This window comes from Opisthocomus hoazin, chromosome 30 (assembly GCF_030867145.1).
Source record: "Opisthocomus hoazin isolate bOpiHoa1 chromosome 30, bOpiHoa1.hap1, whole genome shotgun sequence".
NCBI classification, from domain to species: Eukaryota; Metazoa; Chordata; class Aves; order Opisthocomiformes; family Opisthocomidae; genus Opisthocomus; species Opisthocomus hoazin.
The window spans coordinates 2,556,281-2,683,678 of NC_134443.1; the positions used below are offsets into that span (position 1 = coordinate 2,556,281).

Below are 127,398 nucleotides of genomic sequence, written 5' to 3' on the forward strand. Positions count from 1 at the left end.
GGAAAGGCATTTAGTTTCAATTTTAAAAGTACTGAACCACTTGAGACATCACGTGTGACCTCCTGCAACCCAGGCAGCGCCAACAAGATGCTGGGGTCCCCAGTGACTCTCGCATTTCAGAAAGCCTATCGCGGTGCTGCTATGAGTTGAAGCCTTTAAAAAAGCCAGCACAAGCTCTGTTTCATGCTGAAAACCAGCAGAAAGGTCACGAACAACAGCTGGCAATGCTGCGGTACCGGGTACGCCCAAGCTCCCCTGCCCAGCCTTTCAGACAGGACTCCGTAAGTCCCTGAAGCTTCTGAGAAGGACTGTGTACGGGGACCGGGAGCAGAGAGGCAGATGAGAAGGGAGGTTACCAGAGGGCAGCCGGCAGCTCAGCTGGGACTTGGAATAGTTCCTCCCTAAGCCTTTGCCGTTAACTGCAGGCTGGTTTGGGCTGGAAGCAGGGAGTGAGTTCCTATCACTTCCAGGTTACTGTCCAAGCCTCCTCTGATGAGGAGTAAGGAGGGAGAGGTTGTAACTTGGGTAAATCTGGGGCTCGCTGCAGCTGAGGGAAGGCCAGCCCAGAAGTCGAGCTCTGCCGTGGCGAGGACCAGCCCGCAGCACACCCGCTGCCGGCCCTCCCGGCCCTCGCTGTCTCCTCAGCAGGAAGACGTGGCCACTGTCCTACCCAGCGCCTACCGCAGCAGCACGGCCCCTGGCCGCGCACGCAGTCACTCCCTGCAGCCGATTTATGCCACGGGCACTGCCGGAGAGTCATCAGATGCTACAGTACCACTGGCTTCATCTTTTACATCGCAAGCTCAAGCCCTGGACATTTTGCAGCTCTTAGAATTGCAGTTCCCTCCTACAAGTTTCCTTAAAATACGCAGTAACATACCGCACCCAGCAGCATTTTTGAGAATCAAGGCAATTTTTTGTTTCTTTTGACCTGCCTCAGTGTCTGCTCTCACCAGAGCAGTGTGACAGAGGTATCTAACGCTGTCAGAAAGACCCCTCTCCAGGCTCACAGAGGGTTTAAACGACACTCGGCCGTGCCCTGGCCAGGCTGGCAGGGAGCAGAAAGGGCAGCGACGGGGCAGGACGGGAGGCAGGAGGCACCACAAACTCATGGAGAGCACGGCTCAGACCTAGGTGCCTCACACTGCACGGCTCTGAGCCGAGCGCCCTGCCTGTATTTGCCAGACATTCCCACTCACCAGTTCCTGCATCAGGTTTAATAACCTGGGCTTGAATCTGAACTTTGTGCCTTAGCATAATCCCCTGGAAGGATATTTGTCTTTACTGCTGTCAGTAAAATCCCTCTATCTGTTGGTAACAAAGGGTAAGGTTTGCTCTCGGTGACCTCGGCAACAGTAACTGGAAGTTTGCAGAAAGCAAGCATACAGCCTGTTTTTACACAGTGATCCAAGCGGAGACAGGAAGAACAGGTTGGAAAAACAGATTTTAAATACACAAAAATTCATTAAACTCTTCCATGGTTTCCACAACTTCTAGGCCGGCTCTTACAGCCTGAGAAATGTCCTGTTGCTGGGTTTATATTTCAGTAACCTCACCTGCATGCGCCAAGTCTTATAGATGGTTTCAGAAAATCACTCTCTTAAAAATCAGATGGAGAATAAAAACATTCAACAGCTGTAGGAGTTGGCCTACAGGATTTCCACCCCCACTGATGGATTTCAAACCCTTCTCCCAATTTATAAATCTGAGTCTAGTTTTATTAACCCTGCTGCAGATTTACAGATCCTATTAGCGCTTTACAAATCACACCAATCTGCCCTAAAGAAAAAGTCCTGATTTATAAAGCCGCGTGCTCTGCTTAGGCAACAAGGCCCTGTCACAATCAATAAGCAGCTGCATAAACTTGTTCCCATATTTTATTTTATCTCGGACACTCTCAGTCTGAGCTGTCTGTTGTGATGATGCAGAGTCTGATGAAGAAGGAAGTCTCCACAGGGAATTTTTCTCCCCGGAGAAGTCCAGATATTGCAAAAATATTTGATAGACAGGCAGATCCATGCATACACGCGTAGGCAGCTCTGTTCACCTCTCACTGTCACACCACGGCCTCTGCCCGCTCCAGGACCTGATGTACCTCCCACAGCCGGTCAGCCTGAGCTGTGGGACACCCGCAGCCAGTTTGCCGTCTGGGGTGGCGGCAGGAGCCACGCTCCGCGACACAGACTGCCAGGCCCTTTTTCAACACACGTAATCTGCGGGCCAAAAGTAACCACAGAACAAACGTGTCTGCAACAAGTCCGTTGCCATTCAGTCGCCAGCTGCGCGAAAAAGCCGCCTGGTGCTTTGTGATAGGAAAACCTCAAAAAATGCTGCACTCAGGTCTTGTTTCAGTAAGCCCTCAAAAATTCAAATACTGTTCCAAGATATCTCAGAAGTTTAAAAAACAGGCTGGACAGATTTTCCTGTGCTTCCTGCATCGAGATAGGCTGGAAAGACCTGAAGAAACAGCTCTCTTGTTTTCCAAGCTCTGCGTTGAGTCTCTTGCAGAACTTAGAAAAGCAGCAGCAGGAACTTGAAAAACAATTGACAACTGTCTCTGCTGGACTAGTGGAGCAACGGAAATTGCGAGCACTCTGAGAAGAGCTTTAAAGAGTCAATATGGAATTCTTTGTGCCTGCTGCTATCTCTAGCTTTTTGGGTACCTCACCTCAGAGTGAGGTACCTCTTCTTGCTCTGTAAATCACTTAGCTTCCCGAAGTATCTGCTTCTGGACATTTATTCTGGTCTTTACTTCCAAGATAACCTCACCATTCCAGCACCAGCCTCAGCTCCCCTTCCTGTCCTTGTTCTTGCATCTGATCACCTCTCCTTACCCCTTGCTACATTTTTCCACCTCTGGTTCTCTGCTCTCTCCCTGCCAGCCCCTGAGACGGTCCCCTGCCTGCGACAGCATTTCCAAGGACACTGGCGTGTTACAATGAACCCTAATGGAGCTTCAAAGCCAAAGCAAGCACAGACGTGGCTTTGTGCATCGCACACCAGTTTCGTGGATCCATCCATGCAGGAATAACACTGCACAAAGAGGGCATGCTTGGCCAACAGAGGAGCAACAAGTCTGCATTCCCAGAAGGGGCTGGCTGTATTGTCCAGTGTGTCAATTATGTCGGCTCTGGAGACAAAAAATTGTATCATTATAAGAATAAAGGGCACCCTGGCAGAGCAGCACAGAACCGAACAATTTTGAAGCCTGCTAAAGGCCAAGAAATCTTGCTCATGCACAACTGTGCCTTGAAAACACATGCAAGCTGGGGAGAAGGGGTGTTGAGAGGAGGTATTTCTCATCACACTTCAGGGAGATCAGATTGGGCCCTGGATTCTTAGATAAGATGTAGGCAAAGTGTCTCCTACAAAAATAGCTGCAATTTGCCTGACAAATGCCGACGAGCGTGTGAGTGTTGTTTTGCTTTGCTTGTCAGCTGCCACTCCGCAGGCAGCAAGCTCGCTTCCCTTCACCCTCTCTGCCTGCTTCTCCTTCTCCGTCTCTGCTGCCTGCTCTCTCTCCGCAGCCAATCCCCGGCACGCTCCAGCTCCTGGCCAAATAAGGAGAAGCAGCTCGAGGAACCCCGGGTGTGTGCAGGCACCCCTGCACCCACCCAGCCAAGCAGCTGAGCCAAAGCTGCTTTTTTTGGTGAATTCCCCCTCCCCAGCTCAAAGACAGGCAAACCTCCTTCTCCCTCCCTCTTCTGCCTTCCTGAAGAAATAACGGAGAGACACCTGGGAAAAGCCTGGGATACTACCAGTACACAACAGCCTGGGAACAGAGGTTTGAAAAATCAACAAAACCCCCCAGCAACAACAGAGGGCCATGCGTCAACCTGCAGCTGAACTGATTTGGAAAACAGGCACCGAGAGAAGCTGTCACAGCGCGCAGCAAACCCGCCCACGGGAGCACACTGCGGGGTGCAGAGGGTGCCCCGCTCTGCAGAGCTGAGCTGCCGGGGCTGCTGCGTCCGCAGGCAAGGGTGGCTTGTATGGTGTCCTGAAGTTTTACCCACTGCATGTTTTAATCACAAAACCAGCGGCTCTTGCCCGTGAATCCTTACAGATATTTCACAACCCAGCCTGCTGCCACACAGAGAACCAGCCTGCCTGCTCTGCCAGTCTTGCCCTGCTCTCCCCAGCTCCGGCACGTTTAAAGCTGCAAAGCAGCTCAGTTTCAGCAGCAGCCTCCTCCCTGGTCCCACAGCCGGTCTGGGGCAAGGCCCGCTGTACAGGGATGTGCAGCTCAGCATCAGATGATGCCCTTCTAGCTTTTAAAAACTCATTTCAAAGCAGAGACCCTGGCAGAATGGGGGGTAGCAGCAAGGTACGAAGCTGGATTTTCAGCCTTGCGGTGCCTAGATCAGCAGTGAGTGGAAACTATCTTCAGTTCGTGACGTGTTCAGCTGTCAGCAATCCCAGGGGGGTAGGGTATCAATTGAAGATTTTCCACAGACACTTTTGATGAAAACAATGACAAAATGTGTATTTGCAGTTTATTTTTCCACAGAAAAAAGTTGGGCCTTTTGTCAAATGAAGCAAACCCCAAATATCTGTTTTTAAATTCTCAGGGGAGTTGTAGTGAATTTGCTCTGCGCTCCCCTCTGGGGCTGGGAGTCCCAGGCAGTCTCCACTTCTCACGCTGCGCTGTGGTGGGCCTTTTTTGGAGACGGGAAGACAGCCTCGCAGCTGCGGCCCATAGAGCATTTTCACACTGTCCTAATTTTTCTTGAGAAAAACAAAGAAAACAGAACAGCGTATCTGAAAGTCTGATAATCTGAAAGTTTTTCTATCAGGATTCTCCTGCAGCATACACATGACTTTGCAAGGCTGGAGGGACAGAAGAAATGTGGCCCCCCAAGGTAAAAAATCACGACAGTGAGATCTGTTGACAGCCCGTTGGTCTCAGAGCGTCGAGGGGACAGGGACAGGGACCCCTGCAGTCCTGTATCCCTGGTCTTTTAGCTGGGGATAAATGAACCATGAGGAAATCTGGTTACACACACTGTCAACTGTGTGGCACATGCAGCCTGGACTTCCAGCACCAGGAGCAGGAGCTGCCATGGTTGTCATAGCCTTGCCCAAAGAATTTTAAGTGGGAGGGAAAATTAGGAATGTGACGATCTTGCTTGTGCTATGGATGTTGAGAATGGCCGGCCATCGTTTTGGTGACACCTCTGCGGTGGCTGCCACCTTGTTAGACACTGGTGATCAAACACAGGATCTCCACACACAACAGTTACTGCCGAAGCCAGTGCTGCTTAGCCGGTGCTGTACCAGACTTGTACCCTCTGTGGAATTAATAGTCTGTCTCATGTCTTATTTTCATAGCCTGCTAACGCCCTTCAGAATCAATAACTCAAAGCAAGCATAACAGGCCAGATAAAGACAGCAGCTGCAAAATTTCTGAATTACTGCACGGCCTTTTAAAGCAAGGAAGACTATTAAGAGGCTTTTGGTGGTTATAAATAGAATTTACACACACTTGGAGGCAACTTTTACACTGCTGGAGTGAGGGAAAGGACTTTGGTATAAAGAAGAAACACGCCTGCAGTGTTTAAATAGCAGTGGTCCACATCCTGGAATTCTGTCTTACAAAAGCGGTTCACAGTAATAAATCATGGTGGATAAAGTCATATTCCTCCAGCAGTTTCCCGTCTCGGAGCCTTCCACTGCATTAAGGGGAAAAAAAAAGAAAAGCCCCCAAACCCGAGAAGGGAGCATAAACAATCGTGACTCATGCCCGAGGGTTCTCAGTCTGGTGAGGTGGGTGGATAAATACAGTTTTCTGATACAGCTGATAGTTCCTGCTGTGCAGAAGTATTTCTTGGAGTTACTGATGAAGGAAACTGCAGAAGGAAACTGCAGAAGTTGTTGTTGGTTTTTACTCTCTAATAAGCCAAATCCCTTAAAAAGATAAGGCCAGCTCTATTTCTGGCGGTCTGCAGAAGGTGGAAAGCTATAGGCCCTCTTATATCCTGACCGTGATGGTAAAATATGGTTGAATAATACGTTCAGCACACACTTAGAATAAAATCAATGGGATTCAAATGCACTCCATTATGTTATTGAAGCTGCGTGAATTTTTTTCTGGACACTCGTATCAGCAGCTGTAGATGAACACCCAGTCATTCAGGCTGGGGAGCAGAGGGTGGTCTGGAGCTCCAATGAAGCCTGCTTCCACGACTGTGTGCCTTATCAATTTTACTTACAATTTTACTTTTGACATACAATGTCCCCTGGAGATGCCCATCTTTCCATTGATTGCAGAGGGGCCGTTGACAAGTAGGTTACTCACGTCGAGATCCTGTAATTCCATGCTCAGAGAAGTGCCAGGGATTTACCGCTTGTTAAGTGCATGTAAATGGGCAGCTACCTGCCACGGAGAAGAGCTCTCAGCAGACGGGAATGCACTTACACTGAACTCACTTATCGTAACACTCCATTTTTCAGTAAATTTTGTGAAAATTTTGGGCTGTTTTCAAAACTGCAGTGTATTGAGAAGACAGTTTTATTTCTGCAAATTTCCTGTGTCGAGGGAAGCTGCGCTATAGAAAAACCTACTTAAGCATACAGGAGTACAGTTATCTTGAATCTCTCAAGTCTTTCTGCTTTGTTATTGAGAGGCATCACTAATGGCAAGCATGGTGCTTCTATCCTCGGAGTACTGGAGCACTGAAATCCTCTTCCACGTCCCAAGAGACAGGAAAAAAATAGAAAATAGTTTGACCTACATTCACAAGAATAATTATTGACTTAACAAGTTTTAACCAGTTTTTCAAATTGAAGCTCAGCAAGAACAGACCCACTCCCTAAAAAAGATAAGAAAAAAAGGAAAGAAGTCAGTCTTACTGTACGTCAAATGCACGTGTGTGCAGTGATCATATGTAAATGCCTCCCTGGGATACGCATATGTGGATATTTGTGTGTGCTGGTGTCTCTTTAGGAAGGGCTCTTTTTTGTGACATGTTGTGCGGTGCCTCGCAGTGTGGTCTCTGGTCTTCCACCGGCAATTTCTGCCCACTCTCCGTCCAGGAGGAGGTACGGCGGGGTAGGTACAGCCAAGCAGGCTATAGTCCTTCTTTGGAACCCGCGTGAGCAGTGCTGGGAACACGACTGTGAGCCATTAACAAAAACTGCCCGAGAAGGGCTCCTTTAGCGCTTCCCTCGTGTGACCACATGGACCAAGGGCAGCTGGAAATCCAGCAGCCATGGCTGCCAGAGTTTCAGGATTACAGCTACGCACACTTCGCATCGGACACACTGCTTGTCCCTGGGATTAACATCTGAGAAAGAAAGGCGAAAGGCCTTCAAATATCAGTACTTGAGACTGGAGTTAAAAAGAAAGTAGCATGGAAAAGCTGAAAAAGTACTGACTAGCATTTGTGCTTGGGGAACTCTTTCCTGTATCCTACCAGAAACTCGCAATGACATCAACCGCCCCATTACTGTCCCGAGTTCACAGAAATCCACCGTTTTCAAGGTACTTTCTCGTTAAGGCTCCTTTCGGACTCCCAAGAATCTATTTGATCCCAAATCAAGACATGGGACTATGATACAAAATATTCTGAATGATAGATCTGATCCTGCCTGAGGCCAGAAAGATAGATTGGACGATTTATTACGGCCAATTCCTAATTTTGATTCTGCAATGAATTAATTGTAACTGATTTTTAACAATAATCCCAGTTATTCAACACATAGAAGGCTTTTGTTCCTAAACACTAACCTTGGACAGGCGTTCGTATCCCTAGTCTTTCACCTCAAGGTATCATACTTACAGACACTGCTTCAGGGAAACTTCCCTGTTCAACACAATACTGAAACTGATGCTTAATTCATCACGGGCTTAAGTGCTCTCCTGAACTAGGGCTAGCGAGAAGGAAACCATATCATACACAAAGTAGAACTAATTAATCTCCTGATTATTTTGCCATTACTGGTAGCGAGTACTAGTAGTGAGCTTGGGTGTTTCATTACAGCACAGGCAATTGAAAGCGGCAGTGATTGAGTTAGGATCCACTTTTTACTAATATTTTCCTGTGCAAACACAGGCAGGTTCATTTCTCCATCTAAGAAAAATGCTGCACAGCCCTGTTTGTTTTTATACAGCATCTGCCATGCAAAAGAAAGAGAGCAGAGACAGCACTTAACGCAGCAGCTCACAGCCAAGACAGACAGCAGTTAAGTGATAATGTGTGTCCATACGCAACAACTATTGTAAAGAGCTATTACTGAGCATCCGGGAAAGGGATGACTCGAGAGCTAAGAGAACCACTATTCATTTTAAATCCAGTCTGTAGTCCAGCACGCAGAAAAGGCTGTAGGATGACAATGAGAATGTACGGTTCAACTATATCACTTCTGGGGTATGAAGTGAGGATGACTTACGTAATGTCACTAAAATTAATGGCACAGAAAGGGCTCAAACCTTAGTTTCAGGCAAGCGACCACACCATGGAATCTCTCTGAAGACATCAAAGAAAACCTCCCATATAAGCAGTGGCAACCAAACCTCATTCACAACCTCTTTTCCTCCATGATCTCGACACTGCCGTGGGAGCTAAAACCAGATCTGACTGAGTTGCTACCCTTCAGTTCTTCGGTGTACTGCACAGTCGGGGGGGTTGTGCTCTGGGCTGAGAGCAGAGAGCACTCTGAAAATTGTTACTGATGGACCTGCCTTTCCCGCAGTCTCTCCACATCTTCCGAACGAGCCACTGGTCAGCCAGACCATCCACAAGATGTTTAATCCCTTTGTAAGCTATAATGAGCCCAGGCTGCATTAATTCTGCAGGTAAAAGTCATTATATAGCCTCAGCTCCCCTCAGACAGAGCACCCCACATTTGAGATCAAGTTACAGAGCTGACTAACAGGAACGCACGAATTGCTAGAATGGATGAGACCCAAAGGCCCTTTCTTCAGTGTTTTATATCCAAACCAGAACAAGAGGAGATGCTTTAGAGGAAAGTGTGAGACTCTGCTTCCCAAATCCAGCCACCCTGTTGACACTTTACAAAGAGACTGGCTTAGATCCCAAAGCAGGAGGATTCCTATCACTTCTGGAATTGCTGTTACGAACCATCAAATCTTACAGCATCCTTGGTCTCCAGGTTTAGGAGTTTCCGCTGCCTCAATACACTGCCATTACTGGCACGGCAGGGTCCTGCCGGAGACGGGTGAGCCAGCCATGGCGGGTGACCCAAGAACCACACAGACCTCACACTTCTTTATAAGCTCTTCACACACGAGAGAGTCACTCGCTGTGCACACACCCGTTCTTCTCAAGACTGACTGCTTGCTAGCCTGGGTTATCCCACTTGATCTTTTTTGAACACTAGGGCAGAACAAGTATTTTGCATTCTAAAAATTTCCATAAATCCACATATTTAACAGGTAATATGAGCTGGCCAAAGGTGTCCTCAACTAACTCTCTGAGGACACTTTGTGGAAGCTTTCTAGACCGGATGTTTTAAACAATTTTTCCTACTTGCCATTATCTATTACTAATGAACTGGAAAATAGCGCATCATCATTGTATGATTCTGGCACATAATTCTTGATTTTTTCTGAACTCCAGTGAGAAGTATTTGTTAAAAATTTCTGGCTTTTTCTGCATAATTATCAACACTGTTAGTGTCTCCGTCTATTAAAAGTCCTGTACTGTTATTAGGACTTCTTTTCTCTAAATTACAATTTTAAATATTCCTTATTTTGTCCTTAAAACCGACAGCCAGAAATTTCTGTCTTTAACTGCCTTTTTTCCTTCTGTATTTCATGCACTTCATAAAACTAATTCATATAAATTGCTCTCAATCCCTCCGTCTCCTCATTTCGATTTGTTACATATTGCTTTTTTGTTCTAATTGCTGTCTTTGCACCAAGTCTGTGCCAGATGGACTCTCTTGAAGGAGGAATTACGGCTCTTTGGCAACTTAAAGCAGTCTTTTTACAGACTCGTCTACTTCAATTTGTGACTTTCCATGTGAAATCTTTTGCTGTCGGTTTGGACTCACAGTTTCCTTCACCCTTGGGCAATCAGTCCTGTAGCAGTACGTCACACAGTGCTGTGCTACGGGTTGGGACAGTTCTCTGTTTGCCTGTATTGAATGTCACCAGGTCACGACCGCTGAGCATCCCTGGCCGAAGTCCCCACTCGGGTTGGCTGCCCTACTGGCAGTGGCCTTGCCACCACCCTGTCACTTTGCTGACGGCTCCATGCCCTTGGGTACCGTCTCTTGGGTTGGCCGTGTTCACCAGTTCGCATAACCAGTGTGCAGCTCTCCTGCTAATCACGATGCACCATGTAAGTCCCTGTGTTCGGACTGGTTGGTGGCTGTTGTCTGCCAAACGAGGGGTAAGCAAGCATGCAAACCATATGTCTCCCCGAATCCTCCTGAGCAGATGCTAACCTTTCCTCTCTCCCTGGCGAGCAGAGAATTCCAGCCCATGTCCCCAATTCTGTCCCCTTTCGCATCCTCTCCATCTGCCTGGGTCCTGCCTAAGGTTTTGTTGGTTTTGAACTTCCCTCCTGCATCACAGGAGGTGCTGGGAGAGTGGAGAGGAACCCCCAGGCAAAGGCAAAAAGGCATCAAAACTGCAGGGGCAACACCACTGAGCACCGAGTCCCTCACTTTGCTGACGTCGCCTTTGGCCATCTCCGGGTGCCAAAGCTCCGGGAGACACCTCTCCTGTCCGAGTTTTGGTGGAAGATGAAGCCAGCTGTGGGCAGCTCCTGGGCTGTGATTTTGCCTTCTGGATGCTTGATATCCAGGTCACATGTCAGACAGACTCCCCTGCTTCCCCACTGTTCCCTCTCTCTGTTTCCTTCTCTTCCTATATTCCCTGGAGGGGATCTGGGAGAATCCTGGGTTTTCTGCACCTCCTTTCCAAATTTGTTTTGGAGCACAGGCCAAAGTGGTTCTCCTCTGACTGCCAGGAAAAGGCAGCTGGGATAAAAGATGATACTACAGAAAGCAAACTGATGAAAAAGCAGATATATATACACGTATATGTATACATATATTTTATATGCATAGTATTTTATATCTATATCCTCGAGTGACTGAGGAATAGCAGACACTAAAATGGCTAGCGGAAACTGTGATACGAGATGTATTGACGTGCCTGTAAGCCTGGCTCCTGCCATCAAGTGTTTGTTTTCAGGAACTGGAACGCGTGGTGTGAATTGTGTGGCGAGCATTCAGCACGGAGCAGGCAGCATTTCAAAACACTTCCGGTCCACTGGGGTGAAACCAAGCTCCAGCAAGACAGCTCGGAGCCCGCAGCTTCTCAGTTATTAATTCCTTGGCAACTTTGCCTGAGAAACTTGATCTCCGTGTCCCAGTTTCCTCTGTCTGTATGAAGATAATCATCCCTCATCCACCTATAAAAGGATGCGGTGGGATTGATTAAGCAGCAGTCAATGCACGACACATTCATTTCCAAGACACAGCCTGTTAACTAGCAGAGCTGTTCATGGTTGTTGCTAATAAGTCTCAGAGCACTCCTCCACGCTAGCGCTAGTCTTCTTTCCCTGCGGGTGAGATCAGAGGTGGTGTTTTGATGCTCCTGCTGTTTAACATGGCATCTGGTATAGAAAAGGTTGCAAACTGTAGCTGTGGGTTGTACTTTTTGGAAATGTTTCTATCAGCATGGCAAAAGAATGGCAAATCACCTGCTGTATTTTCAGACATACCTATTTCGTTTGACGTTATAAAATGTCCCCAAGGGACTGAAAACCATAGTGAGCCTTCCACTGCCTTAATTTTTAATTTTTTAAACAACTCTCTCGCTCTGTTTTGCTGTTTTGAAACAACTCTTTACTGCTCAGAGGGAACATGGGTTTTTTAAAAAAATCTTTATAACTTTTCTGAATGTTTGGGAGAGGTCAGACAAGCCAGAGTTCAAAGTGCTAGAGACCAGACCCTCATGACACCAGTGCTTTGGGAGTTACGCATATAACTGATTATTGCTTCTTCCAAAACCCTTCCCTTCAGGCTGACAGAAAGGAGACATTTCATAGCTCTGTGGTCAGAATAAAGAGTTCATACATGCTTGATAGGCAGACAAGAGGGCATTATTCAGAGCTGTAAGAATTAGGGGCTTACAGTCTGATGCAGAACAGTATGCAAAGGACTGGCCTTAATTGGAACTACTCGGCAGAGATGCGGACATAATTATTTAAAGGACTAACTCTCAACAGATGGACTTACTCATGGCAAACGCATGGCGTAACTATCTAAAGAGGAAAAATGCAAATGCCCTAGAAAGGAATTATTCTTTTGAAGGATGCAGGCAGCCTTTGGCTATCAGGTGACAGAATGGTTCCTTCCATCCACGGAGAGCCTAAATAGCAGTATCTTTAACAGTTTTCTTCAAAAACCTGCTCACCTTGTGCTGAGTGCCTGCCAACCTCACAAGCCTAAGAGAACCAGCAAGGGGTCTTGATGGATGGGAAGAAAATCAGCGTGATGGTGACAATGGGTGCTGTGAGTACAAGCCACAGGATGGTGACTTCCCTCGAGAGTCCTCTTGAGGTGGCTTCCGGAGTGCTGAGATACAGCGGCACGAGGGACGCAGTAAACACACGTCTGGCATAGGTGGCGAGGCAGACACAACCGAGAACTTGGGAGTCTGCATAATGGCTTTGTCCTCCTGTTCTTGACAGTCATGTGGTATCACCCTAAAGATGCCGCCCTTGGCCACCAGATCAGATGTCTGCGATCCAGTGGGATGGGGAAGCTGCCAGGGGGGAGAGAAACAGCAGAGACAGCTAGACAATCTCTCAGCTGAGAGGTGCTTCAGGGAAAGATGGTACTTCACCTTTTCCCAACCAGGAGTTCCAATTCATGAGCAGATGGCTCTGCTAGATCCCCTGTGTTCCTGGTATTCATAAATGGGCTGAGGAAATCACAATTTTAATTCAAAAGCTTTTCATCACCAGCTGAAGTCCTGTGGCTAATGATAAAAAGGAAGAACAGCTTTATAACCACAAATATCTTCTTTTCCTCATCAAGCTGCCTATCCTTACCACACGCATCGTTTTGGTTGCATCTAGTTCCTTAGCCTCACAACTTCTAGTGAGGATTGCTGGATCCCCTCTTTAAAATGGGATGCTCATGGACAGACATTACTCCACGCTAAGAGTGGCCCTGCAGCTGCCCCTGCCTTCCGGGCAGACTGTGTGCTTCCGGCTGGCCTCAGCCCTCTGAACACGGGGGATCCTGCGTGTCTTGGTGTGCCTGGCGAGTCAGCTGGCTCCCTGAGAGATGGATCTTTGCATGCAGTTGGGGAAGAAGAGCAGAGAGCAAGGAATAAAAGAGAGCACACTAAACCTCACCCTAGCAGGCCAGTGGCAGGGCTGTTCCTTCATTTCTGTCAAGCTCTCACCAGTACTTCTTTAGTGCCTGTTGTAATGCCCAAACAATACTCAGCAGGGAGGAAAATACCGACAATGCTGAGTGCTAAGAGAACCTGAATGGATGAGATGGAGAAGTGGCATTGCCTACAGGTTGGAGTCAGCAACGGGGAGGCAAGCCTGGTTTCGTTACTGTTTATGCTGTAACAAAAGTCACTTGATTTCTTCAGAACAGCCTCCCACTTCCTATGAGCCAAGTGTTCCTCCTTCCAACCCACTTGCTGCTATATATAATCTCAGCACTGTCTACCTTTTTTGCAGTCCAATCTTGGAGTCATGCTTCCCAGCAATCGTGAGATGACATTCAAAATCATGCAGATTTGTGGAGAAGCATGGTTTGAATGCTGACTCTTGGCTGCTTGCTTTCTGATCCTTTATAGGTCACAGGGTCACTTTCTAAGGTTTATGTCTGTTGGCAGGAAAGCAAAACGGTAAAGTTCTATAAACAAGAAGCCTGGTTCATAAAAACAACATTTGGCCTCTGTATGTCAAATATATCATTAGGAAAATCAGTGTATCTGTCTCCTTGTTCAAGTAAGCTAAGCAAATTTGCCTTCTGCCATCTGCTTCCTCCCTACTCTCAGTGAAGAGTTAACCTACCAGCTAGTCAACAAGAGGCAAAATCACAGATAAATCTGACTGTATGCTATCGGGAAAATAATGGCTTGTAGCAGCAGCCTCCTCAGCTATTATGTAACAGTAAAGTTAATTTCTCTAGAAATCTAGTCTTGAACAGAGATCTGTCATCAGGTATAAACTCTGCTTATTGATCACTGCAGGGATTGCAGCCCCTTCTGGACTGAAACCAGGCAGCTTTTCAATACCACACAGCACACCCCAGTGAAGGACAGATGCTGTCTCTCTTCAGCAAACTGATGTGGGACGGGGATTCAGGGAACCGGATCAGCTAGTTGATCTGTTATATTTCCTCGGCCAAACCAGGAATGCCAATCCTTTTCTGCCCAGGACAGGAACAAAAAAGAAAGATGTAATCAGCTGGAACGTGAAGAGGACTTCAGGCGAGCCAGACTCAGCGGCTTGCTCCATGGCACAACGCTTCTGGGTGCATCCTGGCATCACGCTGACTTTTGTGGGCACCCAGATTAATTACAAACAGCTTCTGGTTTGCTCTCAGCTATTACTGGTGTACCTTTCCCATGATTCCTGCTCTCTTATTTCTTCATGGCCATATCTCTAGAGTTACTCTTACCTGCCTCTATTGACCTGTCCATCTTTTTTGGTTGGCCTCTGTTGCACTGTATCTGACCCTTTGCACTTTTCATATGGAATTCTTATTTTCTTGTAATCCATCTTTTTAACCAAAGACAGTATTCTCATCTGGTGTGTATGGGTAATCCTACAATGTTTGCCAACTAGAATCTGCTTTGCAGAACCAAAGAATCCATCACAACAGATCCAGGTAGCTGTCACCTGAGCGTTACTACTACTACTACTACTACTACTACTACTAGCAGTAGTAGAGGGCGCTACTACTGAAAAAAATGGCAAAGAATGGGAAAATGTAGACAAACCGGTATAATTCCTAGTAGGATTTCAGCATACGATGTTGTATTTATCTAGGAGTTTCATATGAGTTATATGACTAAACAATGACTTTTTTATGAGTAAAAAAGTAGAACGATTGCCTTTCTTTTGGGGGGAACTGAGCTGTAGAGCTGGGGAACCTCTTACTTGGAATCATTAGCAAGGCTAGGGCAGAAAGAGCACCATGGGTGCCCATTCATAAATGTGGTCCCAAGCTCCTACAGGAAGGATTAGACGAACTCTTTCAAACAAGCAGATGAACTCTAGCACATGAGAGGTGGAACCGAACAGATTGGAGAGCAAGGGCCAGTCTCCCACACTTCAGCAAACTGGAGCATCTGCTGCATGGAACAGAGCTGCTAATGCCTTGTTATACAAAATGTGGGTGATAGCTCAAATGGATGCACTTAAAAATCTAAAAAAATATATGTATCATCTCTCAACAGTTTTCCTCTGACAATCCAGTCACCCTTCTAGTGACCCAAAATTTCTGCAGTTGTAGCTTTCTTCAGACTCTCAGACAGCTTGTGACCTTGTTTTTCCTTTAGTTTTAGAAACATCACTGTATTTTGAAATGCCTTAAAAACAACTTCCCCTTTTACAGTGCCTTCTATACAGTTTTCCATCCTTTTCTTACTGCTTAGCAGTTTAGAAATGTTTCCATTACAAAGAAAAACTGCCTACCTTAAATCACAACACGTTTGTTTTTAAGAACAACAGTCATGAATTCAGAGGCAAGAAAGAAGATACTTGGCCATATGAAACTCTCATCATACAGAAATTCTTGTTATTTCTGCTGAACCTTAACAGATATCTGTCTACTAAAGTGTCTGTTCAGTGGAGTGCGTGAAACAGCCCGTGATCGGGTCTGTGCTTAGGCGGTACCTGTGCAGCCTCAGGGCCAGCTCTACGAAATGCAGCACCTTGTGCAAGTGGTGCAGTACAGGGTGCGAGGCAGCAGGCCCCTGTGTCTCATGGCTACCAGTTCTGCTTCCTTGGAAGCCCACCCTGAACCTGTTGCCAGGGGTAAGCTTTGCTCTGGCCTCTGCTCTGGCTGCATAGCACCGGCCTCTCCTCTGCCTGGCGCCAGCCCCACACTGCTGGGTCAAACCCCCACTGGCTTGGTTGATCAAGCTGGCTGTTGTGGACTTTCTCCTGACCCGGCTTTCACAGGTTACCCAGAGGCCTGGGTCCCCTCCAAGGGCAGAGGCAGCATGCATTGACGTTGTCTCTGTGTAGTCTGAACTATCACACTGAAACGTCCTGCCGCACAATGGGATGACAACAGTAGAAAGTGATACCAGGACCAGCTGACCTGTCCAGGTGGTGAGTTTGGCTCCTTGTGACAACACAGCACTAACACAGGCCTCAGACATCTCCCGTCCCTCTGTAAGAGACCCCGATACCCACTGGCCATTTGTTGTAAAGCTACAGAATGGGAGAGAAGCACCAGCGCAGGGCTGTAATGTGTGATGATCCAGGCCAGGCTGTGCAGGAAGAATAAACAGGAATTCATCTTACAGGCTTAGTCCCGAAGACTTGGGCAGTCCTGAGCTAGGAAACAGACTCAGAGCTACCCTCCAACACACAAGTGCAGTTCAGCAACCAGAAGGAGCAAGGGCAGGGAAGAGAGGGACCGGTGCGTTTAAGCCAGAATTGTTCAAATGCTGACTCTGCCAGTTCCTCGGTGCATGACTTGGGATGAATCACCTCATTCTGTGTGCCACCTACCCCCACGCAAAGGGCAAGCATGAGATCTCTGCTCTCAAAATAGGAAGAAGCTGCTATGCCCTTGTGATTCGCTGCAGGTGATCTCTATCTTCATATGCTTAACGACAGTAATTCCCACATAAAGGAATTTGAGGCTCACATAGAGGAATGGCTTTGGGACAGGAAGGCACACATTGTTAATTAATTGATTGTGAAAGTGATTGTGAGGAAGTATTACCTGGCACAAAACGTTCCCAAAGAACTTCCTGTTTCATTTAAAGGGAAAACAAAAACTAGAGGTGCCTATTTAGATCAAGAAGGTAGAAGGGAGACTCTTCCAACTGCAACAGACCAGGTGCTTGCTACAGGGTAGAGCAATGAGGGTGCCAGATAGAAGGGAACTGGATAAGGAGGATTGTGAACATATTTACAGCCATCTGGCACCCTCTAATTATCCAAATGACGAGGCTGCCTGAGTGCTCACCAAAACGTGGAGAGTGAGGGAAGGAAGGAGTTTGTTTGGGCAGAGGATTTTGAGTGCTTCATGCTTTCAACGTATGTTTTTTGGAAATGTTTTATATTACTTACAAGATTATTTATATTACTGGAGATGTAGGAAAATGAAACCAGAAGGAAATGCAAGGGCTACTACTTCTGGAGTTTTCCTTCCAGGCTTCTAAAACTCAAGTCAAAGGAAAGAAAAGATACAGTTTCTTGGGAGGCAGCATTAGGGATCAGGAATGAATCGGGAAAGCTGGACTGCTCATCTATACCATAGATACGTTGGTAGTATTACCTGCAGTCTTGCAACTTTTAGTGGGCAAATCTGCAACAGCTGGAATCCTGTTATTTAGGAAAAAAATCCCAGGTACTAAAACTACAGAATAAACATTTTAACACAATGTCATGGTGCTTACTCAAAAAGTAAGACGGAAATGTAAAAGCTTATGTTTCTGAGCACCAGTATCCTGCTTTCATTTGCCTTATTAATGATTTTTTAATGTCTGGATTCACCCACATTACAGTTGTGTTATCTTTAAATTACTTTGCTTTGTCATGCTTTGTTTACATGAATCAGGAGTTTTGACTTGTTTTCTTGGTTTTACCACCATCCAGCTGTGAGGACATGGATAAGAGCTTTCAGCTCGACTCCTTCTTCTTTACAATGATACTAACCTTTCTTTCCTACATGTTCAGAGCTTTAGTTGCAGTGCTCTGCAGAAATGCAAGCAGCAGTATAATTCTTGCATTGCAATTACAGTATCTGTACATCCCTTCACCTGACAGGACTGAGTAACAAAACCCAGACGTTCAATGTGAAATCTCGGTATGTTTTTCTCTTCTTTCTCATTGGGGAGATATAGAGTCCAATACTATGGTGTGATATTTTGAAAGGTTGAATAATTTTATGACCACTAACAACATCTGCTGTTACACCTTTTAAGAGAAGGGTAGTCAAACTTCCTGCTTCAGGGTATTAACTGATCACAGCAAATGTCAAAATTGGCTCTATGTTTTATTCTTCTATCAGGAGCTAAACTGGGCTGTACTGGATCCTAGTCTCATTCAATTGGGAACTAGACTTTAGTGACAAATTATTTGTCCTAGCATGGTAAGAAGCAAGGTACTGGACTTAAAATTTGACATTTGCCGTTGCTCACGTACCACAGCAGATACCAAAGCAGAAGCTGTGCCCTCTAAACAATCTGGAGTTTTTTTTCTTGATGGGGAGAAGAACGCACCTTACCACAGCACAGTGTTAGCGACATTAAACCAGCAGAGTGGTTTCTCTGTCAGCAGCACATTATTGTCACAGGATCTAATCACAAAAGGCTTCTGCTCCTTGAAAGAAGACTCACTGCAATGAACAAGACTGTCATTTCAGCCATTTGTAAACAAGCATTGTAGAAACAAGAATTTAATCAGAATTCAATATCCAGCACAGAAATAAAAGATGATTATTAGCTAAACAGTGCTCAACAACCCTAATCAGGAAGAACAGGTCTGAGGATGGCATGCTGCAGTTAGGGAAGAAAGCCATTTACTTTGGCAGGAAAACAAGAGATCATCGTGGTGAAATGTTATGAATGAGACCTCAAAGCAAGGCTTCACTGTGCCCGCGATCATGAAACTTTCCATGGTACCTAGTGTAAAACCAGACATCATAAACACCATGTTCTGTCGGATTCAGACCACCAATTTCTTGCATTTTTTATCTTCAATTTCTTCCTATACTTCACAAAATTGCTTTTCACTTTCCTGCCTACTTGCTCTTAATATTCCTACTGCGCCAGAACTTCTATAAAGCATTTCACATCTCACAGCATACTCCTTGTCATTATATCCTTTTGTGCTGGATTTCTCATTTTTAAATCCATTTGCATCGTTGGAATAAGTTCTTGGGTGTTGCAATGTAGGTACGTTGTTTTGTTTCCTCCCACTTCTGTTACAGTTCCTTTCTTGCCTTCTGGCAAGTTTGCCTTCTCTTTTTTGGGTCATTTATGGGATACTGCCAGAAATGCTGAGCCAAAGCATTTCCATTTCCTCAGTTTTCACTTGATCTTTTAAACTGACTTTTAAAAAACAAAAATGATTTTCATTTTTTATTCACTTGATTTGATTAATTCTTCATTAATTCAATCTTTGTGTCCAGTCAGTAGGTTTTGGTATTAACTTTCAAACAAAAACACTCAGATACAATTACACTGCATTACAGTTATATTACCCTCTTTTGCTATGATGCCTACAAAGAAATTGGTTATCGTTAAGCTGACAATGTACCAATATTCTGGTTAACAAGCCAATCTCAGTATTTCTTTTCAGTTCCCAGCTGATGACACATCTGTGTCTACGTGTTGCCTCTTGTGGCACACTTGTATCAAGACTTTTTGTTCTGTGTCTCTACAATACTGTCCAAAGAGGATCTGGTTGGCAGGCATGGTTCCCAAGCACTGCAGTAACGTAGAGCAAATAAGAATTAGCCACATGCTCAGTCAAAACAGAAGGGTCAATCTCCCTCCACTGGTATTAGAGGGAGCCTTGGATTAAAGGTGTCTCACCTGGGGGGAATAATCTGGTGTGTCCTGCACTCAGTCCTGCATGCAGTCTGTTTCAGAGGAAGAGAATTCATGGAAACTGAATCTGTGTTTCAAATGTCCAAGGTTCCTACCTAAGTCACTAAACTCTTTTTCTCAGTCCATGAAGAAGCTGACGGTGCCTCAAGAACAAATGATCAAATATGAACAAAAGCTAGGAGATGTCTGAGAAAAGTAGGAAGCACCCTTCTAAAAGCAGCACACATACCTTCATTTGTGACAACACATGCAGGAACAAGACACTTGGAGAATGTCCTGCAAGATAAAGGAGAGCTGAAAACAAACCGATCTCACTGCCATTTCTATCACGGATTGTTACTAAGCACGGAGTGCTCCCAACCCAGCAGTCACTGGACTGCGTGCCATCGCCGCCTTGGCCGGCAGCCACTCTGGGGCAAGCCTGGCAGCCACAGCTCAGCTGGGTCCGGACTAGCGCATTAGAACCTTTCCCGTGTCAGATGCTACTCAGGGCAAGAGAGCCAGCCAGCTCTCTGCCTTCACTGCTCACCCTCCTGCCCCGACGGCAGCAGGCTGAGCGCACTCTGAGAGCCCAAGCTGCCCTGATGATACACTTCCTTCATGTGACGCTTTCAGGGCTTTGGGTGAAGTGACTGAGCACAGAGTAATGTCGCTGAGGTCCAACTGCTCGTTAGAGCACAGCAGGCAAAGTTATTTCAAGCTAAAAACCTGCTCTGTCTGAAGTCTGTCCTTTGCCTTCTGGGGGAGTTACATGCATGTATTTTAGCGCAGAAAACTCTGCCACCAGTCTGACTTCACTCTTTGCCCTTCCTGCATGAAGTTTATTGGAAGGTGAATGAAAAGTTGTCTTGCTCTGCCCTCTTATGATGGTATCATATTTCCAGTTGTTTTGTATTAGGTATGTCCTGTCCGCAGCTACGAGACAGGCTTTTAAGTTAAAATAGATGATAGCTATACAGCTTCTAAGGTCTAAGTGACCATCTTTAACAGTATTGATTTTAAGTACCGAGATATATATTTTTGTGTCGCTCAGTTTTTTCTTCTCCATTTTCAAAATTTCTTTTTAATGAAGTATTTGAATGTTTTGCAACAGTGTGTTTACACCATAAAAAATGAAGTATTGCAGATGACACCTGCATAAGGTAAGTCCACACAGTAGAGTGCAGCACAGCAGAGGTCACGTCCAGCTGGCCCCAAACACCTCACTCCGAGGGTTTCTGTCCTGTTCTGTGCTGTTCAGTGTCGACCTTAGCATGGGCCAAGCCAGCCCTGTCTACCTGCACGGCATGCACAAAGCTTGACTGCAAATATTTGCGAACTATCTGGGCTTAGATAAAATAAATTATATGTATTGTTCTTACAAACAAAATGCTCTACAATAATATTTGCCTCTGGAGAACAAAAGGAGGCTAAAAACATTAGAAAAATGTAAAACAATAAAGAGAAATTTTGCAATTGCTGACATTCCTTTATTCATCATTTTTAAACAGCATGTGCAGACTGGCATGTCATGTCCAGGACACACGTTCCTCAGTTCCAAAAGCTGGTGTAAGAAAGCGTGGTCCATGATGTTATTTAGAGTTCATCTACTTATCTCAGAGATTTCAGAGGGCAGTGACGATACTGCAGCACTGTGCTAACACCCCAAGGTGGTCCATTTTGAATTGTCCTTTCACACAAAACCAGCAATAGATGCAGTCAATCCGTTGTGTAAAAACATCGGGGGCCACAGGAAATGGTTGCAGAATGACTTCAGGCCTAGAATCTTCTTATGCAAATGCCTAACTACATCAACTGAAATGGAAAGCCTGTTCACATGAGACACCAAAGGGTGTGCAGAAACGCGTGTGGCAACACCTGTGTTGCAACTGTCACTTCCACTGGCTGTTTTTAACCTATAATTTTCCTGTTTGACCCCACTTAGCAGTCAGCAAATATTTGAACCACGCTGCAGCATTTCCACGTTTTCTAGGGCTCCCCGATCAGATCTGCAGAAATACTTCGGGGGTGCCAGGGGCCAGTGTCCACTGAAAATGCCTGCAGTATGCTTGTTGGTCTGCACTGAACCGTTTCTGTGTTATTCCCAAAACAGAATAACCCACATACCACCAAAAAACACATGCTTGGAGAGTTAGAATAGCTTTCCTCATCTGCTTTGCTTTCCTCTCTCCTTTCTGTTTTTCACTCTGTCTTTTGCATGTCCTAGGCCCAGCTCAGTGACAGGCAGCCTCTCCTGTTGGTATAGGGAACTCTGATTTTGTGAATTTCCGAATAAAGATATGCCAAAAATAACAGCCTCTGTACTTTGAACAGGTGATTTTTCTGCTTTTCACTAAGCATGCTTTGTTTAAAACCTTTGCTGTTCATGTAAGTTTGAAAGTCACCTGTTCTCAGATGTGAACACACTTCATGCCTTGTGTGAGGTCAAAACACAGCTGCTTCCTGAGGCTTGACCAAAGTGAGCAGCAGCCACCTCCAACTGCACTTCCTATCTGCTCAGAAGCAGGGAGAACAGGAAAGCACTTTTGCAAAAGCGATTGTACTCTTAGTATTGGGAGCTCCTCCAGACAGGAACAATCTTTCTTAACTGTCTGGAAAGCATTCAGTAAATTTCAAATTCTTAAACAATAACATGACAGCAGTGCCTCAAAATCCAGAACCAGTTCTACTGAGTGATAAACACTGCAACGTGCCAAGCTTTGCTTCTGCTGTTGAACCCACAGGAAACACACTCAGATACCACAAAGATATGCAGCAGAGTGAAATAACAGCGGCAGGGGGTAAGTGGAAAGCAGAGATGTTGTTGAGGGTATGGCAGTTCTCAGATCCATTTGTATCATCTTTGACACTGCCCAGGGGAATATACCCATTCACGTTTGTCCAGTGCTATCATGCACCTCAAAGACCTTGCGTAAATAAAAATACCTACTACATCTATGTAATAACTTTAACTATCAAAACTACTCCATAGAAAGTAAACCCAAACATACTAAGACTTCAGGATTCCAAGTTTCTAGTAGTACAGCCAGACCTAAAAGTTCAAAAATCACTGAGAGGAGAATAAGAAGCTGCCAAGAAACTCCCAGGTATGGCAGGAAATAGTGTTGACGCTCAAAACCCCAGCTACCTAGCAAGACAGACTGATAACTCAGCATGTGGCACTTCTCAACAGAGGCCAATAATTAACATTATCACTTTAGCTGTGTTAGTGGTCAGTATGTGCTATCCCTTTCGATAGAGAAAAATTCTCTTTATTGTTTTCAGTTAACATTCAGCATCAAGTCTAGCTAGGATCCTGCTTCATGCTCCAAAGTAACACACAGCTCACTAGATGCATTATTTTTTGTAGTGCTGTTCACCGACACCGGAGAGGAGAAATACCTTCCAGAAACCAGCAGTCCCTAAGCGTAAGATTTGATTATCTTCTTTTAGCATGCGCATTATGGCCCAGATTTTGAGCTGCAGCTGTGTTGTGCCGGGGGGACTGGCTCCTGTCTAATTTAGAGCAATGGCAGATTAGGAATTGCTACAATTACCATGATACAATGTTACTCCAGCCACAGCTCCATTTTCCCAGTAATTAGCCCCTGCACCAGAAAGCTTAGAAAGAAGATAGGAGAAGTGGCTATACATCTCCTTGGGAGACTCCATGGCAGCTAGAAATACACCAGTGACTGAATCTGCGGAGAGTATAGCCGCTTTATGCAATTAGAGAAACATAAAGCAGTTAGCTATAGGACCAGATCCTCCGCTGCAACCTACAGAAGTTACTCTGGCCCAAAGGACATAATTAATTACTATTACTACTTGTATATTTAGGAAATCATCCTCTATATTTAGTAAATATAATAGGATAAGAAGAGTGTTGGCCAGGAAACACAGTAAGGACAATTGTCCTTCATGGATGATGGTAAGATACATCATGGTAAACAAATTTTAAACAAACCGTGATCAGCCCAGAGTATTTTGCCTTGGAAAAGAAAAATGAAAACAAACCCCCAAACTCAAGAATCTCAGGTACTAGACCAATGCCCACGAGACCAGGTCTATTTTTCTATGGGTATGTAAGATCAGGAAACAAAGCGGGGCTGGGAGCAAAGGAAATGAAAACAAGTGAAGGCCTTGTTAAGAGAAGTACTGCTACAAAGCTTTCGGACTAGTAAAAGAAAATTCTGTTTGCAGAAGATTTACTAAAAGCTTGAAAGATATCTGTGGAAAAAGTATTAGATTTTACTGCATCTACTATCGCTTCAGCAAGCAGAGTGTGCGCTCAGCAAGCGGGTTACCTCAGCATTTACAGGCAGGACAACCCCACAGGGCCAGCCTTGTACTAATCCAAGAGGGAATTTTTATCATCAGGTGTACCGGGGAATTTTATGGGGTCCCCTTTAATACAGAAACACTGCGCTATAAATAAAGCATCCCCAAACCACCAGCACACGAGTAACGGCCTGCATGATGCCAAGAACTTTCATCCTTTCAAGGGCAAGTTAAATTCAAAAGCAGGGCAATAATTATGGTATTTTGTAGGGGTTTTTTTTCTTCTTAGGCTATGAGGTACAGAGGCTAAATGATACACAGTCTGGTCCCCTTAAATGTTTTACGAGAGAACAGAAAGAGCAATATTGTTTACAGCAGATTATTCCTCCTCCCTTTCAGGTAGGCTGAACTTTCATTACATAAGAGGCAATTTCTAATGTAGCATTATATTTTTACTAGGCCAAGAACATACTCCCCAAAATATTGTGCCAGTGGCCTCAGTGGTGCGTGAGTCCTAAAGATGACAGACCAGCAACTAAATCTTTTGGACAGTTCATTTAGAAGAGTGAATGTAGAAGAGAAGGCAAACTTACTTTTTTTTTTTTTGTAAGAAATTTGGAGTACTAATTTCACAAAGCTAATGCATACCAGACAATGTAGTACAAGCTCCTCCAGGCTGTCAGATGAATAAGGTCTTTCAGGCACTGCACACTGCCCCGCTTGTTCCCTAAAGTAGTGCTTTCTGGTAGCTAACCTCTCAGCTGGCAAGAACAGAGGACGCGGGACCAAGTGCCATTTGTCTGCCAGCTTAAAAAAAGTAGAACCACCCTTACAGCTGTTCTGTTCCGCACTTCCCATTATGCGCTTCTACGGCGTCTGACACTATAGACGAAGACACATGACATTCCTAAAAAATTAAACCCCCCCGAGTTGGAGGAGCTCAGCTGTCCGAATCCCACTGAAAGTCAACGCTAACCAGCCCAGAGTTTTCAGAATCTATCACACATAGCTTGCGCACTCTGAAAATCACACACTGAGAAGTCAGTCTGCAACTTCTCAACCCAAACAAATGCTCGTGAAGCGGGAAGCAACAAATCTTTTTAGTATGCAGCCTTCTGTCATAGTTCCCTAACGAAGGGGAAAATAATTACCTGTTATTTATAACTCCTGAATGTTGTAGAGACAGCGGTTATAGACGAAGCATTGTGCAAACTATCTATATTTTACTCTGTGAAACCAAGTAATTTTTTAGATCACCTCGAGTTCCTCAGGCATCGTTACAGCCAGAAGCACATGCTACTTATTTTGCTGCACTTTCATCCTGACAATACCAAGTCTAATGAAAAGAAGGCAGCTAACGAGCCCGGAACTACCCCAAAGGCGCCGTTCCTGCCCCGCAGCCCGCTCTCAGGGGCCGTGGCCGGGCAGGCAGCGCCGTGCAGATGGGGCCCTCTGGTGCCAGCTCTTCCCAAGCCGGGGGCAGAGCCCGCCGCGGCCGCCTGCACCCACCGACTGCACCAGCGGAACCGGTAAGACGCGGCTCAAGAACCACCACCACGACATTTGCAAGGAACTGCGCTCTTTTTAGCAGCTTTCCCTTCCTCTTTCCTCCGGCTCCCTCCCTGGCCACCGAGTGGCCCACGGGAGAACAGCACCGGTATTGCAGCAGCAGGTAGGTGCCTCCGCGAGCGGCCCCGGCCCCAGCCCCGAGCCCCGGGCAGGCACCCCCGGGCAGGCACCCCCGGGCAGGCACCCCCGGGCAGACCCGTAAGAACCGGGCCCGCAGGAGGGGCAGAGCCGACAGCCGCAGCGCCGACCGCCTCCCAGCCCGGCCGGGAGCCCCCCCCCCATTCCAGGCAGCCGCCAGACGAGGTCACCCCACTACCAGGGAAAGCAGCGTCTCCCCCCGAGCCTGCCCGGGCGTTCTCACAGGCACAGACACGCTTCCCGGCAGAGCTTCACGTGTCTCCGGACAAAGTCTCAGCCCTGCCCTGCCCGAGCTCCGCACGGCTGTGCGGTTTTTGACAGCCGTGATCTCCCCCAGAGCACGATGCAGTGTGCTCACAGCGACGCCGGCTTCTGAACTCCCCAGCCAGCAGTACGGGCCGTAACTGCACCCGACTTGGGAACTTACGATGTCCGGCTCTTAGAGTTGTCTTTAGCGATTCCAGCTTTGTCAGCTTTATTGCCGCTTTCTGTCTCCGGAACCACGCAAGACACCTGGACCTGGTCCCTGTCTCTACACGTCCCCGCAAGCGTTTCATTTACTCCCTCCAGCCCAAAGAACACTGCCTGGCTCCGGGCACTGCGGCCCTCACGCCGACCGGTTTCTCACCGGTCTCTGTGGAGCAGCTAACAGTCATCACAGAGAGCTGGGGAAATGAAGCAAAAATTCTGTAGCTGAGTGACTGTACCTTGTGTGTTAAGTTCCCTCTTTTTTAATTATGCCATATTGGAAACATCTGCGAGGCAGCAGGTTCTGCACACATTCTGAACTGTCTTCTAAATAATAAATCCCGATAAACAGAATTGCTTGTAAAAGCAAACTGAGTTTTCATAAATTTATTTGCCTTCACTTTCTTAATTATGTCACTTTCCTTACTTACGCTTAGCCATTTCTGAGTTACCGCGATTAATTCAGAATATCCATAAGTAATTCCACTGCCTCGACTTTACGTGTGTGGCCCACACTTCTGCAGATTAAAGATAAATAACAAAGAGTACTACTAGTCTCAATACTACCAACCGTTGAGTAATTTCCAACATTTAGGAGCGGATTCAGCAAATGACTTCAGCAGGTTCTTAGTACTCCAGAACAGAGTACTAAATCCACCCCGCTTAGATGAGTACTTACACATTCAAGCACATGCCTATGTCACGGGGACTTCCCAGTCCCACTCCCTCCCCGTCCCCGTCCCTCACCAAGAGGCCGGGGCAGCTTCTTCCCTGCAGCGGGTACAGAGAACTTGTGTTGCTTTCCCTTCGCCCTCATCTACTCTTCCCTCTTTCTAAAACACATCTTTCCCTTCTGCACAGCAACCAATACTTGCACTAACCCTGCACACAGAACTGATGTTTGCTTCCTAGCGAAAGTACATTTTCTATACCATTAGAAATTCAGGGGTACTAGAGAAAGGAAAGAGAGACCTATGTGGGGAATCTGCAAAAGCTGCAACTAAAGCACTTCAGAAGACTTGCAGTAAGAGACACGCAGCAAGAATTTTCAAATTTAAACGGTCGTTCTCAGTGGGTGTTTCACATTACTATCTTCTTCATGATTCCCCACTTTGTTCTAGGAAATATTTTTGCTTTTCAATAGTATGATGTTCCTGGAATCTTCTTTGTAGTGAAAATGCTCAACCTTAATGTAGAAATTATGCAGAAATTTAAGCCTGCAGCTATTCAGACATTCAGAGCAGAGATACATTAATATTCTTCCTCATTCTCACAAAGGCACAACTAGTCTGTTCAGACCTGTGATTTGAATGAGGAGTAACTCCCGATGCCTGTGTAAAAAAAGAGGCTCTCTCAGGGAAAGTCTCTCTTATTAATTTGTGTAACATGTTAATGTAAGAGATTTCACTGACAACCAGGCTCAGTACCCCTGGCGATATACATCAATTGAGATGGAAATACCCCTCACTATGTCGTAAGATAAAACATTTTAATCTCAAGAAGTCCGTCCTTCAAAGAAAGCAAGCCCCAAACACATGCATTTCTCTCTAACACCAAAAGCTTTCAGTTTTTCAAGAGGTACAGTCTGAGCTTGCAGAGCTATAGAAACTTTGGCAGGAGTATAGGATGGATGTACACAGGAGGTGTGATATTTAGCATTAAAAAGTCATAGCTTGTTTACACATGGAAAAGAACTAAAGACACGGCACACCCTGGGTGGGCCAGCCCACAGAACAGACCCCCGCCACACACTGGTGAGGCTCTGCTCCGGTGCAACAGACCTCTGCACTGCGCAGGGGGACCGAGGCCGGCCTGGTCGGTGCAGGAAGGAACAGGCCCTTCAACGCTTCGCCCACTTCCCAACAGCCCCTTACAGAATCGCTGCTGGATCCAGGCCTTTCCTGCCATTTTTTTCCTGTGCCCACTCACTGACCTTTACCTCCTGCGGCCTGATGTGGTTTGCAGAGAGCTCTCCATGGCTCAGGTCCAGAACTTCATATATGCCACAAGTTCTTTCAAGACTTTACCGCACAGGACCACAGCTGTGTAACGAGATGGAGACAACCAGGCTGCCACAGCTTGCTTGCATCTCTCCACCATTTTGAGCCTTCTGTTTAAAACATCTGGGGAGCCACCCCACCTGCTCCAGGAGCTCCCAGAACCACAGCCACCTCCCCTCTTCCACATCTCCCCAGACAATTCGTTGCTGGTTTCACCATGTCTCTATCTTCAGACTCTTTGAGGAAGTTTTCTGAATCTTTTGAAATTAGCTCTGGTTTTGGCTGTTCTATGATTGAACTCACCTTTGAGCCCTTCAATGCTGTGCCAAGTTTACAGAATGCATCAGAAGAGAATTAGGACTCTGTTCTCTGACGATGTAGAGAAAGCCAGGTGCCTGTTTGTTTCCAAGTGCTTATGAAAGCCTTTTATTTTATACATGCGCGTATTTTTTTTTAAATCTATATATCTCTGTGTGTATAATATACATATTTTTAAAGGAACTATGCTTATTCAACTCTAATGAGAATTAACCAGGACTTTCGTAAGCTATTGCTGACTTTAAATGGAAGGAGAAAGGTAGCAGACATTATGCAAAACGGTTTCTTGTAATTGGAGAAAATGACTTCACAATATGCAATTAAAAACAAAGTACTAAACTGTAAATCACCATCTTGAAACAAGAGCATTGATACTGATTTCATATCATTTGAACTCTTATTTAGAGGAATGGATACATCTTGTTGATGTGTGTTTAATAGTGCATACGGTGACAAAGCAAGCAATTTTGGGGTGAGGAAAGTTTCAGTTTAACTTTTCATAAGATTTTTCCTCAAGTGAAAAAGTCATGATTGGGCCTTTAATAATAGCAAGGTAGTTGATAACGCAGCGCAGTTTAACAACTTCCTGATTACCAATTCCTTCCTGACAATTATTTCTTCCGTGGTCTCATCCATTTAGGCAAGTCCACTTGATATTCCTTATCTAGAAAACATGCTTTAAAATATTTACTAACCTACACGCTATGCAGATTAAGAGCTCTAAACTGCAGGTATCAGAAACGCTTCTTACACAGATGCCCTGCTGCAGAGCAATTTACTTGTTTGCAGGACTCCTGCTGAGCTTAGAGGCGGGCTTTGTGGAAAACAAGAGCCACTGGCGGCTTCTTGGGTGCAAGGTCTCATCTAGGTCCCTGACGCTTGCCTTTATGACTGAAACATTGATAAGGTGACCGATGAAAATCAAATTCCAATTTGAAAATTTGATAGAACAGGCAGCACGTCATCTATTTTTTTTTTAAATTGGTCAGTCCACTGAGGAACAGTTCATTATTGATTTAAAGAATTATTATGTGTGTGTGATTTTACTTCCTGACTTAATTAAGCTTTAATTACTTTACTCCTGTTACTATTAACAACGTTGCATTTTTTTCCTTTTTAATTTTGGCCTTGAGGTAGCCCTGTGTTCTGGCTGGTACTAACCACTGCTCCTTTGTATTAAATACTCCTCCTTTATACAGTCCACTTTTACTAACAACATGAATACACCGCATAGAGACTATTACATCAGAGAACAAGGGCGGTACTTGCACACCTACACCATACTCTGGCTAACCGATCACCACAAACGCAGCTTCTGACATGGAAGGTCGGTACAGCAATTATTTCATAACTATAAAGGAAATTTCACCCTTTTGTTCTCATTACTGGTGTGTGTTTGTTTTCCAGTGACAAAATCTGAGTCAGAAAGCCATATGAGAGTGACACAGCTGTAAAGGAGATCAAAGGTATGTCTGCCAAAGAATGAAACTGAGCCTTAAGACACAGGACCCTTTTACCAACATGGTCTTAACAACATTTTAAAACGTTTTTTTGTTCAGTTTAGGCAAGTAACTTCAACTATTGTAAAATTTATTGTTAGTAAGATGAACGAAGAGGAGGATGAAAACATACATATGTGAAAATTAACTGTAAAAGTCAGTAAACAGAACTATTTCAGTAATACTTAAAGTACATTAAGCACTAAGAAAGTTCAAGTATTTGACTTTAGTGGCGTGTAACTTGATGTTGGATCAACAACACTAGCTGACTGAATACTGATTCTTAGTAAACAAACTAATGATTTAGTTTCCTAGAAATTGAACAGCAAGTTTCCTTCTCTGCTAGAGGCTGAAATGGAGATGGAGATCTCTTTGTAAAGCTTAACTTTTTTCCCTGCAAGTCTGAAGAATGATAATTTCTTTCCTACTTCATGGATTTAGATTATTGTAACTTAAGGTGTAATAAAAACATAAATTCTTACATTTTAAAATACATCCAGGGTACTTCTTAGCTTGCTCAGTCCTCGTGTTCTTACCTTCATAGATATTTTGTAAGGAGTTTATAGCTAGTAATTATGCCACCTGTGAGTTGATCTGTAATGAGTATGCTACCTATGAGTGTGTGTGTGTGTGTATACATCCATTTTTATTAAACAGCAAGTATTTTTTTTATTTTTAGAAGCAAAAAGTTTAGCTGGTTTTGTGGCATTTTTAAATACGACAATGTTCCTATAACTTCTTGCACAAAACAGGGCATGAATTCCTTGAATTTTCAAGTCTGATCCTACTACTTTTTGTGTAGATCCTCTAACAGTGATACTGATGGAAGAATATATTGAAGAAAATAGTCTTGCCAGTTTTCAGAAACACAAATTATCAGTCATTCATTTCAGTACTAATGATAGTTTTTGCTGGAATGCGAGAGCTCATTAGTAATAAATGGCAGCATAGAAGAAATACCACAGCATACTTCTAAGTAGAAAAACAATTATGAGTCATCACTGTGACGAAGCTGAGAAAAAACTATGGTTCTAAAATGTATTAGCAAAGGCACTTGCTGCAAAGACATGTTAATATCAATACGATTTTAGCCAGGAGCTCCCTTCCAATCTTAGGTTCCTAATTAAACACTATTTCTGCATGTCCCAAATATTCCCATGAAAGATGTACTCCCAAGGGAGAAGGATATGACACAATTGTCCCATTTTCTTTATAGCCCCCACGCCTTTAACTATTCTTTCCCTCAAGATTTGCTCTAAAGCCCTGACATGAATGTATCAGAGGAAATGTACCATCACACAAGTTTATCATCAAATTACCATGCAGCTTTAAACAAACCAACAAATGCAATTAAAATTGTCAACTGATACTGATGTAACTAAGAGATTCTTTCATCCCTGAAGAAAAAAAACCCACACAAACCCCAGAGATTTGCAGTTTATCCTAAATAAGTTCCCAAAACACGAGAGCTCAAACACCTTTCAGACACTCCCCTACCAGGAGAGAGACCAAGAGCTCTGACCCCCTGGGGTGGGAAGGCTTCCAGTCAGCAGCTACCTTCCTAAAGCCCACTGCACGCCACAGAGGTCTGTTTCACAGGTTTACGACCTCAATGTCTACCTGACCCCATCCTAGTTTTCCCAACTCACATTTGCACTGGAACGCAGATCAGAATTTCATCTCTTGAGCTTGTTCGACACTGCGGAACAACTGCCCTTCGCTTTGTGTTTGGTACACGCATCTATTTGTGCATTATCTTACCTTCAGAGGCAACTGTCTTCGACGTATTACAGTGCTGGTGTGAGCTCCCTAGGGATCTCAGACATCATCACGCTAACTTCTTTATTGCTCTGGAGCTTACATGATGGCAACAATTCCTCTGCCAAAATAAGTTGCTGTTAAAACAACTGTCATGAGGCTATACTTAAAATGTAAACCTCCTCCCCAAAGCAACCAAACAAAAACAAAAACAAAAAAACAACCCAAAAACCAAACCCCTCAAAAAATATTTTGAGATATACTTTTTTGATAATGATTTGATAAAACCATTTGCGTAAAAAGCATATGAATATTTTTTGTTTTCCTGTAGTGTGTTCCTTTTATCATGCTTTAACTAATAAAAAACACAATATCAAGCAAACATAGAAATAACAGCACCACGGAATTTTACTCTTATGATGAAAATCAACAATAATGATATCTTAATATACAAAGCAGCCACTTCGGAGGACTGCTCGGAGAGGATAGCTTCAGTCTGCAGAGGGTAGTCTCTCCAGACTCCCTTCATAGCTGAGGCAGAGAGGCTTGTCTAGGAAGCAGTTGGCAGCAGCCACACGAAGCACCGCTGTTTGTGGAGCTGCTCACACTCCCCTGACTACACAGAGGTGTCCCTTATGCTTAGACCAAGACCATTTCCTTTTTTGCTTTCATTTTCCCTTGTCTCACAAGGTCCGAGATGCCTGTTAAATGCCTGTTGGAGCGTCTGCGTTCCCTCCCCTTCTGTGGGTCTGTTGGGGACACCTGGGACATGGCGCTGCCGTTTCTAGGCATGAAAAGGGCACGTGGGATTGCCCAGCGAGGCAGAACTGGAACTGGCTAATTACACTGTGCTGAGCAGGTCAGGGTGAAGTCACCCCGTGTACCTCTGGCAGTTCCTGAAGAACCTGTCCAGGGACCTCCAGGAAGGCTGCGTGTACAACTCTGTTTTACCGGACAGAAACCTTTAATGCTTCGCCTCGGTGGAGCTGGGGAACTCTGATTTGCTACTCAGTCATCAATATGATTATTTTATTTGAATTCACTTTACTGCAGAAGGAAATGCACATCAAACATACCATTTTAACATATGATATTAATATAAGAAAAGTATCTTTTTTTTTCCCCAATACAAAACCAAATACGAAGTCTGTGGTCATATTTTTCCTAGAACAGAATCCTTTTCCTCAGCGCCAAGAGTTCCCAGCCTTTATGTATACTGTGGTTTTCTTCTGGTTTGTTCTTGTGGCCATACATTTATTTTTGGATTCTCATTCATTTTTGGCAGTTAAATTAGAAGCATGAGGAAGGGGTTTCCTCAATTATTTTGGGGGCTGGGTTTTGGGTTTTTTTGAGACACACTCAAAGCAGAAGCTAAAGCATACTATGAACTATAATTCTAAAGTTTAAAAACCAGAAGAGTGTTCCCCAGAAGATAAAGCTGTATCTCCAGTGAAAAATCTCCCAACAGGAGTAGCACGAGGAATTTGTTTGTGCTCTGCAAAACCACATTTTCTGCCATCCTGCTCAAAGCAGCTGCTCTCGCTGACTTTTTCTGTTCCCATCCTATGCATTTTGCTACCCTAGGACAGCTGCTTGCCTTGACTCTCCATTTGTGCCAGTCCTACTGATCGATGAACAGCAAATGGAGAGCACAAGTGTGTACTTACAGTACGCTATAATCTTACTCAGGCTGCAACCCCAAGCACAAGCAAGAGACTCAGGAAACAGAAAAGCAGTAAAAATAAGCCTAGAACTATTTTTATCTCCTGACTTCGAAACTGATCTCATTCTTTGGTTCAGACATTTGTAATGTTTATGATCAGTGAAACTGGTATTTTTTTAGTATACAGCAATAACTCTTGCTGCCAAAATCAACACACAGAACTCTGTTTACTGCTGAATGTTGCAGTTTTCATTTTGATAATTCTCATTACTTCATCATACAGCTCAGAGTATTTTACACTTTTCTCCAAGTCCAAATTCCTGAATTCATGTGATTACATGAGTATGTCAGCTTCTCCTTTATCACATAGACGAGGAAACTTGAAAGCATACTCCCCAAGGGCCACACCCTGAGAGACCCTCGCGGTTTTATACCCTTAGCAGTATGGGGTTTTTTAAAATTTCATTTGGGGGGAGGAGGACTAAAGGGAAAAAAAGGCTAAGTCATCATCTCAGAATGTGTGGGAATGCCAAGGGACCGTTCTGTAGTTCTTGGTTGCATTACAGATGAAAGAAAATCCTTTTGCGTTAAGTCTTACCTGCACTGGGGTTAAACCAGTTGCTAAGCGAAAAGGCTGCCTGTCCCAGGCAGGGCTGAGGCCAGCGCACAAGCGTGACGGGAAGGCCGTGCCGCCTGCTACGCGTGAAGCCGGGCAGGATCCTCACCAGCGCCTGACGGGACCTGCAGAGGCAACAGCGCGGGCGTTTCCTGAGAAACACGGCTCGCCAAACCGCACTGCCAGAATCTCGCATTCATGCCCACACCGCTCTAACGCAGAGCGAGTTTATTACCTCTTCCCTCTGTGGGAGCACCCACACCATCGCTCCCTGTGGCCCAGGCACCTGCTTTCGCAAAAAGATCCCCCAAATCCTTTTTGGGACTGGGACTGTATCGGTTTACCTGAAATTAGGCAATAGCTACTCTGGAGAGGAAGGTAAAAAAAACAGCAATTGTCTGGTAACCCTGCACGTGCCACGTTCCTTTGGGAGATTAGGCCAAATTTGGGGAACAGATATATGAACATCGCAGCACGCGCTGCCTGAAAACATATTCTGATAAAAAAAAAGAAAAATCCCTAGCTGCTGGGTTTTAACGGGGGAAGAATTTCTTCACATTTTCACGCTGAGCATTTGTACCAAAGCCCAGCTAAACCTATCCTTTCTCACACATAACGTTGGAAAAATACCTTTGGGATGAGAGTTTGTACTTTTTTTCACCCCCTTCTGTTTGGACTCGGAACCACGTTCTGTTTTTTACCACTCACCACCGGCATCAGGCTCACACACCCTGGCAGGAAAAGCCTCTCCTGAAGGGCAGGGGGAGGCAGAAAGCGTGGCGGAGGACGTTTTAGAAGGGAAATGAAGTACTTAGCGTGAGCCTTCCTCCCTTCATCTCTCGGCGCGCTCCTCCCTGGCGCCCGCCCGCCCTCAGGAGCGGAGACGCTGAGGATCGCCCGTTGTGAGGGGGGGGGAACGACCGCGCGCGAGGCTGGGCGGGAAGGCGGCACCGCGCGCGAGGGGCGGAACTGCGGCAAATCCCAGCCAATCGGCGGCGGGTTCGCGGCTCGGCCCCTGCCGCCCGCGGTCGGGGAGCCCCGTGGCTGTAACGGTTTCCCGCTCTCGGGGGGCCCCGCGCGCGCGCCCCCTCAGGTTGGTTCCCCCCGGAGGAGGCGGCGGCCCCTCCCACGCCCCCGCTCGCCACCTGAGGCGTTCCTGCCCCTAAGGAAGGAACGGGAGGGGAAACAGCACAACTGGAAGGGGGAGATAAGGGCCGAGAGGGGCGGGAAAGCGAAAAAAGGGGCCACAAAAGACAAAAGCTCCGAGAGCAGGAGGAGGAAGAGGAAGGAGGAGGAGGGAGGAAGCCACACGGCCGCCCGCCAGCAGGGCTTCCCCTCACTGCGACAAAATGGAGGACAGCAGAGCCCCTGGGATTCCGCTGGAGACAGCAGCCTGGTGCGCTTTTAGCCTTTGGAGAGCAGCTGGCTTCCCGCCGTCCCTGCCCGGCAGCTGCGCGTCTTCCAGCCGTGCGGAGCGTCTCCTCCGGGAGTGGACCCAGGACGGACTGCTGCAGCAGCAGAGCGGTGTTTTAAACCAGAGGGAGACTGCCAAGCTGTAGCAGGGAGAAAGGTGGTTTACGACAGGTCAGGACAAGCTGCTCGCCTCCCAACAGAATGAGCTCAGGAGCCCGTCAGCCCACACCTCAGGTTTTTCCTGATTTTGAAGACATGCCTACACAGCACCGAATTTCCTCTCGTCTCCTTTGCCATGCACGTACCAGAATGGAACAGCGTGATTTTAGTTAACAAAAACCCACCGGTATCCTCAAAAGGTAGACTAAACTTCTGTTAAAAACAATCCTAAAGCTCAGGTTCCCCATTTGGTCTCACTGCAGTGGGCAGATAGGTGCCTAGGGAGCGAGCAGGCAATATGTGGTTATCAATGGAAAGGCAATTCCTCCCCACACTTTAAGAAAAAAAAAAAAATCCCAGAAAACCACCACCCATTTCTTGGCTAATCACTCATAATAGAAGAAAAACCTGTTACTAGCTTTCTCAAGCGCATCCAGGAGATTTTTGCCAAGAATGCTGGACTAATCCCAAAATAAAAACAATGCTCTGTCTAGCTGTACAGGAGAAGCAGCTTTTTTTAAACATTGCTCTTGAACGAGGAGTAATTCATCCAGACCGAAGCAGCTACTTTCAAAGGACAGCATTAGACTTGCAGCTCGAGCTGCCGGGCACACCAAGTCAGCATTTATGAAAAGCAAAATAGAAAAAGGCTCTTGATTTTCATTTTTGACTCAGCCAGACTTGCATAGCTCAGCTACACTTGAAAGGTATTGATTTATACGGTATGCAAACGCCCCGGCAGCGCCAGCGCTCATTTCTACATTGAGCTCATCTGGAAATGCTCTAAGGGCACCCAGACATCACTTTGGGTTTTCCACAACATCCTTCCTCGACTGTGACCACGTTAGCAAGAACTGGTATCACAAAGCCCAAGTGCCAGCCCCAGAGAGATGCACAACTCTGCAGGTTTCCCCAACAACGAAAAGGTAACAGGAAAGAACAATTACCTCTTACTCCGTTCCTTAAGAATACCGCATTCTCCACAGCTGTAACATACTAAAAGAAGTAATCCAATACAATAGTCTCAATTTATTTGAAATAATTCGGTTTGAAAACTTTTTAATTTAAAATTTACAGCACACGTGGGGAGGAAACATGTTTTTGTTACAACTAAAAATTATCAGAAGAGTGCTGCAGGGTTGTTCTCTTTAATTTAACACTGTCATGGCTTTATTCAAAACACAGTTGCACAAAATCAGTTACTCCAAAGTTTAAGGAAAGAGTTTGATAAGGAACCGAAACACACTATATACATACTGCCATACAAAGAGCATTAAAATAGGACAAAACCTCTACAAAATATAAAACCCACCCTTACATATTTGCATGAAAAGACCACCCACCAAGCAAAAAAGTTTCAAAAGTTATCTGGAGGCTCTGTATTACTTATTTTAAAAAATGCTATGCTGTTTAATTGCATGCCAAGCTGACAAATATGAAACTATACTTAGATGGTGACACTGAGGAAAAGACAAAGTTACTTAGGAAGTTAAGTTTTGTGTGAGGCTCAGATTTTCAGATGTGGCGGCTGATGCACGACCCTGCAAGTTGTTTTTAGGAAGCGTGAAGTCTGCCTGTCTTAGGGAAGGTCTGCGAACCCCTTCTGAGTTTATTCTGGTTTGTCCAAATAGCTCATCCAACGTCAAAACTGGACTCGCTTACTGAAACAAGACCAGTACTCAAATAATTTTAATCCACCAAAATAGAATTTTTTTCCATTTAAAACTAATTTTAAATGCATCAAGAAAAGACAGTTAAGGAAAACCCTGACAATGAGGTACTTTAAAGTACACACTTATAAATAATAAATTTCAATCATTTGCTGAGACAAAAAAAATGAGCAAAAAGATGGGAAAACACACTTTTCTATCTGAAAGCTGAGCACAAAGCAACTGCCTTGAACACAGAGCCTCCATGACAAGATAGGATGTGCACTTACCTAAGGTTTCTATTCATTCAGTATTCATACACAAACACAGGAACTTAGATTGTGGTTGCAAATGTAGTTTTACCACTACTTCTCTAGTGTCTTTACAGATATTAATTAAAAAATGCAAACCCCATTTAGTCAGTTCATTTCCACGCGTATTGCCATCTGCCTGACTCGTTTCATTCCGATGCCTTTAATGTCTGGCTATGCTTTACAGCTACATGAGAAACTATGATTTAAGGCTCTATTTCGGGGAAAAAAACCACACACACAAGAAATTGGGCTTTGCAGAACTTCAACCCTGCAGTATCTAAACTTGATTTAAGAGTTGGAAGTCACATTTAAAGTCTGCTAGCGTGTGAAATGCCTATTAAATATTCACAGGTAACCGATCTATGGGCGACTGACTCTTACCTAGGTCCAGGAAATCTCCCTCTTCCCCACCCTTGGTGTCTCCCCCAGTTTAATGGCAGCTATTGTCAGCCAAGACAGATACAAAAATAAGTCTCTTGAATAAAGCTGTGTGTGATATTTGGTTCAGTACCTACATGAAACAATGTAAATTAGTTTTATACCAAGACTACTGTTTTAATTCCAAATCACGACTTAAAGAGTAATGCTGGATGTCTGAACTTGTTTCGCAGTGGCTCAAATAGAAAACATGAATCCATTGGGGCAGAATTATTACGACCTGTTGGTCACAACCAGGCTGCTAGAAGAAAAGCTCATCTGCATGTCTCCTGTACTTGCCACCAGCTGGATGCAATGGAACAAGTTTCTGCAGCCATTCAATATAAAAAACCCTAAACTATTAACTAGTATTATACATGAACTCAAATGTTTTGCCTACAACCAGATTTAAAAAGTTTAAAAGGTGACCTGCGAAGAAAGACTAACTTATATTCATCTTTCCCCCTTCAAGGATTCTATAAAAGTGGGGGGGGGGTGTTTGAAAAAAATGTGCTTGAAGGAGTTACCCGTTAACATCTGCATTAGAAATGCATATATTTTATAGCCAAACACCGTGATTGTTGCAGAATTCTCAAAATGATAATGCAAGAGCAAAGTGAGTGAAAGTTTAACAAAGACTTCTAGCAAAATGGTTTAAAACTACAGACTGTTTGCTTTTCTTAATACCTGCAATAACTACGTATTTTGGAGAAAATTTAAGGATTATAACCCTTTCGGTTTGCCAAGATACGTTCTTGAAGGTATCTAGTGAATACTCCAGCAAACACTGAACATCTGAACAAGGAGGAAAGAAAGGTCTTATGAAACCCATTTAGGCTTTACAATGTAACACACAAAATGGATAGAAAACTTAAAAAAATACTACAGGAGTCACCTTTTAAGAAGCTGAAATAAAGGTGTAACCTAGTTGTCGATTTCAAATAGAACCCCTGGTAAACTCAGACTATAGTCAACATCTCACTTAAAAGAGACTGGAATTTGCCATATAGCATTTTTGAGTTCAGTTTTTTCAGTATAAAAACTTTAAAATCTTGAAGGAAATTCCCAATATCAAACCCATGTGAAATGGGCGTTTTAACTCTGGGCTAATGATGACCAACACAGCAAGCTTGTATAAAATTAAAGAGCTCCAAATAAAAGTCTAGGGGGGGAAAACTTGACAATGGCTTCAGTGATTACAGGGCTGAAAATTGTTTTCTACGTATAGGTTCACTAACAGGCTATTATATCTTATTTGGAATGATAAAAAGGGCAAGAATAGTAAAACCACACGTCTCCTATAAAAAGTTAACATATTATCTTCTGTAGGGACATCTATGGTACATGGAGACATACAGATCTGCATAATCACTATTGCGTATTCTGTAACTTAAGAGTCTGGTCCTACTTGTGTCTATAACAAACTAATCATCCTCTTCCTCGCCTTCATCTTCAGGGTCTCGTTTCCTCTTCTCCCCTCGAACGCCCTCTGCTAAGGAAGAGAGACACGCATACAGCTCATTACGTTCTGCTCAGACATCGCAGACGTCATGTTATACTTCTAGAAAAGGTAACTGAAACAGATTGCCGTTTGTTTGCAGTAAATGCATTCACCACTGTAACATCTCTGTGTTGCTTATGGCTCTCAAAAGAAGATCAGTTTACCTCACCCTGAATAATTCATGCAGGCCATATTAAACTAAGTTCAAGCTAAGCATGTAATGTTCCACACAGGAATTGCTGATACGAAGTAGATTTATGAAAAAGTGTTTCTGTTAACATATGTTTAAGAACTAAAATGGAAATAACCTTTTAGATCTCCCTAACTTGAGTTTTCAGAAGTTGTATCCACCCTGTCCAAACCCCAGCAGCCTCTGCAGATACCAAGTGAACCATGCTCTGTTCCCTCTCCAGTCACAAACCGATATAAGCATCTTGCATAAACATCTTTGAGCTTGTTCTTAGAAATATGCTTAATTCAGTCAGTGGACTATGCGCTCTTGTGGTGAAATCATGAAATGCAATTTCGCCAAACCTAATAGATTTATTTTCCAGCAGTCATTTCCTGGCTAATTAGCCATCCTGACCGCCTGCTTTGTTGTCTTAATCGATTCGAAGGCTGCATTTGTAACAAGTGTAGAATTAGCACTAATACTTCACAATTTCAGTTTTTTCAAGTGCAAGATACATCTCCAAAAAGTGCTCCATTAAGCCAAGCGTACAGATGAGATGGGGATGGGTCTGGTGAGAAATTCTAGAATGTGTCTGCAGTTTTCACAGACTTCAGGGCTTCACAATTAATACAAAACTTTGTTGCTAGGGATAGTCTAAAGATTAGGACAGAGTTCCTAACCATTAGAAAAGCAAAGTTCTGGAAGAGCCTTGTAGCGAAGAAAGTACAGAGAAAAAAACGCTAATTTTAAGATTAAGCTTGATAATTTTTTAAAGGGACTTTAGTAGCCATTACTGATAGTAATGGGGGACTCCTATCTGGTGTCTTAATCTTACCAGCTGGAACACAGAGATGCACACGGCTAAGCCACCCATCCATCCACCCACAAGTCAAAGTACACCAGTATGTGCACAAGAACCAAGAACAAATCATCTGCCTATAGAGCAACTTCTGTCCCAGTGCTCCAGAGCAGAGTCAGAGCAGCAAACGTAAGGCTGCTCCCTACTCTGAAGGCTTGGAAACCTCAAACAAGGTGCAAAAGACAGCAATATGTTTGTCCGGTTTAACGTCTTGCGGGTCCTTTTGGAAATATCAAAAGATAAAGTTATTTTATGAAAATACTCAAGTAACCCACTTCTTGCAAACAGAACTTTATATTCTGCAAAATATCAAAGGAACAGTATCAGCCTGCAAGAATGCCGCTTTTTCCACATCGGTTGTACACACTCGATACACTCTACCTTCTTAAAGCAGGATGAACCACGCATGCTGGCATTTTTTCTTTTGCAAGCTTTTGACTGTTCTGCGTGTATGTGATATAAAAACGGTAATTTTATGAAATTAGGAAGTTACAACCATTGATACAAAGACTAGATAGAAAAATACAATTAGGCTCACTAGCAAAGCCGTTGGACAGGATGCTGGGTTGAGTTTGCCTCCTAGGAGCTGGCTCTGAAGTAGAAAAGTTTACTGGAAAAGCCACTTTCAGCTTGATAAAGGGAAAAGATACAGCTGCTACTGCTGCTTCCAGGGCTCTGCCAGTGGAGCCTATGGTGCATGCAACAGGATGTTTTAAATGTATGTAAATAACACCTGCAAGGTAGAAAGAAAAGTCCCTCTCCTCCCCATGCTGGAAAATTAAAATGTCTACCTTTGTAGGAGATACAGTGTCTTTCATTTTAGAAAACTGCTTCAACGAGAGACTTTGAAAACTGTCCTTTCTTCCTTGTTTTCATTTTACAAGTGAGTAGACAAAAAATACCAAATACTGCACAGCTACTTTACTACCTGCTCAAGCTCTTGCTTAAACCGATCCTAACATACTTCACATACCTTCAGAAAGACTGGCCCAACAGTGATTTATGCCATGAAAGTGCACATCCCAAACTTGCAAAGTTACAGAATTATAACACGTCAGTTGTTTTAGTCACAACTTTAGAACTTACCCTCTTCTTCCTCATCACCTCCTTCTTCAACATAGTCATCATCATCATCTTCATCCTTTACAAAAATTGTAAAATGCTTTTAAAAATGCCATTTATTTAAGTTTTGCTTACATGCTGATCCCGAGCAGACATTCAGAAAATACCACTCACTCTGTTCAGAGGTCACATTCCACTTTCACTTTTTTAGTACTGGACATCTGTACAAGGATAGGCAGCCCAACTGACAACAGCACATTTAATCACCCAAGCCAGCGTATTATCTGGCCCGGTATTCTCATTTCTTTGTTTTTCCCACTTATCACTACCTTACGCCAGCTCAAGAGTACGTTATTGCAAAATTAACTGAACAGGCCACGACAGCAAACAGAGCAGACAAACAGCTTTAGTTTTCCTTTTCACCCACTGTCATTAAAGGACAAGGAAGAGGAGAAAGCAGGACGGTTAATATCTTCACAAAATTATTGTTTCTATGTCAAATGAATTAAGTTGGGGGGGGGGGGATTTCTTGGGTTTGGATTTTTGTTGTTGTGTCCCCCCCCAGCTGATAGATGAAAAATGTAAACCAGTTAACAATCAGCAGCCCCAGAAAATTAAACAATGGTGCAAGATCTCTGCCCTACTGGCACCATGTCAAGCCTTGAAGACAAACTGAAGTCTTCTTTTTATATCCATCTGCTCTATCAAACTTTATACATAGGGTAATGGAACAAGTAAAAATGTGAAGACATTAGAAAGCCCATCTGACATTTGCCCTTAGAACATGGGAATTAAAAAACACTCTGGATTAATTCATTGCAATTAGAATGGTGCATGATTTAATTTTCCAAAATAATTTTCCAAAATTCAGGGAAAAGCTAGCAGACTAAAACTCTTCCAAAACTTTACACACTTCACCCTAACCACCACCTGTTCCTTCCCTAAATTAATGCAAAATGCAAACTCACTATCTGCTCTTGTTGCACCACCATGAGAAAGGCCACAGTTCTGAACTCCCCTAACATTTTCACAGCTTTGTGCATCAAATCCTAGCCACCTACCATGCAGAGCGAGCATATACATATGCTAACGAGCACATGTGATTAATTCCTGATATTCTTCCTAGTCACATATTGTTCGTTTTCCAAAGAACTACCTCTGCGGTCTGGGCTTCAGAACAGGTTTAGTTATTTAGTTTTAGCTTCAAGAATTGTGTTACAGCCATTACCTCTTCAGAGTGTGAAGGCAGGAACAAAGTTACAGTTGTAAGCAAATCGTAGGAGCGCTCGTTACAAGAACGAAATGAAGAACACCAAAGAGTTTAGTTCAAGATTTTCTGCACATCCATGTGAAATGCAGCTGATAGGAAGTAAACTCTTTTCAAAAGTAACAGTAATGGAAGTGATGTCAACAGGGTTTTTTTGATCTGAAACATGTGAGCTGCTTGCACAGACTTGCACACAAAATCCACGCCAGACCCATTCTCCCTCCGAAACCCGTGTAGCTGTTGAAGCAGAGCACTAAATCAGGACTCATAGGTTTTACTGCTCTCCAGCCTTCATATAGGCATGACCAGTTTATAGCCGCGAGAATCTATTCATGACCTTGTAAAACACGTATGTTTTCTTATCTTAATACTCCTCCGTTTGCTTCTTACCACACTACTTACTACATGCAAGATCCTGTAGGCTATTTTCCACAGCTCTTCAATACCACCAAGAACATTTTCAAGTAAGTGCATAGCAGAAAACCCAGCATTTACGACAGCAAAACCCAAGACTTTTCCTTTGTTTCATCTTATGCAAAGTACTGGCAACTTGTTGCTACTTCATTCTCTTCTTTTGCAAGACCAGGGTATTTTCTTTGGGTTTCCAAAAGAAATTAATTTCTTCTAGTTCATATGTATTTCTATTCTGACAATTTAACTGGCAGTAGCGCATAGTTTCAAAACACTGGGGAGAACGGCTTCTTGAGCGTACAGAGACTAACGAGGCTCTACCATCCTGCAACATTCAGGGATGGGATGACAGTCAACCAAGTCCTGGAAGTCAGCCAGGACCATCCTCACCGCTGACAGCCACCACTCTTGTTCCAGTCAACACTTTGTATTTCAGCGACAGCAGCGTTCTCTCTAAAACGCCTCACTGCACCTGCCCTGCATTTATATGCTCTGCATCTGTATGTTTAAATGGATGCAGAAGTCTGTAGGGAGTTTCTCTTCATTTCTTGGATTTGGCAGAATTTGCAAGCTTTACCTGAATCTCTTCTTTCATCAGGTATGAAAGACCAACTTCCTCCTCCTCTTCACCTTCCCCCAAATCTGAACCTCCATCATCTTCATCATCTTCCTCTTCATATTCTCCTGGAGGACCAGCTTCATCCTCATCTTCATCATCGTCATCTTCATCTCCTTCTGCAATGAAGGATACACTTACACATATGTGCTAAAAGTTAAGCCTCATTAACTCCTCTTTATGCAAATTTCTGTACAGTAAGTCAAGCTAGTTGTAACCTTTTTTTCCCCAGAAGGGTTTGGGGTTTTTTTTAAATTTTTTTTTTAAATGCAAGCAACATGTGGGAAAAGAGCATGATTTTTAATGAATTTAATCGTTGTAGGTTTTTTTCCCTGAAGAACGGCTACCAATGTTTTTACATCACAAGCTACAGGCAAAATTCTCAGTGCCCGAAGCAGCTACGTATGCAAACTCCTGCAGTGGAGCTGAAAATTTAGTCAGTGGAAGGGGAAGAGAGGCTTCTCTACAGAATGAAACCCTAAAATATTTAAAGGCAAAACCAGCTTAACGCAATACATTTATCTGTTATTTAATCACTTACTTGTAAATATGAAACACCTACAGTTCCAAAGAGATGATCCCTAATTTCATTTCTCTGACTGGAGCATATAATCACTTTCACAGTCTCAGTTAAGCAAATTACAAGAAACGACAAGGTGATTTAACACTTAAATTCACTTTCAAGTTAATAACCTATTAATATATTTTCAAATATCAGATTTATTTTTGCATTCCAAGTATCAACTATTTGGCTTTCATTGAGTTCGTTTAAAGGCAGGCTTCCAAACTTTGATGTGTCTGAGTACTCCTCAGCAGCCCCTTGACAGCCACGACGCCGCATACAGCAGTGGCAGCTCCCAGCCAGTGACTTACGGCACAAAGCAAACCCAGAGAACCCTCTGTCACAGAGACAGCCCAAACCTCCCCAGCTATTCGTGCGGATATTGAGAAGGCAGACATGCGTAAGACACCGCATCACAACCACAGCCCATCAGACTTGCTAACAGCGCTCTAATACATTGTGGACTTTTTTTACCTTCGCAGCTTTGCCCGTGTCAGTCCTCTGTTAAGCCAAGTACATTTAAAGCAGCGCACGCATACTCGTGCGATCACATCAACGTAGTTTGCAGCCACACACTGACAGACCTATACCTGCGGGTTGTGTTTTCCATCAGGCAACAATGGGAAAAGATGTAGCAATAGCCTTGCTGATGACCAGAACTGAGGTCAGATCAAAAGGAACCGTATACATTTTTTTGAACAAAAAATTGTACTGTACTTGAGCATGGGACTGAAGCCGTTACAAAAAAAAACAGTAAAATTGTAATTTTTCATACAAAACAATCTGTTTGTCCCCTCCCTTTTTCTCATTTGGTAGTGCCAAAATGCTTTACTACTGGCAACAACTTATTTTGAGAACATTTTTATCTTTGTAACAAAATCTTTAGTCACATCTCCTCAAACTCAGAAGGCTTCTGTAAAGCACTCAAAACCTTTTGACAGTTTTCCTTCTGTATCACAGTGAGTTAATACCAAACGAGCTCTCAAAGTCTGCGCTTGAAAAATAAGAGCACAGAATCACGCGAGTGCATTCAAGAAGTCGCTATACCTCACGCTACATTTACATCTTTATTACAGCATATTAGTTCTATCCACAGTTTATTTCAGGAAGTTACCCTCATCATCATCATCTTCTGAGTCGGGTGCCTCGTTATCTTCCTGATCAAATCCATCTAGGTATGTGATTTGCTGAAGCAGCTCAAAAATGCTGTCTCTGTAATCCTCGAGGTTCGTAATCTCACAGTTGAACAGGTCAAGGCTCTTCAAGTTTTTGAGATTTTGCTGAAAATAAATGAAAAGGTTTTTTTTCCCCCCCCGATTTCTTGACATGGTGCTTCAAGTTACAGTGCAGTCATGGCCCAAATACAGTTAACCACACAGCCAGCTACAGGATTGATTTTGTCCCCATCCCTGCTTTTCTATTAAGTACTTTGCTCCCCACTAAATACAAACTTCAGTCCAAAAGTTGTTTGCAGTAGTCAGAACGCCTGATGACACTGCGCTTGCAGACCAACTCCACCACGTGTTTGCAGCGTGCCCAGCACCTCCCTGCAGCACCCGACCGCTGTGCACAGACGGCAGAACACGTATTCGAGGTTGGGTTTTGTTCGCATAGCCTATTTTTGTTCAGGGCAAAAGCTTAACAACTCCAGCAGCCTTTCAGTAAACAGTTTGACTAATTTAATTACTGGCATCTTGTGACAAGCCAGCAAGAGGCACTTGGTAGCATTTATAATTGGCCTACAGAACTTGCTTTCTGAACAATAAAGACTAGACCACCGATGGTGCTTTTCCTCACCTTTCAGACTTTACACACACACAGAGCGAGCCACCTGCACGGCTTAGCAAGCAGCCGCCATCTACAGAAAAGCGTTTCTTCCGTAGAGCACTAACTGCTTTACTTGGTCTACTGACTGCAGGGTTAAAGCACCATTAAAGTAGATAAAGAATCTTTATGAGCAGTTTTGAAAACACGCAGTCTGTATCAAATGGGTGAACAGACCAGGCAGTGACAGACGCTGGCAGCTTCCTCCTGCGTTTAAACCACCTACTACTGGTGCTTTCCAGGCGTGCTCCTGACTGCCTCATCCACGCGTCCTAATCACTTCACAGTTTAACAAAAGCTTAAGGCGGTTGCTTATGAGACAAACTATACCTTAACAAACACAAGAGGATTAGCAAGATGTAACTCGGCTACTTTTCTTCCAAAGGCAAAAGAGAAGCTCAAAACCCTCTTTATTCCGCACACCCCGCTAATACAGGAGGACTTTTACAGCGGCACATTTACAAGTGCTGTCTCTAATAACCGTGACATTGAGTTAATCGAGTCAGCACCAACTGGAATACGGACAGACCTAAAATACCGCAGCACCCATTTCACCTGAGCTGGCAAGAAAAAAAAACCCCACATATAGAACATGCGACAAGTAAGAAAAGAAATTCCATTTTGCATGCCTTTCAGCTGAGCAGGAATACAAGCAGCTAGAACGTACCGCGCTGCATCTTTGTACTCGCTGGTATCTTACTCCGTACCAGTCTAAACCCCCAACTGCTGTTTCTATTCTGTGCTTGAGAAAACTGCTCAGACGCAGCCCTTATAGCCATGTTTGCACCATTCCGTTGCGAAAAAAGTTAATCATTCTTCATTAAAAAAATATTATCCATTGGAGGTTTCCATTAGCCCCTCCCACTCCGTACTTACAAGAGCTTCCACAGTGCCAAGATCTTTGATTTTGTTGCCACTTAGATTTAGATATGTGAGATTTGGACATCTTTCTGCAAGGACCTCCAGGCCTCCTGAAATGATGTTGTCGCTCAACTCCAACTATTGTACAGAACAAAAAATTGAGTCATTCAAGGGCCGGCTCCTTACCATTACATTCAGACCGCATAATTTTTAATCGTTCTCCCTTTAACTTTGAAGTTTAATCACAAAGCCAAACACTTTTGAAGAGCCCCACAAGTTAACAAGCACTAATTGTGTTAACGCTTTGGCTGTCAAAAAGTTCCTTGAAGCTTACTTTGAGAATTATAAACTACTCTTTAAAATCTCACGGGTTGGGATACCTAAATTGTGAGTTAGCAGAATACTGGAATTCGCTGCAAGCCTTTACTGTGCCAGCGATGGACCCGTTACCAACCCCCAGCCCAACACGGCCAGCCTTGGCGTTTTTAACAGACCAGCACTCGCTGTCCTCGGCGTCGCTGAGCACGCCCAGTTGGGCCACAATTAACTGGAGAGACCCAAACCAACTTCACACCTTAAAAAAAGCCCGTAGACTGGACGTGGGTTTCACACGCCTGCCATCCCATAAAGCACCGCCAGCGCCACGCAAGTCAACCGCGAGCGCCGAAGGCACAACCGTGGGTTGTCGCCCGTGACTTGTCCTTGTTACAGCACGGGCAGGCGAGAGACACGCACCTTTCGGAGCTTACTCAACGTGGGGAGTTTGGCCAGCGACGTCAGCTCTACATTGGCCATGCTGAGAAACTCGAGTTCTTTAAATGAATCATTCAGGCCTTCGATTTCACCGTTGCTGGATCGGCAGTTATCGAGCACCAACTCAGTCACCTTCCAACAGGACAGCAAGTCACTCGTCAGTTTAACGATCGCCAAAAACCCCACACGCGGCATCTCAACCACAGCTCAGAGACCGTTCAATATCTGTCGGTTTGGCGGTTGGTTTCAATTTAAACTAGGCTCATGGTCCAAAAATCACTGACACCCACCTGCTTCAAAAAAAAAGTATGCCACGGCCTCCCTTCCTCCGAGCATGCTGCAAACCCTCCAAAAACTGCCGTCTAACCCCAAACTTCATCGAGGGACGCGTTTATAGCTTCCCGCAGTGCCAGCGCAGCCTGGGCGAGACGCTGCCCTTGCACACGAGGGAGCGGCTATCGTGGTTCTTCATTCCACGGTGCACATCCCAGCCTCCCAAAGCATCCAACTTCTTCCCGAACCCGAAACCTCCTGGCTCCAGACTATTTTAGCAGCGAGTTCTACAGGTTAATTAAGCCAAATTAAATAATTCCCTCCCGCCAAAGCCACTAAAACGACTAGATAATCGATACAGGTCGCGTACTTTGAGAAGCGGTAACAAGGAGCAGCCAATTAATTTTAAATTATTTTACCTACAGCGGAGCACACCACTAGCAGGGACGTTAGCGAGGCGACTCTTCCCTTTCCTCGCGTGCTTTAAATAACCAGGCTGCAAGGCTGCTGCAGAAGCCTCCGAGGGGCACAATTTGCCGCTATTGTTTTACTTTTCCACCCAAAAAACCATTACCCCAGACGAGCCGAAAGTTTGGCAGCACGCTGCCAGGGGAGAGGGCCCACGGCGGCCGCAGGCCTCTCCCGGTACCGGCTGCCCAGCAGCCGGGCCACACGCAGCGCTCGGGCCACATCAGCCGTTCCGGGCACTTTTTCCCCCAAATCCCCCCGAGCCGGGGCAGCCCCGTAGCCGGGCTTCACCCGTGGGGCGAGCGCTGGGCGCTGCTCCCGCTCGCTGAGCTCGACGCCGGGCCCCCTGCCACGGCCACGGGTGGGCTGCGGGCTGCGCCCGGGGGGGCCAGGGCCGCCCCCCCCCCGGGGCTGGGCGGGTGGGCGGCGGGGGGCAGCGCACGTGAGCGCCCCGATCTCCAACTCTGACGTGGGGGGGGGGGGGTCGCATCTTTCCGAGGAAACGGGAAGTTGGCGGCGGGAGGTGCCCCGGGTTGGGGAGGGGCGACACAGGCGGGACCCCCGGCTCCCCCGCCACCGCTCCCCATCGCGGCGGCTGGAAGCAGCGGGACCGGGCCGGCCGCGCCACGCGGGGCGGAAAAAAATTTAAAACCGTAAAATTAAAAGAAAGGGCGAGAGAAGGGTCGAGGCTGGACCCGGCGCGGCCGTGACCTGTTTACCGCGGCCGCGCTCCCAAGTTGGAGGCGGCCGGCGGCGAGCCGGGAGGGGATTAACGGCGGCCGCGAGTTGGGGGCCCGCCGCGCCCCCCACCCCCCTTGCCCCCCAAACTTCGGGGGGCGAGCGGCGACCCCGCGGCGCGAAGTTGTCGGCGAGGGGCGGCGGGCGGGCGGCGGGCGCGGGTCCCCGCCGCCCCCCGCCCTGGGCCGCCCCCCGGAAGCGCCGCCCGCGCCCCGCGGGGCTCCTGCGCCACGGCTGACCCAGATTCGGCGGCGCCGCCGGGCCGGGCCCGCCAGGCCTGAGGCGGCGGCGACCCGCCCGCGGCTGGGGGGGGGAGCGCGGCCCGCCGCCCCGCCGCCCCTCACCTTCTCGGGGGCCCGGTTCCTCAACTCCAGGTTGATGCGCTTCTTCATCTCCATCGCCCCCCCCTCCCGCGGCTCCGCAGTGGCGAGGGAGGGTGGCCGGGCGCGGCGGGGGACCGCCCGCGGGGTCGCTGCTGCCGCCGCCGCCGGGAGGGAAGCGGAAATGGGAAAGGGAAAGCCGCGGGCAGCCGCCGCCGCCGCCCCGCTCCGCGCGCAGCTCCGATCCCGTCAATGGCCGCTCGCACACTGAGCCTCCATGACATGGCGCATGGCGCCCCCTCCCGCCGCCACGCCCCCGTCCCGGGGCGGGGCTTCCTCCGCGACACCGCCCCTCTCATTGGCCTGGCCGCGCCGCGGGAGGCGCCGCGCCATTGGCTGGCCGCGCTGTCCGTCAGACCGAGCGGCCTTTTAAAGGCGGGGAGGGGGTAGTGGGCTTCGTCTTTGTGTGTGCGTGCGGGGAGTGCGCGCGCGCGCCCTTCGCACGTGGTGGCGGGGCTTTGCACGCGTGGGGTTTTGCACGCGCGGTTGCGGGGCGGGGGAGGGCGTGCCGCTCGTGGCGTTTCGTGCGGGGTGGGGGCTGCGGGTCCGGTTGTGGGGAGGGCCGGACCGTGCGGCCCCGGGGGACTGCGGGTCCCGCGGTGCTGCCGGGGGCCCCGCTCGCGGGGAGCGGGTGCGTGCGGGGGGCCGCTCGCGGGGGCGGCGCGGGTTTGCACGCGCGGGGCCCGCACGCCTGGTCACGGAAGGGCTGCGGACGGGGTTGTGCGGCGGGAGCTTGCGCCGAGTTCTTGCGTGTCTGGTTGCGTGGGGAACTGCGGGGAAGTTTTTGCCAGTGGGGTGTTGCGGAGCGGGGGGTACGGCGCGTCTGCGGTGCTGCGCGGGGTTCCCCCGCCCTGGGGCTGTGTGCGGGATGCGGAGGCTGCGGGACGCAGAGGCAGGCGCCTTCAACTCCGCTCTCCCTGCGGCCCTGCCCGGGCGCTCGCTGCGGGGCAGCCGCCGGCTCCCTGGGCGCGCCGGTCACCCTGTGGGTACCCTCAGCTCTGGGCCTTCGGCTCGCAGCAGCCCGCTGGCATCTCCCCACTGATGGCTGCGTGGGCCTTGCAGTTCAAATGGCAAAAAAAAGCCACAAAAAAGGATGTAAACGCTCCCCAAATAGGGAAACACCCAGGGAACAGTGTGACACCAAAGCAAAACCGCGGGCAAAACCTGCTGAGTCCTGCCAGGTCTGGGCTTCCCGCAGCCCCCTGTGAGGAGAAGCTGCTGTCACTGTGCATTATTTTGTGTCCATAGGCGTGCAGGCAGCTCTGCAAACGTCTGGCAGATGTAGGGGAAGGTGGATGCACAAGCGAACAGCTATGTAAGCATAGCTCTTTAACTGGGAGGGCTCTCTGGGTGGATGTGTATGGTTTCTATACATCTGGAAGCATGGAAAACTTTTTTGCTACTTAGATAATATTTCTATATTTACAATATAGAAGAGATAGAATTTAGTGACTGCTGAGTCCTCCTGAGTACAGGCAGGAGTGCTTTGCCAGGCTGAAAGTGTTAGTCCCTCCTAGACAGGCAGTTCCAAATATTTATATGTTGGTTCTTTTAACTTTCAGACACAAATAGCCGGAGACTTTTTGGCAGCTCAGTGGCAGAACAAAAAAAAATGAACATGGGAATCTCTGCTGGTCTACTCTGCTTTGTGTAAACTGAGCGGAGAAAATATTTCCTGTTTCGGGATCAAATAGTGAGAGTTCCACCAGCCTATTTCTCTGGTTATTTGAGTAAGGGTTAAAAATGGGGTCAGAAAGACTGGATCTTGCCAATTTGGGACCATATTTGGTCTGGAAGGCATTTTGTTTTAGGGGGTCTCGAGTACAAAACCACCCGCTGGTGGAGGAGAAATCGGGTGGTGTTGCTGCAGGGGTGAACCCATCGCGATGCTGCTTGCGGTACGAAGGGCAGAGCGTCACTTCATCTGAAAGTGAAATTTGTTTGTGATAGCTGATACCGCAGTGCTTAAAAATACACATTTGGGAATAAAAATTCTGTAGGGGAGCTGAGGCGGGATTGAGTGCCGGCGTCCCTTTCCCTGGTGTGGCTGTCTGCAGAAGTTTCTGCAGCAAAACCCAGCCTGGCGAATGTCTCTGAAGCACGCTCGTCTGCGCTTCGTAGGGAAGGTGCGGTCGACAGGCACGGCGTGGAGTAAAGGGTGGAAAAACGGGAGAGTTAAGGAATAAAAGGGGAAGCATGCTTCTTTTTGTTTCGGATCCAGTTGCTCCATGTGATGCTGATGAAAATGGTTTGTGTTGTCGCCGCGGCCGCTCTTGGCGGGGCTTTAAGTGAGGTTGGTATTGATGGATGTACCAGGGTGCTGAGTGAAGACAACAACTTAGGAATAATACAGGAGAGCAGTCCCAGCCTGCATCAGTAATTGTGTAAATCTGCATAAATTCATCTTAACAGGCCTCTAAAAGGGGGGCTGCAAACCCCAGAGCTGGTTACCTCCTCGCTGGCCCCATGGAGGGCGGCTTGGAGCTGCTCTTTGTAGTTGTGTGGGTTTGGTGTGTGTCGCTGGTGGGTTTGGGGGTGCCACCAGGCCACCGTTAACCCCGCTGTGGTTGCTCCTGTGCAAAAAGCAGGATCGCCAACACCTGGAGTGAGAAACAAGCCTTAAAGCCAGCCCAGCCCTTTTTTCCCCCCTTTTTATTTTGCCTCCATGAGGTCACAGGGGCCGGATGCCCCTTCTGAGGTTGGACCATGTTAAATGCACCCAGTAACCACAGTTACCCTCCGCAGAGGGTGAGCAGAGCCGTATCCACGCCCGCCCCAGGACTTGCCTGAGCTCTCGCAAAGCCCCTGTGGGCTGCAGCTCCCCCGGGACGTTGTGCCCGGATCCTGGGAGCTGTGCTGAGAGCAAGTGCAGCACAATTTGTTTCTCCGAGAGTCTGATAAAGTCCTGCTAGAAAGCACCAGAGGCCTTGAGGGACCTTCTGCTTGCTTCTTGCCTGAAGATAACTAGGAAAGGTTTTCAAAACCAGAGGGAAATCCTCTTTGTGTTAAAGCAGCTTAGCCCGTGGAGGTCTGCTGGGTGGCTGTTTGCAGAGCCGAGGGGCCGGCGGGTGTTGCACGAGCGGTGAAAAAAGGGGTAAATCTGGGAAAGCAACTTGTGAAAGCGTCTGGACGAGGATGGCTTCACCCCGGGCTTTGGACGCGGACTAGGAGATGCTGACGGTTTTACTGCAGGAGAGGACCCCGGGTGAGATTTTGGTTTTCCTATTAGAAACACAGGCATGCGTTTCCAAAGAAAAATAATTAAAATTTAAACTCTTAATATTTCACTGATGCGAGTGCGTTTGCTCGCTCTTGGTGTCGTGTGCAAGACCACAGGTCCCGTAACGGAAAAGCTGGGGTTTTCCCGGCGCATTGGGGTGGCCAGGGATGGTCCAGCGGGAGCAGAGCCCCGCAGCAGGCGACGATGCCTTTCCTACCGCTTGTGGGAAGGTGCATTTGTAAACTAGAGACATTTTGGTGAATAATATCAGCTTTAGGTAATGTCGTTTCCGGCCATACATCGTTAGATGTAATTAGGTCAGGATACACCTCATCCTAAACACTGCTATAACCTGAATGTCGGTTTTGCCCCTTTCTTCTGGTCTCGAAGTGAGCTGTAAAACTGAGCTGGGCTTTTACAATAAGCTGGGTTTGTGCGTGCCGTCAGATGTTGAACTTCTCTGTGTGGCTGGGTTTGTCTCGTGCTGTTGGAGAGGGCTTGTGGTTTTCTGTTCCTCAGCGTCAGGAGCACCACCACTGAGCCACTAATTATTTAGTAATATTTGTTTTATTAACACACTTAGCATATTATAAGCTTCATGCACGTATTTTATTTTCCCTTTTTTTTTCTTCATTGCAGTGTTAAAAATTTCAATGCTGTGTATTCAGAAATTATTTTCCAGAGCTCTTCTAGGCAAAGCTCAGCATTTTTTAATCGACTTTTGTAGCAGCGAGGAGCCAGGAGGTGGCACTGGCTGGCAGCACATTCAGGTCTTGCTCCCTTCGGCAGCTCCTGGCCCTGTTTCGGAGCCTCCTGGCTTCCCTAGAAAATAAAATACTGCTGCTTTTCAAGGTCGGGAGCCTGGATAACCCCGCAGGCCGGGGTGAGGGATGGCAGGGCTGGCTGGTGGTGGCACCGCTGCTCTATGGGCGTAGAGGAGATGGGTGGGTTTGGGTCGTACCTGCTCCGGCAGGTTGAGGAGTTTCTGCCTGGAGTTTTGAGGGCGAGCTCAAGGGAGTTTGAAGCTCTGCAGACCTGGGGGCCACGCAGATGTGACCACCGTGAGCTCTTTCTTGAGTTGACTCAGTCTCCGTTGACTTGCCGGAGCTCCAAGACTACATGGGTGCACCTGGATCGGGTTTGCTGCCCCTGCTTCCCCATAACTCCTCCAAAGAAAAGCAGCGTAGACACACAAGACTGTGGGATTACTTTTTTGTTCTCCCCCAGCTGGGCCAAGAGGAGCCTTATAAACTCAGATTTCCTGACCAAAAAAAACCCTTTCTGGCACAGTTTGCTCTGCGTGGGGAGCTGGTGCAGGCTGTATTGCTCGGAGTGACTTATTTTTTGGTCCAGCTTCTCATTGCACCACAGATGTTGCTGCTGTTTCTAGAAAATAAAGAGCATTGAGAGCAATGCTGGAAAAACCTAAGTAGAAAACTTCTGCTTGTTTGCTCCAGCTAGCCAATAGCTTCTGGGTTTAGATGCTTAGAAGTTCTTTTGAAGGGACAAGCACTGTACAAGTTTCTTGCATTTGTTATTCCTGTTCTGCTGGTGTTTACCGATTATTTACCAAGTGACTGCAAATGAAACCGCATCTCTGGCCACCGCAAACCTTGTGGTGGATGGTTGCCGGCATGGAGAGTTTGTCCCAAAACACTCCCGTTTAACGTGGTGGCCTGGGAAGATGGGACAGGGCAAAATCTGCGTCTGGTCCCCGAGGTGCGGAGGTTTTCCTGGAGAAATGGGGTGGGCATTGGGGCGGGGGGAGCAGGTTAGCCCAGCTCGGGGGTGGATGGGGCTGGTGTCGCTTGTGTTTTCCCAGAGGGTGTTGGTGGCTTCATGCTAGAGACTGAACACCGGTTGTTAGCAGTTTTATTGGCAGGAGTTCATATTTACAACAGAATAATAGGAAATAGGAAAGAACCTAGTCATTACAAAGCTCTTCAGTGTTTGCACAACTTTTATGGCTCAGGACGGCATCATCCATCTATTGAAAACTTGGTACATAAAGTCACAACTGTACTAAAAATGGAGGTGACTGCTTCGTTTAGAGGATGTAATTTCCAGCGTGATGAGAATGTTCTTCATCAAAGCCGTCGTGTCTGAAACGAGGGGAAAAGGTGAGGAAGCTGTTGCCACGTCCTTCTATTGTGTCTCCAGCCATGCTTGTGGCGGGACCGGGGTTTCATGAGCACCTGGGATGTCAGAGAGCTTCAGCCGCTGGAAAAAAGGGGGTTTGGGTGGCTGAGCAGCGGGGGTGCCTGGGCTGAGACCCAGTTTGGGCCAGGGGTGTCGGCGGGGTGTTCGCGCCGTTGAAGCTCCTGCTGAAGGCTGTGTGCAAAGAGGTCGCTTGGGTGCTTTGGAAAAATACCCTACAACGCCTCGTCAGGTCATTAGTAGCAATTAAAGCATTTTTGGTTGTCCCTAGCATTGCGGCTGGATGCCCAAAAGGTTTCATTATTTTGTAATTAGTTTGAAAAGTTGCTGCAAAGCGCTGCTTGCGGCTGCTTCAGAAAGAATGGAGTTTTGCTGGCTTAAGGACATGCTTTGAGTGCTCAAATCCTACGGGCTTTAGTACCTTCTGAGGAGGAGCAGGGGGGTCATAGCAGCAAACCCAGGAGGCTGAGGAGGATGACGAGCGGGAGGTGGCACCGGAGGGGCGATCCCACCGACTCCCGGAACTCCTGGCAAGGCAATGGAAAGAAATCCATCAAAAATCGCTTGGTTTAATGCTGACAGGCATTAATTCATTAATTGTTTTAATCCCGACGGGCTCCTCTGCTTGCCTAACTGTCCCTGGTGATTGCTTCTTGGGGGAGAGGTCGCATCCTTGCCCTGGAGCATCCTCATCTGTCGCTGAGTGAGGGAGCTGTCGCTGAAACCTGGGGACTGGCATCCTCTTTTGCAAATCCCTTCCCCAAAGCCCCGATGGTGCTTGGATGGATGTGTAGGAGAAGGAATAACCCCTGATGTCACAGCACAGGGTTTACTGGTATCCAGAGGGATCCCTCGCTGGCAAAGGTTTGGTATTATTTCATTAGGAAAACTAGGAATTTCTGCCTCTCTGAGCCTCTCCTGTGCAAACTGGCAAAAGAAGTCCATGGCAGACTGATCACAGCTATTGCACGGACGTGCTCTGCCCAAACTCATTGGAGTTGTTCAGGGATTTAAAATCAATGTTTTAAATCCATTTATTTTTTTCTTGTGACCATGGTTTTGGCAAGGAAGGCCCCACTGTTTTCAGAAATAGGAAGAGAAAGTCCAACTCACCTCATATGAATAAATGGTGGGTATTAATGTGGTGTTGTCAGAGTAATACTCTACAGTTGCATATAAGTAATCACCTGGAATGAAAGCGTTGTCCTGATGAGTCGGGATTAATAGTTAGTATAACCAGGCAAGGGTCTTACCCGCTCAAGCCATTATAAAAATAACACCAAACATCACCGAGCATCAATTCCATAGGTTGGAAGCTGAATTTTAGAAGCTGCCTGGGTTGGGGACTGCGTTTGCTTGTGGGCGGCGGTGGCAGCATGCCGGGGGGTGCAGGAGTCTGTTACTGCTGCCGAAACCACAGCGAATCTCTGCCCAGGAGCGGCTGCCGGGGTTCTCTCCACTCTGCCTCCATCTCAACAACCTTTTCAGCTCGGCAAGCTGTGGTTTCAGATGGTGACGAGAACCACTGGGGGCAGAACAGCTCCAGAAAAATCTCTTTTAACTCTACTTTTGATCTTGTTTGGTTTTTTTTTTTACACCAAAGATTCGCTTTATTTATCATGGTCAGACCCATTCGGTGTTAGGGCGTGTATTTCCTACCGGTTGTTCACTTTTCAGAGGGTCCTGGTGTGGTTCAGTCGAAAATGTTTTCATCCGAGAGGGTCTGCGGAGGCTCCTTTTAAAGTCCGTGGAGATGCTGGGTACCACTTTCTCTCCACTGACACTAAAGGGGGTCGGGGGCACCTGTGCTCTGTGCACATCATCCAGCGTCAGGTGAGATGAGTCCCACCCTTATCTTGTGACATTAGTATTGCACATCTTTTCCCCTCTCAATTGTCAATGTAATTCAGATAAATCCAAGTAACTCGGGCAACTAAACTGCCGCTGCTTTGCTCGCGTGTCCTGCCTGAGCACCCGTGACGGCTGTAACCAGCCACGCGAATTCCCACGCAGCCACGATTCGGCAAACCCTCTTACCTCGTCTCGGCAGCATCTCCCCAGACCTCCGGCCCTATTTCCTAGGGGAGTTTCTGCAAAGCTCCACTGCCATGAGGACCTCGAGCCACCGCGGTGCCTTAGTTTCCTTCTGCCGTGCGTGGCAGCCCTGAGCTTTTAGCTTAAATTAAAGATGGAGGGAGCTGCGGTCTGTGCTGGTGGCGGCCGAGGGAGGTGGGGTGGGCTCAGTGTCCCTCAGGGGTTATGTGTAATTGCAGAGAACTCGATTCGGTGGCTGCTCGGTGCCTTTGCGTTGGTGCATGGGCAGCCTGATCTCCCTGCCTGGCAGAGGCTGGAGGGAGACCTCCCAGCATCATTGTCAACTTGCTCAGGCAGCTTGCATAAAATGATTAAAAATAAGCAAGAGTTTCTCACCGAAACGAGATGCGTAGTCGTATAAAAACTCTGTTAGCTCCTCGTCTTCTCCTACCTCAGCATTCCCTAAAAACAAACAAAAACCAAGTGGTTCATCATCTGGCACCGTAAGCAGAGACCCGTGTCGGCTGGATACAGTTTCCCATGAAGAGTTTCATTGATTTATTGGCGCTTTGTGCAAAACCTATTCCCACGTGGGAGTAATGGATTCGCAATCTGGCCCGTAATTAAATCAGAGACTTCACAGCAAGGGGTATCATGTTGCAGACCTGACCAGAGCTCGTCCCACGTGGGTTCTTTCCTTTATTTTGGGTGCAGATGTGCCGGGAGTGGGAGATGCAGTAGTGGGGTTGCAGCCCTCCGCTCACGTTCCTGCATCCCGTACCCCAAATTTATTCTGGGGTGGATCTCAAAGCTGTGCTGTGTGCGTTCGGAGCCGCTCCTCAGCCGCTGACCCGGCTGCTTTATTCCTCACGTGCCTTTTGCTGTGAGATTGCTGAAGGCTGAGTGAGGAGCCTTGCGTTTCCTTAGGGTTGGGTCACTATAAATAGATTTCTGAATCGTATGGCGTTGTCAAAGTCATATCAAGTCGTTCATTTCCCTTTTCCGAATACAAGGTTAAATGTGTTTTCTTTTTTTCAGGGTGTTATAAAGCAGACTAGGTGGGAATATTAATGTTGTAATACTCGCATACTCATAGAATAACATAAGATACTCATACAATAATCTAAGATAATATTATTATATAAGATAATATATTTTAGTGTTCATGTATGCTAATATATCCAGATAATAACTATATTAATATTATAACTTATATTATTAATAATGTTAATGATGTTGTTAGTCATGCCCGGGCCAAGCCGTAACTCCAAGTACCCCTCTCTAAGACTTTCCATCGTTTCCTAACGTAGCCCTGAGTTTCTTGGCACTGGCAGCAGGCTGAGCGAGCAGCCCGGATCCAAACCCTCTCATCATTAGGAAATTCTCCGAACACAATGACACAGCCTACAGATTTCTGCGCAGGCATCAAAGCCCTGGAGCAGGAGTTGGGTCTGCAGGTCATCGTCGCTCAGCCTCGACCCATCCTATTCCCATCCTGAGCTTTCGGGGAAACTGGGACCGAAATCAGGAGCTGCGTGGCGTAGCGTACACCCGTCCACCCCATGCACCTTCCCACGCTTCCCTGCGAAAAGGCTCCGTCCTTTTTGGCTCCGGCGCTGTAAACTGTGGCTCTCGGGGCACATTATCCCACGCACAAAGCTTTCTGAGAAAGTTATTCCAAGTTGGCTGTTGTATTTACACTGGAGCCATGCTAAGAATAATAGAGTTTTTTTGCAACAAAGAGCTTCCTTCTGGAAATCCCCCCTGTGTGGCCGCTTTTAACCGCTCGCATGATGTTTCGCGTTTGGCTTCGTTCCTTCGGTGCGGTAGAGAAGGAGGAAGGCTCTTTGCAGCTGGCAGGCACGGCAGAGCCGCAGGCAGCTGCCAGTTTCCAGTTATCTGCCCCTCAGCCGGTGCTGCCCGCTATCGCACGTTCCTAGAAACATGACTTCATTGCACGTATGTTCGTCCCTAATGAGGTGCAGGTTCCTGCTTCGAGCTGCTGCTCACCCCTCCCGGGCGCTGCCAGTGCTGTGGTTTTCCTTGTTTAATTGCCCCCGACTTTGGTCTCCCCACATCTCCTAAGTGCCCACCTAACACTTTAGGAAATCCTGTTTGGTTTTTTCTTTCCCTCGCCTGTGTCTGTCTCTCTTCAAAGCTCCCAGCTGTATATTGCCAATAATTTTGAATACAATATGGAAAACATTAATTACCAGACTCCGTTCTGCCAGCACACGCTGTGTTCTGCAAGCACATACTGTATTCTCCAAGCACAGACTATGTTCTCCAAGCAGACGCTTTGCTGTAACTTTTAGTATTTCCAGTTTGTTTTCCCTGGGATTTCTTTTGCTACAGACCCCCCGTCTCCAAGTGAGCACCCCAAGACCTTTCAGCCTCCAAGACCCCACCCCGAGTGCCATGCAGCATCTCAGCAGCGCAGAAATAATTCAAGCCCAGCACTTATCAGCATGATTAAATTACATTGCAAGCCAGAAAACCAGAGAAATGTATTTACCCGGTAAGAAATGAAGAACCAAGAGTGCTGCAATTAAAAAGTTCGTCATCCTATGTTTCGGTGTCATCCGCCGGTGCGGCTCGGCACTGCTGCTCGGGAATTTCTTGAGACGTCCCAGCGGAGGCAGGAAATGACTCTTGCGAGGGCTGGACCGAGCAGCCGCCGCGCTCGGAGATAAGGCAAGGTTTTCTGCGGTTTGCCAAGCGCTGCGGTGTCAGGCTGGGCTAGAGGCTGTCCTGTACGGGCCAGGAGATGGGCGATGGCCCTGACACCACTCCGGCGGTGGAAGGTTTTCCCTTTGCAAAGACTTTTCCGACAGCTGAGTTACAAATCTTGGGAAGTTAGTCCTCAGGGAGGGTTAGCACTGCTGGATGACCTCGCAAATAGAGGGAAGATGGTTTTGATTATGGTATAGCGGAGCATAGCAGGAGTTATTAATAGCAAATCCTTCTTGTAGGGAAGGTGACGGTTAAGAGGCAGAGGCAGAAATGACAACTGGGAGCCAGATTCAGTTCCTGACTTCCCTTAAAATCTTGGGGGATTTTTTTCTTGGCTTCATTTCATCTTCCCATGCCTCAGTTTCTCCACCAGTAAGAAAAAAAGTAAACAGTCAGAGGCTTATTTTATGTTATAGTGGGTAGAAATACCCTGGGCTGGAGAGCTCTAGGAGCCGCGTTTGGTGTGTACGGTCAGCTCCTGTTACTGCGTCCGCAGGGTGTGGTGCCCTGGTACCTGTTGGTATCGGCTCCTTATTTTCCTCTCATCTAAATTAAAAACAAAATAGGAAAACATCTCTTGGAACAGAAATGGGGAGAAAACCAAAATCTGGCTCTTTTGCTTTGTGGGGAAAAGTTGATACCGGTGCAGAAGGCCTTCTCCGAGGAGCAGATATGATGCTGGTGGAAACTGGTGTTAACTGGGTTGTGAAGCAAAAGGAGAATAGAAGGAGCAGGAGGTAAATCAGATGTGACCGAGCTGGTGTCAAATCAGTTCCTGAGCAGTGTGTGGTGGGGGCTGCTTGCTGCTGCGGGTTTGCTGCCGGAAAGGGCTGAGGTTGCTGTGACTTTATTGCTTACGCAGTGAGAAGAATCGGGGTTTGGAGGAAAAAAACACGCTTTCGCCCAAGACGGTTTCCTCTCCCACCTGGTCTCTGGAGTGTGGGGGGTGACGGTGCATTTTGGGGGCTCTTGGATGTGGTGCGGGAGACGGATGCTAGCAAACTGAGAAAGATAAGCCTTAGAAAGTAAGAGAGGAGCTGCATTTTGAGATATAACGAGAAGAAATTCATACCAAGAACCCTTCCCAGCCCAGAGAGTGGTGGACAGTCTTGGGAGGAGGTGCACACCCTGCTCTTGCTGTGTCTTTATCTACCAGCCCTCGAGGCACGTTCTCCCCATCTCAAAAACCTTTTCCCAGCCCTATATTTCAGTTTTCTCCGGCGAAACAACTGGAGGACGATGCTCCCCCGCCGCGGAGCCGGGGGCTGCGCCCGCCCCCACTCCCTCGGTGGGTGCCTGCCCTGCGGGATGTGGGCTCGGGAGCTTCCTCTCGCAGATGGGAAAACGGAAGCGAGTTTTTTGGCGGGGCGAGGGAATTTAATGGCAAACGGCTGTGCCGAGCCGAGACCAAGGAGGGGCCTGGGCTCTGGGTGGGGGTGGAAGACCACCAGCTGCGGTGGGATGGATGCAGGCATCCATGGGGCAACCGGCCGGGGAGAGCAGTGGCAGCCGGTCTTTTTCTCATCTTTGTGCTGTCAGTTTTAAACTGAGGATCCTTGTTGATTTTAAGCTGAGGATTTTCAAAGGCAGGCGGGTTTTTTTTGACTAAGAGGGGATCCAGCTGAAGAACTTTCAAGCACATCCCAAAACCAGTTTGCAGCCTCCCAGGGCTGTACGCGCTTTGCCGAAGGGGCTTTTCCCATCCACAGGGAGATGCTTAGCAAAGGGTTAAGCACAGAGGAATGCCGAGCAGGCAGGAAGCGAATATCTCCAAACCCTCCCCTCGACCCACAAAAATAACATCAAAACTCAAAATCTCAACCCAAGCAGAAATCTGTCCTCGTTGGGGTGAATCCCACTGGGGCTGGAGCTGCTGGCTCAGCCGGGAGGCGTCTGGGTAGCGTGGGGACATGTCGAGCCGTGAAAGAGTTAAAATGTTCTGGTTTTGAAGTGATGGGGAGGGAAGGGGCAAGGAAGGTTTATGAGGATGGTGGTGGCTTTTATTAGATGAGCCGATGGGGCTGGACAGACAAACTTCTTTTGGAGTCCAAATTCGAAGGGATTTGCTGGCTTGGGACTGAGAATGGCTCCTCCTGGTTGGATGTGATGAAGTAAAACTTGGGGGAAAACAAAGCGTGATACCTGCGGCGTGGAGATGCGGCGAAGGGAGCTGGATAGGACGCATGAGAAGGTGATACAAGGGGGCAGACAAAGCCTTTGCACCAAGCTGGGCTGTTCTTGTGAGCACAGCGGTGTCCAGCTTGAGCATCCCCAGCAGCGTCCCGCGTCTGCGTGGTCCCCGGATGCTGGGGGTACAGAGTTTGAGTTGTATCTCTGGCTGCAGAAAGCAAACGCTCTCTTCTGTTGGTTTGCTTTTCCCGTTAACGTTTGTTCTTACTCACTTTTCACGTCTCGCAACACAGAGCAAAAACATCGCCCAAAGAGCGGCCAAAAAAAGCAGCCAAACAGACATCTTTTCCAGCTCCCATTCCATGCTCCTTTCCCAAAACCCAATTCCTATTTTGCGCTATCTCTGTACTTTTATGTCTTTTTTTTTTTTTTAATTACTGAAGTTTACGTGCCGAAATCAAACCGTAAAAGGTCCCACAGCTACGGAGCGGCGTGGGAGCGATGCCTTTCACATGGGAAAACTCAATGCGCGAGCCAAAACCCAATGGCTTTTCCAGAAAGGGATGGCAAAGCCGGCTCTTGCGTCTCGCAGTGCCGCGGGTTCTGCATCCTGGGGGTGCTCCGAGCATCCTGGCGCGCTGAAGCCTGGCAGGCTGCGGTCGGGGGCTTGCACCACAGCTGTGGGTTTTACGCTGAGGATGAAGGTGCGAGTGAGATCACCGCCGTCCCCGGCTCTCGGATGCATCGCGTCATTTCCCAGCTTTAATAGGCGGAAGCAAAACTTGAAGGGAAATTAAAAAAATGCGGCTGGTAAATAAGACTTTTCCCTTAACAATGACTGGTGCCCGAGCAGATGACATTAGCAGGATTCCTGCGGAAGTCGCTGGAGGGAACATTGTTTGGTGTTTTTGCTGCGGGAGCCGAGAAGGTGGATGAAGGAAACCCAAAAAATCCGTTCCCCCATGGCACCGGCAGCCGTGGGGTTGCCACCGCTTCCCGAGGTGCCGCGTGCCGGCCGAGAGGTAGGTGGGACGAGCTGCCCGTCCCGCGGGAGTCCTCTGAGGAATGGAGGGGCTTTTCTACCGAACAGGCTGTTCTCGCTCTCCGGCGGGTTTTTCTACTCTAAATAAAGCTTTCCTGCCCTTCCCTGCCCTTTTGTAAACAGCGGCTGCCTGGGCTGGCTGCTGCCAGCCGGGGTGTGCGCTCTGCCACAGAGACTGGGAAATAGTAACATAATGCTTTGGACACTTTGAAATAAAGAAAAAGATGCACTTTTAAACAGTAGTTCTTCAAAAAATCAAATAAAATAAAGAAAAAATAAATAGAAGGACGTCCCTGGTTTTCGCAGTTGGTGCCTGCAGTGTGCCGGGGCGGCAGCTCGCTCTTCCTCTGGGCATCGTCCCCGCGTGCGGCTCCCGGGGGCTCTCGGCACGGGTGCAACACGAGGGATTGAAAAGCCGGTGCTGTCCCACTGACGGTTTTAGGCTGAGACGGGCGCTGCAAACCGTCGTTGTCCTCGCCCTCGGGGTGCTGTGGGAGGTGATGCTGGGTGGCCCAGCCCAGAGTCACGGCTCTGAGGTGCTGGTTTTCCAGGTGTTTTTGGTTTTTTCCTTCCTTAATGAGACCTGGATCAGCTGCGTGCACCCCTGGGTGCCTTCCAGGGTTCTGAGCCACAGTGGGTGCTTCCCGTCCCTTCCCCTCCCCTCCAAAATACCCCTCCGGCCGCAGCACCCACCAAAACGGGGGGTATTAGTTGTACCCAAGCACCCATAGGCACCACAGACTTGTTATCCAGGGCATCACCGAGCAGCTGGGAAAACTGGGAGCATCCTCGGAGCAAGGAGAGGAGCTGCTCATCACGCGTCCTGCGGCTGCTCCGCAGTGTGCTTTACTGCCCCGTGAGCAAAAGGAGGAGAGAAGGGGCTGCAATACGGCTCGGCTTAATTCTGAAACTTTAAAATACTGTTTGTCCCTGTTTCACGGTAATTTTTGATGAGTGCTATACAGGATGCCATAAATCGTAATCTGATGGAAATCCGAGACCTCAGTTGCTTACCCAGGAATCAGGAATTTTATTGGTTTTACGCCATCTCTGATTGCTATTGAGCATCCTCTCCCTCCCCCCAGCGCTTCCAGCCTTCCTCCTCCTCCTCCTCCTCCTCCTCCTCCTCCAAGCCAAGCGGAGAAACCCAGCAGGAAAAAAGCAAAGGTTATTTCCCCCCCAGCCCCGCTGCCTTGGAAGGGGCAAAACGGGATCGCGGAGCTGCTGGAGCTGCTCCGGCCACCCAGGCTGGCCACGCAGGGTCCGGCCGTGGGGCCGTGGCGTGGTGGCTGTAGATGGCGGTGACACTGTGCCGGCTGGCCCCGTCCCACCGCGCGCTTGGCGGCTGCCCAGGGCTTTGCACTTTTTCCGGAGCACTTGTGTGCTTATTAGCTGGTAAACCACTGAAACGAGCTTTCCGGGCAGTTTGTGTTTGATACCGTCTACGAGCAGCCGCGAGATTCGCTTTCGAGATCATAAATGAATCAAAAAAAATCCGCTAAAAACCCTCCCCAAGAGGCCAGAAAATATCTGAAGGGAATTTTCCTGGGGCTGGTGCTCAAATCCTATCAGAAAAGATTAGGCTGAAAAAATCCCTCTGGTTTGTGCAAAGCTCCTGCGAGTTTGCAAATTGTTCCTGGGCGAATTTGCAGTGGGTTTGCAAGGTGCAGCTGGCAAGGGGCCGTGCCCACCCGGCTGCCCTCCTGCAGACTCGCACCATTTTCCCTTTTCTCTTGGTTTTTAACTCCTCTGCAGATAGTGGCTTTGGCAGAGCGGGGCGGGGGCGGTTCAGTGCCTCGCCGGAGTGGATCTGTCTGTAGGAGAAAGCAAGAACTGGCGTTATTAAACCTCTGTTTGCGCTTGAGGAGGTGTGGGGCAAAAAAAAAGGGAACGTTGAGGTTTTTTAGCTCCCTTGGGTGAGACCGAGCATGCGAGGCTGGGGACCCGTGCCAGTGGCGGCAGAACGCGGTCCCTCTGACTCGGAAAATGAAAGGTTTTGGGTCTAACCCAGCCTTGTGCCTGATTTCGAGGTGTTTTGAAGCAGCCGGGCTGCTTCTGAGCTGCCCCTGCCGTGCAGAGGGCTGGGGTTCAGGCTGGGGAGCTGCGGTGCTCCCCCAGAGCGGGTGCTGGGGGGACACCCAGTGTTCCCTGCTCGTGGGGCCAGCAGCTGGACCCGAGTGCGAGCCGACACCTGGATGAGATTTACCCTCGACTTTTGGGCAACCTGAGCGGTCACCAGCGCTTTGGGGGATGCTCCAGGCAGGAGCCTGAGGGGTGCAGCAGCAGCGTTTGCACCCCAGCACCAGCCAAAAGTAAATTTTCTCCCCAGGCTGCTGGGTTTTTTCCCCCCTCGTGAAACTGCAGAGGAAATCAGGTGTTGTGTTTTGACCAGAACAGCGTTGCGACGCTATAAATAGATTTCTTTCACGCCAGGGGTTGAGGAAGTGGTTTTACCTGCCGGGTGTGCCTCACGGGTGGGCATTTGGGCAGCTGGGGGAGGCGAGGAGAGAGCCAGGGCGAGGGGGCTGCAAGGGGAGGCCGGAGCAGGGCTCAGCTCCAGCCAGGCGCCGTCGGCAGAGCAGGATGGTCAGCTGGAGCAGGAGAAGGAGGGAGACGCCGAGCAGCCCCAGCGCCAGCGGCCAGGAAGGGCATCCTTCTGCGGAGGGGGGAGAGGAGAGTGAACAGAGGGGGGAGAATGGGGCTTTGGTGGCTCTGAGAACCGAGCGTCCCTGAAATGGGGGGGTCAGGGCTGCGCAAGGGGGAGATGTGCTGGTTTGAAGCCTTTCAGCGCAGAGGGATCCCAGCGAGGAGACGGAGGTATCGAGGGATTTGCAGAATGTGTCTTAACGAGGAAGAACTGGGATGCAGGGGGTGGGTGGAGGGCAGGATCTGGGGGGGATGCACTAATTACCCTCCCCGGATCCTTTACTGATGGCGACGCTGAGGGTCCTGGCCGTGCCGCTCTCCAGGGCCGTGCACTCCGCAGCCCCGTCCCAGCGCTCAGCCGAGACCCAGGCAATGCTCCAGGCGCTGAGGACGCCGTGCTCGTCCACGGCTGCCGCCGTCACCGGTGTCACCTCCCCGCCGGGCTGCCACTGCACAGCGTCCCAGCCTGCGGGCAGGTCGTGGAGGTGGCAGAGCAAGGGGAGGCTGCTCGTGGGCTGCCCGGGTTCCTCTGTGTTGAGGGGCACCAGGATGGAGAGCTGGGGCTCGGTGGCATCTAAAGAGGGAAAACGGGTGCTGGGGGTGGCACAAACCTCCCCGGGGACGTCCCCGGCCGTGGGGCGAGCTGCCGGGCACTCACTGGTGACGATGAGCGTGGTCCCGTTCCCAAATGAGGGGTAGAGGTTGGCGGAGCTGCAGTAATAAACCCCAGAGTCCTCCCTCTGCGCGGGGCTGATGGTGAGGGAAAAATGCCCCGGGGGTTCCCTTGTGCCCCAGTATTTTCCCACCAGAGAGGTGTAATTTGGGCTCCTGCAAACCCAGTACAAACCGCCGTCCGGCTTCTCCTTGTACCAGTTCACATGCGAGCTGTGGTCCGGGGTGCGACAGCTCAGCTTTGCCGTCTCTCCCGGGAGCACCCAGAGCTGCCCCGGGCTTTGCTGCACCCGCATCCCCTCTGCCGAGGCACCTCCTGCACGGGGGGAGCAGCTCTGAGCTGGATTTTCTGCACTTCAGGCTTTGTGATATATTGCATTAAAAGTGTTTTGGGGCAAAAAAACCCAAAACAGATCAGCAAATCTGACCCCGGCCGGGGTATTTGTGGAGCGGGCACGTACCTGGCAGGAGGAGCAGGAGGGTCCCCAGGAGCCCGTAGGACATGCTGGCCTTAAACCTTCTGCCAGGGAGATTTTCTCGCCGTCCAGGGAGATCTTCTCTGCCAGGCTGGGGGGGCTCTGGCGGACAAGACCCCCGGGGGGGTTGGCAGCCGCACGCCCTGGGGATGCTCAGAGGAGGCACCCCAGGAGCTGGCCCTGCCCCAGCTGGGACGGGGGGGGCCCACGTGTCATCATCCCCCACCGTGGGGCTTTCCAGCCTCCGTGGGTGACGGAAATCGGGGGGAAATGGCGTGTTTGCCACCCGTCCCCCGATAACAGGACCCTTTGGGGCTGGGTTCAGTGCAGGGTGATGCCGGGGGGGTTGAGGGTCCCAGGGACCAGCGCATCCTCCAGCCCGGGGGTTTGTTTGGGCTTTGGGTGTCCAGGGGGGCACGAGAGGGGGAAATTGGGGAGGGAACAGTGGAGGGGGTTTGGGGAGGGAACCGTGCGCTCTGGTCTCACTTGCAAACTGGGATTTTAATTCCGGCTCTGCCGTGCAGTGGGGGTCTCATCCCCCTGCCCATCTCTCCGAGGAGCCCTGGGCTTCGTCGTTGTCCCCTGTCTCTTTTTCTGCTCTCCAAGGCAAAAGTTCTGCCTGCGCTTGGTCTTTGGGCTGGATTTCCCCAAGCTCCCGCATGGGAGCCGCAGGAATTGTCCCCGCGGCTCGGCATCCACCTACAGCAGCAGTATATATAATTAATTCCATATATATTCTATATTCTTCTGCCTCTGTGCAGCAGCTGGAGGCTGTGCTCGAGCTGGAGATAGCTGCGGTCAGCCTCGCTGCTGTATTTTGTCGCTTCGACGGGGTTTATTGACACCAACCCCTTCCCCCCCGCCCGGCGATGGGGGTTTCTGATGTTTTTCGGCGCCTGCCCTGTCCTGTCCCCCTCCAGCATCCAACAACCACCTCACCCCCCATCCCCTCCAGCCCCCTCCATCTGTCTCCGTCCCCTCCATACCCCTCCGTCCCCCATCCCCTCCTTCTCCTTCATCCCCCCCATCCCCTCCATTTCTCTCCTTCCCTTCCATCCACCTCCATCCCCTCCATCCCCTCCTTCTCCTCCATCCCCTCCATTCCTCTCTATCCTCTCCATCCTTTCCATCCCCTCCATTCCTCTCCTTCCCCTCCATCCCTCTCCATCCCCTTCATTCCTCTTCATTCCTCTCCATCCCCTCCATCCTCTCCATCCTCTCCATCTCCTCCATCCTCTGCAGCCCCCTCCATTCCTCTCCAACCCCTCCATCCCCTCCTTCTCCTCCATCCCCTCCATTCCTCTTCTTCCCCTCCATCCCTCTCCATCCCCTTCATTCCTCTTCATTCCTCTCCATCCCCGCCTTCTCCTCCATCCCCTCCATCTCCTCCATCCCCTGCAGCCCCCTCCATTCCTCTCCATCCCCTCCATTCCTCTCCTTCTCCTCCATCCTCTCCATCCCCTCCGCCGCGGTCCGTGCCCCCGCCAGACCCCGCTGCAGCCCCTCTCCCTGTTGCAGACAGCTGGAGGGCCGGCAGCTGGGTGTGGGTGCTGGCTCCCCGAGGGGCTGCCCAGACCCCTCCCCACCCGCTCTGTGCCGTGGGTGCCACCGACGGCCCTGTCCTCCTCTCCTGGCCAGGGGGGCCCGGGCAGGTGCTGGGGCTGGGGGGCGGCGTGGGGCCGCTCCTCCGCCCCGTGAGCGTGACCGGGGGGGTCTGCGAGGTTCGCTTCAACGGCTCGGGACCCCCCGTCCGCAGGAGCACAGAGCTGCCAGGGGCCGCAGGTGAGTCGGGGGGACCCCCCCGGGCTGGGTCACCCCTGGGGACACCGGGGCAGTGGGGATGGCTTGGCTGCGGGGCGGGGGGACGTGGGGGAGCCTTGGGGGTCATGGGGCGGGGGGGAGGATGGTGGGGGTCTGGAGGGGTCTGGGGGGGTGGTGAGGGGACAGGGGGATGGGGGTCCAGCCAGCTCCTCTCCCCCAGGCAGCTGCATCGCCCCCGGCACCTGGGCCCTGGCTGGGGCTGGGGGGCTGCTGCTGCTCAGCCTCTGCCTCCGCACCCGCTGCCTGCGCACCCGCTGCCGGCGCCGCCCCGTGCCGAGGGGTGAGGAGTGGGGTGGCACCAGCCGTGTCCCCCACTGTCCCCCCGCTGTCCCCCGTGTCTTGGGCCCCTCCCACTGACCTCTCCGTCCCCAGCCCCCTCCATCCCTCATCCCCCTCTGTCCCTCTCTATCCCCTCCATCCCCCTCACCCCTCATCCCCCGCCATCCCCCTCCATCCCCAATCCCCCTCGATCTCCTCCATCCCCCTTCATCATCCCTCACCCCCCTCCATCCAAAATCCCCCTCTGTCCCTCTCTATCCCCTCCATCCCCCTTCATCATCCCTCATCCCCCTCCATCCCTCTTCCCTTATCCCCCTTCATCCCCCTCCGCCCCCAATCCCCCTCCACCCCCTCCATCCCCTCCGTCCCTCATCCCCCCCATCCCCCTCCGTCCCCTCCATCCCCCCCATCATCCCTCACCCCCTCCGTCCCCTCCAGGCCAGCAGCCGGGGGCCCCGATGCCGCCTGCGTCGTGGGAGGAGGAGGTGAGGCCCTGGGGTCCCTGGGGCCTCGGGCTGGCAGGGCAGCAGCGTCCTGGGCTCGGGGACCGCAGGGGACGGGGGACCCTCGCAGACCCCCGCTGCTGCCGGAGGCGGGATTTGGGGTGCGGGGGCGGCTCTGACGGCACCCTCGCCCGCAGGGAGGGGTGACCTACGCCCAGCTGTGCTTCGCCGCCCCGGCAAGGCCCACGCTGTGACCCGCCGTGACGACCCCAACCCCGCAGCTTGGCCCCCCCGTGCCCGAGACCCCCCGGCATCACCCCGCGGCCCCCCAGACCCCCCCGGGGCCGGGGCTGCTCGGCCGCGGGTGGGGAAATAAAGCGCTTGGGGCTGTGACGGCGCGGTGGGCCCGGCGAGCGCCCCGGCCGCGGGCCGTCCGCAGGCCTGGGGGGGAGCCAGGGGTTTTGGGGTGCTCCGGGAGCGTCCCCGCCGCTGGCTCCTACCCCCACCCCACACACCACCGGGGCGCGGCTCGGCCTCCCGCCGCCAGGGGGCGTTGTCCCCGGCCTGCGAACTACACCTCCCGGCGTGCCCCGCGCGGCCCCGCCCCGCGGCCCCGCCCCGCGGCCCCGCCCCGCGGCCCCGCCCCGCCGCCATGGGGGCCGCCGTCTTCTTCGGCTGCGCCGGGATCGCCTTCGGGCCGGCGCTCGCCCTGGTGCTGCTGACGGTGGCGGCCGAGCCGCTGCGGGTCATCGTGCTGGTGGCGGGGTGAGCGCGGGGGGTGGCCGTGGGGGGGCTGGGGGGGACGTGCCTCTGGGGGGGGGGTGCTGTGGTGGGGGACTGAGAGCATGGGGCGGGCAGGGGGGGATGTCAGAGGGCATTGAGGGGGGACGAGGGGGCAGTGGGGGCTCAGGGCATTGAGGGGGGTCAAAGGGGCAGTTGGGGAGTCAGAGAGCATTGAGGGGGGCTGTGGGGGGCTCAGAGAGCATTGAGGTGGCTGTGGGAGCAGGGGGGGTCAGAGGACATTGAGGGTGGCTGTGGGGGGGTCAGAGCATTGAGGGGGGCTGAGGGAGCAGGGGGGGGTCAGAGCATTGAGGGGGGCTGTGGGGGGCTCAGAGAGCATTGAGGTGGCTGTGGGAGCGGGGGGGGTCAGAGGGCATTGAGGGTGACTGTGGGGGGGTCAGAGCATTGAGGGGGGCTGAGGGAGCAGGGGGGGGTCAGAGCATTGAGGGGGGCTGTGGGGGGCTCAGAGCATTGAGGTGGCTGTGGGAGCAGGGGGGGTCAGAGGACATTGAGGGTGGCTGTGGGGGGGTCAGAGCATTGAGGGGGGCTGTGGGAGCAGGGGGGGGTCAGAGCATTGAGGGGGGCAATTCTGGGGCAGTTCTGGGGCAGTTGGGCGGTCTGGGCAGGCCGCATAGGGCTGAAGGGGCAGCTGAGGGGGGTGGTGGGGCAGGCAGGATGGAGGTGGGCGAGGGGGCAGCTGGCGAAGCGAGGGGGGCAGTTCTGGGGCGGCTGAGGGGGCCGGGGGGGGTTGGCAGCTCCGAGAGGGGGGGCCTGAGGGAGTCTGGGGTTCAGGCGGCGCTGGGGGGGTTGGGGGGCAGCTGCGGGCGTCCGAGCGGGGCAGCCTGGGGGGCAGCTCCTGGGGCAGCCGCAGGGGCCGGGGGCGGGAGGCAGCGCCCGGGGGCCATTCTGGGGGGTCCGAGGGGGGGCTTGGGGCCATCGCCCACGCGGGTGGGAGCAGGCTGTGAGTTTGCGGGGGGTGGGCAGGGCTGTCCCCGCAGCGGGGTCCCCCGGCTTTGGGGTCTCCCAGCACCCGGCTCCGCTGGCGCGAACGCGGTGTCCTGGCCGAGGGGAAGCACCTGGGGGCTGTGGCCGAGCCCCCGCAGGAGCTTGGGGACCCCCCCAGCGATGCCAAACAACCGCGGCCGAGCCCCTGCCGGAGCTCGGAGACCCCCCCAGCGATGCCGGGCAGCTGGCTCGGGGCAGCGCCGGCACCGCGGGAGCCGTTCCTGGCTCCGACCCCGCAGCCCCCGCTGCACCGGGGGCCGTGCGGGGGGGCAGAAGGGCAGGCGGGGGCTGCGCAGCGCCCGGGCGGGCGGCAGCCGGGAGCCGCCACGCCGTCCGTCTGTCCGTCCATCGGGTCTCCGGCTCGCTGCGCCCAGCCGGTCCCCAGGGTGGGGGGACCAGTGCGGGGGTCTCAAAGAGCGAGGGGAGCGGCTCCGAGCCGGCCGTCGCCCACCGCGCGCGGACCCTCGCGGGGTGAAGCACCGGGCGTCCCTCGCCGCGGGGCAGGGCAGCAGCTTCCCGAGAAAAGAAAGAAGGATTTCGGCTTCCGAATCGGATCGGTTATCGGCCGCGCGCTTCCCTCGCGTGCCCAACTCGGCCCGCGCCGCCACCGAGAGCTTCCCCCGCTGCGCCGCGGCCCGGGCACGCCAAGCGAGCAGCTCGGAGCACGGGCGCGTGAGCTGGGCGTTCGTCTCTCCGCAGGGCGTTCTTCTGGCTGGTCTCGCTGCTCCTGGCCTCGCTGGTCTGGTTCGTCTCGGTGCACCTCAGCGACCGGGAGGACGCGCGGCTGCAGCGCGGGCTCCTCGTCTTCGGGGCCGCCGTCGCCGTCCTGCTGCAGGAGGCGTTCAGATTCGCCTACTTCAAGCTGCTGAAGTGAGAGCCCGGCCGAGCGCGGCACCCGGGGCCGGGTGATTCGTTCTGGTCGCTGCCCGACCTCGGCTTTTTCTCCGGGGAACCCCGCAAAGCATCTTCCTCGTTAGAGAGCTGTTCCTCCTCGCCCCGGGCTCGTTTATCGCCGTCCCTGCCCCTCTCCTGGTGCCGAGGCCCCTCTTCCGAGCCGGCCGCTGACGCTTTCTCCCCTCCCGAGCAGGAAAGCGGACGAAGGGCTGGCGACGATCAGCGACGACGGCCGCTCCCCCATCTCCCTCCGGCAGATGGCTTACGGTGAGCGCGGCCCCGGCGGGGCTGGGGCGCCCGCTGAGCGCCCCGTGCTCCTCCCGGCAGCCGGCATTGCCGGGCCAACGCGGCCGCCCCGGTTCTGCCTGCCTTCCCCGAGCCCGGGGCGCGTGGTGGAGGCAGCGCGGCCGCGGCGGCTCTTGGCTGACTCCCGTCTCCCCGCGCAGTCTCGGGCCTGTCCTTCGGCATCATCAGCGGCGTGTTTTCCGTCATCAACATCCTGGCGGACTCCATCGGGCCGGGCGTCGTCGGGATCCACGGGGACTCACCGTACTACTTCATCACGTCCGGTGGGGCCGCGGGCTCGTGCCCGGGGTGCTGCGGTGGCACCGGTTGGAGCCGGGCCCAGCCCTTCGCCCAGGCGAGGAGGAGGAGGAGGAGGAGGAGGGTGGTGACGCGGGTCCGTCTCGCGCTCTTCCCGCAGCCTTCCTCACCATGGCCCTCGTCTTGCTCCACACCTTCTGGGGCGTGATCTTCTTCGACGCCTGTGAAAACCGCCGGTACTGGTGCCTGGGGCTGGTGGTCGGCAGTCACCTCCTCACCTCGGGGCTGGTGAGTCCGGTGGTGGGATGCCCGCCGCCGCCTCCCCCCGAAATCCCTGCCGCCGAGCCGCGCGCGGGGGAAGGGGGTTTGTGGGGTCTGCGTCCGGACGGAGGATTCGCTGCCAAGCTCCCGGGGGCGACGGCTCGGCAGGAGGCGAAGCCGGGCGCAGCGGAGCTCTTGGGGCTCCCCTCCCCGCCGCGGGGGCCTGGGGGGGCCATGGGCGACGTTCCCGACGCGCCTCTCCCCGTCCCACAGACGTTCCTGAACCCCTGGTACGAGGCCAGCCTGGGCCCCATCCTCATCATCACCCTCTGCACCGGCCTCTGGGCCTTCTCCACCGCCGGCGGCTCCTTCCGCAGCGTCCTCCGGTGCCTCTCCTGTAAGGGCGACGCGCGGGGGGGGACCCTGCGGGGCAGGGGCTTCTCTGGGGGGTCCCTGCCCCCTGCTAGGGGCTGGGGGGGGCGCGGGGGGCCCAGAGCTGCTGGGGCGGGGGAGGTCGGCTCTCGCCTGCGCCCGTCGTCCTTCCGCTGGGTGGAGGCTGCATCTCCTGGCTGAGGGGGGGCTCGAAGAGGTGCCCCCCCCCCCAGCGCGGCTGCTCTCCCTCCCCTCTGCCCCCAGGTAAGCGGGAGGCCGACGGCCGGGTGATGACGTACTCTGCGCTGCGGGTGCCCAGCGAGGACTGAGCAGCCAGGGGGGCCCTGCCCGCGCCCCCCGCCCCGGCGCTGCCCGCGCCGCCGTGCTCTGAGCCCCGGCCCCCGGCCTCGACCCCTCCCGAGGGGAGCTGGGGGGCCGAGCGGTGCCCGTGGGCGCCCGGTCACCTTCGTTAGCGCCCTCCATTCGACAGCTCCGGGCAGGGGGAGCGCTGGGGCACGGGGCGGGACCCCCCACCCTCGCCTTGTCCCCCCCCCGGTGCTGCGGAAGCGGGGTGACGCTGTCGGGGCGGGGGGAGCCGGGGTGGGGGGGGCTCTGCCCCGCTCGCCCGCTTTCCGCTGCCCCTCGGCCGGTGGTCGGGGGCCGCTCGTCGCCCCGCTGCGTGGTGGGGGGGGGTAAATTATTTTTTTGATTGAGAGTAAAACCCTTTTAATAGAGCAACGCGTCCCCCGGCGCCGAGACCGCTTCTGTGGGGGGCTGGGGGGAGGCGGGGGGGGGCAGAGGGGCCGGTTCCTCCCCCCCTGCTCCGCTCCCAGTCCGAGCATTGGGGGGAACAGCCCCGACCCCCCCAACAGAGAGCCGCCGCTGCCGGGGGTGAAGGGGCTTTATTTCCAGTGGGGCTGGGGTCGGCGCTGCCGGGGGGCGGGCAGAGGGCCGGGGGGCGGCGCGGGGGCCCTCGCAGCCCAGCCGGGGGGCTCAGGGCTGGGGGCCATCGTTCGGGGGGGTGCGGCGGGAGGCCATGAACACGACGCCCTGCTCCTGCGCCCGCCTGGCTCTGCCTCACGGGGGGAGAGGGGCCGTGGTGAGAGCCCCCTCCCCAGCAGGGGGTCCAGGTGCTTGGGTGGGGGGGTCCCGGACCCCCCCTTCGCTGCGGGGGGGTCTCCTTAGGGCGGGGGTCTCTCACCGCATCCTCTTGGCCACGCAGCCGGCAGCGAGCGAGAGGCCGAGGCAGCCGCAGACGGCGCCGATGACGACGGCGATGACTTCGCCTGCGTCACCCCGCCGAGGGCTCAGGGGGGTCCCCCGGTGGGTGAACCCCCCCTGCCCCCCCCCCCCTGCCACCCCCTACCTGTTGCGTAGCCCTCGGGCCCTGCAAGAGGAGAGCCGGGGCTCAGCGCTGGGGCTCCGAGCGCCGTTTGGGGGGTGCTGGGGCCCCCTTTCCCCCGGGCACTGTTTGGGGGTGCTGGGGCCCCCCCTTTCCCCCCCCCCCGTCGCTCACCCCGGGGCAGGGAGGCCAGCACCCGCCGCTGGTGCAGCTCCTGCGGCGCCCGGAAATTCTCTGCCAGGCGCCGGGGCTGGGGCTCGGCCTCGGCCGTGGCGAACAGGGCTCCCTGGAGCTGCTGCAGCTGCGATGCGGGCGCCGTGGGGCCGTGCTCCCCCCAAACTGGGGGGGGGGGGTGTCACCCCCCAAGCCCTACCTGGGCCGGGCTGATGCGGACGGGCTGCTGGAAGAGGGTCCAGAGGACGCCCTGGGTGCAGGGGGGGGTGGTCAGGGACCCGTTGTAGCGGTAGTAGAGGTCGAGGCGCGGGGGCAGCAGGTCCTGGACGCTGAAGGAGGGGACGGCCGTCGCCTGCCCTGGGGGTTGGGGGAGCGGTTGGGGGGCGTCGGGGGGGGGAACTGGGGGTGTCCCCCCCTTCCCCGCCGCAGCGCGGCGTCCCCAGGCGCTCACCGGCGTAGCGGATGCTGCCGAGGTGGCTCAGGATGCGGTCGTAGGCGGGGTGGGGGTCGGCACCCAGCTGGGGGGAGTGCGGAGGATGGGGCGGGGGGTGGCAGGGGTGGGGGGCAGAGGGGGCTGGGGGGGTCCGCGTACCTCCAGCAGCACGCCCAGCACGGCCAGCGCGCCGTCGTGGGGCTGCGCCTGGCCGGCGTCGGCGAAGCGCTCGGCGTCGTAGTGCAGCACGTGCATCTGCGGGGCCGGCGGCTCCGCGCGGGGCGGGGGCACGGCCGGGACCCCCCGGGGCGCGACCCCTGCCCGCACCCGGCGCCCGCACCCGGACCGTTCCCTGCACTCATTGCCCACCGCCAGCCCCATTTCCCAGCCCCTTCCCATGCCATTTCCCGCTCCCAGTCCCCTTCCCGCCCCCATTTCCCACCCCCAGCCCCATTTCCTGAATCCATTTCCCTGTCCGCTTCCTGCCCCCAGCCCCATTTCCCACCCCCTTCCCATGCCATTTCCCACTCCCAGTCCCTTCCCGGCCCCATTTCCCAGTCCCAGCCCCCTTTCCCACCCCATTCCCATGCTGTTTCCTGCACCCAGACCCCTCCCTGCACCCATTTCCCACCCCCAGCCCCATTTCCCACACCATTTCCCGCCTGTTTCCTGTGCCCAGCCCTGATTCCCAGCCCCATTTCCCACCCCCAGCCCCATTTCCCGCCTGTTTCCTGTGTCCAGATCCATTTCCCAGCCCCTTCCCATGCCATGTCCCACACCCAGACCCCTTCCCTCCCCCATTGCCCACCCCAGCCCCATTTCCCAGCCCCTTCCCATGCCATTTCCCGCTCCCAGACCCCTTCCCGCCCCCATTGCCCCCCCCCAGCCCCATTTCCCGCCTGTTTCCTGTGCCCAGCCCCGACTCCCAGCCCCGTTTCCCACCCCGTTCCCGTGCCGTTTCCCGCCCCCAGCCCCGTTCCCAGGCCGGAGCCCCCTCTGGCCCCCCACCCCCGTGTCCCCCCACCTCGGCGGGCGCGCGGCGCCCATCCAGCAGATGCTCAGCGCCGCCGGCGCGGCCGGGCCGGCCCCAGTGGAAGTGGAGCTGCGCGGCGGCGAAGCTGCGGGGCAGCCCCTCGAGCCGCAGCGAGGGCGGCAGCGCCAGCACCGCTGCGGGGGGACGCGGGGCGACGCGGCGGGGGGCTCAGCGGGGCTGCGGGGCGCGGGGAGGCCCCCCCGACCCCCGGCACCCGCTCACCGGTGTGGCCGTTGTTGGTGAGGGTGAAGGCGGGGGTGTCGGGGCGGTGGTAGCCCACGGGGCGCACGGGCGGCAGCGAGGGGTCCGGCTGCGCCCGCTGCGTCCGGATGTCGATGGGTGACTGGGCCCGGCCCCCGCACGCCGGGTGCTCCTCGGCCCAGCGCTGCTGCCCGTGGGGGCCTGGGGGGACCCCGGCGTCCGGGTGGGCCCCCCACCCCGCCCAGCGCGGCCCCCCTGACCCCATCACCCTCGCTTCGCCCTGACGGAGGCCGCGGGGAGGTTCCCAGCGCGCCGGCGGGGACGATTTTTCCGGCCGGGGGAGCGGGGACAAAGCCGGGGGGAGCCAGGGGGGTCCCCGGGGCCGGGTCCTAATTGGGTTTGGCAGCCGCAGCGGGGCCGGCGTCGGGGAGCACAATGGGAGCATTGGCGCGAGGGGGCCGGGGGAGCACGGGGGGGCTGCACCCGTCCGTCTGTCTCCCATTCGGGGGTCCCGGGTGTCTGGGAGCAGGGCGGGGGCAATGGGGGGGCTGCACCCGTCCGTCTGCCTCTCATTCGGGGGGACCCGGGTGTCTTAGAGTGGGGTGAGGGGGCTGCACCCATCCATCTCCCTCCCTTTTGGGGGGACCCAGGTGTCTGGGAGCAGGGGGGGGGCCGCACCCATCCATCTGCCTCCCTTTTGGGGGTCCCGGGTGTCTGGGAGCAGGGTGGGGGCAATGGGGGGCTGCACCCATCCATCTCCCTCCCTTTTGGGGGGACCCAGGTGTCTGGGAGCAGGGTGGGGGCAATGGGGGGCTGCACCCATCCATCTGCCTCCCATTCTCGGGGACTCGGGTGTCTTAGAGTGGGGGGGCTGCACCCATCCATTTCCCACCCTTTTGGGGGGACCCAGGTGTCTTCAAGCAGGGTGGGGGGGCTGCACCCGTGCATTTCTCTCCTGTTTGGGGGGCCCTAGGTATCCAGGAGCGGGGTGGGGGCAATGGGGGGGCTGCACCCATTCATTTCTCTCCCTTTTGGGGGTCCCGGGTGTCTTAGAGCGGGGGTGGGGGGGGCTCACCCATCCATTTCTCTCCTATTTGGGGGGCCCCAGGTGTCTGTGGGTGGGGGGGGGTGCGCGGGGCTGTCACCCATCCAACCCCCTCCCGTCTGATGCCCCTCGGCTCTGGGGTGCGCGGGGCGGTGGATTCGGGGGGTGGGAGCGAGGGGGGGGCCCACTCACCCTCGTACGTCCAGTGGGGACCTGCGGGGGGGAGCAGAGGCGTTGGGGGGTCCCGGGGCTCAGGGTGGCCCCCGGGGTCCCGGTGGGTGCTGGCAGCTGCACCCCGAGGCCGGGGGGGCCGGGGGCGGCCGGGGGCACTGACCGGCGGGCAGGGCGGGGGCCAGGCCCCCCAGCAGCAGCAGCAGGGAGGGCAGCATGGCGGGGCGCGGGGGGGCCGGGGGCTGCCGGCCCGGCCTTAAATACCCGCGCGGGGGGGGCCCCCCCGGGGGGCGGGGAGGGACGGAGGGGCCATGCCCGGGGCGGGGGGCGGGGGGGACCGGGGGTGGTCTGTGAGTACTGGGGGGGTCTGTGGGTGCTGGATTGGGGGGATTGGGGGGGTAGTGGGTGCGGGGGGGGGGGTCTGTGGGAATGTGGATGCTGGATTGGGGGGGTTCGGGGGGCTGCGGGGGTCTGTGGGAATGTGGGTGCTGGATTGGGGGGGTCTGTGGGTGCTGGGGGGGGCTGTGGGTGCTGGATTGGGGGGATTGGGGGGGTGGTGGGTGCGGGGGGGGGTCTGTGGGAATGTGGGTGCTGGATTGGGGGGGTCTGTGGGTGCTGGGGGGGTCTGTGGGTACTGGGGGGGGCTGTGGGTGCTGGACTGAGGGGATTGGGGGGGTCTGTGGGAATGTGGGTGCTGGATCCGGGGTGCTGGGGGGGTCTCTGGGACCATGGGTGCCAGATCTGGGGGGGTTGGGGTGTGGTGGGTGCTGGAGCGGATCTGTGGGGCGGTGGGTGCTGGATCTGGGGGCCGGGGGAGGCTGCGGGGTGGGGGCCGGGGGCGGTGAGTGCTGGGCAATCTGTGAGTGCTGGATCTGGGGGGGCTGTGGGGGAGCGGTGGGTGCTGTGGGGCCGGGGCCGGCTGCCAGCTGGGCGGAGCCGCCGGGCTGGGGGCGGGGCCTGAACAGGCTCGCCCCACCCCCTTTCCCAGCCCCGCCCCCTTTGCACCCCTCTTCGCCGAGGCGGGGAGGGCGGGGCCGCGGCCGCGTGCCCGGGACGCCCCGCCCCGCCCCCCCCGCGAGCGCTCCCGTCCTCGCGCTGGCGCCACCCGGGCGCGTGCCCCGCCCCCGCGCGCCCCGCCCCCACGTGGGAGCCCACGCGCCTGCCCCTTCCCCATTATGTAACGGCGCCGAGGCGGGGCCGCCCCCCCCCCCGCCCCCCCGCCATTGGCCGAGCCGGCCGTGACGCGTGGAGGAGGCCACCGTTTATTGGCGGCTCGCGGCGGGGCGGGGCTCCTCGTGCCGCTGTCGCGCGGCGGGGGCGTGGCCCGGAACTCCCAGGCGCGCAGCCGCGTGACCCGCGGCGCCTCCCGCCGCCCGCCAGGGGGCGCTGCCCGGCACCGCCCCTCCCCGCGCCGCCACATGGAGGGGCGTGGCCGCGGCCCCACCCTCCCGGCCAATCAGCGCAGGGCGGCCTCCGCATTGGGCAGCGCGCGCCGCGGCGCGGACCAACGGGGGACGAGGGGGCGGAGAGAGGCGCGGAGACCCCTCCCGCTGCCGGGAAGCGGCGGCCAATAGACGAGCGGAGGGGGCGGGGCCCAGCGGGAGGCACGTGCGGCCGCGCACGTGTCCGCGTGGGGCCGCCGCAGCCGGGGCGGAACCGGCGCCGGGACGGGACGGGGAGAGCGGGGACGGCGCCGGCGGCTGCGGCCAGGAGCAGGTGGGACCGGGGCCGGGGGGGGGGGGGGGGGGTCCCAGGGCTGTGGGGGGTTCTCCTGGGGCCGGGCGGGGGGAGTGAGGGTGCCGGCTGGGGGGTCCCGGGGCCGTGGGAGGGGTCCCGGGGCCGTGGGAGGAGTCTCGGTGTCGGGTGGGGGGGTCCTGGTGCTGGATGGGGGTGTCCAGGGGCCTTGGGGGGGATCTCGGTGCTGGGAGGTGCGCCCGGGGGTGGGGGGAGGCAGAGCCCCCGTGGGGGGCCCGCAGCAGGTTCTCAGTTGCCCGTTTTTCCCCCATTTCCCCACTTTTTTCCTCTTTTCCCCTCTCCCCCTCCCCCCCCCCGCAGGCACCGCCGGAGCTGAACCCGGGAAGCGGCCCCGCCGGGGGGGACCCCCCTGCCATGGAGCCCCCCGCCATGGAGCCCCCTGCCATGGAGCCCCCTGCCCACGCCTGCTGCTGCGGCTCCCCCACCCCCAGCCCGAGGGGCCCCTCCGACAGCGAGGCCGAAGGGGGCGGGGCCGGCTCCCCCCCGGAAGCCCCCAACCCCCCTCGAGCTCTCCCCGAATCGCCCCCAGGAGGGAAGCGGCCCCGGAAGGGGGAGGGGGGCGACGCCTCAACCAGCGACGGTGATCGCCTCTTTGCCCAAAAAGTGAGTTTTTCGCAGCAAAACGGAGAAGCACCCCCACACCCGGGGGGTACCTGCCTCAGTTTCCCCACCTGAAGCAGGTGGGAGGGGGAGAAGCATGGGGGGGGGGGCCTGACCATCATCCCCCTCTCCTCTTCCTCACAGTGCTGGGAGCTGCGGGGCTTCATCCGGCCGCTGGCGGGGCTGCTGGAGGGGCTGAAGGGGGGGCGATACGACAGAGGTGGGTGCCCTCCACCCTCTCCCAACCCCCCCCCCCCAGTTCCCCCCTCCCCCAAAGGAGGACTCAGGGGTTTCGGGGTCCCCCAGGGCTGAGCAGCTTCCAGCAGAGCGTGGCCATGGACCGGATCCAGCGGATCATCGGGGTCCTGCAGAAACCCGAGATGGGGTGAGCATGTGTCCCCCCCCCCAAAAAAAACCCTCCCCTCCCCCCCGTGGGGTGCCCCCCCCGGCTGCGGGGTGACCGCTGGCTCCCTCCCCCCACAGCGGCCGGTACCTGGGGACGCTGCTGCAGGTCGAGGGGATGCTGAGGCTCTGGTTCCCCCACGTCGCCCCCAGACCCGCGCAGGACCCCGCCCCCCCCCGCCGCCGTCGCCCCCCCGCCGGCCCCCCCGGAGCCCCCCGCTGCCGCCGCCGCCGCCTCGCCGGGGACACCCCGGGGACGTCGCCTCGGGGGGGGAACCCCCGCTGCCCCCGCACCGCGACCCCCGCGCCGGATGCCTGACCCCCGCGCCCCCCCGCCGGGGGGGGTCCCTCCTGGGTGTCTTGGGTTTTGCCTTTTTTGGATGATTTTTTTTTTTAATTTGTGGACACTGAGACCTGCGGGCGGGGCCGTCCCGGGGGGGCGGGGAGCCGCGAGACCCCCCCTCGGGGGGGGGGGTGGTGCCTTCGCCGGAGCGGAGCCCCCTCTCGTGGGGGGTGGGGGGGGGCAGGCCCCCCCGCCTGGCTCGTGCCTTCCCCCGCGGGGGGCTTCGGGCGGGGGGAGGGGGGGTCGTGTTTTTGTGCCCCCCCCCCCCCCTCCCTCCACCCCAAAAAGCGGGGCTGCCCCACGGCCCGGCCCTGCTGGAAGCAATAAACGCCGCGGGAGCGGCCGGGGCCGCCCGGTGCCGGTGTCCTCTGTACGGGGGGTGGAGGGGGAAGTCAGAGCCGCCCCGCCCCGTGCATGGTGCCCCCCCCCGCGTGCCCTGCATGGCGCCTCCGGTCCCCTCTGCTGTGGGGCAGGGCCATCATCGGGGGGGGGGCAGGCCCGGTGTCCCCGATCGCTCCCACGGGGCCCCGAGGCCCCGCCCCGGCCGCAGGCCCCACCTCTCAGCTCCGCCCCTGTCCCCGCCCCACCTCCCAGCTCCGTCCCTGACTCTGACCCACGCCTCAGCCCCGCCCCGACTCCGCCCCACCTCCCAGCCCCGCCCCTTGCCCGCAGCCCAGACCCCGCCTCCTGCCCCTCACACCGCTGCCACGCCCCCGCCTCGATCGCGGCGCCCTCAGCCACCCCCCCTACCGCGGCCCCGGGCGCGACTTCCGCTTCCGGGGGCGCCGAGTGAGTGGGGGCGGCCGCGGCTCCTCGGGGAAGGTCCCGGCCCGATCGCGACGTGCGCGGCACCGGGGGGGGGGGGGATCCGGCGGGGGCGGGAGAGGACAGAGCCGGGACCTGGGGGGGGCTCCGTTGGGGGGGGGAGCACTACCGGGTCGCGCGGGGTGGAGGGGGGTGGGGGTTGGGGCCGGCCCCTCCCGGGGTGCCCACCCACCCACCGTCCCGCTCCTCGGCAGCGGAGCGGCGGCCGCCATGGCGAACCACCTCCGCTTCGTGGGCCGCACCGTCATGGTCCAGAACGGCAACGTGGAGGCGGCCTACGGCGCGCTCACCAGGTACGGGGGGGCCGCGGCGCTTCGGAACGTAACGGCCGCGCTAATTGGGCCGGGCGTGATCAGCGCCCGGCTGGGGTGCGGCTGCTGCAGCCCCCGGCGGCCCCGGGGGTGGGCTCGGAGGGGGCGTACGGGGGCTTTTCGGGCTGCTTCAGGCCCCCGAGGGCCGCGCGGGGCCCTTCCCCCCCGCTCTCCGCCCCGGTGCCTCTGCGGGTGCTGGCTTCGTTACATTAATTAATAAAACAAGTGCAAAAGGGTGCAGAGGAGGAGGCGGGGCTGTGGCGGGACGCTCCACCCCCTGCCACGCCCCGACACACCCCACCCTGCCCGCCCACCTTCGTTCCCCCCACCATAACGAATCCCTCAGGGCGCGCGCTCCCCTCCTCGTGCCCCGCGGAGCGCGCTGACCCCGTGACACCACCGCCCCGAGCGGTGCCCGGTGTCGGGGGGGGGGGGGGCGGGGGCCGCTCCCCCTCCTCACCTCTCCGCGCCCAGGCCCGGCCCCCGGCCGCGCTCCGGCTCCCCGGGCGGGGCGGCTGGCCGGGCGGGCGGGCGCCTGACGCGCGTCTCCCGCAGGATCCTGGCGCAGGACGGGCTGGCCGAGGCGGTGAAGCGGCGGCGCTACTACGAGAAGCCGTGCCGGCGGCGGCAGCGCCTGGCCTACGAGGCGTGCCGGCGGGTCTACAGCGCCGAGATGGCCCGCAAGATCGCCTTCCTGGCGCGGGGCAGCCGCCGCGACCCCTGGCTGGGCTGCTAGCGCCGAAATAAACGCCCATCCCCGCCTCATTTCGCTTTAATTACGGCTAATTGAGGGGGGGGGGGGGGGTGTTGAGCCGCGGCGTCGCCGTCCGCGCGCGGGAAAAGGGAGGGGGCGGGGTGTTTCGCCAATCACGTGATGCGGCAGAGCTACGCCGCCTTCCGGCCCGTTCCGCGCCCGCCTCTTTCCCGGCGCCCCCCGCGCGGAGCGGGCGCGCAGGCGCAGCGCGGCTGTTTCCGCTTCCGCCCCGACGCGCCGTCGCCGTCAGGGCCGCAAGACCGGGCCGGGGCCTACCGGGGCCGCGCCCCGCCCGCTCCGGTGAGGGGACGGGGGGGGCCGGGCGCGGGCCAGCGCGGAGCCGTTCGCTGCGCCGGGGGTCGCGGGGCGTTGAGGGGGGGGGTTGCCGGTAGCGGTGCGGAGCTGCGGCCGGGCCCCGCGGCGCGGGGTGCGGGGGCCGCCGGCAGTCCCCTGGGGGAGCCGCGGCTGCGGGCAGGCGGCGGGGCCGAGCCCTTCTCCCGCTCCCCGGGGGAGGCTCCGCGCCCGCTGGGCCCCTGCGCGTCTTCACCTTCACCTCCCGACGTGCGCGGTCGCTCCCGGCCGCGCCCGGGGCCGGGGGGCCGGGGCCGGCGGAGCCGATCCCCGCTCTCCCGGTGAGACGCCGCCAGACCCGCCACGCTGCCCCGGGCGCCTTCCTAGGCTGCGGGAGCTCGGGTTGAGCCCCGAGTGCGGGGCCGCTGCCTCCAGTGGCGCGGAGCCGCCGGTCTGTCCCCGCGCTCATTAACGATTTCCGCTTCTCTCCGGTCCCCGCGCTGTCCCGCAGCGTCGGAGCTCGCAGGTGAGCCCCGGTGGCAGCGTTCTGCCGGGCCGTGTCCGGCGCTGAACCCCCCCGAGAGAAACCCGCGGTGCGAGGCGGAAGGCGGCGGAGGTTCCGGGGCTTTCGGCGGCTGGGGGGCAGGAGCGCTCTCCAGAGCGGGCGCGGGCCCCCCCGTCGCTGCCTGCAGCCCGCGGGTTCGCTGCTGCTGTTCGCAGACCCCAAACTGAGCAGCGCTTCGTTAGAAACGATGCCCGGGCTCGGAATTCGCAGTTTCAGGGTCGATAACCGTGTTTGAGGGGGTTTCTGTCAGACCCGCGCCGGTGCCGGGGCTCTGCGGGCTGTTTGGCGTGGGGAGGAGATGCCGGGGCCAAGCACGTTTCCCTGAGCAGATTTGCTCCGGTTTCCCGAGCGAGGAGACTCGGTTTCCAAATCAGAGCCTGGGCGCGTAATTCGGCGTTGCTGCACCTGCAGCCTGGGATGGACAGTGTGAGCACCGCTAACGAGGAACGGGGAGAAATACTTGCTTGGAAAAATCGGTGGTTCCGGCTCCGCCAGCGGTTGGAGCAGCGAGCAGAGCGGCGGCCGGGCGCGTGCGGAGCCGTTACGCGTCGGTGAAGCGGAGCGTGCTCAGGGCAGTTTGTGACCCTCCCGGGGAAGAGGACAGTTAAGGGCGAGCGGGCGCCTGCGAGGTTTCTCTGCGTCCGCTCGAAGCGTCCCGTAGCTCGTGCTGCGTGAGGCAGGCTGGCAGCCGCTCTGCTGATATCGCCGCGTGCAGGCTCGTGGGCCTGGAGGCGCGGTAGGAGCTGGCCAAGCAGCCGTGGAAAGGACGGGGAGAAGCTCAGAGAGAAGCCGAGGTGTGAGGGGACGCCCCGAGACCAAACGTTCCCGTCCCGTTTGTGGGGATCGGGGCGTGGAAGCGGAGCCTGAGCTGGAAGGACCGGAACGGTGCTCGGTGCTCGCCGCGTGTCCTCCCGCGGGGCACGTGCGAGGTTCAGGGCTTTCCCCGCAGCGCGGTCTGCGAGCGCGGTTTGCCGTCGTTAAGGCCTGATGCCGCGTGGTGTCTGCTGGGGTCGCGGGCTCCTCGCTGCTGAGCCCCTTCCCCTGCGTGTGGCTCGTCGAATTTGAGCTGGCCTTGTAAAAGCAAGGGAGCGAAAGTCGTCTCCGAGGGCTTTCCCCGCTCCTGAGCTTCCTCACGAGGGACAAAGGCGCAGCGCCAGAGCGAGGACGGTCTGATGCTTCATTTTCCAGTCTGTGGTTTGCTCCTCTGTCTGCTTTACAGGTACGAGCGAGACCACTCGGTTCAGCTCCTGGCAAAGATGTCGCTCTCCAAGAGGGAACTGGATGAGCTGAAACCATGGATCGAGAAGACGGTGAAGCGAGTCCTGGGGTTTTCGGAGCCCACCGTGGTCACCGCAGCGCTCAACTGCGTCGGGAAGGGCATGGACAAGAAGAAAGCAGCCGGTACGTCCCACGGGCTCCAGCCCTGCCCCTGCAGCCGCTCGTCAAGGTGGTCAGACCCCTTGGTGGAGCAGATGGCTGCACGCCAAGCCTCAAATCACCTGGGAACGGCCTCGGATCGGGTCGAAGCTCGCTCCCGAGAGAGCGAGCTGCTGCGGGGCCGGTGCTGGTTTCGTCGCCGGTGGTGGCTGGCAGCGTCTGGGGGGCGAACGCCGTCCGTGCAGGCGTGGGATCTGCCGTGCGTGGAGCTGGTTTAGTAAAACAAACCCAACCCCTCGGGACTGGAAGGTCTGGAGCATGCGTGGGGGTGACTGGGACTCGGCCTCGGTGAGGCAGGGGTGAGCACGGGCAAGTTCACGCGGCCGGTGAGGCAGTGTCAGAAGCCCTGGAATGTATTACAAAAACTGAGGAAGTAAAATGAATTCAAGGCCTCTTTTTCTAAAAAATCCAGAATTATAATCAAACCCGTGGTGGTTTTTTTTGAGTGTTGGAGTCCTGTTTATTTGTGGTCGAGGCCTGGGCTCCCGTAATCCCTCGGAGTTTAAAGCTCCTGAGCACAGGACCCGCAGCTCCCCGAGGCCTCCGGAGCCCAGTCGCGGGCCCCACTGCCTGAGCAGGGCTGAATCCGCTTTTAAATCGGTGTCTGCAGCTTCGCAGCCATCCCTGCGACCTCCCCGCTCTCCCGAGCAGCGCGTTCTGAACGTACACAACCCCTGCTCTTTTCCAGACCACCTCAAGCCCTTTCTGGACGACTCCACGCTGCGATTCGTGGACAAGCTCTTTGAAGCGGTGGAGGAAGGCCGAAGCTCCAGGCACTCCAAATCCAACAGCGACCGGAACCGGAAGCGAGAATTGAAGGTGATTATTGATTATGGATTGCTTTTTTCTTTTATTTTTGCTCTGTGGTTCGGTGGCTGTGGAGGCAGCACTGGTACTCTGGCACACTTTCCTCTTCCAGAGGGGTACATCTCGTAACGCTTTAAAGTTCAAGAGAAAAGACTCTTCTCCATGATGAAGTGTGTGAGCCTTTACCTTTTGGTTCTCTCTGCCTTCTGGTGAGGTGGTGGCCAAGGTGGGACCTTGGGCTTTTGATTTCTTTAACAATCTGCGCCAGGCTTGCGCAGCGGAGTGACTTCCCGGGGCGCCATCTCTCCGTTTTCTTTCGTGCTCTTTGCTGTGGCGTTGGCAGTGCTGTGTTTTCACTGGGAGCCCGGGGCGGGTGCTCCCAGCCACTTCCCGTTGCTCTTCCCGGCCCAGAGGCGCCGTGTTTCGCTCTGCCAGCCGGCTCTCCCCGTCAGCGAGCGAGCGGGGCTCTGTGGTGGGCGATCTGATGGGTTTTCATTCTCTTCTTCCACCCGGAATCAACAGAGGGTGATTTTTGACAAACCCTGTCGTGGCACGAGGTTGATCACTGCAGGGGTTTAATAGCTCGCTGGCGTTTCTCCCACCTAACGCTTCTCTGGGCTGGTGGGCGTCTCGTGCATCCAAGCCTGTTTTCACCTCCTTTCTTCTCTTGAAGACCTCCCTCACTATCTTCTGGAACTGCGTTTTTTCCGTCACTCGCATACCGCGTTTCAAAGGGGCGTCTCGCCACGCTGCTCCCCGCTTACAGAGTAAGTTTCCTTTCACTTTTTCGGAGGTTCCTGGCTTGCATCGATCTGTGTTTCTCTCCGACAGTTTCAGTCAGCACTTAACCTCGGTGAGGCAGAATAATCCCGCTGGGGATTTGGAGCTCTTCGGGTGTGCTGGGAGACAGCTGCCTCCACTGCCTGGTTTCAGTTAGAAGCTTGCTTTTTTTCCCAGTATCTGGCTGAGGCTGTAACTGGTGCCAGAAGCGGTCTCCTCCGGGGCCGGGTACGTTCACCGGTTAACGAACGGTGCGTTCAAACAGCTTCCATCCCACGGAGCTGGTACGGCCTGAGGAGCAGCGCTGGGGAGGGTTGGGTTCGGGTGTCCCAGCCCCCTGCGAGCGGTGGCAGCTGAGAAGGGCCTCAGTCTTCTGCAGCTTTCGTGGTGCCAAGAAGGATCTTTCCAAGAAGTATCTCCGTGCTGCGGTTCCACTTCAGCGTGGGTGTCGGGCTGGCGCCGCCGCACGCTGTGCCGAGCTGCCACGGGGCCGTCGGACAGCGAGGTTTCGGCTGCGCTGGTGGATCCCAGCTGCTCCCCTCGTGCTTTTGGCTGCTTGGGGAGATGGCAGAGAGACAGGGACGTCGTCGCTCCGGTCGCTGCTTGGCTCTTCGTGGTGGCGGGACTGCAGGCCGCAGCCTGCCAGGGCGACTTCTGCAGCCCCGTGGCACGGCCAGCGCGCGTGGATCCCACCTTCCTGCACAAGCTGAGTTTGGATTGTGCCCACCTTCGGGCTGTCTTGTTCTCCCATCGTCCTCTGGCCGCTGCAGGACAGGGGGAGGGAAGGGAGCAGCGTTCTGCTGCAGAGGGGATCTCTTGCTGGCGGAGTGGAGCAGGGATGGGGCTGGGTGTGGAGCGGGTGATTCCTCTCTGGTGAAGCATCTGCTGGGTTGTCTCGCGTGACCGCAGACGGCCGGCGGTGTTCTCGGCTTCCCAGCTGCCCCGAGAGCGGGGCTGGGAGGCGGCGGAGCAGACCTGTCCTCTTCTCTTGGCTCCTGGCACAGGGGCGGGCGTTCCGCCTGCCGAATCGTCAGCCTCTCTCTCCGGAATTACACTTCTTGGAGGTCCTCCATCGAGGTCTAGATCTGTCCTGGCCCTGCTGTAACACGAGATGGTCTAGGGAGGTTGTCAGATCACGGCCACGCTTGGAGACTGCCTTCCCCCCAGCGCCAGCGCAGGTTTTAGAGTCGAATGTGTGCTTGCAGGCTTTGATCTTGTAGCAGCGAGCAGCGGATTGATCCAGAATGCTGCTCACTGGTCGCGTCTTCGGCGCGCTGCCTGGCCTGCCTTCTCTCTCCTTGGTTAATTCCTGTGGGGTAGGTCGTTGCTTGGGAAGTTTCAGGAACTGAAACGTAACGGTTTACACACTTTATACTATGGGCAAGTCCTTTCTCTTGAACTTGTAGGTTTTCCAAGAAGTACCTGTGTCTGGATGAGGAAGTGTCCTTGTAGAATATGAACCGTTATAGTGAAGAAGGGATTGCAACTAACGCTTACAACCGGTGTGTATATTTTCTTTTCAAATAACACCTTGTCACACACACTGCAGTAACACGGTCGCATGGACAAATCCAGTTTACAGTACACAAACCAGGCACTGACGAGACGAAATCCGCGGCGGCAGGCTCGCAAGCTGGGGCGTGCTCGAGTGGCGCGCCTTCCCGGCTCCCCGAGCGCAGAGCTCCGTGTGGAGCGCACCTCGCCTTTTATTTTGTGACGCTCACGCTGCGTGCAAGACCGTCAGCGTGGCCGGTGCTCCGCCTGCTCTCTGAGCTGCGCTTCTCCGGAGCGTCTCGGTTTGAGCGCAGCGTCTTTGGAGCCGAGCTGGAGGCGCCTGGGTCGGGGCGTGAGGGAACGCTGCAGGCGTCCTGACCCGCCCTGGCTCTGGGGCTGCACCCTGCTTTTGGGGAGGATGTGGTAGGGCAGCGCAGCTGCCTCCACCAAACCCTCTGAAGTTGGTGGAAGACGTGGAAACCATTTTAGCCCAGTCAGCTCAGCTTGTGGGTGGGCTTTTTCCATCTCTGGGTGGCTGAGTGAGAACTTAAACCTCCTCGGTGCCAAAAACCCTTTGAGTGCCTGAGAGAACGATGGCGGCTTTGGTGCAGGCGCATCCCTGAGGTGTCTCCTGTCCTTGAAGCTCTTGCGTGGATCGTCACTGATGCTTCTCTGGTGGGGGACCAGGGCACGGGCTTCACGCGGCGTTAGCAATAGATCAGCCTGCGAGTGCCGCCTGGAACCTCTGCACCGCAGCGCTGGCCGTGCAGTGCCGGATCTGATCCGTGTGCTGGTTTCTCATCTCAAAACACTGGCCGTGAGGAGAAGTCTTTGTTTTTAACCACAGTTTTCTCCTTCTCTTACGTTAGGATGTGTTTGGTGATGACTCTGAGGTATCCAAGGAATCTTCCAGCGTCAAGAAGCGGCGCATACCGCGATTCGAGGAGGTTGAGGATGAGCCAGAGGTCATTCCGGGCCCGCCGTCGGAGAGCCCTGGGATGCTGACCAAGCTGCAGGTCAGTCTGCCCAGGCCGTGTTACGTGAGCTCTGCCCCAGAACAGAGCTGCCCTGCCCGAGAGCTTGAATCCCACCACGGTTTAGCGTTTACTTCATCTTAATTCGTGTCACAAGCTGAGCAAGCAAACGGCAAGTTGCTTTGGACTGTCCTTTGCCTGTGTCGGCTTCACAAGGCTCGCTGCCGCTCGTGCGTTAGGATAACGATAACGTGGAGCCTTCGCGTGGGGGAAAATGTGGGCCTTCCCTTCGCGTAAGCTGGAGTAAGTGGTCTTGGTGGAGAGTGCCTGTGCTGTTGGATTCCTCCTCTGCGGCTGGAGGTGTTGAGTAGAGCGGTTTGACGCGATTCTGTTCCCACTAAGCTGGCTTGCGCACGTTTGCAGCGGTGGAAGGGTGCTGAGGACCCCTGCTCTCCTGCTGACCGAGGGACGGAAGACTCACTGTCTGATTCTCTTTCCGCAGATCAAACAGATGATGGAGGCAGCCACCCGGCAGATCGAAGAGAGGAAAAAGCAGCTGAGTTTCATCAGTCCTCCAACACCACAGGTACCTGCAGGAAGCACCGGGCAGATCCCGTGGTCCCCGTTTCAGCTGTTGACGGGGTGTGCTGGGACAGACACGTAACAGAAATTCCTTCTCTGCCGACAGCCCAAAATTTCTTCTTCGTCCCAATCGGAACGTCTCCCCATCGGCAACACGATCCAGCCCTCCCAGGCAGCGACCTTCATGAACGATGCCATTGAGAAGGCCAGGAAAGCCGCGGAGCTGCAGGCCCGAATCCAGGCTCAGCTGGCGTTGAAGCCAGGGCTCATCGGCAACGCCAACATGGTGGGGCTGGCCAACCTGCACGCGATGGGGATCGCGCCGCCGTGAGTACCTGCCGCTTGCTGTGTAGTCCTGACGAGCGTAACGCCAGAATGCCGGTGGAGGGTCTGACCAAAGGTTTCTCCAGCGCCGCTGGTTCCCTAGCAGCGGCCTTAACGGCTGCTGAAGGAACAAATTTTGTTTTAAAGAGGTGAAATGGAGGTTACGCTTTCCGTGGGTAAGACTCTCCCAACTTCTGCACGTGAGGTTGGAGTCTTTTCTGGTGCCGTAGATGAGACTTAGCGTTATGAGGAGGCCTGTCGTGAGTGGTGGGCTGGTTTGGTGCTTACCGTGGAAATGAAGCTCACGTTTTCTTTGAATTAATCCTCGTGTTTTAATGCAACGTATCTTGTCTTGCCGCCAGGAAAGTGGAGCTGAAGGATCAGACAAAGCCTACGCCGCTGATCTTGGATGAGCAAGGCCGAACTGTTGATGCGACTGGTAAAGAGATTGAGTTGACTCACCGCATGCCAACCCTAAAAGCAAACATCAGAGCTGTGAAGAGAGAGCAGTTCAAACAACAGCTTAAAGAAAAGCCCTCGGAAGATATGGAGTCGAACACTTACTTTGACCCCCGGGTCTCCATAACCCCAGCCCAGCGTCAGAAACGCACCTTTAAGTTCCATGAAAAAGGCAAATTTGAGAAAATTGCCCAGAGGTTGCGCACGAAGGTATTTGAGGTCTTGCCATGCTAACTGACAGCACAGAAGTGAGGGTTCGGTTCGGGATGGGAGTTGACTCTCCTCTCCCGGGATGTGAAGGGAGCTCTGTTGGCTTTGAGTAAGAAGCTTTTCAGTGAAGTCACCTGAAACTTTTCTGTCGGCATCGTTCGTGTTGGAGAGGGAGGCGTCCACATTAGAACCTGCGTGTGGAAAACGTTCTCTTACAGCTTGAGGAAAGACAAAATCTAATTAATTTTTTTATCTAAAAGCCTGAACATTCCCAAAGAGAACAGACCGTTTGCTAGCCAAGTGTTCTTTCCCCAGAAGTGATCACCCTAGAGGTGGAGATTTAAAGGAATCTTGGTAAAATGCCTGAGTTCCTGGGGAGATGGGGAGAGAGTAGGCAGAAAAGTCCAGGGAAGTGATGCCTAGGGAGACATTCCTTTGGGATCGCTCTGTGTTCCTAGAAGGCTCAGCAATAAGAGCAGATTTTTGGCCGGTTTGCGAGCTCCTGCAAAAGCACTCCACCGTCGTGTGCTGTGTGGTTTCTTCCACAGTCTGCTTCAGATTGTTTAAAAAAAATATAACTAACTTGGCAGGTGCAGACGTATTGTGCTTTTCCTGAAGGCTGTGCTAGTTTGGAGTGACCTTCATGTGCCGTATTCCTCTCCTTGTCCTCAGGCTCAACTAGAAAAACTGCAGGCAGAGATCTCGCAGGCTGCCAGGAAGACAGGGATACACACTTCCACCAAGCTGGCCCTTATTACCCCGAAAAAGGAGCTGAAAGAGGGGGAGATCCCGGAGATAGAGTGGTGGGACTCCTACATCATCCCTAACGGCCTGGACTTGTAAGTAGTGGACGTGCCAGGGTGTGATCGTTCTGCCGCAGGAGGCGACGCGGGGAGCTTCTCAGGGGTGGCATAGTGGTCCGTTGAGCTCGGGGGTAAATCAGGCCGGATGCGTCTGCTTGAGCTGTCAAATTCCACCTCCCTCGTCCCTGAGGTCCAGCTGGGCACTGGGTTTGCTCCCAAAGTCTCTCTTGGGGCCGGTGGCCGGCAGCCACCCTGCTCCCTTCTTGGAGGCAGCGTTCCCCCAGCGACTGAGGCGTTAAGAGGGATTTTTTTGGCCCAAAGTTGGTGGTGTGTTTTGGTTTTTCTGAAGCGTGAGCGTTCCGTACGAGTCTTGCTCACGGTGAAGCCTCCCTCCTAACCATGAGGTGTGGGGGGATATTAATGCTGCGTCACTGCGAGTCTCCTTCGGCACATCGAGCTCTGATCGGCGCTTCGGGCAGGGGTTTGGCTGTGTCACCTACCCGCCACGGCTGGCCCAAGGGGACCGTTTGGGCGGTGTTTCCATGGCTTGTGTTTAAGGGAACGTGGGAATTCAGGCTGCGAGGTTTGCAATGACGCCCGACTCTCTGCTTTCTAGAAAAGGTGGAACGTCTTCAAAGAGAGACGAGTACTTTGGGATCACAAACCTCGTGGAGCACCCAGCGCAGCTCAGCCCGCCAGGTACTGCTGCAGTCTGGGTCGACTTTGCTGTTAAACGAGACACGACGTACTCCGAGCAGCCGGGCACCTGCAAGCCCTCGCTTGTAGCACTGAGCCCGGCCTCTCCTGTCCCTGCGAGGAGACGAAATTGTGCAAAGACTAATCTGAAAGCTCTGCAGACAAAGCTGAAATTGGGAGGGGGTCTCTGCCCTGTTTGTTGAAACTTGATATAAAACCTGTAGCGGTTACCAGGAGCTTGCTTACGTGTTAATGGCCTGCTCTGTGCTCGCTGGGCAGCCGTGCGGACACGAGCTCCTCATCTCCAGCAGGCTGGTTTTGCCCTGAGGAAGGGACAGAAAATAACCACACAGCATTTTACTTTACAGTAAAGTCAAAAAATAGCCAAAACCTGTTTTCCTGGTTCTGTGTTTGGTGCCAACGGCCTGCAGCGCCGCAGAGGTCGGGTGTGTCAGGGCGGTGGATGTATTGTCCATGAGCGTGGATATAACGGCGCGTGGCTTGGCTGTAACGGTTGCGGGCAGTGTTCTCTCTTGCTTCAGAAGCTGATTTATGTTCATCTTGCCTCGTTTCTCTTCCCAGTGGACAGTGACACACCAGTGACCCTAGGTGTTTATTTAACTAAGAAAGAGCAGAAGAAATTGCGGCGACAGACTCGGAGAGAAGCCCAGAAGGAGCTGCAAGAGAAAGTCAGGCTGGGCCTGATGCCTCCGCCGGAGCCCAAAGGTAAATGATGGCTGCGAGCAGAGCTCCGGGCGAACGCGGGTCCTCAGCCGACAAGCCGGCGCCCAGGGCCAAGCGGGGACGTGGCTGGGAATGCTGCAGGCAGCACAGCCTCTATGGAATTGCACGGATCTGCGTGTTGGTGTGATCCGATACCTGCCTGTACGGTCGGTTTCTGAGCCTGCGAGCATGCCCGGTGTTTCTGTGCTTGACCGTTACGGCACGCCGGTGTCCAACAGGAGCCTCTCACAGCTCCCTCCCGTTTCCCTTGCAGTAAGAATTTCAAACTTGATGCGAGTACTGGGGACGGAAGCTGTTCAGGACCCAACAAAAGTGGAAGCTCACGTGAGAGCGCAGATGGCGAAGAGACAGAAGTAGGTGGCACGCTGTACCTTTTGTACCTTTTTTTTTTTTCTTGGTCATTTTTAGATGGATTTAGTGGTGGTGCAGCATTTGTAGAGAACAAAATCCTTGGAACTGAAGCAGAAGCAGCGTGGTGGTCTGCGTGTTGCTCCCATAGCCTGTTTCAGCTGCCTGGAATGGCCCCCGCGGCCCGCCGGGCCGTGGCAATCCGCTCTTCCCACTGGAGAGGGGCCTCGTGCCCTGTATTAAAGGAGTTTCTTACCGTGCTGACAATCGCTGTTGCAGTTGTTACTAATGAATATTTTCAGGGACAAGACCGAGGATGAATTGGACCGGTGACTGGATTAAAAAAGCCCGCGTGCTTTTAATTCAGGCAGGTGCAGGCAGAAATCCGGGCAGGAGCTGCAGCTGCTTTGGGATCTGCGGACTCTGTGCTTAGAAGAGAAGGATCCATTTCGCTGCCGTAACGGGTACACCGTAGGCTGCGTTTTGCTTACTGCTGCGTTTCTCTTTGCATCCAGAGCTCACGAAGAAGCAAACGCTGCGAGAAAGCTCACGGCAGAACAGCGAAAAGCGAAGAAGGTTAAAAAGCTGAAAGAAGACGTTTCGCAGGGAGTTCACATAGCTGTGTACAGGTGAGGGCTGGGCTGGGCGCGATTCATCGTGCATCTCTTTCTAAGTACACCTCAGAAATGCCCTGTAGGAATGTGCTGATAGAGAGGAGCAGCCTTCAGTAGCAGGACCGTGCACCCGCTCATCGGGTTTCCATCGAGCACTGAAGAATCCCGGCCTGTAGCAATGACACTGTCCCCAAAGACACGTCCGTTAACTCCGTCCCTAACTCATCCTGTTACAGCCGAGCGCAAAAACCACGTCGGGTTTGGAGCGTTTCGGCTGGGATTGCAGTTTCGGATGAGGAGAGCTGTTTCCCAGCTGCCAGAGCTAACCTGGTGCACTGATGTCCCGGAATCGGGAAACTTCCCAGGTTTAAATGAAATGGGGATGGGAAGGGGCGGACACAGCCTCTCTGAGCAGGCCGATAACAACTGCGCGTCACGTCGAGGTGTGGGTAGAGCCCCTGCGGAGCTGGAGAAGGAAATGCTGGACCCAGTCGAGGCAGGGTAGGGAGCTCTTACGGCTGGTGATAGCAGTCCTGTTCTTCCACAAACATTTGTGTTTTTTTCCCTATCCGTAGGGTCAGAAACTTGGGCAATCCAGCAAAAAAATTCAAAATCGAGGCGAACGCTGGCCAGCTGTACTTAACAGGCGTGGTGGTTTTACACAAAGATGTCAATGTGGTCGTGGTAGAAGGAGGTGAGGACTTCCGCGGAAGGTGCTTGGTCACAGCGTAGCGTTGAAAAGCTTGCCTCTAGCGAAAATTACCGTGAAAATTTGTTGACTGAGGGTTGCGGAAGGACAAGGAAGTGAGGAGGCCGCTTAAAACTCCCTTAATTACAGCTCTAATGGGGTTAGCGCTGACTGCGGAGCGTGCTGTAATCCAATGGGAAACCCAGCGCATGCGATGTTGAGGGGAAAAGCACGCGATTTGAATCCTTGACGCTCTCTGAGCGGATGCTTAGAGCAAGGAGAGCCTCAGCTCCCGGTCTGGCGCGGTTCCTCATGGTTCGCATGCTTCCAAGTCACCTTGGTGAGGTGTTGAAGATCCTGTTTGGCAGCAGGAAGTCCCAAGGTGGCTGAGAAAGCTGAGTGCCATGCCAAGGGATGCAGGGAAGGCTTGGCCTCGCCGACGGCGTTAGCCTGGCTGCTCTTTACCTGCCATGCCTGCGTGGCTGGGCACGCCGGGAAGTGTTTGTGGGCATCGTTTGGCTTTGGCTGCCGTTTAGAACTTCCTAAAAACTGATGTTTCAAGGACTTTAGTGAACGCTGAGTCTCCATTCTTCCCCAGGCCCGAAAGCACAGAAGAAATTCAAGCGTCTTATGCTTCATCGAATAAAATGGGACGAGCAAACATCGAACACAAAGGGAGAGGGTAAGTGTAAAACTGTGCAGAGGGGTGGTGAAGTGGCTCTTCCGCTGCCTTCGGGATTAAAATTAGCTTAATTGGTTGTTGTTTTTTTAGATGATGATGAGTCCGACGAGGAGTCCGTCAAGAAATCAAACAAATGCTCTCTAGTGTGGGAGGTGAGTCGTGGGCGTAGCTCAATCCGGGGGGCGTAGGCTGACAGTAGCTCAGGCAGAAACGTTTCAAGGCTTCGGATCGGACACAAACCTGCCACTCTGAATTTTTCCGTAGCGTTTCTTGAGCCATAGCAGAACTGGGAGCGTCTCCCCTGCACGGTGCTCGTGCAACGCTCCCCCTAGTCATGCCTCAGCCTGGAAAAACCTTTATTCCCGGGCTCGTGAGTCACTCGGAGCCACTTTTCCCCGGAGAGGGCTCGGAAAGCGTCCCCTTTCTCCTCCCCAGGGCACAGCAAAGGACCGCAGCTTCGGCGAGATGAAATTTAAGCAGTGCCCCACGGAGAACATGGCACGGGAGCACTTTAAGAAGCACGGCGCCGAGCACTACTGGGACCTGGCCCTCAGCGAGTCGGTGCTGGAGTCCACAGACTGAGGCGAGGCGGCCGCCCCCTCCCCACACCGCAGCCCCCCGCCGGCGCTCGGACAGCCCCCTCCTCCCCTTGCTCTCCTCAGCGCAGCGATTAAAGACATATTTTTTAAAACAAATGACCGTTAAGGATTGTTTTTGGGGTAAAGGGGGGTGGAGGGGGGGCGGCGGAGCCTGCCTGCCCCTGGGTTTTGCCTTCGCTCTCTGTGGAAAGACGGGGGGGGGGGGGGCATCCGCTGTCAGGGGCTTCCTGAGGGAGGCGAGGGGCGCGGGCCGCCCTAGGGGGTCTGGCGGTGCCAGCAGCCGCCTCCTCCTTCTTTATTTATACCATAAAATGGTTTTTTTTCAAAAGCCGAAGCTGTTTTCCAGCCCTGGTGTCGCGCCCGGGCCTGGCGCCCCCCTCCCGGCTGGGGGCGGCCGCCATCTTGCAGGGCGGGGGGCGGCACGGCGCATGCGCGCGCCGCCCGCGCAAAGGGGCGGGGCTCCCCGCGCAGGCGCGGTGTGGCCCGGCGGGGGGCGCATGCGCGGCGAGGCGGTGGCGCAGGCGCGGGGGGGGGGGGGTCGCCGCGGCGGCCCGTGTGAGGGAGCCCGGCACAAAATGGCGGCGGGGGGGCGGGCGCTGCGTGCGGGGGGGGCCGGCCGGTGACCGCGCCGCCGCTGCCAGCCGCCGCCCGGGGCTGCGGGACGGGCCCTGACGGGCCGCGGCCGAACGATCGCCCTCGGGGCGGCGCCTCCTCCCGCCGCCTCTCCTCGGCCCGGCGCGGAGGGCCTCCGCCTTCCCCGCCCCGCCGCCGCGGGCCCCGCCGCCTTCTCCTGAGGTGCCGCCGCCCGGGCCCCGCCGGGCCGAGAGCGGAGCGGGGAAGCGCCTCGCCGCCGCCGTCCGCGCGGCCCGCTTGGGCGAGCAGGGCGGGAAGATGGCGGCGGGCGGCGGAGGCGGCGGCCGGGCCTCCTCCTCCTCCTCCTCCTCCTCGGCCGCCGCCTCCTCGTCCTCGGCCGGCGCGCTGGAGGCCTCGCTCGACAGGAAGCTGCAGGCGGTGACCAACACGATGGAGTCCATCCAGGGCCTCTCCTCCTGGTGCCTGGAGAACAAGCGGCACCACAGCACCATCGTCTACCACTGGATGAAGTGGCTGCGGCGCTGTGAGTGCGGGCCGGGGGGCCCGGGCCGTGGGGAGGGGGCCTGGCTCTGGGGCGGGTGCTCGGCCGCCTCCTCGTAGCCGTGTCCCGCGTCGGGGGGGGGCGGGGGTGCGGGGTTGGCTGCGGGCGGGGGTCCCGCAGGCTGGGGGGGGGGTTGGGGGTCGGCAGGCTGGGGGGGGAGATGGGGGTCGGCAGGCTGAGGGGTCCGCGGGTCCGCAGGGACAGCGGGAACGGGGGTCTGCAGGCACAGGGAGATGGGGCGCAGCTTACGCGGCCGTGCCGGGAGGTTCGGACCCAGCGTCAGGCAGCAAACGGAGATCGGAGGTTCGGCGACAGCTCGGGAATCTGTCGGCGTCGCGTGGCCCCCGGGCAGGGTTTGTGCCTCAGCGTCGCCTTGTCACGCTTAGGAAAACACAAACTGCGCGGCTGCACCTGACCCGCGGCACCTTCGACCTCCCGAATTCTGCGTGCACTTGGCTGGGAGCGTCTGAAACCTTGTTTTGAGAGCTGGGGAGGGGGGAGATGCTTCAGCACTGTGGGGGTGAGGGGCTGGCGCTGTCCCTTGCCGCGGGCGTAGCAGCCTGGTCTGGGCACAAATCAGTATTGGGTGCCAACGGTCGGCTTGGGTGAGCGCCCGCGGGCGACGCGGCGGTGACCAGAGAGTGGGAAAGTTAATGTTTTCGCGAGTCTAAACGAGGCGGCGTTATCTCCGCTGTCTCGTTGCCGTGCGAAGGTTTTGCCTGTTGTCGCAGGAGTTGAAGTAAGCTTTGCCGTAAGGCTGAGATAACGTTCCCACCCCAAAGTGTCGCTCTGCTTTTTGCTAAACCTTTGGTAGGGTTTGGGATAGTTGGTTTTCTCTGTCGAGGCCCTGCAGAATGCAGAGGGCCCTTTTCCCCCAGAGTTTGATTTACATTTTTTCTTGTACGCCGTGTGATTAGAGAGAGGAAGGTGAGAGCCCGAGGGCTGTTCTCTGGTCCGTACCGACCTGCTGGTGAGGAGAAGCTGGCCCTGGTCCATCCTGCCTTGCTGTCCTTGCCCACCTCTCCTGGAAACCCTCTTCCCTCTGACAGCCCTTCTCACCGGGGGGTCCTGTGGGACTGTCTTCGGTCCCCTTCGCCCTCTTGCTCCAAGCACACCCCTTCCCAACGACTTCCAGCTCCCGTCTCTCCTCGGGATGTGCCGACTCCTCTGGGCTTGGCGGCTCTTGTGGCAGCTGCCCTTCTGGCTCCGCACTAGGACCTCGGTGAGCATCTCACTGTAGGTCAGGCACAGCACGACGCAGCTCCTCGTGCCCTGCCCGTACCTCAGGGCAGGTCCTCGCTATGCCCGGCCGGGAGCTGGGAGCCTTCGTGCCGGCGCAGCTCCCCCATGTTTATTGTCCTACAGCTGCTGTCCCGCTGGTTTGTGGAGCGGAGACTCTTCCCCGGGCTCCTGCTGCTCCTCTGTGGCTGACCTTTGTCTTTCAGCTCCCGGCCGAGGCAGCTGAGCTTCCAGAGACACTGCTTTGGCACTGCCCCTGCCTTCTCCTTTGCACTCCTCCACTACTCCTTCCCTCTTTCCCAGGCTCATCTAAAGGAATCTAATTGCTCCCACTTGCAGGGCCCTTGACACGCTGTTCCTGCCCCACCGGCTCCTGCCCCGAGCCCTTGGTACCAGCCTGGGCGTTTTGTTTTAGCTTGGTACGGGCGCTTTCAAGGCTTTCCTTGCGCAGCCCTCGTGAGGCTCTCCCCTCAGCACCCCTCGTGTTTGTCCCGGTTCCTCCATAAGCATCTCATCTGAGGTACCAGCTAAACCAGCCTTGGACAGTGGCCGTGATGCTGCTGTGCCCTGACCCCTGGTTGTTTGGTGATTTCCCACTTATGTGGGATTTTTTTCCTGCTTTTTCGTGGTACACTTCGTTTTCTGCCCCAAGGGCCTCGCAGCCTCTCCATGTTCTCACTCAGTGGGAAGCTGCGATCCCAGCCAGAAGACTCTGGTGGTACTAGTGGAGAGCACAGCTTGCCTTTGGGTTCCTTTCCCAGCTTTTAAATATGTGAACCCTAAAGCTGCTAAGAAAGCGTAAAAGCTGCTTTTTCAGGGGAGCTCCTTGTGCAGGACGGGTGCAGTGGGATTGGGGGCTGTATCTGGGTGCTCTGCCCAGGTGAAGGTGAAGGCGCCTGTGTGTGACCGGCGGGAGAATTGCCTTCGGATCTCCTAGATGCGCATCTCCGCTGCCTGTGAAACCCTGGAGTAGGGCAGTTCCTGCCCGGTGTCTCTCCAGCAATGCTGGCGTTGGGCTGAGGGTGGGTTCTTGCAGGAGGCTCGTAGAAAATGTCAAGTGTGGGGGGAAAAAAATTGGCCTTTTTATTCTTCTATAAATCGGGGTGAGTAGGCATTGGGCTGGCCGGCGGGGCGGTTGGTGCTCCGGCCTCGGGTGGTGAAGGGATTTTTCCTGAGCGTGGTGGTCTTGTGGGTGCTCCCGCTGCGAGGGGTGGTTGGTCCCTCTCCCCCCACACCCCTGAGAGGACGCGGCTGCGTTTTGCCGTGGGTATTTCCTAGCATCTGCGTTTTGCCGTGTCTCGCTGGATTTTTCTGCACTTTGCTGTTAGTGTTGCTTCAGCTGATGTGAAACGTCCATATTATCCAAAGAGGTGTGTGGCTGTTTGACAAAGAATTTGGGCCTTTGAGGAAAAAAAAAAAAAAAAAAGAGTGCTGGTATTTAAATAATTCTTTGATAATTTAAATTTAAATAAATGTCATCTCCCTTCCTGGGTCAAGGCTTGTCCTGAGCGCAGGCCGGGCGCGGCCGTGGTTGTTGGCCAAGAGCTGCACGACAGAAATGCCCCTGCGAGGTAACGCTGCGATAGCCGTACCCCTGGGACGTCCCTGTAGCGAGTCGAGAGCTGTCTTGCAGGAGGGTCGCTCGGCAGTGTGGTCACGCGAGCGGCTCTTAAATGTGAGTTAAACCGGCCACGTTGCGCGCCGAACGCCTGGAGAGGTCGGCTGGCGGAGAGGTCCTGACGCTGAGCAAAAAGCTGGGGTGGGCTCAGTTATAAAATTTCCTGTTTCTTGTCTATATTTCCTCTCCAGTTTAAGCTGAGACACGCTAAGAGTAATTGTGAAGCTGTTCACCTGTCAGATGCGGCCAGTTGCATAATGTGGCTGAAACCCCTGGCACAAAGTCCCTTTTGGACCCAAAAGGCACTTCGTTTGCCTTCGTGCGGCTCGTCCGTGGCCTAGGTGTTGGTCTAGCGTGGATTTTTCCTACTGTGCCGTGCGGGTGAATCTTGTTTTGTGAACATCAGCTCTGAATCGAGGAGCTAAATGGATTCTGCCTTGGCCGAGGTCTGTGTTCAGCCTGGTGGAGACGGTGGTGGAGGTGACGGTGCGAGCTGTGCCCTTTCCTGGTGGCATTTGCCTTGAAGCTGACTCTGGGCTTTGCTGCTGCGTTTGGAGGCTGCGTGTACATCGAATTGTTTAAATCAAAGGTCTCTATATCTTCGGGATCTATTTTGCGTTATGTCATAAGATCTGAAATCAGCGCTGTCTCTGCTGGTGAAGAACAATGCCAGGATGGAAAGAGCACCCAGTGACCAGGGGGTGAATTAGCAGGGGAGTGCTGCATTTTAATTAAATCACAGAAAGCCCGTTTTGATGGGATGGCGGTCTGACAGCTTACTGGGGCTGGTGTTTGGGGGAAAGCTGGCTCCGAATCGTTTCGGGAAGCCGGGCGAGCGCAGGACTGCTCCAGCTGAATGTTCAGTCCTCCGGGCAGAGCAGAGTGCTCCTCGCTCCGCTTCTCACTCCGACAACCAAACGCGGCTCCGCCATGTCAGGGTTGTGAATAACAGTTTCTGGTAGCAAATCCTTGGGCTTTTTGCGTTTGTTGCTATAAAAGCTGGTTCTGGGACATGGGACTTGAGGCTTCTTGACATGGCAGCTGCCGGAGCGGTGCTGGAGTAGCCTGGTGGGAAGGATGGAAAACACCTTCAGCAAAAAAATAGGTGAAAAATACGTGAGGAGCAAAGCTGCAGGTGAGAAGCCAGCTGCGGTGCTGGTGGAGGCAGCGGCCGTGCGATGCCTGGCGTGGGTCTCGCGCCTCTGGCCACGGGGAGCAGGGCCGTCCCGAGGGCTGGCTGTCCCCTCGCGCCACCGTGCTGTTCCTGCCTCGGGTATGGGGTGGGACGATGCTTCTCGCTCACCCACCGGTCTGTAGTGACACTCGGAGGGTGACAGCGACGAGCGGGAAGGATCAGTGCCACTTGTGGAGGCTCCTCGCTTGATGGCATCGACCTGTTGAGGACGTCACGATCTCTGTGTGTGTCCTCAGCTTTGCTCTCCCGAAGAGGCTGCCTTCTGTGAAAGAGGGTCACTTTGAACAAACAACTTGCTGAATTATCCCTTGGTATCAGCAGGTCAGTGTAGAGCTCCTACAGTCAAAGCGTTCCTGGCATCATCTGTGAAGCCAAGCTCGCTGCGTGTGGGGACACCTGTGCTAGGTGGGGGCAGGACCCGGCTCTGCCTGCTGGGTGCTGATCCCCCGCCCAGGATCGAGCCCCTCTGCAGGAAAGGCGTGTGGGAGCCCAAGCGGGAGTTTTGCACGGAGAGGAGTCCCGGAAGCACCGGTGTTTCGTGCCCAGCTTCCCGTATGCGAGCGTGCTGTGTCGTTTGTGAGCGGGGGTTCTCGGCCTGGCAGAAAGGCTTTTGAATAATTGCGTTTGGTCTAATAAAAATGAGCTAACCCCCTGTTTCTGTGGCCGCGCTCCTACCGTGGTGGACTCCCTGCCAGACGTCCGCCGGTGCCCACTGACCCTCTGCTCCACGTCGGAGGGAAACGTTGGAAACGAGGAGGGCAATAAAATTTGACAATTAGGTTCCAGTAAAAGCGCGTGAGCTTATTGTTGGCTGGAAAATAGTGGTGTAGTGGCGTGTCCTTAGGCACGGTCTGAGGCGCGAAGGAGTTGTGTGAAAATCCTGGCTGTATTTCTGGCTGGCTTTGAGCAGGACGAGGTCGCCGAGCGGCCGGAGACGCAGTCGCTGCGGTGGGTGCTTTGGGGTTTTCCTGCAACAAATGGTGAATGCGGGAGCAGTGTCAGCGAGGGTGAGCTCCTGCCCAGGGCTCTGGAGCAGGGATGATGCTGAGAGCCTCCCGATGGGAAACCCGGAGACCGGGAGAGCTGTGAGGTGCAGCCACGCCACGCCAAGGGGCTCTGCCGAGGTCGGGACAGCGGGACGGAGAGTGAAGGGATTTGTAGATAGAAACTCTGATTACTGATGTGGCTGGCGTGCAGCGGGAGGGGGTGCAGCGTGGGGAAGGTGGCAGCCTGATAGCGCTCACGGGCACGTGAAACAAACCCATCTATTGTCACCATTCCTATATTTAAATCCTCATATTGTGTCGTTAAATCAAGTGAAGAAGCTAATTAGCGTGTGGATGAGCTTACGGCGCAAGCAGCGCTGTTACTGGCCGACTGAAGCGGAGGTTTGATGGAACAGTTCAGTTTGGAGCCAGATGTCAGGGAGACGAGAGGTGCGGGTGGGAGGTCTGGGGACGGAGGTCGGTGCCGGCTCCGTGGGGACGCGGGAGGTGATTTGGGGAAATCGGTCTCTGGAGGAGAAGGGACGGGGATCCGGGGTCCTTCGTGTGCCGCACAAAAGCTGGTGCCCGGCTGGTGTTAAAGCGCACGTCGGAAAGGGCCGTCCGGCAGCCGTGTCCGAGGAACCGGCAGCGCTTATTGAACGTGTTAATGAGCGTTGGTTTATTAATAGGAGGCGTTTAAAGGGATGTGGAGAAGGCTCTCCGTGTCCGTAGCAGGTGCCCTCTGGACATCTGTGGGCGTAGCTGGTAAAAATTCCCCGACAGCTGCAACTGTTGGAGACCAATTTAAGCCATTACAGCTTAAAAAAAAGGAAATTTATACCTGATGATTCTTAGAAAATATGAAGAAGTGGCCTCAAAATAATTAAACAAGAGGTTGCAGGGAGTCAGTAGCCAAGCAGGGTGGTGCCGGAGCTGCAGAGACCGGGCCAGCCGCGTGCTCTGGAGCGGTGGGGTTCTGTTCCCTTGCAGAAACCTGTGCTGGTTTGTGTTGGACCGCTTCCCACCAGCGATGCCCGTCTTGCTGGCTGTGCCGTTCCTCTTGCTGCGCGGGTATCGTAGAAGTAGCCCAGGGTGGACAGCTTTTTGTGCCCTTCCTAAGCCAAAGTCGGTGTCGGGGCTTGACGTTACCAAACGCTCGGGTTTTGGGAAGCTCTGGAAATGAGTTGTAAGTCGAAGCCTTCCTCTCCAGTCCCCGGTTCTGACCGCTGGACTGGCCCTTGGACGCGCCATTGATGGAAAAGCTGAGCCCCCCCCGGCCCCAGGCACTGAAATGCTGTTACCAACACGCGGCCGATGTGGCCACTGCTGCTTGATGATGAATCTGAATTTTCTCTTTGTCTTTAGCTGCCTTTCCTCATCGACTGAACCTTTTCTACTTGGCCAATGACGTCATACAGAACTGCAAGAGAAAAAACGCAATTGTCTTTCGTGATACGTTTGCAGAAGTGCTCCCCGAAGCTGCTTCGTTAGTGAAGTAAGTAACGGTGTGTTGGAAGGTTGAATGTCTCAAAAAATGTGAGTTTTTCTTCTAACATCTCAAACGGTGTAGAAACACCAGCAAAATTTCAAGGATTTTGTTTGAACAGCCGTGTGGATTTGAGCTTCCCTACGAGGAGCGTGCTGGGACGGGCATAGAGCTGGCTTTTAATTTGCGTGGCGGTCTCATTTGAGTGAAATAATCAGGTGAAGCGGTGTGAGGGGCAAGTCTTGCACCGATACATGCGTGCCCTGTAGTTCTGCTCTCCCCTTGCGTGCAGGCACCGGTGGCTTGTGCTGCTGCCGGGGGGGACGGTGGCAGACTCGGGGGAGCGCTCGCAGCACGGAGGGGTGTGACAAGACGAGGAGGAGGAGGAGGAGGTCTTTGTGGTTTCCAGGGATCTGCCTGTGGTCGAGCACCATGAGAACAAGCCTCGCAGATACTGGTGTAATCCCTGCCTGGCTTCTGCGAGCTTCGCTCTGGCCCCTGTGCTGCTGTACCCCTCTGCTAAAACGTTATTCCAAGGTGACGCTTTCTCAAAGGTGGTTTTGTGCTCCGCTGGAAACTGGAGACTTTAATTTATTAGAGTAACGTGGGACGAAAGGATCTCAGGCTGGCACGTGTCTCAGGCTGGCACGTGTCCCGGCGTTACCGCAGGGTGCCTTGCTGCCCGCCGCTCTGGTGTCCGAACCGTCCTCGAAGCAGGTGGTCTGTGAGGGGCAGGACATCGTTACCGCACGGAGCAGCTCCTGAGCAGTGAGGTGATGTCACTGCTCCGCGTGTCTTTGGAACAGAGTTCAAAGCAGCAGATGGCTGAACAGAGCACGAGGCAGGGAAAAGGTTAAACTGGACCGCTCATTAGCTTATATTTAAAAGTAGGTTGCCAGAAGAGAAAGTGGAAAATACTGTGAATAGATGCCAGCACTGAGGAGGAGGAAGGAGGAAGAATTCTGGGAGTATCAGCTACCAGAGCAAAAGATAGAAGGAAAAGCTACGGCGAGAATTGCGTGTTACCGCTCCTTTGACAGCCCCAACAGGCTTTCCCACGCCCAGTCTGGTCCAGATACTGGTACAGGAGTGATGAAATGGATTAACAGTTCGGTGAACTTGCCGCTTGCATCTTTCGGTGTTTCTGTACCACGGGGGTGTGACTTGGTGGGCCTTTATGGACCCCGATGGGAGATTTTTTTTGTGTCTCTTCCACGTGCACCTCGCTGGCCCTGACGGGTGATGTCATTCTGTCTGTCCCTCCGCAAAGCTGTGCATGGCCGGGGACAGCAGTGTCACTCCACGGCAGAACCTTGGTGACCGACCTGCTTCCAGTCGGTTTAAAAAGCGGTCAGATGGGCCAGAAAACGCGTTGCTCTTTCCTGAGGCCCTGAGCTAGAACACAGAACGCAGCAGGGCTCAGAGTCGAGTCGGGCAGCTGCTCAAGTGGTCTTTACAAGGTCCCTCCCAACCCAGGCGGTTCCGTGAAGCCCCCTTCCTTCCATCGCACCCTTCCTTTGCTCCGGGCTTCGAGCCCTGCCGCGGTGCCAGCAGCCGCCCGGGTCCCACAGGGAGCGGTGGTGGCAGCTCCGCTCTCCAGTGAGAGTTTATTATTCTGAGCTCGAGTCCTCTGGGGCAGTCGCTTCTGGTTGTTGGCAGGGTTCGGGCTCGCTGCTGCCCTCGGAGTGCGAAATGCGGGGGGCATGGACTTCAGGTTGCTCGGCAGGAAGCGCTCTTCGTTTGGGTGACGAGCAGGGTGACCACTGGCCTGGTCGCGCGTTTCTCCAGGACAGCTCTTGGGATCGCGCCCTGGTGTTGGCTGCGGGTTTAGGGAGAACGCGCATTGAGAGCGGTTGCTTGCAGATGTTCTGTTTGTCAGTTTTTTCCCTTGAAACAGAAGCACCTGGACAAGATGCGTGATGTGACACCAGGCCGTCGCCTTTTCTTTCTTTCTTTCTTTGGAGGCGCTTGCAGGTGACGTTGCCCAACTCCCAAGGCCGATGCTGCTGAGCACAGAGGGGACGTGTGATCAGAGATGAGCGGAGAGCTCGTTGGCTTGCTGAAGTTCAGCACTGCTGATGGCCTTACGCAGTCACGGAAGTCTCTGAAGCAGTTACTCTTCTCTGTGAAGAGAGCAATGTTTTATTGTGTCCCTGCCCTGGAATAATCACTTTTTCCCAGAGCATCCATATGGAAAGCTGCTTTGGAGGAGTAACAGAAAATTTTTTCCCTGTGAAGAAAGGCTTTGGAGAAATCCTGTTGGTGTTCCTACTGCTCTGAAATCTTCTAATTTTACCCACAAAAGGACCACGATCCGTTACGATACCGAAGTGTGTGTGTGCGTAACTCCAAGCGTGTGAACTTGCTGCCTTGGTCACAGTGGGACCCCTCGGGTAGAACTGAAGTCGTCACCTGGACAGAGAACTTCCCGGTCTGCAGGGTCTTCTAAAGTTCTGATTTAAACACAGAATTATTTACGTTATTACCCATTCTAGAATCACGAGAAATTACAGCGTAGGGTTAAAGAAAGCCCAATATGCTCTTCTTTTTCAGGGATCCATCCGTTTCCAAATCTATCGAAAGAATCTTCAAAATCTGGGAGGACAGAAACGTGTACCCCGAGGAAACCATTTTGGCACTGAAAGAAGCTCTGAGTAAGTTACTTACCCTTTGCGTTCCTTCCCTTACAAACCAGTGCATGAGCTGAAAGAAGATGCCTGGAGTCGCTGAGCAAAATGAGTTTATTGCTCGTATCTGTTCTTGCTGTGTTGGCACCTAGTAAAGACTTTAAGGTAGCAAGGTGGTGTACGTGAGCAGGGCTGAGTTCATCTGCTTCGCCTTCTTTGTACCTTTCTAAAAGCAGCTCTGAATCCTTTCACGTAAGCTGGAGTTGTTCCAGCTGAGAGTAAACAGCACGTGAAGGTGAAGTGGTCCTGCAGGTCCTCAGCACGGTGCCCTGGGAGAGGGCTTGTGTCCCTGGCTCTTCCTCTGAGCGTGAGCCGACGCTCGGCCTCCGCGGCGGGGCGAGGAACAGAGGCGGCTTCCTTCCTTTCTAGTCTGTTTTAGCAAGAAGTTGTTTTTACTAATAATATTTGTGGTGTGGGAAAGAGGCTGGAAGCAAAGCCGGTGGAGTGTCCTCAAGTACTTAGAAAAGAACTCTGCTTAAAAGCCGAAATGGCCGATGTTAACTGGAAGCAGGTGTAGTCAGCTCAAACCCGAAATTAGCCAATACTCAAATACTTGAAGGAAATGGGTCCACGTTTCTGCTTCGCTTGCTTACGTCGTTCAGAGCTAAAGGTGCTTCAGGAAATCCTCACGTGTGGTTTCGAGGGCCAGTCGTCGTCACGGCAGGAGAAACACCGTGTCTCGGGTTCAGGCTTTGGCACCTGGAAAGGCTTTAGCTGGGCGTTGCATGCTGAGAAGCGAAGTTTATGCTTATATTCCAAAATGTCTGATTTTTGTAACTTGAAGACAAAAATATGTCAAATTACGTGTAAATTAGGCATCGTGGCTCTTTCCCCGACTTGCGTTACTTGCCTGTTGAATGCTGAGTTCGTAAAAGCCTCCTGGAAGAGCCGAGCAGTAAAGTTTTATTTTCAGATGCCTTGTGTTTTTCCTTTTTACTCTGGTCATTGCTGTGATTTTTGAACTGTCTTAGTGCAAGGGCAAACAGAAACTTGATTTAAAAATGGAAGACCATCCCACAGGTTGCTGTATTCCTGAGTAAACCTAGGTTCTCTTGGGCATCCAGCAGCTCACCTCAGGAAGTTGGTCTAGGTGTTTTAAAACAAATTTCTGTTCACTCTTCTACCGTGCAACCGTATGGCACCAAAAGCCAGATTCTTAAAGGAATCCCATAGTGCCAGACTGCAAAACCTGAAATGTTTTCCAGGTACCACTTTCAAAACTCAGAAGCAGCTGAAAGAAACTCTGAACAAACAACCGAATAAGCCGTGGAAGAAATCGCAAAGTAAGGAAACAATGTGAACTCTCTGAACTAATCTAGACATTGCCTGCTTGAGGAACAGAAGAAAGGCTGGCCCAGACCGGGCAAAGTACCTGGACTAAAACAGGAGCCAGCATGCGTCTTCCAGGCTTGTAAAGCTCCTGACAGACTAATGTGTAACGCACCGAGGAGTTGTTGTAGAGAACCAGTTTTTAAAGGAATGAAGTATGAAAAAAAAATAAAGTCTTTATGAGAGCGGAGGTTATGAACGGTAGAGGAAGGAGCTGGTGGAGCCGCTTGGAAACTGGCGTTAGACTGTGCAGAGATGGAGAGACGACAGACAGAACCCTGTGCTTTGGCAGCAGGAGGTGGACGCTGCCTTCGTGCTCAGGAACACGCCTGCAGCAGCAAGCTAGGTGCTAGGATAGAAGAAAACTGGAAGCTGGCAGTGCCGATAATGAACTTCGGCGTCCGACAGTGCCGGGAGCGCAGTCTAGCGGGAAGCGCGTGCCTGATGCACGGAGCGTACTGATCTCCAGATACGCTCGGGCCTTGGCTGGTCCGTACAGCGAGGTGGTGGAACAGTAGGTGTCAGACGTGGCGTGCGCCCGCCTGCACGAGTGCTGAGATCAGAAGGTTGGCAGAAGAGTTTGGAAGCGTTTGTTACATCGTTCCCAAACAGCAATGGGCTGTGTTCAGCGTGCATGAAGGGTTTAGCGTTCTGCTTCTTGTCGGAGGTTTCTCCTGTTTTGTCCAGACACCAGGGGATTTAGTGTCTCTCGACAGCGGGATTCATTCCCCCCTGCTCTGTTAGTAAGATGTCAGGATAAAGGTGTTAGAGTTTTGAAGGCTGAGAGCACGGTTAGGCCTAGTAAGTACCGAAGGGAGACCCCGTGTGAAGGGAGCGCTGGGCTGTGTGGGTCAGCTCTGAGTCTGGCCCTTAGGAAATCACATTCCCGTCCTTGGAGAGAGGTGTAAACCTTGGAGAGGCTGAGGCTCGTAGACCCACCCCGGCAGGGACTTGTCTTCCCCACAGTAGGGCTGGAACAGATAGGCACAGTAAACTTTTGTAGCATGTTAAAAACAAAAAAAAAAAAAAGGCAAGCAATAGTAGAATTTGTTGACCTGAGTCGCGACCTAGCTGCACGTGGCTGTGTCCTGATTAGCTAACGGGAAGCCGGAGCGCTGAGGGACATCTGTGTGGAGGGGAATATGGAGCGAGTGACAACAGCCGGCCAGTCTTCCGGTGATCTGTATTAAAATATTGTTATTAGAACTGCCCGACTTTTAGTCGGGGCCTAGTTCCTTGGGTTCTTTATACTTTTTCTTTATTCCAACAGCATCCACGAACCCGAAAGCAGCTTTGAAGTCCAAGATTGTTGCCGAATTCAGGGTAAGTCTGCAAGTGGAAATACTCTGTTGCGCTAACCTCCATCCTTGGGCTGTAGCGTACGCCCACCGGCGGTGTGAGGTTGATGGGAAGCTCGAGTGTTCAGCGTCTGTTTGCTCCTTGGCAGGTAATGCCTGCTAGATGTTTCAGGTGCGGGTTTTGTTAGGGCTGCCACCCCTTCTGTGCGCTGTTAGGGACAACAAGGCAACTGGAAAGCCTTTGGAGAGCGGTGAGGAGGTTCCCTGTGGAGATGCAGGTTTTCCTTTGGGGTAACCTCGTACAGGAGAGCAGTTTGCCGTAAAGTCCACGGCTCCTACGCCTCGAGGGGCTGGCTGTTATGGACGGCGCTGACCGGGGCGTGCGGTCAGATCAGCCTCTTGGAGGAGCTTAGGTTAGCCGAGGAGTTGGTGGCAAGAAGTCTGTCTAAATCTGGAGTACTGTGTCCAGTTCTGGGCTCCCCAGTTCAAGAAAGATGAAGAGCTACTGGAGAGAGTCCAGCGCAGGGCTACGAGGATGGTGAGGGGACTGGAGCATCTCCCCTACGAGGAGAGGTTGAGGGAACTGGGCTTGTTCAGCCTGAAGAAGAGAAGGCTGCAAGGGGACCTTATAAATGCCTACAAATATCTGAAGGGTGGGTGTCAGGAGGATGGGGCCAAGCTCTTTTCAGTGGTGCCCAGTGACAGGACAAGGGGCAATGGGCACAAACTGAAGCACAGGAAGTTCCGTCTGAACATGAGGAAGAACTTCTTCCCTCTGAGGGTGACGGAGCCCTGGAACAGGCTGCCCAGGGAGGTTGTGGAGTCTCCTTCTCTGGAGATATTCAAGACCCGCCTGGACAAGGTCCTGTGCAGCCTGCTGTAGGTGACCCTGCTTCGGCAGGGGGGTTGGACTAGATGACCCACAGAGGTCCCTGCCAACCCCTACTATTCTGTGATTCTGTGATTCTGTAAATGAGGTCCCCCGAAGGAGCATGGTATGTTAATGAAATGCACGGGCACTAACAGAGTCAAGAAAAAAAAATAATAAAATAAAAAAGGTCTGTCCCTACTCTTAACCATCACAACCAAGAGATTTGTAGAATTACAGCCCCTTCCTGGGCCCGAGCCTGCTGATGTGTTTGACTTGAGGTTACAGACCCGGAGATTCGCAGGCTTCGTCTCTGCGTTAGCTCGCGTTTGGAAGCGGGCGTGAACGGGAGCGCTGTTTGTCGCTGAAGCGGGGCTGCGCCGTTAGCTCTGTGCAGCGGGGCTTCTCTTCCGCGGAATGTGATGAGGGTGCTTTTCGTGTTTGATTTTTTCCAGCCCCAGTCTCTCATCGATGAGCTGCTGTTATACAAGCGCTCGGAAGACCAGATAGAACTGAAAGAGAAGCAGCTTTCCACGATGAGAGTGGATGTGTGCAGCACTGAAACACTGAAATGCTTGAAAGGTAAAGGCAGCGTATCGCGAACAAACCCCGACGGAGGCGCGAATACCTGTCCTGACAGTTGTAGGAGCTCCTCGCTGCTGCTGAGCCTTAGACCAGAAACCGCACTGCGCTGTAAAATGCCAGAATTTCCGAGTGCAGTTAAGAACCACCAAGCAGGAGCTGAAAACCTTCGTTAATTGAACCTGTTTGTAGAAATCCGCAGACAGAGCTGAGACAAAGCGGGAGTGATGAAGATGTGTTTTGTACTGTTCAGACGTGCCCTCGTATATCATTCACACACGCATGGTTCTTAATTCAGAATCCCTTACGCAGTTTGGGATGGAAGTTAATTGTAGCCACTCAGGGATGCCTTAGCTTGAGAACGCCGACTGTGAGTCCGGTAGCAAGCGGCGTGTGTTAGGGGTGAATGAGCTGAGTTACGCTGAGCCGTATGAAGAGGAAATTGAATTTTAAAAGTGCAGATAGCTCTAGCTGTGCTTAGTAATCTGTGACTGCGGTCTTTGAAAACGGTCGCAGCCGTGGTAGCTCGCAGATGTTGTGAACCCCGATGATGTTAGGAATCTTCGGTAACGAAGGAAAAATAAACCTCAAGATTTTTGCCTCTTCCGAAATGAAAGTGCAATCTCTGGGTAACTGAAAGAGTAAAATTTTACACTTCTGTGTCTCAAACTTACTTATCGCTGATAACTAGTTGGAAAACAATAGGTGCTGCCAGCGGCTTGGCCCCTTTGTTTCAGGGGGTGTCGGTGGATGAACAGGGTGGGGGGGGGGGGCTGCACGGCATGGTGTGGCGTCCGTTGCCTGGACGTCCTTCAGCATGCGCTTTGGAGAGCTGAGCTCTGGTTTAGCAGGTGGCAGCTTAATTTCCGTGGTGTTAATCTCCTTGCAGACAAAACGGGAGGAAAGAAGTTCTCCAAGGAGTTTGAGGAAGCAAGTTCAAAGCTGGAAGAGTTTGTTAACGGCTTAGACAAGCAAGTGAAAAATGGCCCCTCCCTCACCGAAGCCCTGGAGAACGCCGGTATATTTTATGAAGCGCAGTATAAGGAAGTCAAGGTGGTAGCAAATGTAAGTATGTTTTTCCTCAGTTCTCAAGCATCTCGGAGACTGGAAAGTGCATCATTTCTACTCAGAAATGATGACGTTTGGTGTCATTATTGTACAAATGGTTTCAAAACAGATCAGAGTTGAGGTGTTGGGCAAGAGAAGGAGATGCTGGAACAATCCGTAAGTCAGGAATTCCCTTCTTGTGCGTTGCTGGAATTTTGTAGCCCCTCTGGATTTTCAAACAGGTGGAAATTAGGGTTTGTCAACGAATCCGAAACTCTGGAAGCTGCACAAGTTGTGGTCAATACGTGAACTGTGTGAATAAAGAAAGAAAGAGTTCCACGAAGTGTCGTAAAAACAACCAAGGCCCCTAACCCTACTAGAAAAACTCTAAACAGGCGCAATATTTGTTAGAATCTTTTTTTTTTTTATGAAAATTGTTTTCTGTCACTGGAAAAAGGTTTTACCTTCCCCTTTTTTTGTGCTTCTTGCTCAGCAAGTCTCCCTGACAAGCGGAGCTCTCGCTGCAGGGTAATTGGAAGTGGCTTGCTAAGGCTGTGTGTTGCTTCTGTTACAGAAGTGGTTGAGCCGTGCTCTCTTCCTACAAAAGGTACTCACTCCGTTGTTCTTTCTTCTTTAGGCTTATAAAACATTTGCTAATCGGGTGAGCAATCTAAAGAAAAAGTTAGACCAGTTGAAAGCCACGCTTCCTGATCCGGAGGAGTCCCCTGTCCCTTCTCCGAGCATGGACGCCCCGTCTCCAACGGGCTCCGAGTCCCCTTTCCAGGGGATGGGGGAGGAGGACAGCTCCCGGTCGCCGGTGGTCGGAAGCCGCAAGGCGATAACTCCGGAGCCTGTGACGGATAATCGGGATGTGGAAGACATGGAGCTCTCCGATGTGGAGGACGATACGTCTAAAATTATTGGTACGTTCCGCGGGAGCAGCGGAGTGATTGTTGTGTAGCGATGGCATTGAGAGCAGACGGCCCTCTCGTGCCTCGCTGGGGGTGTCGCGGCTGCGCAAGGCCCTCGTTGGGCTGCGGGTTGGTGCTGTTGGGTTCCCCTCTCCTGCCCCGTTCCCCTGACACGAGCAGGGGAGTCCTGACCTGGCTGTGATTGTTCCCATCTCCCACACCACGCATCGTGTAAGCTTTTACGTAACCTGTGGGAACCAGAGCTAACGTGCTTAATGATGAGAGTCCTGCTGAACACGCTGTGCCCTCTCTGGGGACAGAGTGACGGTTCTGGCCCTGTTCTCCCCCTCTCTGATGCAGTGGAAGAGAGGAAGGAGAAGCAGGCTGCTCCAGCTTCGGCACCGGCGAAGACTGAAAGCGTCCCCAAAGCGGTGCCGTCTACCGCTGCAGCGGGCACGACTTCGGCGACGGTGACAACGCCTGCCCCGACTGCGCCGACTCCCCCGGCTCCGAAGGCGGTGAGCGCGGCAGCGCCCGTCCCTCCGTCGCCAGCGCTTGCGTTGCCCAACCTGGCCAACGTGGACCTGGCGAAGATCAGCTCCATTCTTAGCAGTTTAACTTCTGTCATGAAGAACACAGGTGAGTGCTGAGGCGACGCTAGCCCAGGCGCTTGGTTAACGGAGCTAACGATGGAGTTTTGTAATCTCTTAAAGCTTTTTAATTGTCTCCAAATAAACGTGGTTGAGTTACAGCTTGAAAGATCTGGCTCAGTCTCTCTGACACATGACTGTCAGCTCCGTGAGCTTCTCCTTGCTCGCACTCGGAGCTCCGCTGCATCCCTGGAAAACCTGAGCCAAAAAACCGCTTCTGTTAATGAAGCAACGTACGTGAGTGGTGTGTGCTTCTGTCCTAGGTGTCAGTCCCGCCTCGAGACCTTCTCCGGGCACCCCGACGAGCCCAACAGCACTTACAAGTGGCCTGAAGACTCCTGTCCTGGGGGCTCCAGCTGCTCCTTCAAATCCGTTAGCAAATATTCTCTCCAAAGTGGAAATAACTCCGGAAAGTATTTTGTCTGCTCTCTCCAAAACCCAGACTCAGACCGCACCAGCATTGCAAGGTACCAGCGCGGGTCTTGGGGGAAGGGCTAGCTGGGCGTTTGGTGGCAGTGGCCGCGCTGAAGCGTGCTGCTCTGCTTATCCTGAAGCGAAAATGGAGGGAGAAAAAGTGATTTGGAATGTGTTACGTCTTTGGCAAATGCAGATGACTTTTTCTGGGGTAGCATGCGTGTTACGGACCGGCGAGTCTCGTTACTTTACACTTTGTGGGAGGGCAGTGGGACAGGAGACCGAGAGAGCTCTTTGTGGTTTCCCTGTGCTTCCGAGAGCGCTTGCTTAGAGCCAAAACCTTCCCAGAGGTGTTGCTCCTGCTCCCACACCTTGCATGCGTAACCCCGCTCGGCAGCACGATGCTTTTTACGCCTGGCTACAAAGGCAGGACGAGTTATTGCCCAGCTTATTCGGATGGGTGGTGTGGTTTATACTTATAAATCCATCAGGCGGAAGTTTGCGCCTGGGTGGGTGCTAACGTCAATATCCAAAAACAATCGGACTGCAAAATCCAGTCGTTTTCCTGGCTGAAACACGAGGACGTTTGAAGGAACGACGTCTGCGGTGCAGAGACCGAACCCTTTCCCCTGGCAGCGGCCCGGGTTGACTTGCCTCTCTCCCGAGTAGCTGAAGGCGGCGTTCTCTTTTCCAGGTTTGTCGTCCTTACTTCAGAGCGTTGCTGGAAATACCGTTCCGTCGAGCGAAACTGCGTCGCAGAGCACTTCGGCATCGCCGGCCAACACGACCGTTCCTGGCGTGAAGGGGAGGACCGCTCCCTCCAGTACTCAGTCCTTTATATCCAAGAGCTTTGGGTATTCCCCGAACTCGTCCGCTGCCGAGGTTTCCTCGACGTCAGTTACCAAGGCTCCCGTTGGACACACCCCAGGGCTGTCGAGCTCCACTTTTAAGCCACCAGCCAACTCCCTGGGATTTCAGAGTTCCCACCCTACCAGTCCTTCTTCCCTTGTGCCGACAGAAACCTCCCTGGGCCAATCCTCTGAAATTTCAAAAGCGAAGCTGGAGTCGGAACCCCCTTCTCCCAGCCTGGAGATGAAGATACACAATTTCTTGAAGGGAAATCCTGGCTTCAGTGGTCTGAACTTGAATATTCCGATTCTCAGCAGCTTAGGGTCCAGCATCGCAACGGAAAGCCACGCGTCTGACTTCCAGCGGGGTCCCACCAGCACTTCCATGGACAATGTGGACGGAACGCCGGTGCGCGATGAGCGGAGCGGGACGCCCACCCAGGACGAGATGATGGACAAGCCGACGTCAAGCAACGTCGACACCATCTCCCTGCTGTCCAAAATCATGAGCCCCGGTTCTTCGACTCCCAGCAGCACGAGGTCACCTCTGCAGAGCCGGGACGACGGATATTCCCAAGAGCTTTCCAATTCCGTGCACACCTACCGGCCCTTCGGCCTCGGCAGAGAGTCTCCGGCCGGCCTGTACAAGCCGTCGGCGGACAGCATGGAGATGCCCTCCTCTTTGATGGACTCCTCCCAGGAGAAGTTTTACCCGGACACCTCTTTTCAAGAAGACGAAGATTACCGTGACTTCGACTACTCCGGGCCGCCGCCATCGGCCATGCTGAACCTGGAGAAGAAGCCGGCCAAGTCGATCTTGAAATCGAGTAAGCTCTCGGAAGCTGCCGAGTACCAGCCGGTGCTGTCCAGCTACGGTCAGAGGTCGCAGGAGTTTGGCGTGAAGTCGTCCTTCCCTCAGTCGATGAGGTCCATTCTCGATCAGAGCGAGAGCTGCGACCCGCTGGCGTCGTCTCCGGGGCTGTATGGCAGCTACAGCCTCAGGGGAAACGACTCCGCCTCGGAGGGCTCCCCTTCGCCCAGCAAGAGCGAGGTGTTTTTCACGCCGGACTCCAATCACAACAACTTGGGGAAAGCGGTGGTGCACTCGGGCCTCTCGCAGAAGCAGTACCCGGACTCGCCCCACGCGCTTCCCCACCGCTCGCTCTTCGCTTCTCAAAACGCCCTCTCCAGCCCCGCGGGCAGAGCGCCGGCGGCGAGCGCGGAGAAACCCTTGGGTTCTTCCATTTCCGCCACGTCGACCATCGAGTTCAAGAACATGCTCAAAAACGCCTCGCGGAAGCCCTCCGAGGAGAAGCGTTTTGGGCCGATGTCGAAAAGCGGCTCCGGCGAGGGCGTGAGCCCGGCCGGCGCTCCCAAGGCCGAGCCGCAGCCGCAGGAGGAGCACTACCGCATAGAGACCCGCGTCTCCTCCTCCTGCCTGGACCTGCCCGACAGCACCGAGGAGAAAGGGGCCCCCATCGAGACGCTGGGCTACCACAACGCCGCCAGCCGCGGGATGTCGGGAGAGCCCATCCAGACCGTGGAGTCCATCCGGGTGCTGGGGAAGGGCAGCCGAGGACACGGGCGCGAGGCGAGCCGAGCGGCGGGCTGGTTCGAGATGGGCGGCGGCGGGAGCGCCTTCGACAACGGGCCCTCGGGCACGGCGGAGCTGCCCGGCATGGGGGGCTTCCCGGCGCCGTACAAGGAGCGCGTCGCGCCCTTCCAGGAGAGCAGCAACTTCCGAACGAACAACTTCAGCCCCGCTTTCGAGCACCGCATGCCGCCGCCGCCCCTCGCGCCACCTCCCATCGAGCACGGGACCCCCTTCCAACGGGACGCGGTGGGTGCGCCCGCCGGACCCCTGCCCGCCCCCGCCAAGGACCACGGCGGCCTCTTCCCGAGGGACCACTCGGTCCCTCCCCACATGCCGGCGGTGGAGCACGCCAACCCCTTCTCGAAGGAAACCTCCGCTCCGCTCTCCCTGCCCCACGGCGTCCCCCCGCCGCCCTCCGTCGAGCACGCCGGGGTCCCCTTCCCCACCCCCCCCGCCGCCCCCCGTCCCCGGGGAGCACGCCGGCGTCCCCTTCCCCTCCCAGCCGCCACCGACCGGGGAGCACGCCGGCGTCCCCTTCCCCGCGCCGCCCGCCGTGGCGGTGGAGCACGGCGCCGGTGCCTTCCCCAAGGAGCACGGTACGATCCACCAAGGGACGATGAAGGAGCATTTCGCCGTGCACGCCGGACCCCGCGACGCCGTCGGCCAAACCCAGCAGCGGGACCACGCCGCTGCCGCCGCCCCCGCTGTCCCGCGGCCCGCGACGCCGTCGCCCTCTCCCCCCTCGCGAGGGAGCAGCTGGGGGCGGCCCGCGGGCTCGGCCCCCCGCCTCACCGGGACGCTGCGACCCGCGGCGGGGTGCTGGTCAGGACCCCCCGCGCCGACTTCCGCCCGCGAGAGCCCTTCGTCAGCAGAGACCCCTTCCATAGCCTGAAGAGACCCCGGCCGCCCTTCGGGAGGGGAGCCCCCTTCTTCGCCCCCAAGCGCCCCTTCTTCCCCCCCAGGTACTGAAGCGGGCGGCCGGACGCTCTCCGGAGCAGCGGAGTAGCGCTTTCCCTTGGTTTTTCCATCAATTTTTGGGGGGGGATTTTGGGTTTTGGTTTTTTTTTGTTCTTTCCCTGCAGAGCCCCCTAACCTGCTCCTAAATTAAATGTTCTGGGGTTGGGGGTTTGATTTGTTTTCCCCGGTCGCTGATTTCCCGAGCCCACCCCCCTTGGCGCAAGACTGGGGAAATAAGAAAAAACAAACTCCCAAACCGACAAAACCATGTTTTAACACAAAAAAGAAGCGTTGCTGTTGAAATAAAAAGTTCCGGCAGTAGTTTAAGATGTTGAAAAGAAAAACCACCAAAAAAAGGGCAAAAAAAAAAAAAAAAAATAAACCCACCCCTCACAGCCCCCGGGAGGACGGCCGCGGCGGGCTGGAGCTTTCAGCCGCTCGCTGAGTCGCTGCCGTGGGGAGGGGTGCAGGGCCCCCCCCTCTGCCTCCCCCCGCAGCAACCAGAAAACCACCAAAATAAGGCAAAAAGGTGAAAAACCCCCCCAGCTGAGCCCCCCGCCCCACACCCATCCCCGCGCCGCGTGTTGGGCTGGCGGCGGCGCGGGAGCGAGGAGGGGTCCCCAGCCCCCTCCAGCTCCCCCCCCCAGGCCCCCCTCGGCTCCTGGGTGGTTTTTGCTTGATTTTGGAATTTTTTTTCAAAATTTGTTTTTTTTCAAAATTTGTTTGTTTTTTTTTTCCCCCTAATTTCTCCCCTTTTCCCCCGGGAGCGCGGTCGCCGTGTGTGTACATAGCAATCACGTTTTAATTCCACCTCCGGATGGCGGGGCTGGGGGGGGCTCGGGGCGCTGCCCCCCGCCCAGGGCCACCCCGCGGCTTTTATATGAAGTTGGAATTTTACTTGATTTATTTTAATTTGGTTTTGTTTTTGGTTTTTGTTTTTTAGTTGCTAGCCTCCATCATATATGTTTGATAAAGGTGTAGGGTTAAATATCTACATAAAAATTACCAAAAAAAACCCCGAGGAGGTGGCGGAGCCTTTCTTTCTCGCGGCGGGGGGCGGGGCTGCCCGAACCCCCCTCCCCCGGGGCTGTGGGAGCGCCGAGGGGCCCGGTGTCCCCCCCCCATCGGGCCGTGGTTGCGCCCGGGGCCGCGGGGGTTCCCCAGGGGCGGGCGAGTCCAACGCGGCCTGCGGGGGGGGGGAGCCGAGGCTGAGGCCGCTCCCGCCACACCGGGTGGGTGGGACCACGGCGTTCGGCCCCGCCCTTGGGAGGGGCTCTCCACTCCTGGCTCCGCCCTTGGGCGGGGACCGCACCCCCGAGGCCCCGCCCCCTGCAGGGGACCCCGGCGTCCGGGCGGCGGCGGAAGGGGCGGGGCGTGCCGCCATGCCGTCCGCACGCGCCTCCGGGCGGCTGCTCTTCGCTGGAGCCTCGCGCCGGCACCGGGTGCGCTCGTGCCCGTCCCCCCCTCCCCCCAGCCCCCCATCCCCGGGCCCCGGCGTCCTGCCCCCCCCCCTCCCCCCCGGGCCCTGCTCTCGCGCCCCGAACGGGACCGAGGCGCCCTGACCCCGCCGTGACCACGTGACACCGGCGGGGCGCTGACCCCGCGCTGACCCCGCGCTGACCCCTGACACCCCCCCCCCCCCCTCGGTCCGCAGGTCTCTGGGCCGGCCCCGGGCCTCCCCGAGCGGCTCCGGCTCTTCCAGCAGCTGCGGGCGGAGCGGGAGCAGCGCGATGGCCCCGGCCCCGGCCCCCCCCATCCGCATCGCCCTGCCCGGGGGCCGCCGCCTGCCCGGCCGCGCCCGCCAGACCACCCCGCTCCAGGTGGCCGCCGAGCTCGGGTACGGGGGGCTGCCCGCGGGCTCTGGGGGCCGCGCCGGGTCCCCACCGCCTCCCTGGGGTCCCCACGGTCTCTCCACCGGGTCCCCGCTGTCCCCATGGGAGTCCCTGCACCGGGTCTGTGGTCCCCATGGGGTCCCCAGGGTCCTCACGGGGTCCCCACCGCCTCCCTGGGCTCCCCATGGTCTCTCCACAGGGTCTCTGCTGTCCCCATGGGGTCCCACGGGGTCCCCACCACCTCCCTGCTGTCCCCATGGGGTCTCCGCACTGGGTCTGTGATCCCCAGGGGGTCCCCAGGGTCCTCAGAGCATCCCCACGGGGTCCCCACTGTCCCCACGGTGTCCCTGGGGTCCCCACAGTTTCCCCACATTGTCTCTGTGGTCCCCACGGTGTCCCCACAGTCCCTGCTGTCCCCCCTGGGGTCCCCACAGTGTCCCCACAGGGTCTCTGTGGTCCCCACGGTGTCCCCAGGGTCCCTGCTCTCCCCACGGGGTCCCCACTGTCCCCACGGTATCCCTGGGGTCCCCACAGGGTCCCTACGCTGTCTCTGTGGTCCCCACAGTGTCCCCGCTGGCCCCCCGGGATCCCTACAGTGTCCCCATGGGGTCCCCGCTGTCCCTATGGTGTCCCTGGGGTCCCTACAGGGTCCCCCACGCTGTTCCTGTGGTCCCCACGGGGTCCCCAGGGTCCTCGCAGTGTCCCCACGATCCCCGCTCTGCCCCTGGGGTTCCCACAGTGTCCCTGCATGGTCCCCACTGTCCCCACAGTGTCCCTGGGGTCCCCACGCTGTGTCTGTGGTCCCCGTGGTATCCCCAGGGTCCTCGCAGTCTCCCCATGGTCCCCGCTCTCCCCCCTGAGTCCCCACAGTGTCCCCGCAGGGTCCCCACTGTCCCCACAGTATCCCTGGGGTCCCCACAGGGTCCCTACACTGTCTCTGTGGTCCCCACAGTGTCCCCACAGTCCCTGCTTTCCCCCCTGGGGTCCCCACAGTGTCCCCATGGTGTCCCTGGGGTCCCCACGGTGTCCCCAGGATCCCCACAGGGTCCCACGGTCCCTGCTCTCCCCCCCCGGGGTCCCCAGGGTCCTCGCAGTGTCCCCACGATCCCCGCTCTGCCCCTGGGGTCCCCACAGGGTCCCCACGTTGTCCCTGTGGTCCCCACGGTTGTCCCCAGGGTCCTCGCGGTCTCCCCACGGTCCCCACAGTGTCCCCATGGTGTCCGTGGGGTCCCCACAGGGTCCCCACACTGTCCCTGTGGTTCCCACGGTGTCCCCAGGATCCCCACAGGGTCCCCACTGTCCCCCTCCGTGTCCCCGCAGCGGGGACCTGCCGGAGGCGGCGCTGGTGGCCCGGGTGAACGGGACCCTCCAGGACCTCGACCGGCCCCCTGGAGAGCGACGCCGACCTCGAGCTCCTCGGCTTCTCCTCTCCGGAGGGACGGGCGGTGAGTCCGGGGGGCCGGGGGCCACGTGTCCCCCCGACCGTCCCCTCCATGTCCCCCCGTGTCCCCCCCCAGGCCTTCTGGCGATCGGGCGCCTGCGTCCTGGGCGCGGTGGCCGAGCAGTTCTTCGGGGCGACGTTCTGCGACGCCCAGGGCCACCGAGGACGGCTTCTTCTGCGACGTCCACATGGGAGAGAGGTAAGGGGGGGGGGGACAGGGTGGGGACACCCCCCACCCCCCCCAGAGCCGGGACCCGGTGTCCCCAGCCCGTCCCCGCGCCCGCAGAGCCGTGCGGCGCGACGAGCTGCCGGCGCTGGAGGACGCCTGCGCCGCCTTCGCCCGCGCCGGGCACCGCTTCGAGCGCCTCGAGGCCACCCGCCCGCAGCTGACGCAGCTCTTCCAGGTGAGACACCCCCCCCAGCGTGTCCCCCTCCCCGCCCTGGTGTCCCCCTCCCCACCCCGGTTTCCACCCCCCCACCCCGGTGTGCCCCCCCCCGGCGCGGGGTGCACCCTCCAGACCCCGCCCTGGGGACATCGGGACCCTCCCGGGTGGGGCTGTGGGACCCGGGTGATGCTGGCAGGGACCAGGGTCACCCCCCCCCCCCCCCCCCACGGTGTCCCCACGCACAGCGTCCCTTGTGAGACTGTCACCCGTCTCGGGGTCCCCCCTGGCACGGTGTCACCCCCCCCATCAGTGTCCCCACCCCTTGGTGACACTGTCACCTGCCTCAGGGTACCCCCCCACACAGTGTAATCCCCCCATCAGTGTCCCCACCCCTTGGTGACACTGTCACCCGCCTCAGGGTCCCCCCCCTGCACAGTGTAACCCCCCCCATCAGTGTCCCCATCCCTTGGTGACACTGTCACCCACCTTGGTGTGTCCCCCAGCACAGTGTCACCCCCCCCATCAGTGTCCCCACCCCTTGGTGTCTCCTGTGCCACTGTCACTCACTTTGGTGTGGGTGTACCCCCCCCAGCACAGTGTAACCCCCTCGCGGTGTCCCCTGTGCCACTGTCACCCCCCCTTGGTGTCCCCCCCCAGCAGTGTCACCCCCCTCCTTGGTGTCCCCTGTGTCACTGTCACCCCCATTGGTGTCCCCCCCAGCACAATGTAACCCCTCCATCAGTGTCCCCACCCCTTGGTGTCCCCCATGCTGATGTCACCCCCCCCTCGGTGTCACCCCCTCTCGGTGTCCCCATCCCTTGGTGTCCCCCATGCCACTGTCACCCCCCTTGGTGTCCCCCCCAGCACAGTGTCACCCCTCCCTTGGAGTCCCCATCCCTTGATGTCTCCCATGACCACTGTCACCCACCTCAGGGTCCCCCCCTGGGTGCCCCCACCCCTCGGTGTCCCCCCGTGCCGGTGTCACCCTCCCCTCGGTGCCCCCACCCCTCGGTGTCCCCCGTGCCGGTGTCACCCCCTCGCTGTGTCCCCCCCCCAGCACAACAGCTTCCCAGCTGCAGCAGGTGGAGGAGGAGGTGACGTCCCCTACGGCCACCGTCTACCGGTGAGCGCGGGGGGCTCCGGGCTGGGGGGGAGGGGGCGGGGAGGGGACACCCCCCCGTTATTTGTGACACCCCCCGTCCGTCCGTCTGTCCCCCCGTCCCGCAGGTGCGGCCCCCTCCTCCTCCTCTCCCCCGGCCCCTTCCTCCCGCACACGGCGCTGCTCGCGGCCCCTGCGCGTCCGGACGGTGAGTCCCTGTCGGGCGGGGGGGGGGGGCACCCGATGGAGCCCCCCCCATCCCAGCGCCCCCGGTGATATATTTTTTTGGGGGGGGGGGGGACACCCTGGCAGAGCTCGGCCGCCTTCTGGCGCGGCCGCCCGGCCCTGCCGTCGCTGCAGCGCCTCGCCGCCATCGCCTTCCCCGCGGAGCGCGACCTGGCCGAGTGGCAGCGGGCGCGGGACGAGGCCGCGCTGCGGGACCATCGCCGCGTCGGGCGGGTGAGCGCGGGGGGGGGACCGCGGTGGCACCCCCCCTCGGTGTCCCCCATGCCGCTGTCACCTGCCTCGGGGGGCCCCCCCCGGCACGGTGTCACCCCCCCCCCCAATGTCCCCACCCCTTGGTGACACTGTCACCCGCCTCGGGGGCCCCCCTGTCACGGTGTCACCCCCCCCCTCAGTGTCCCCACCCCTTGGTGACACTGTCACCCGCCTCGGGGGCCCCCCCTGGCACGGTGTCACCCCCCCCCCCAGTGTCCCTACCCCTTGGTAACACTGTCACCCGCCTCGGTGTGTCCCCCAGCACAGTGTCACCCCACCATCAGTGTTCCCATCCCTTGCTGTCCCCCCCCAGCACAGTGTCCCCATCCCTTGCTGTCCCCTGTGCCGCTGTCACCCCCCCTTGGTGTCACCCCCCCATCAGTGCCCCCATCCCTTGGTGTCCCCCCCCAGCACAGTGTCACCCCCCCTTGGTGTCCCTGTGTCACTGTCCCCGTCCCCCCCCCACGCTGTCCCCTGTGTCACTGTCACCCCCTTTGGTGTCCCCCCCAGCACAGCGTCACCCCCCCCCATCAGTGCCCCCATCCCTCGGTGTCCCCCCCAGCACACTGTCCCCCCCCCTCAGTGTCCCCTGCCCCCCCCAGTGACACACCCCCCCCCCCCCCAGGACCAGGAGCTTTTCTTCTTCCACAAGCTCAGCCCCGGCAGCTGCTTCTTCCTCCCCCGCGGCGCCCACATCTACAACGCCCTCATCGACCTCATCCGGGTAGGACCCCCGCCCCGCACCCCCCCCCTCCCCGCGCCCCCCCACCCCGCTGACCCCCCCCCCTCCCCCCCCGCAGAGCGAGTACCGGGCGAGGGGCTTCAGCGAGGTGGTGACCCCCCAACGTCTTCAGCCCGCGGCTGTGGGCGCAGTCGGGGCACGGCCAGCACTACGGCCCCCACATCTTCGCCTTCGCCGCCGGCGCCGAGACCCTCGCCCTCAAACCCATGAACTGCCCCGCGCACTGGTGAGGGGCACCGAGGGGGGGGGGACACACACCGCGGGGTGGGGGGGCGGTGACACGGCCATCTGTGTGTCCCCCCCCCCCCCCGCAGCCTGATGTTCGCCCACCGGCCGCGGTCGTGGCGGGAGCTGCCGCTGCGCCTGGCCGACTTCGGGGGTGCTGCACCGCAACGAGCCCCCCCGGCGCGCTGAGCGGGCTGACGCGCCTGCGGCGCTTCCAGCAGGACGACGCCCACATCTTCTGCGCCCCCGAGCAGGTGGGGGGGCCCCCGGTCACCCTCCTGTCCCCCCACGTCGCCCTCCTGTCCCCCACGTCGCCCTCCTGTCCCCCACGTCACCCTCCTGTCCCCGTGTCCCCTCCCCACGTACCCCCCATCCCCGTATCCCCCTCCTGTCCCCATGTCCCCCCCCTCCTGTCCCCGTGTTCCCTCCCCGCATACCCCCATCCCCGTATCCCCCTCCCCGTGTCCCCCTCCTGTCCCCGTGTCCCCTCCCCACGTACCCCCATCCCCCGTATTCCCCATCCCCGTATCCCCCCTCCCTGTCCCCGTGTCCCCCCCTCCTGTCCCCGTGTCCCCTCCCCACGTACCCCCATCCCCATATTCCCCTCCCCGTGTCCCCCTCCTGTCCCCCGTGTCCCCTCCCCACGTACCCCCATCCCCGTATCCCCCTCCCCGTGTCCCCCTCCTGTCCCCGTGTCCCCTCTCCACCTCCCCCCATCCCCGTATTCCCCTCCCCGTGTCCCCCTCCTGTCCCCGTGTCCCCTCCCCACGTACCCCCATCCCCGTATCCCCCTCCTGTCCCCGTGTCCCCCCCCTCCTGTCCCCGTGTCCCCTCCCCACGTACCCCTATCCCCGTATTCCCCTCCCCGTGTCACCCTCCTGTCCCCATGTCCCCTCCCCCACGTACCCCCATCCCGTATCCCCCTCCCCGTGTCACCCTCCTGTCCCTGTGTCCCCTCTCCACGTCCCCCCATCCCCGTATCCCCCTCCCCGTGTCACCCTCCTGTCCCCCGTGTCCCCTCCCCACGTACCCCCATCCCGTATCCCCCTCCCCATGTCACCCTCCTGTCCCCATGTCCCCCCCCTCCTGTCCCCGTGTCCCCTCCCCACGTACCCCCATCCCCGTATCCCCCTCCCCATGTCCCCCCCTCCTGTCCCCGTGTCCCCTCTCCACCTCCCCCCATCCCCGTATTCCCCTCCCCGTGTCCCCCTCCTGTCCCCATGTCCCCTCTCCACGTCCCCCCATCCCCGTATTCCCCTCCCCGTGTCCTCTTCCCTGTCCCCGTGTCCCCCCTTGTTTCCCTTTCCCCCTCCCTGTGTCCCCATCCCCCATGTCCCCCCCCACCCCCGTGTCCCGTCCTCATCCCCATGTCCTCCTCCCCATCCCCACGTCCCCTTCCCCATGTCCCGTCCCCATGTCCCCCTCCCCGTGTCCTCTTCCCTGTTCCTGTGTCCCCCCCCATGTCCCTCTCCCCCTCCCTGTGTCTCTCTCCCCATCCCCGTGTCCCCTCCCCATCCCCGTGTCCCCCGTATCCCCCTCCCCATGTCCTCTCTTCCCTCTTCCCGTGTCCCCATGTCCCTCCCCATCCCCGTGTCCCTCCCGTGTCCCTCTCTCTTTCCCTGTGTCCCCTTCCCCGTGTCCCCCCGCGTCCCCATATCCCCCTCCCCATGTCCTCTTCCCTGTTCCCGTGTCCCCGTTCCCATGTCCCCATTCCCGTGTCCCCTCCCCGTCCCTGTGTCCCCCATCCCCGTGTCCCCCCCCGTCCTCATGTCCCTCTCCCCGTGTCCCCTCCCCCGTCCCCGTGTCCCCATCCCTGTGTCCCCCTCCCCATCCCCGTGTCCCCCCCCCCGTCTCCATGTCCCTCTCCCTGCGTCCCCCTCCTTGTCCCCCCCCTTGTCCCCGTGTCCTCCCCCCCGTCCCCATGTCCCCCCCCCGTCCCCGTGTGTCCCCCCAGGTCCCCATGTCCCCCCCCTTGTCCCCGTGTCCTCCCACCCGTCCCCATGTCCCCCCCCTTGTCCCCGTGTCCCCCCCGCTGACGCCCTGTCCCCAGCTGGAGGCCGAGATCGCCGCCTGCCTGGACTTCGTGCGGACGGTTTACGCCGTGCTGGGCTTCTCCTTCCGCCTGGCGCTGGCCACGCGGCCGCCCGGCTTCCTGGGGGACGCCCGCGCCTGGGACCGCGCCGAGCAGGTGGGGACGGCGGCGGGGACAGGGGTGGCCCTGGGGGTGCAGCCCCCGGCGCTGCCGCCACGTCCCTGGGGCTCCCCAGTGTCACCTCCTGTCGTGTCCCCTGCCCTGTGTCCCAGCGTTGTCCCTGTGTCCCCCTGTACCATGTCCCAGCTTGGCCATCACGTCCCAGCCTTGTCCCCATGTCCCCTGCATCAGGTCCCAGCCTTGTCCCCATGTCCCAGCCTTGTCCCCATGTCACCTGCACGCTATTCAAGCTTGGCCATCGTGTTCCCTGTGCTGTGTCCCAGCTTTGTCCCCATGTCCCCTGTGCTGTGTCCCAGCTTGGCCATCGTGTCCCAGCCTCGTCCCCATGTCTCCTGCATCAGGTCCCAGCCTTGTCCCCGTGTCCCAGCCTTGTCCCCCATGTCCCCTGCATCAGGTCCCAGCCTTGTCCCCGTGTCCCAGCCTTGTCCCCATGTCACCTGCACCCTTTTTGAGCTTGGCCATCGTGTTCCCTGTGCTGTGTCCCAGCTTTGTCCCCATGTCCCCTGTGCTGTGTCCCAGCTTGGCCATCGTGTCCCAGCCTTGTCCCTGTGTGCCAGCCTTGTCCCCATGTCACATGCACCGTGTTCCAGCCTTGTCCCCCGTGTCCCCTGCGCCGTATCCTAGCTTGGCCATCATGTCCCCTGCACCATGTCCCCGCTTTGTCCCTGTGTCCCCTGTGCTGTGTCCCAGGTTGGCCGTCCATGTTCCAGCTTTGTCCCCATGTCCCCTGCACCCTATCCCAGCTTGGCCATGATGTCCTCTGCACCTTATCCCACCCCTGTCCCCCATGTCACCTGCACCGTATCCCAGCTTTGTCCCTGTGTCCCATGCGCCATATTCCAGCTTGGCCATTGTGTCCTCTGCACCATGTCCTAGCCTTGTCCCCATGTCCCCTGCGCTGTGTCCCAGCTTGGCCATCGTGTCCCAGCCTTGTCCCTGTGTTCCAGCCTTTTCCCTATGTCACCTGCACCGGGTCCCAGCTTTGTCCCCATGTCCCCTGCACCCTATCCCAGCTTGGCCATCATGTCCCCAGCACCATGTCCCAGACTTGTCCCCATGTCACCTGTGCCCTATTCCAGCTTGGCCATCATGTCCTCTGCATGGTGTCCTAGCCTTGTCCCCCATGTCACCTGCGCTGTATCCCAGCCTTGTCCCCATGTCTCAGCCTTGTCCCCTGCGCTGTCCCAGCCTTCTCCCCATGTCCCCGACGTTGCGCTCCTTCCCCGCCACATCCCCAAGTCCCGGGCTGTCCCCTGCCATCCCCGCATCACCCCCGGCTCACCGTGTCCCCTGCCTCGTCCCCTGCGTCCCACCCCCACCCCGTGACCCCCCCATCTGTCCCCACAGCAGCTGGAGCGGAGCCTCCGTGCCTTCGGGGAGCCCTGGGAGCTGAGTCCGGGCGACGGCGCCTTTTATGGCCCCCAAGGTGAGAGATTTATTTATTTGGGGGGGGGGTTTGTCCCTGAAGGGTCCCGGTTTGCCCCCTCCGGGGGGCAAACCGGGACCCTTCAGGGACAAACCCCCCCCCCCCAACTCGTTATTCCCAATAGATCGATATCCGGATCCGGGATGCGCTGGGGCGGCAGCATCAATGCGGCACCATCCAGCTGGATTTCCAGATGCCGGAGAGGTTTGAGCTGGAGTACGCCAGGTATGGGGGGGGGCAAAGGGGGGGGGGGTAGGATTTGGGCTGGGGGGGTCGGTATAGGACCAGGGGGTTGGGGATTTGGGGATGGAGGGGCAGGATTGGGGCTGGGGGTTGAGGATTGGGGCTTGGGTTGGGGCAGGATTTGGGATTGGGGGGGCAAGATTGGACCTGGGGGTGAGGATTGGGGCTGGAGGGGGCAGGATTGGGTCTGGGGGGGGTCAGTATAGGACCAGTGGGTTGGGGATTTGGAATGGGGGGGCAGGATTGGGGCTGGGGGTGAGGATTGGGGCTTGGAGGGGGGCAGGATTAGGGTTGGGGGGGGCAGGATTGGGGCTTGGGGTTGAGGATTGGGGCTTGGGGGGGTCAGGATTGGGGCTGGGGGTGAGGATTGGGGCTGGAGGGGGCATGATTGGGTCTGGGGGGGTCAATATAGGACCAGGGGGGTTGGGGATTTGTAATGGGGGGGCAGGATTGGGGCTGGAAAGGGCAGGATTGGGGCTGGGGGTGAGGATTGGGGCTTGGAGGGGGGCAGGATTAGGGTTGGGGGGCAGGATTGGAGCAGGGGGTTGAGGATTGGGGCTTGGGGGGGGGTCAGGATTGGGGCTGGGGGTGAGGATTGGGGCTGGAGGGGGCAGGATTGGGTCTGGGGGGGTCAATATAGGACCAGGGGGTTGGGGATTTGGAATGGGGGGGCAGGATTGGGGCTGAGGGTGAGGATTGGGGCTTGGAGGGGGGCAGA

At 55.1% G+C, this 127,398-nt stretch overlaps 9 protein-coding genes across 12 annotated transcripts in view; 6 read left to right on the plus strand and 3 right to left on the minus strand.

Moving 5' to 3' along the window:
• Positions 1-36,620: 36,620 nt before the first annotated feature.
• On the minus strand, positions 36,621-49,996 carry ANP32E (acidic nuclear phosphoprotein 32 family member E). 2 transcript variants are annotated; one of them, XM_075445315.1, is made up of 7 exons: positions 49,703-49,996; positions 47,862-48,011; positions 47,142-47,264; positions 45,556-45,721; positions 43,841-43,998; positions 41,610-41,664; positions 36,621-39,480 (listed from the first exon to the last, which is right to left on the minus strand). In XM_075445315.1, the coding sequence occupies exons 1-7, from the start codon at positions 49,754-49,756 to the stop codon at positions 39,416-39,418; spliced, it is 771 nt and encodes a 256-aa protein (XP_075301430.1). In that variant the 5' UTR covers positions 49,757-49,996; the 3' UTR covers positions 36,621-39,415. The 2 variants fall into 2 exon arrangements, with proteins under 2 accessions (XP_075301430.1, XP_075301429.1); XM_075445314.1 differs by having other exon boundaries at positions 36,621-39,483; positions 49,703-49,995.
• Positions 49,997-64,222: 14,226 nt separating this feature from the next.
• Positions 64,223-66,876, minus strand: LOC142364965 (uncharacterized). The gene is made up of 6 exons (XM_075445277.1): positions 66,834-66,876; positions 66,359-66,685; positions 65,966-66,274; positions 65,527-65,710; positions 64,746-64,868; positions 64,223-64,496 (listed from the first exon to the last, which is right to left on the minus strand). The coding sequence occupies exons 1-6, from the start codon at positions 66,874-66,876 to the stop codon at positions 64,223-64,225; spliced, it is 1,260 nt and encodes a 419-aa protein (XP_075301392.1).
• Positions 66,877-70,022: 3,146 nt separating this feature from the next.
• APH1A (aph-1A gamma-secretase subunit) lies at positions 70,023-73,980 on the plus strand. The gene is made up of 7 exons (XM_075445188.1): positions 70,023-70,156; positions 71,876-72,046; positions 72,264-72,337; positions 72,517-72,639; positions 72,774-72,901; positions 73,148-73,271; positions 73,511-73,980. Exons 1-7 carry the CDS (start codon positions 70,044-70,046, stop codon positions 73,573-73,575), a joined length of 798 nt encoding a protein of 265 aa, XP_075301303.1. The 5' UTR covers positions 70,023-70,043; the 3' UTR covers positions 73,576-73,980.
• A 259-nt stretch (positions 73,981-74,239) lies between these two features.
• CA14 (carbonic anhydrase 14) lies at positions 74,240-77,863 on the minus strand. Its single transcript, XM_075445278.1, has 11 exons — positions 77,809-77,863; positions 77,667-77,687; positions 76,451-76,630; positions 76,220-76,362; positions 75,355-75,450; positions 75,214-75,280; positions 74,962-75,119; positions 74,763-74,889; positions 74,613-74,633; positions 74,448-74,532; positions 74,240-74,318 (listed from the first exon to the last, which is right to left on the minus strand). Exons 1-11 carry the CDS (start codon positions 77,861-77,863, stop codon positions 74,240-74,242), a joined length of 1,032 nt encoding a protein of 343 aa, XP_075301393.1.
• Positions 77,864-78,373: 510 nt separating this feature from the next.
• Positions 78,374-81,095, plus strand: CIART (circadian associated repressor of transcription). Its single transcript, XM_075445279.1, has 7 exons — positions 78,374-78,486; positions 78,634-78,788; positions 79,132-79,361; positions 79,701-80,003; positions 80,145-80,220; positions 80,307-80,385; positions 80,484-81,095. The coding sequence occupies exons 1-7, from the start codon at positions 78,374-78,376 to the stop codon at positions 80,719-80,721; spliced, it is 1,194 nt and encodes a 397-aa protein (XP_075301394.1). The 3' UTR covers positions 80,722-81,095.
• Positions 81,092-82,646, plus strand: MRPS21 (mitochondrial ribosomal protein S21). Of its 3 annotated transcripts, none has more exons than XM_075445316.1 (3): positions 81,092-81,586; positions 81,765-81,863; positions 82,437-82,646. In XM_075445316.1, exons 1-3 carry the CDS (start codon positions 81,186-81,188, stop codon positions 82,615-82,617), a joined length of 681 nt encoding a protein of 226 aa, XP_075301431.1. In that variant the 5' UTR covers positions 81,092-81,185; the 3' UTR covers positions 82,618-82,646. The 3 variants fall into 3 exon arrangements, with proteins under 3 accessions (XP_075301431.1, XP_075301432.1, XP_075301433.1); XM_075445317.1 differs by having other exon boundaries at positions 81,450-81,534; XM_075445318.1 differs by having other exon boundaries at positions 81,541-81,567.
• Positions 82,647-82,826: 180 nt separating this feature from the next.
• PRPF3 (pre-mRNA processing factor 3) lies at positions 82,827-95,828 on the plus strand. Its single transcript, XM_075445232.1, has 16 exons — positions 82,827-82,935; positions 84,711-84,892; positions 85,617-85,747; positions 88,879-89,025; positions 89,486-89,569; positions 89,672-89,892; positions 90,252-90,558; positions 91,231-91,397; positions 91,978-92,060; positions 92,640-92,783; positions 93,055-93,154; positions 93,665-93,778; positions 94,339-94,457; positions 95,050-95,133; positions 95,224-95,285; positions 95,569-95,828. The coding sequence occupies exons 2-16, from the start codon at positions 84,748-84,750 to the stop codon at positions 95,713-95,715; spliced, it is 2,055 nt and encodes a 684-aa protein (XP_075301347.1). The 5' UTR covers positions 82,827-82,935; positions 84,711-84,747; the 3' UTR covers positions 95,716-95,828.
• A 569-nt stretch (positions 95,829-96,397) lies between these two features.
• RPRD2 (regulation of nuclear pre-mRNA domain containing 2) lies at positions 96,398-116,673 on the plus strand. Its single transcript, XM_075445080.1, is given in 13 exon segments — positions 96,398-96,849; positions 103,271-103,400; positions 105,945-106,045; positions 107,284-107,361; positions 108,678-108,730; positions 110,029-110,155; positions 111,045-111,220; positions 111,840-112,125; positions 112,474-112,752; positions 113,027-113,230; positions 113,872-116,066; positions 116,068-116,328; positions 116,331-116,673. Coding segments are annotated over 13 exon segments (4,374 nt in total). The 5' UTR covers positions 96,398-96,623; the 3' UTR covers positions 116,589-116,673.
• Positions 116,674-117,939: 1,266 nt separating this feature from the next.
• Positions 117,940-127,398, plus strand: part of TARS2 (threonyl-tRNA synthetase 2, mitochondrial) — a 10,612-nt gene continuing 1,153 nt past the window's right edge. The window contains 22 exon segments of the mRNA XM_075445280.1: positions 117,940-118,018; positions 118,231-118,322; positions 118,324-118,413; positions 119,729-119,792; positions 119,794-119,853; positions 119,926-120,003; positions 120,005-120,048; positions 120,136-120,253; positions 121,293-121,304; positions 121,306-121,358; positions 121,463-121,526; positions 121,528-121,542; positions 121,647-121,793; positions 122,458-122,556; positions 122,633-122,671; positions 122,673-122,800; positions 122,889-122,949; positions 122,951-122,971; positions 122,973-123,053; positions 124,850-124,987; positions 126,359-126,469; positions 126,562-126,662. Of these exon segments, the coding sequence (XP_075301395.1) occupies positions 117,959-118,018; positions 118,231-118,322; positions 118,324-118,413; positions 119,729-119,792; positions 119,794-119,853; positions 119,926-120,003; positions 120,005-120,048; positions 120,136-120,253; positions 121,293-121,304; positions 121,306-121,358; positions 121,463-121,526; positions 121,528-121,542; positions 121,647-121,793; positions 122,458-122,556; positions 122,633-122,671; positions 122,673-122,800; positions 122,889-122,949; positions 122,951-122,971; positions 122,973-123,053; positions 124,850-124,987; positions 126,359-126,469; positions 126,562-126,662 (1,676 nt within the window). The 5' untranslated portion in view covers positions 117,940-117,958.

Bases quoted from the DNA above. Each gene is read 5' to 3' on its own strand.
- ANP32E (XM_075445314.1), bottom strand. From the start codon at position 49,756: ATGGAGATGAAGAAGCGCATCAACCTGGAGTTGAGGAACCGGGCCCCC. The intron at 45,722-47,141 runs GTAAGTACGGAG...ATTTATTTTCAG, and splicing joins TTGGCACTGTGGAAGCTCTT to CAAAATCTCAAAAACTTGAA. The intron at 41,665-43,840 runs GTAAAGCTTGCA...ATTTTTGTAAAG, and splicing joins TGATGAAAGAAGAGATTCAG to GATGAAGATGATGATGATGA.
- LOC142364965 (XM_075445277.1), bottom strand. From the start codon at position 66,876: ATGTCCTACGGGCTCCTGGGGACCCTCCTGCTCCTCCTGCCAG. The intron at 66,686-66,833 runs GTACGTGCCCGC...CCCGTGCAGGAG, and splicing joins CCTCCTGCTCCTCCTGCCAG to GTGCCTCGGCAGAGGGGATG. The intron at 64,497-64,745 runs GTGGGCACGGCC...GGCTGCTCGTAG, and splicing joins GTCTGCAGGAGGGCAGCCGG to ACGGTATCAAACACAAACTG.
- APH1A (XM_075445188.1), top strand. From the start codon at position 70,044: ATGGGGGCCGCCGTCTTCTTCGGCTGCGCCGGGATCGCCTTCGGGCCG. The intron at 72,047-72,263 runs GTGAGAGCCCGG...CCTCCCGAGCAG, and splicing joins GCCTACTTCAAGCTGCTGAA to GAAAGCGGACGAAGGGCTGG. The intron at 72,902-73,147 runs GTGAGTCCGGTG...CCCGTCCCACAG, and splicing joins ACCTCCTCACCTCGGGGCTG to ACGTTCCTGAACCCCTGGTA.
- CA14 (XM_075445278.1), bottom strand. From the start codon at position 77,863: ATGCTGCCCTCCCTGCTGCTGCTGCTGGGGGGCCTGGCCCCCGCCCTG. The intron at 77,688-77,808 runs GTCAGTGCCCCC...TCCCCCCCGCAG, and splicing joins GGCCCCCGCCCTGCCCGCCG to GTCCCCACTGGACGTACGAG. The intron at 75,120-75,213 runs GTGAGCGCCTGG...CCCAACCCCCAG, and splicing joins CGGCAGCATCCGCTACGCCG to GGCAGGCGACGGCCGTCCCC.
- CIART (XM_075445279.1), top strand. From the start codon at position 78,374: ATGGGTGCCAGATCTGGGGGGGTTGGGGTGTGGTGGGTGCTGGAGCGG. The intron at 78,487-78,633 runs GTGAGTGCTGGG...CCCCTTTCCCAG, and splicing joins CGGGGTGGGGGCCGGGGGCG to CCCCGCCCCCTTTGCACCCC. The intron at 80,386-80,483 runs GTGAGCATGTGT...CTCCCCCCACAG, and splicing joins CTGCAGAAACCCGAGATGGG to CGGCCGGTACCTGGGGACGC.
- MRPS21 (XM_075445316.1), top strand. From the start codon at position 81,186: ATGGCGCCTCCGGTCCCCTCTGCTGTGGGGCAGGGCCATCATCGGGGG. The intron at 81,587-81,764 runs GTGCGCGGCACC...GCTCCTCGGCAG, and splicing joins GGTCCCGGCCCGATCGCGAC to CGGAGCGGCGGCCGCCATGG. The intron at 81,864-82,436 runs GTACGGGGGGGC...CGTCTCCCGCAG, and splicing joins GCCTACGGCGCGCTCACCAG to GATCCTGGCGCAGGACGGGC.
- PRPF3 (XM_075445232.1), top strand. From the start codon at position 84,748: ATGTCGCTCTCCAAGAGGGAACTGGATGAGCTGAAACCATGGATCGAG. The intron at 85,748-88,878 runs GTGATTATTGAT...CTCTTACGTTAG, and splicing joins ACCGGAAGCGAGAATTGAAG to GATGTGTTTGGTGATGACTC. The intron at 93,779-94,338 runs GTGAGGGCTGGG...CCCTATCCGTAG, and splicing joins GTTCACATAGCTGTGTACAG to GGTCAGAAACTTGGGCAATC.